This window comes from Balaenoptera musculus, chromosome 4, assembly GCF_009873245.2.
Source record: "Balaenoptera musculus isolate JJ_BM4_2016_0621 chromosome 4, mBalMus1.pri.v3, whole genome shotgun sequence".
Taxonomy (NCBI): Eukaryota; Metazoa; Chordata; class Mammalia; order Artiodactyla; family Balaenopteridae; genus Balaenoptera; species Balaenoptera musculus.
Window position 1 is genome coordinate 143,458,029 of NC_045788.1, and position 138,987 is coordinate 143,597,015.

At 57.2% G+C, this 138,987-nt stretch overlaps 3 protein-coding genes across 10 annotated transcripts in view; 1 reads left to right on the plus strand and 2 right to left on the minus strand.

The window, feature by feature from the left end:
• The window catches only part of LOC118894107 (PTTG1 interacting protein), a 17,680-nt gene extending 17,224 nt beyond the window's left edge, over positions 1–456 (minus strand). The window contains exon 1 of the mRNA XM_036849812.1: positions 220–456. Coding sequence (XP_036705707.1) covers positions 220–319 — 100 coding nt within the window. The 5' untranslated portion in view covers positions 320–456. The remainder of the gene's footprint in view (positions 1–219) is intronic.
• Positions 457–6,520: 6,064 nt separating this feature from the next.
• On the minus strand, positions 6,521–42,316 carry ITGB2 (integrin subunit beta 2). Of its 5 annotated transcripts, none has more exons than XM_036849810.1 (18): positions 42,244–42,316; positions 41,559–41,651; positions 33,751–33,833; positions 22,797–22,857; positions 22,415–22,503; positions 19,519–19,699; positions 18,297–18,467; positions 17,829–18,070; positions 16,774–16,929; positions 15,922–16,017; positions 13,464–13,553; positions 12,475–12,615; positions 11,010–11,197; positions 10,682–10,926; positions 10,338–10,557; positions 9,919–10,121; positions 7,960–8,126; positions 6,521–7,798 (listed from the first exon to the last, which is right to left on the minus strand). In XM_036849810.1, exons 4-18 carry the CDS (start codon positions 22,852–22,854, stop codon positions 7,736–7,738), a joined length of 2,310 nt encoding a protein of 769 aa, XP_036705705.1. In that variant the 5' UTR covers positions 22,855–22,857; positions 33,751–33,833; positions 41,559–41,651; positions 42,244–42,316; the 3' UTR covers positions 6,521–7,735. The 5 variants fall into 5 exon arrangements, with proteins under 5 accessions (XP_036705705.1, XP_036705706.1, XP_036705704.1 ...); XM_036849807.1 differs by having other exon boundaries at positions 7,331–7,798; positions 33,751–33,913; XM_036849811.1 differs by lacking the exons at positions 41,559–41,651; positions 42,244–42,316 and adding an exon at positions 34,055–34,072.
• A 7,909-nt stretch (positions 42,317–50,225) lies between these two features.
• Positions 50,226–80,439, plus strand: FAM207A (family with sequence similarity 207 member A). Of its 4 annotated transcripts, none has more exons than XM_036851759.1 (7): positions 50,226–50,483; positions 55,343–55,451; positions 66,658–66,726; positions 73,435–73,570; positions 75,941–75,986; positions 78,414–78,482; positions 79,506–80,439. In XM_036851759.1, the coding sequence occupies exons 1-7, from the start codon at positions 50,346–50,348 to the stop codon at positions 79,647–79,649; spliced, it is 711 nt and encodes a 236-aa protein (XP_036707654.1). In that variant the 5' UTR covers positions 50,226–50,345; the 3' UTR covers positions 79,650–80,439. The 4 variants fall into 4 exon arrangements, with proteins under 4 accessions (XP_036707654.1, XP_036707655.1, XP_036707656.1 ...); XM_036851760.1 differs by having other exon boundaries at positions 50,227–50,483; positions 78,417–78,482; XM_036851761.1 differs by lacking the exon at positions 75,941–75,986 and having other exon boundaries at positions 50,230–50,483.
• Positions 80,440–138,987: the final 58,548 nt, after the last annotated feature.

Consider the following 138,987-nt stretch of genomic DNA (forward strand, 5'->3'; position numbering starts at 1 on the left):
CCCCGAGCCCCGCCGCCCCAGGCCGCGGGCCGACACTCGGGTGGCCCCCCGGCCGCAGACCGCGCGGGCCCGGAGCACCGACCCAGAGCGGCTGCGACCCCCGGCCCTCCGCCCCCCTTGACCCCGACACCGCGCCCCCCCGCCCTCCCCCTCCGCCGCGACCCCGCCCCGCACCCCCCCCCCCGCACCCCCGCCCCCGAGCCCGCCGGCTGCCCTCACCCTGCGCGGCGGCCTCCGGGAGGAACAGCAGGAACAGCGCGGCGCCGCCGAGGGCCAGTCCCATGCGCGGCGTCGGCCCGCGGACCCTGCCGGACGCCATGGCTGCTGCTGCCCCGCTGGTCGGTCGTCGTCCTCGTCTGGCGGACGCGCCGCACCTCGGACCTCGGCCAGGCGCCTCCGCCCGGAAGGGCCGCGCGCCGGAGGCGGGAGGGGCGGTGGACTGGCCAGTGCGCAACAGGGGCCCCGCCCTTCGCCGCTCGCGGTCCCGCCTCCCGGCGCGCGGATCAGAGCGCCTGCGCGGCGGGAAGGCGGCGGGCTGCGGTGGGGGGGGGGGCCAATGAGGCTCAGTGCGCTTGCGCGGCTGGGAGGGGTGCTACGCGACCTTCACCCTAAAGGGGTGGAGGAGCGCTCAGGAAGTGGAGGGGAGGTCTTGGTTTCTGGGTTGGTCTCGCCGGCTTCACAGAGCCAGCATGCTGGGCCCTGACCCGCGCCCCGAAGGTCACCTCCCCGGAGTCGGGGCTCGGGCCGCGGGGCGGGAGCGGGCGGGTGGCGGCCTGCTCCTGGGAGGTCTGTTGGACCCCGGCCCCGGACGGCGTCATGGAATGATAAAAACATATACTGCGAGAGTCCAGTAGCTTTCTTTTTAAGATTGTGTTTCCATAGCCAGAGTACAGTGGGGCTTTGGGTATTGTATAGGGAAGTCAGGGATCCATCGCCTAAGCTTCTTGGGGTCACTGGCTTGTGGCTTCCTGGACCAGCCTGGTAAGACCACCTTCCCAGTAGCAGCAGTGCTGGGATCAGGGGTGGGCCGTCCGTCACGGGGGAGGTGTCTGCCATCTTTGACCTAATTCAGGGCCCCAACGTCACTTACTGGGTCGTGTTCCACTGCTGTCCCACACCTACCTCAACTCTGAGGGCTGCGGTGAAATCCGGGCGGTGGGCTTTGCAGTCTAATACGGAATCTAGCTGGCCCCGGCGAGGTAGGTGTGCTGCAGACTGAGCAGAGCGTCCCTCCCTCTCAGCGTGCTGGGATTCAGCGGGGTGGCCTTTAAAATCTTCCATGCTTGCTCTCCGTGAGACGGCCCCAACTGGCTGGAATGTAACTGGCCCTCAACCCCCAGGGTCAGTGTGGAAAGACTTTTCTCGGACAGGAGGACACAGTTGGTTGCAGTGTATTTGTGCCTCTACGATGTGCAGGGGCCAAAGGCAACGTGACCTCATCCTGCCCCGCTGCCAGATGTGGAAAACTGGGCCCAGCAGGGTGCCTGCGGAAGGTCATAGGGCCAGGAAAACAGCGCATCCTGATGCTGGCATCCCAACCCCGCCAGTTCCTACCTACATGGCCTCAGCTTCCGTGCGCTTCAGTGGCACAGCTCAGCTCACGGCACTGCTGACCATCACAAGGTCACGGGGTCACGCACAGAAAGGACCCGAGGGCCACAGGTCGGGGCCCAGTGTTAGCGTCCCTGAGCCTGGCACTCCTGCACACAGTGACTGCACGTCTGTGACGTCACATCAGTGTGGATGTCCAGTGTTTTCACAAGCATGCCTTCAACTTGGGGGGACTTTGTAGAGGGACGAAGTTCCTTCCTGTTCATGTGAGGCAGCAAAGGGCCCTTGACTGCACTAAGCTGTGTCTGCCCCACATCTTCCAGTTCAAATACTTCTTATCTCCCTTTGCTTTGGATCTTCTGTTATAGAAAAAGATGTTTAAAGACTCATTTGCCATTGGAACTGGAGTAAACACCAGCCCGGGATAAACAACAAGGTCCTACTGTACAGCACAGGGAACTATATTGAATATCCTGTGATAAACCATAATGGAAAATAATATAAAAAAAGAATGTCTATATGTGTATAACTGAGTCACTTGGCTGTACAGCAGAGATTGGTACAACATTGTAAATCAACTAGACTTCAATTTAAAAAAATTTTTTTTTAAAAAGAAAGTTTTGGAATTAAAACAAAAACAAAAACACCAGCCTGGGCTTAGAACTATGGCCCCAGAAAGCAACATTTTTTCATCCTAACAACCACACAACAACAATGTACTGGCATTTGAAGGACATTGGGCATTTGTAAACATTAGCCAAGACACACTGAACGCTACTGCACCTCCAACAGTACCATCAGCAATGGCATTTTAAAATACAACTGAGCTGTGGGACAATGAGGAAATTCAAAAAATACTCAGTAACTAGAGCCCAAGTCCCTGTTTGAAAAGGGGGAGGACGGGACAGCATTATTTAACTTGACACATTTGATTGTCATAGAGCTTCAAGCTGATAAGAAAGACCCAAAACCGCACAGGATGAGAAATACGAAATACAGTGACTTCTCGGAGAAACAGAATGATTATTCTGTTTGCAATCTGGAATTAAAAAAGAATGTATGGTTTTTCCAAAACAGTGGTTAAGGGATGAGATTTGATACAGTTCGTGGTGTTAACTTAGGAGGAGTGCCCAACGGCAGCACCATGGACAGGGCTGTCCGGGGGTAGACCGGCCACGGTGGGCTGAGGCCTGGGCCCCGCTGGTTCTGGAATTCCAGGGCCCCCGCCCCTTGACTGTGCATATGGGAATCACACAGTTTGGGCCTTTTCACCTGAGCTGTTTTTATTTGGTGGTTGAGTGTACCATCTGATTTTTTTCATCATCACTAGTACATTCTTTAGTAAGTTAAAGAATTACTTCCAGAAAGGCTGTGTAAAAAGATCGAAGCTCCTACCTGGGCCGGTCACATTTTAACCACCGTGATCATTAACACTGCGGAGAGCTCATTTGCAGCTCAGCTGAGGACAAAGGGTGCACTTGAGGGCCTCAGACTTTGGAGGTGCCTCGGAGGGATCTGGAAAGGTCTGTGGGTGCTCTCAGGCCGGGGGGGCAGTGGGGCTCTGGGGCAGCGGGAGGTATGGACAGAAGCAGAGGGCTGTGCCGACAGGCCAGAGCCCATTTTCTGTGGTTGGGTTAAGAGATGGGACGGACCGTGCATGCACCCAGGGTATGAGGATGGCTCCAAGGGGGGGCTGCAATTGGGAAGGGCTCCCTGGTCCCTGCCAGGTTGGACCTCTCGGGGCCCAGGGAATTGCCCTGGAATGAGACACAGAAAACTCTGCCACCTGCCCCCTCCCACGCGGGCAGTCATGGTCCTCAACGCACTTCCTCTGAGGGACGGGGAAAGGGGCTCTTGTGACCCCTTCACCTGCACTTTGACAAGACAGAAAACGTAACTCTTTCAAGGTCATGCAGCCAGTGAGAGGCAGGGTGGACTTGAACCCAGGGGTTCACCCTGGGGGACCACTCTCCTTCTTGGGGTCTCAGTCCCACTGGGACAAGGCGGAAAAGTTTCAAGAGGATTATTTGAAAACTAGCCGGAAGATGTCACAAAAACAGGAAATGGACTGAGGGCAACTGAATCTATTCTTCATGTTTCCGTGGCCCTCCTCGGGGTACCAGCCAGCCCTGGCCCTGCCCACGAGGGTGCAAGGCAGGCGGAGTTGGTATCTGGTCCCTCCCTGCATGCAGGCCTCTGACTTCCTGGGAAGCCCGATACTTGTGCGGGGGGGCGGGGGCCGAGGGGGGTGGGGGCCGAGGGGGGGCGGGGGGCGGGGGGGGGCGGGAGGGGAGCTCCCCCTGGGCCTCCTCCTGAGGGGGCATCACCCCCTGCACCCACAGCACCTGCAGCCCCCATGCACGGAGGCACCCTTATGTCCAGAATTAGACCTCCATCTGCTTGCTTCACCTAACTATACACAGACTATAGAGTGTATCAGAATCACCCGGAGGACTTGGCAAAACTCAACTGTGAAACTCAAGCCTGTCCCAGAGCCTCTCATTCAGCAGGTCGGGGGCCAGGCCCAGCATCCGCATCTAACAAATGTCCTGGTGAAGCTGAGCCTGCTCTCTGAACCGGCCTTTGAGAAGCATGGTTCTGGGCCAGCGGGGTCTCAACCTCAGCTGACACCACCTGAAGTCCATTTAAAAGTGGCAATGCCAGCGCTCTCAGACACACACACACACACACACACACGCACGCATGCACACACCAGCAAGGAAGTCAGAACTTGGTGGGCGAGGTGTTGTTTAAAGCTCCCCAGGCACAGGCTGCTGAGACCCTGAGCTGGGAAGTGCTGCTCTGGAAGGGCAATGATAGGGCACCCCCTATTCTAGTTCGTCACCTGCCCAGGTGGAGGGGCCCAGGTCCCATACAGTAAAAGGCCCTCAGCAGTTAGAATTTAAAAGTAGGGGACTCAAAGCCAGATGCCCTCCAGATGTGCCCATTCGCAGGTCTGCTGGGGGCCCAGAGGGTGGTGTGATACTGTTAAGAAATATATATTTGGTCTTCATCTGTTCAAGGCACAGAGCTCCTAAAACCCTTGGAATTTCCCAAGTAATGAGTGATACAGGAGTGTCTTTGTTATTCATATCAATCCCCTTTCAAGCATATCTGAGTTTGTTCGTGTGGTGACCTTTGGAAAGCAGCAGTGGACGGGGGTTGGTTGCCTGGGGAACTTTCAGTCCCCTCTGCATCCCCACCTTCAGGGAGGGGAGAGGGGCTGGAGTGATTTGATCAACCATGCCTACGCCTGCATAATGGAACTTCCAGAGAAACCCAGAAGCACGGTGTTCAGGGAGCTTCCAGTTGGGGGGAGAGTGGGCTCAGAGGGCTTGGGGGCCCTGTGCCCCTTCCCCATCCCCTGCCCTGTGCACCTCTTCATCTGGCTGTTCATTTATTACAAAAATAAACCGGTAATCTAGTGAGTAAACTGTTTCCCAGTTCTGTGAGCCCCTCTTGCAAATGAACCAAATCTCTGATCTATAGGTGGTCCGTCAGAAGCACAGATGACAACCTGGGATGGGCAAGGGACGGGGGGTGGTCTTGTGGGACTGAGCCCTTAATCTGTGAGATCTCAAGGTAGACGGTGTCAGAATGGAGTTAAATTTGTGGGACTCTGGTCAGTGTCCTCAGAGAACTGAGTTAATCGCTTGGTTGTGTGGGAAGAACACACATACCAGAGATGGCCCACCGTCCAGATTTGCCCAGACTTCAGGGTTTCCTGGGGTAAAGGGACTTTGAGGGTTAAAACCGTGACATCCCTTGGGAACTCCCTGGTGGTGCAGTGGTTAGGACTCCACGCTTCCACGGGCTCATCCCTGGTTGGGGAACTAAGATCCTGCAAGCTACAGGCGTGGCCCGCCCCCAAAAAAGGGACATTCCAGGCCACCCCCGGATAGCTGGTCACTGGGGCCTGGCTGTAAACGGTGCTCCCACGTCATTCCGATACCACCGCCTGCCCCACCCCACCCCCAGTCTGGTGTGTGCCACCTGCCGCAGGTCACAACCTGCCCGTGTGGGAGCTCAGAGTTGTTCACAGCACAAACCCCCTAGGGAGGAAGGGCTGGGGGAGGGGGAGGGCCCAGCTGACCCGGGGCCTTAGCAGCGTCCGGGTTCCCACACAGGTGGTGTGGGCGCTGGGATGGACCTGGCTAAGGAGGAGACACTGCCGAAGCACAGGACGGTGCACGATGGAGGTTGCATTAAAAAAGGGTAAAACCAACCCGCGAAATGGGTTTTGTTTTATCCTGTTGAAATGCACCCACAGTCTAGAAACAAATGCCCATCGGGTGATGGGCCCATGATGAGTGACGTAGGATTGTGACCCTAATTGAGAAGGTGAATGAGGACACCGCCTCAGCTGGAGGGCGCGGCTCGGGACGTTTTTTCTGGTCCACGGGCTTGTGCTGCCGGAGGAAGAAGGGCACTCGTCTAGCTGGAGTTTTGGGGACCAAGGGGCATCAGGAGGGAACTGCACCCCGGTTGTAACAGAGGGAGAATGATCAGTAGGTGTCTGTGGACGCGGATGCACAGGAAGCGCACGGGGACTGCACGCAGGGGACCCCGGAGGAAGGGGCCGTTTGGGGGAGGGCACCAGACTTCCTTGGACGGAAGGGATGAGGCGACACAGGACGAGACAGGACAGGGTGCTGACGTCCAAGCAGCTGTGAGTGGGCTCGAGCAGGGAGGGCAGAGCTTCCCCCCTGCAGGGAAACAAGCAGCAGTGAAAGTTATCAGCTGCGGGAGTGTAGTGGGTGAGGTGGTCACTTTTATTTCTTTAAACCTTGCTCTCAGTCCTGGACCACGTGCTTTTCCGTCTCAGCGGGCATCGTTTATCATTTTACACTGGCTGTGAGGCTACCCTCTGTGTACCTCCGGGAGGGCAGTGAGGGTCTCTGCTTTTGCCCCCTGTTCTCTGCACAGAGAGGGCATGAGCAGTACTCTGTAAGTGCAAGTGCAGACTCTTGACCACTGAACCGCCAGGGAAGTCCCTGAACTGATGTTCTTTTAATAAAGAGTTATGCTGGGGTTTTAATAAAAAATTATACATTTTACGGAAAAAAATAAGGGCAAGTATCACCTGAAACTATGTCTATGCACGTGAATAAATATTCACAAATATTCACCCTGTACTCACATCCATCTGCTTCTCTCAGGTCTGTGTAACATGAGGAAAGAGCCAGCATTGGCAGGGCTGCAGAGGATGTTAACATACCGGAATAGAGCCCTTTCCTTGGGGACCCAGGACCGCCCCACCCTGACGGGCCCTCACGGGCCACACCCGGACCCTGACCCACATGGAGCCTGCAGAGATTGGCGGACACGCACACGGCTAGGTGATCACGCTGAGACCTGCCACCTACTACCATCACACCGGATCACCTTGACCTCCAGGTCACCCCAGGAAACAGCCCGTGAGAAACACACTTATTTAAACTCTCTTCCACTCATTACCCAAGAGCGGGTGTAGACAGCCAAGAGCGTGACAGACGCCCGCTTTCCCATCTTGCCTCGGCCCCATTCAAGCTCTGCAGGGGGACCCCCTTTGCTGGGGCTGCCCCCTGTCTTCTGAAAGCTGCCTAGGAGGTGGGGCCGGGCAGGGACAGAGAGGGGCTTGCACGGCCAACAGGTGAGGAAGGAGAAAAAAGAGAACCCTGAGCCGCGGCCCAAAGTCTACACGGACCCTCGGAGTGTGTGAAGGGCAGTGGAGGTGGGGCACAGAGCCCGGCTCCCAGGGAAGCCCCTGCGGAAGGGTTATTAATTTTTTCTGTACACGTGATTGAGGGCAGCATGATCAATGGAATGTAATTTTACACGCTGAGAAGTTCACATATAAATAAATCTGTACCACCTTTCATCAGACTGCTGTGCTAATTTTTACAAAGGACAACACATGTCTAACCTTACAGGATACGAGCAATTCCTTCTTCAAGTTGCTATCAAGAGTCACTCATACCAGAAGGGGGAGGCTGGCCCTTCTGATGAGTTCCTAGAATTACCTGGCCGCATCTGTCATGCTAAGGGCAGGAAAAACGGTGGATTTTCAGTTAGTGGTGAAGTTGCCAAGTGTCGTCAGCCAAGTCCACTGGGCGACGGGGTCACGGTCGGCCTGCTGGAGGGGACGTGGCGTGGGCTGCTCCCACCTGGGTGGTGCAAGAGGCCCTGTCTTCACCAAGCGGCCCTAACTCTCAGCAAACTTAGGGTTCATGACTGTCGTGGTGGCGCTCTTGAAAAGGGGGTTATCCTGGTGAGAAAAGCAAGCGTGACTTGTCAGCACAGGGAGGAAGGCGCTGGGCTCTGGGGACGAGCCGCGAGGGTGGGGTGAGGCAGGCTCACACTCCCGTGGGCATGCCCTCGGCGCAGAGGGTGGGAGGTGCGCCTTCGCGGGGGCCCGGGGCCACTCACGTTATTCCACTGGGACTTGAGCTTCTCCTTCTCGAAGCGCTTGTACTCCCTGAGGTCACTTACATGGGTCAGGACCTTCCAGATGCCCAGCAGGAGGATGCCGACGAGCACGACTCCTGCCACGGTGCTCCCCACGATGGCGGCGACGTTGGGGCCCTTCATGCACTCTAAGGCAAGGAGGCACACACGTGGGGGCGTCAGGCCCGCCCCGTCCCCGCACGGTGTCGGGGTCCCGCTGCTGGCTCTCAGCGACAGGTAGTGAGCAAACCGGCCCCGGCCCCGGCCCCGGCCCCCAGCCAGGGAGGGTGCAGAGCTGGGCACAAGGCCAGGCCCTGTGGTTCCAAATGAAATTGAGAGGCCCTTTGTTCATGGAGAAGGAAAGGGGGCCGAGGTGGCCAGTGAGGAACCAGGGCCAGACACTGGCCTCCCACCTGGACAGCCAATGACCCAATCACCGGGACCTAACCCAACCCACGCTGGATCAGAGCTGAGGGATGGGCACTCTCCTCGTCAAGGCGCTCCCAGGGGAACCAATGGCAGCAGCCTTGGGAGGGAGGGAGGGGGGTGGGGTCCCAGTGCCCGAGGGGCTGCACCCAGCCTCCTCCTGAGCTTGGGGGAGGGGGAGGCTCTGGACTCCCCCTCAGCACGCCCGCGCGGCCCCTGACCAAGGCACAATGTTCAGTGTGAGCCCCTGTTTGCCCGGCTTGTGGGCACTGGGGTTTGCGGGCACGCCCCGCCCCACCGCATCATCCTGGCCTCTCCAGGGGGCCTCCCCGTCCTCACAGAAGTGGAACAAGTTAGCCAGCGCCGCACAAAACCAGACCTGACCCCACACCTGCCTGTTAAAACGCCCGGGGAGAGCTGTCTGCACCAGCAGCCTGGGCTCTGCCGCCCTGGTAACAGACAAAGGGCTCGGGCCCTACCTGCCTTCCTGGGGGTCCTGTCGTGGGGAGGGGGAGCTGGGAGCAGGTCTCAGTCCTGCAAGGACCCCGGGGTGGACTGCTGTCCCGCGTCTGCTGCGGTCACCCGAGAGGCCGGCCTCGCAGCCTGTGCCCCATCCCCGCAGCCTCTCTGAGCAGTAAAGGGGCGGGGGTACCGAGAGCTGGCATGTCCACACTGCGCGGCGTGCTGCTGATGTAACCCTCAAGCCCATCCCCCCGTGAGTGTGTTACTCTAAGTCCCCGCGTCCCACACACTCAACCTACCTCCTCGACACTGACCCACCCTCCGTCCCCACTTGTTGCCCTCCCTGCTGATCCCGCCCAGAGTTGCATCCAAGGGCAGGCTCTGCCCACGCCGCCCCCAGGACCCCAACCCAGCCCTGCTCAGTGCCCGGACTGGGCAGCGGCCCTTCCCGGGTCTGCGCCCGGCCTGTGAAAGCGCAGCTCACTCCGCTGAAAGCCGGCTGGCAGCCTCCCGGTGTGTCTGGGAAGAGACATAAGCCCAACCCCTCCCACCCCGCCCCCGCCGCCGCCCCCGGACTCACAGGGGCCCAGTAAGAGCCCAGCCCAGCAGCTCTCACCCCCTCATCCCCTGGTCTCAGCTGCAAGTGTCCTCCTCAGAGAGACCTCCTGACCTCTGAGACACGCCCCGCCGGCGTCTTGGCCCCTGGGAACCGGTTCCTGTGTCCCCACCCCGTGTCCCGTGTCCCGGGAACCTATGAAGACAGAGTCAGCCTCTGGGTCCCCGGCGAGCCGGGCGGCGGGCGGGCAGCGGCACCTGGGGAAGCCGGCTCCGGCTCCGGCTCCGCGGGCCCCTGCAGGGCCAGGGCCGGATGTGGGTCCGGCGGCCCCCATGGTCCCCCCGGCCGGCTCTCGGGGCTTGCGCTCCAGGCCGCGCTCAGCGCCAGCGCTCCGGGCAGCGCCCCTGCGGGTCAGCCGGCCGCCCCGGAGCAGGGCGCACGGCGGGCAGGCTGAGCGGCGCGGGGACCCGGTCCTGAGCCCACCCGCCCGGGCTCACCGCGCGTGTCGTTCACGTGCACGTCGTATCTGTCCCGCCCCTCGCGCTGCAACAGGGTGTAGGTCATCCAGCAGCCCTCGGAGTCGCGCTCCTTGCACGTGCGGCCGGGCAGTGGCTTGGGCAGCAGCTTCGTCTCCCCGCACGCCGCGCTGCAGTTCTTGGCGAAGGGGCCCTGGTCGAACTTCAGACACTCAGCGCAGTTGCTGCGGGAGAGGCGCGGCGTGACCGCGGGTAGGAGGGGCGGGGACGCGGGGCCCCGGGTGTCCGCGCGGCGCGGGGCCCGGGCCACCCGGAGCTGCGGGGCCGTGCAGGGCAGTCGGGGGAGGGCCGTCCCCAGCGCCCCGCGCCCCGGGTCCGGCCGGACGGCGGTTCTCCCGGGCCGCGGAGGCGCGAGGCCGGCGGGGCGGCGGGACACTCACGCGTAGCGGGCGCAGGGCGCGGGGCAGCCCGGGCACTCGAGGCACAGGGGTGGCTGGTAGCCGGGGTCGCACTGGCACACGTTGCAGCGGCACCGGCCGCGGCCGCTGCACTCGACGCCATCCAGGTTGAGGCAGCCCTTCGTAGACTTGAGGCACTGGCACGCCGAGCCCTCGTGGCCGTTCTGGCACCTGCAGGTGCCGCAGAAGCAGAGCCCTCGCTCTGGAAGACAGGGGCCCCCGCAGACTCAGCCCCGCCCGAGCCCCCGCCCGAGCCCCCACCCCCACCCCCACCCCACCCCAGGGGCGGCTGAGGCTCCGCCGGTTGGTCTGTCCCCCGCGCTCACTCTCGCCCCCGCAGACTTGGCCGTCGTAGCGCTCGCAGTTGACGTTGTCACACTCGCAGAACTGGCCGTAGATCTTCTTGTTGGGCACATCGCTCGTGTGGCACACGCACTGCCCGCAGATGCAGTCCCCCAGCCCCGAGCAGATGATGGAGCTGTTGTCCTTCCGGCAGCTTCCCTCCAGCTCCTGGCTGCTCCGGCCCTGCGTCTGGCACTCGCAGTTCTTCCCCATGTAGCCGGCGTCGCACCTGCAGGGAGATGTGAGGTCAGGGCCCTCCCGCGCCGGCTCTGCTGCGGGGCGCCTGCGCGGGGGGCGGGGCCGCGGCCTCACCTGCAGACTCCGCACTCCATGGAGCCCCTGCCGCCGCAGAGGCTGTGGTCCCGGCTCGCGTCCCGGCACCGGCACTTGCACTGGGGGAGGACCCGCACAGTCACCGTGTCCGTGAAGCCCAGCGCCCGGATGACGAATGACTGCTCCTGGATGCACTCTGTAGCTGTGACCTTCACCTGGAAGGTGATCTGTAGTGGGAAAGCAGGGCTCAGGTGAACACTGGACACCGGGCACACAACCCTGCTCCCATCTCCTCCCTGGGCAGCGTGGACAAGGGCATGGCCTAGCAGGGTGAGGGTCAGCGTCCTGGGCTCCCAAGCATGGAGGGGACCGCCCCTGCTGGGCCCCCGGGGGAGTGCATGTTGGTGGGGGGGAGGGAAGGACATGGACACTCCAGGTGGCTCCAGGACTTGGGAGGGGAGATGAGGGAAGAGAGGATGAGAGTTGGAAACTCAGAGTCAGAGATGCTGGAACATGCCCCCCACCCCTCCCCCAGCTCCCCCCCCCCCACCATCCTCTGGTGGCCTGGACTTGGGCAGGGATGTCTTTAGAATACTTTTAATCTCACATCCCTTTTAAAGAATTTTAGAGTGACTTTGTAAATGATGTATATTTTCTCCATGTATTTTGTCCTGAAGCCTGGAGGCTAAGATGCCAAAATCGCACAGGACGTCCTAGGTTCTGCATGTGGGGTTGTATTCTGACCCCGAATGCCCAAGGGGAACCGAGCGGGCAGGGCAAAGTCCCTGCCACTCACACAGCACTGCTGCTCAGCCAGCACTGAGCTTCAGGGAGCACCGGCTTGTCCACGGCAAGCCTCACTGCAAATCAATGTAAGTGAATCTCCAACCCGTACGTTAAGACAGAGCAGAAACATCAGGGAAGTAATCAATCAGTCACAAGACTGAATAAATTCCTGTATGGATCACCCAGTATGAGGGGGATACGTTTCACTAAAAAGTCACACACATTTAGTAAGTCACAGAGTTGAAAGAATTCCGATGTCGTTTAGAAATAAAAGCAAGTATTTTGCTGAATATTAATTCACAGCTGGAGAAAGGAAAAGTTTAATTGTTCTGGTCACGACAAATTTAAAATATCAGGGAAATAACTCAGTGCCTGTTTATAATCATTGGTGTGGCCCCTGCTTTAATGTCTTTGTCAAAAAACAAAAACACAAAAATCAAGAAAATCAAACCAAAGCAGATGCCCTGTGTAGAAGGAACGCCCTTCTTAGGCGGGTGGCGCTGTACCCAGCATCTGCCCCCAGGGGGCGCTGCCGTCCTCGCGGCGGTCGGTGTACACCAGGCCGCGAACAGTGTGTGTGGATTTTCAAGGGAAGGAACTGGACCCGCGGTGGACTGGACCCCGCCTCTTGCTGGTCCCTGTGAAGCCGTGTGCTGGGATGCACCCTCCCTCGCTGTCCCTGGGGGAGCCCCTTCCAGAGGCCGGGAGGGAGCCTCACCGGCACGTTGATCTGGACGCCGTCGCAGTCCCCTCTGGGCTGGTCCACCTTCAATACCCCCTTACTGCAGAAGGAGTCGTAGGTGACTTTCAGGGTGTCAGGGAGGGTGTTGTGATCCAGAAAGACTCTGGAGGACAGTTTCTGTGGGCAAAGAGCATCGCCATCAGGCTCACCCCGCTGTCCCCGGCCCTTTCCGCCCCTTCCCAGCCGACGCCTGGCACGCCTCTCATCCCCCTCCCTCCACCCGTGTGTCCACTGAGAGCTCCGTGGGTGCCGGGTCCTGCACCCCATGCCGCTGGTGGCAGGGTTACCCATGCCACGCCCCCCAACACAGGCCAGTGGAAGACAGGTCATAGCCCTGCAAGAACGGGAGCTCGACCGTCCACCCACCACTGAAACCCCAGTGCCTGGCACAGGGTGGGAGCTGGAAAAACTGTCTAAGTGAACGAGAGAGAGCGAGACAGACCGTCAGACAGGAAGAGAGACAGAGAAACAGAGATAGAGAGACACAGAGAGGTGAATGAGCCAAGAAACAGAGATAGAGAGACACAGAGAGGTGAATGAGCCACTCGCTGAAGGTGGCATCATTGGTGCAAAGACAGAGCCCCCCATGGGCAGCATCTGGAGTTTGGGAGGGCCTGCTCGGGGTGGGGGGTGCCTAGGGCTCCAAGAGGGTACGAGCAGCAAACGGAGCTGCCTCAGTGGGGCTCTGACTCAATGCAGTGTCATCAGTGCTTACTGGGTGCTCCCAGCGAGCTGTGCTCGCGAGGCCAGCAGGCCCTTTGGCTGGAAGAGGGCCTGATGCTCGAGTCCCAGGGAAGGCATGGAGGGCCTGGGGTGGCACCTACCACACCATCAACGAGGAGGACAGCTGCCCTGGGGAAGTGCCTGAGGATGGCCCAAGAACGCAGGGGCTCTCCTCTCCAGACCATCCTCCTGTTGGCCTACAGCGGGGCGGCATCTTGGCTGACTACCCAGGGGACACTTACGTTGTAGGCTTTCTTAATAAGCTGGACTACGTTGCTGGAATCGTCTGACAGCTCCCCGACTGCAGACTTGGGGATGATCTCCGTGAGCTTCTGTCAGGGAAGAAGACAGGTGGGCGTGGCCAGAACCCTGGTACCAGGACACCTCAGCATCCACCCAGTTTTGTAATAACATCCCAGAGGGTTTCCTTCCTGCTTGTGAGATGGCTCAGACAACCCTGCACCCAATTTCTTACTGTATTTAGTTAAGACAGCACGTGGTCAAGTGTTGTGCAGGCAAACGTTTAACCACTGGCTCTCAGGAAGAAAAACACCCTGAATTGCAGCGTTTGCCGATTTCCTCGGGAGAAGTACTCCGCCCTGGTTGATGTCCCAGCACTGAAGGCAGAGCTGGGAAGATGTGCCTCGCCGTGGTCAGATGCCACCCCGGCGGCTTCCCCGGTGGTCCAGTGGTTAAGAATCCGCCTTCCGATGCAGGCGACACGGGTTCACTCCCTGGTCAGAGAACTAAGATCCCACACGCCACGGGGCAACTAAGCCCGCACGCCACAACTAGAGAGCCCACGCTGCAACGAAAGATCCCACATGCCTCAAGATCTGCCGCAGCCAAATAAATAAAATAAATAAATAAGTAAGTCTATTAAAAAAAAAAAGATGCCCCCCCATCATGCAGATGTGATAGGTACAAACAACCCAAGGGCACAGGTAATCATGAAATGTGGCGTAAAATCAGGAAGCGATGTGTTCTGAGCGTGTGAGTTGACATAATTTAACTTTCATAATGGCTGTGTTAAACAACATTGTGACAATTGGCTCTGGCAGGCGGGGCCGGCTGGTCCAGCGGCACCTCTGGGGTGGGCAGGCCGGAGCCCGGGGTCATGCAGACAAGCCTGGGGCAGCCTCCAGGGAACATCTGTGTCCCCTGCCACCCTTAGCTTAGCCCATCTTTCACGGGAAATTGCACCATCACTTTATCTTGCAGAACCAAGGGTGGGTCACGTCCCTGCCACAAAGCCCTGCTGTGACGCCCCAGAATGGAGTCCAGTCTCCTCCACAAAGCTCACGAGGACACACAGCCTGGCCACCCCACCTCCGGCCTCGGCCCCCCTCTCCCCTCCTCCTCAGCCTCGGGACCCCGCCAGGGCTCCGAGAGCCGCCCTCCTGGCCACCTGCTCCATTCGGTGCAGAAACACGTACGGAGGAGGGTCCAGCGTAAGCTGCCCATACAGACGCGGGCCTCCTCGACCCCCCTCCCTAGGAGCCCTGGGAACGGGGTCAGGAAGCTAAGGCTCAGAAAGGCCTGTGACCTGCCCAGGACCTTGTCCTTGCTGTCGGGGAGCAGGGTCTGGGGTCCGAGTCTCCCGTCTCCAGCTTCTACCCCATCAGCACACTGCCTTCTGGGACACGACTCCTGCTCCTAATAGCAAATTACTGGGACCCGCCACCTCCTGGCGACGAGGAGATGTTACATCCCGTAACACGGTTGGGGACACGGCGGCTGCGAGGCCCTGACTTGCCGGCGCTCGGGCCGCTTATGTGGGCGGGTGCTCTCTCAGCGGCACCCGGCCACCAGCCCTGCTGTCCTTGTGGCTGGGCCAGCTCCCACTGCCAGCCCCCGGGGGTCTTCCGGACACCTGCCCCTCCTCCCTCGGCGTCCCCTGCAACCTGTCCCCAGTCTGGGGTCCGGGAACGCTGATGGCAGGCGCGGCTGGCCCCACTGGCAAACGCCCCACACGGGCACAGCAGGCCACGGGCCTCAGCAGGAAGGGGACCGGGACTCGGGGAAGGAGAGGGGCCAGGAGGCGCTCCCAGCCCATCGCAGCCAGAGGCCGCCACGCTGAGCCCGGCAGATGAAAGCACAGCAAGCAAAACAGCCCCACAGTGACTGGGAGAAGGGAGGAGGGATGAAAAACGCTCTAAGACAAAAGAAAATTCCCCACGAGAATTCCATGCCACAGAACAATTTAGTAAGAACAGCAATTCAGAAAAGTCAGGACAGACCCAGGTCTCCTGAGCCGGGAAGGAAGTGCTGTCACAGCTGCTGGGGGGCCCGGGCGCCTGCTGGTTATGGGGGTGTTTTCCTCGCGACACTGAGCTGTGCTCTGGGGGTTCCAGAACCCTCCTGTGTACACCTTATACTGCGTGAACAGTGTTGACGTGCAAACGTATGTGGACACAAAACAAGGAACTTTCCCTGACGTGAAGGATGGGGTCTGCAGACCCAAAGGGTTTCGTTGAGGCAAAACCACGATGACTGAAGTGCAAGGACTTGTCAGCGTCATGTGGCCTAACGAGGCCTCAGCCCCTCAGCAGCAGCGCTCGCTCCCCGAAGCTCGGCCCGCCCACGTGGCCACAGCCCACGCACCCAGCATGGAAGCAGAACTCAGGCTGTGGTCACCCTGGATTTTGTCACCATTCAGTTGCGACGCCATGTCCTGCCAGATTGCTCAAGCCCGCTTACCTCGTACGTTTTCACCATTCTCTTGGTGACAGCAAAGATGGGCTGGATGTTGCTTTCTGCCAGTTTGTGCGCCAGCTGGCCCACCGACGGGTAATCCTAGAGAGGGGACCCCCGGTCAGATGGCTCCCAAGGCTGGGGACAAGCCATCCAGGCTGCCTGTCCGCTCCTGTCGGCAGAAGTGACGGCCCAGGGCGCCTGCCTCGTGCTGTGACGGGGCCGCTCCCAATGATGTTCGCAAACGCGTGAAATAATGGGATTAGGAGGGAAACTGACAATACTGAAATGCACTCAAGAAAATATTAAAAGCTGCGAAGTGCTTCCTGATCAATGCACTAAAAAAGAAATCCAGTGGCAAGGAACCGCTCCCAGACACTCAAAGTGGAGAAGAGTGAACAGCATTTTGCGGTGTCCACACTGTGGGGCGCTGGGGAGGCGCCTCTGACTTCTCCTGGGGGCGGCATCCCAGATGCCGCCCCCAGCACAGTGGCACCTATTTTCACAACCGCATGACGTGCGCAATTTCAGGCAGAGGCTCACCGGAGCCTCAGATGTCACATCTGTCCTGTCCCAGTCGGTGGGCCCCTGAGAGCTGCCACCAACACCCACCTCGAGTCTGCAGGCTGCAGGTGGAGGACCCCAAGGGTCACATCTCTAAAGTCCTCTGCAGTGCCTGGGGTTTACGATGCCAGGGTGCCGAGCATCATTTCACAGCAGCCCTGGACCAGAGAATTCTGACCTCTTGGTGCCATTAAAGTGCTTCCCCCAGAGCGAGGGCCCCTCCCCACCCCTCTGGACCCCGGGCTGGGACTGAGCCTACCTCCCCACTCCCCCCGCCCAAGACACCGCACTCACGAATTCGTTGCTGCTTTTGTACATGTTGTCCTCCAGGTGGCAGCGGCCATCGTTGGGAGTCAGGATGGCGCCCAACTTCCCGTCTCCCGCAAAGTGGAAGCCATCATCCGTGGCAAACACCAGCAGCCTGGTGACGTTGCGCCAGCCGATTTCCTCCTGACAAGGAGAGGGCAGGGTGACCTGCCTCAGCTTCCCCAGCGGGGACCCACAGACCGGAGGAGCCAAGGCAGAGCTTGCCGTGTCGGCCTCAGGGCTGTGTGCCCCCCACTCCTGGGTTTTCTGGGGAGCAGGAGGACCAGAGACAGGACCCGGCGCCCAGGGGAGCCCGAGAAGTGTCTGTGGGGCGACAACCTCCCAGATGCCCAGGTGAACGTGTGGGACACCGAAGGGACAGGAATGCATGTTTACATTTGCATACTCGGTGGCCCAATCAGCTCACACCTAGGACCACCTCCTAAGGGGATACTCCCAAAGAAGAAAAAATTCTTAAAAATGTTTATCTCAGGGAAAAGCACTGCAAACACAGAGGGAGGAACCCACGGACACCGTGATGAGGGGGGGACAGAGCCAGGGCACACGCGCGTCATGAACCGTGACCTCACACAGAAATGAAAATGTGTGTCTGCGATGCAGGATGGTGCACCCAGGGACCAGAGAGTCTCGGGGACTGGGGTCCACTCTGTGAAGGTGGCAGGACTGCGCGGCTATACACGGGTCGATGTGTTGCAACCCATCACGATACAGCGGCGGACAGGACCACGTGGTGAGGGGTCAGCAGGGGGGCAGGGGACGGCCGGCACCGACACTAAAGCCACATAACTGTCGGGGAGCCTGGCCAGGACACCCTCTGTTCCTTGAGGGGCACTGGAAGCGGGGGTGATTCTACTGCAGGACCCGCCAGGGTTAGGTGGCTCAGGGGTCTTGCTTAACAGGATCATTTCCTTGCATTTAGGCTTCAAAAGATTTGCACAGGGTCGCAAGCTAATAGTGGAATCTGTGGGTGTCGTGACGGAGGCCCCCAGGTCTGGAGAAATCAGGGCAGGCAGGGGCCTCACCGGGCACGCGGCGACCTGCATCATGGCGTCCAGCCCGCCCTCAGGGGCGTCCAGGTTTCCCGAGATCAGCTGCTTCCCAACCTCTGTCTGGAACTGGTTGGAGTTGTCGGTGAGTTTGAGCACGTGCCTAAAGGCGAACGGGGCCTGGCACTCCTTCTCCTTGTTGGGGCACGGGTTCCGCAGCTTCTCGGGGTGCGTGTTGACGAAGGGGAGCACCGTCTTGTCCACGAAGGAGCCGAAGCCTAGGGGTCGGGCGGGCCGTGAGCCCCGGCTTCCCCACCTCATGCCGGGGCGGGGGGAGGAAGCAAGGTGGCACTTGGGGGGGTTGCACCCAGGGACACTAGGTCTGGAGCCCTGGTGCCCTGCCCTCGGGACGCGGGGGCACAGAGGTGCCCAGGGTGGGGGCCTGGGGGGCGTGCAGGCAGCAGGCTGGCCAGGGCTCAGGGGAGGCGGGAGCGGGCAGCTCACCGATGCGGCCGGACTCGGTGATCTCGTTGAGGGCCCGGAGCAGGTCGCCCCCCAGCTTCTTGACGTTGATGAGGTCGTCGAGCATGGAGTAGGAGAGGTCCATCAGGTAGTACAGGTCGATGGGGTAGCCCTTGGCCCGCTGGAAGGTCACGTTGAACGCAGCCGCCTGACCTGCGGGATTTGGGAATCGCGGGAGAGTGAAGGCACGCCACCTCATCTAGCGGGGCTCGGGGGCACTGGTGCCCCCTGCAGGCCTCAGGACCCTCATGACTTCCCCACTCTCTGAGGCCTGCGGGTAAGATGCAGGGCGCCTACTCAGATTGGAATTTCAGATAAAGAGCACATTCCCAAATAGAAGACTATTTGGGCACAGAGATACTGAAAAGTGTTCGTTGTTTATCTGGCATTGTTGAAATTGAGATCCACCTGGATCTCCCTCGATCTCCCCAGCAAGACCGTCTCTACCACCAGGCAGCAAGCAAATCCGTCCGCCCGGAAAGGGCCCCCTGGCCGTCCTGGGGTATCCCCCTTCCTCAGTCACATCCCGCTGGCTTCAGCTCTTCGTCACCTTAATCACCACCTGTACCTGTAATTACCTGTCTATCTGTCAACACGAATAGCCTGTGTCCCCAGCTCCCAGGACGGTGCCTAGCACACAGCTGGTGCTGGACAAAGACGTGAGGAATCGAGCTCCGAATCGAGTCCCCTCTGCCTGGCCCACCTTCCAGCATCAGCTCCCACGTGTGGCCGCCCCAGCCCTGCCCAGGCCCATCCGCCACACCCCCTTGCTGCTCCACCACGCCGCCTTCCTGAAGGGCGTTTCTCGGAGCGCTAACAGGGAGCTATGTCCTGAACCTGGGTCCGTGGTCAAGTCAGGTGGGCAACACTGATTTAAATGGTTACTAGGGTTCCTTGGCTGCAGGACTTGTCAGAGCCTTTACTTTGCCAAGAGTACCTGGCCTTCTGAGAGTGGGACAGATGAGTGCTTTCCAGATGGCTTGTTCTCCCTTTTAAAAAGGACACAGAACTCAGGGCGGAAAGAGAGACTGGGCGCCAGCCGCGGACGGGGTTCTTGCGGGCATCCTCCCCGGGGCAGAGAGAAGAGCTCAGACTGCTTCCCAGCAGTCCCAGGGCCTCGCCCAGCCCACCTGGCTGTCTGACCTGGACACATGGATACACGGCCATCAGGGGCTGACTCACCCCCAGCCGAGGCCAAGCCTACCTGGTCTCAGGTAGAGCGTCACTTTCTGCGGGGACAGCTGCTTCTGGCCCCCCACCTGGTCCTCCTGGGTCGTGGCGTGACTCCTGGGGTCCATGATGTCATCCGTCGGGCAGCCCTTTGACAGCAGCTGCTCCCGCGTGTCACAGCGAGTGGAGTCAGGCTCCCCCTGCCCCGTGAAGTTCTGGGGGAGTCAGGGGTCAGGGATCAGGGGCAGAGAAAAGATGGGAGCCCACACTGTGGGTGCTGTGCGAAGCTGACCCCCTCATCTGCACCGGATTCAGGTCAGGAGTCCCGGTGGGAGCGGGACGAGGCAGGGGCTGGGCGGCCTCCAGAGGGCCTCTTCACGAGGCTCCGCATCCCAGGAGAGCCCGGGAGCGGGCAGAGGCGACTCAGGAACCAACGTCTCCAGCCCCAGGTGGAGCCACGGGGACTCTCCGCGGCCCGCGGAGCATCTGGCCCAGGGTGTTCAGGCCCTTGGGCAGCGTCAGCAGCACCCGACGAAGGAGGGAGTGGTTCCCTCCCAAGGGGACGCGAGCGCCCCCTCTTGGCCCACGTGTTAGCCCCCAGGCACCACGCGGACCCGGAATACAGGCCAGGGCTCTGGGCCAGGCAGTTCAGAAGGAAACAGGCCGGACGGGAGCGTGGGGGTCCTGGGTCTTCCCTCGTGACCACTGTGCCCCCACGAAGGCCCCCTGGATGTGGACATGGCAGGGAGAGAGAAGCGGCCGCATTCAGAGGGTCCTGCCCTCGGCTTCCTCCGACAAAAGGAGGCTCGGAAGAGCAACCGCGGTAGGAGACCAGGCAGGTGCAGGGGGCGTGCCCAGTGCCGGGGCGGGGCCAGCCGAGGGGCGGTGCTTCCTGAGCTGCCTCTGAACTGTTCTCGCTTTTGGAACCCTATCAATGATTTAAGTACTCGGGAAAGAAAATTAACAGGAATGGAGACGGAAGAAACCCCTAAAATGGAATCCACTCGGAAACAATTGAACCTGACTGCATTTCAAATGCATATGATAAACTCAGGAAAGGGAAGGGAGAAATTCAACCTGAGGAGGGACTTTTTAAGCCGGGACTATGACCGCACCCCAACAAGAGGAGACAACACAGACCACACCCGATTTCCCCCCTGCAGTGGTGTGGGTAGCAACTCTGTAACCACTTTCTGTGAATCGTAGGATTAAGAAAATGGGGAAATGTATTGCGGATGTTGGGAGCCTGGCTTCTCATGAAGGGGAACCAGGAACCCTCAGAGAAATGTCTGAGTCCCCAGTGGGGGCCAGGAAAGTGCAGACGGGCCTGGAGCTCTGCTGATCCCAGAGAGTAAGAGAGCTCAGGAAGTGATGCTGGGGCGTGCTGACAGGACACAGGGCCAGCCTGGGGGCTCCCAAAGGCCAAACGGGGAACAATTTGAGCTTCAAAATGACAAAATGAAAGTGATAGCTTATAAGCTACTGAATAAAATAAACATCTACGGGTCCACACCGATGAGCGAGACAGAGAGAGGGAGATTGGGGGAAGGAAAAATTCCTCCTTACATTAGAAGCCATTAGAAGGAGTAATGAACAGGAATGTCACCATTTTGCAACCATCCCAGTGAGAACTGATTCAGGCACCCAACACCAACGGATGCTCAAGTTAGTGGGTGTAAGCCTGATGGGAAGCAGAGTACTTCCTGGCCTCGGAGTATCTCTCCACAACTTACTTACTATTGCAAAAGGGAAATAGTGACGTCATGGTGGAGAGCCTGGCAGACGCCACCTCAGCTGCGTGGTCCGGGCTGCATCCCCAGTATCAGGACGAAGTGACAACAGGAGCCCTGCATGGGGTTCCTGCCAAAACGCCCACCCTGGGCTGAATCAGAGGGCATGCCAGACAAACCCATATGATGGGCATTCTGCAAAACTGCTGTCCTGAACTCCTCAGAAATGTCAAGGATGTGAAAGACAGAGAAAGCTGACGAATGTTCCAGATTGCAGGAGATAAAGAGACATTTGAATGCAATGTGTGGCCCTGGATTATAATATTGACCAGTGGGGTAGGTGCGGAGTGGAGGGGAGGGGGGGATGATATCAAAGACATTATTGGAACAATTGGCAAAATTTGCACAAGGTGTGTAAACTTGATCAGCGTAAAGTACCGTGTTAAGTTTCCAATCTTTGATAAATGCACTGTGGTTTTGTGAGTGCCTTGTTCTCGGGAAAGTCCCTGGAAATATTAAGGGACAAAGGGGTTTGTGTCTGCAACCTACCCTCAAACAACTGAGAAAAACAAAATGTGTGCATGTGTGTGTTTCCAAACAGACCTGTGGTGTCAGAACCTCAGGGACCCCCGTGAGGAGGGCGTGGTCAGGATCTGGGGGTCCCTAGGGAAGGGGTCCTCCCCAGGAGGAGGTGGAGCTACCCCAAGTCCTGGCCGTCTTGGGCCTTTGCCTTTCTTCCCAGAGGGTCTCACAAGTAAAACATGAAGTCACTAAGGACAGCAGAGAGTTAGGTTTCCAGCAGGGAACTTCCCCAGCCCTCCGTGTTCCGGGAGCGGACAGCGGGGCACACGGGCGGGTGGCAGCAGCTGCCTTCCTGCTACAAGCACCTCTGCCTTGTCTCCGGCCAGGGCTCCTGCCTCTGGGGCTCGGGCTGCACCTGTCCAGACCCAGCGGTTTCACTCTCAGATCTGCTTCTGCCAGGCTGCCTGGGGACATGCTGTGTCTGCCTGTCTGTCTCTCTGACAGCACTGTGTCCCTGGGCTGCTCCTGCCCCACTAGAAAGCAGAGTTGTGAAGCTCCTGGAGGCCAGCAGTTGCAGGGGCAGAGAAGGGGGTCCAGCCCAGGAGGAGGGAAGCGGGGAAGGGCAGGCCAGGCGTGAGGACCCTCAGGGTGGCTGACGGCATTCAGTGAGGCTCTTACCAGCTTCTGGCACCAGGCGCAGCCGGGCCCTGACTCGATGCAGTCCCGGCAGGTGCTGACCTTGTACTTGGTGCACTCCTGGGACAGGACTGGGGGAGAGGAGACAGGCTGGTGGGCGTAGACCCCCACAGAGGCAGCAGGCCCTCCAGGGACCCGGGGTGTCAATGGGGGTGGTGGAGAAGAAGGGGCAGCGGGAGGGAGGGAGGAAACCAGGGCCCCAGGGGAAGCGGCCTCCAGGAGGGTGGGCCCCACGGTGGGCGGGGGAATGGAGGAGGACGGCAGGGCAGGGCCCTTCCTAAGCCTCCACCAGGGGACTTCGGGGCAGGAGGGTGCCAGGGCGGGTCCCATTCCTCCCATGAGGAGCTCCCCCCGCGGCACTCACCGGACCGGAGGGCAAGCAGGCCCACCAGGGGCAGCAGCAGGGGGCGCTGGCGCAGCATGTCCTGTGGAGGGACAGGGGCGGTGACAGGGCCTGGGGCCCCAGACTTGGGGCCTAGAGATGCAGAGCTGGGCGGGCCGTCCCTGCTGCCGAGGGGTGCTCAGCGCTGGGGTGCAGCCAGCACGGGGCAGTCTCCCCGACCCCCCTCAGCGGGGCTGTGCGGGCCAGCGGGGGAGGAGGCCTGAGTGGGGCTGCGTGCGCCCCACACCGCTGAGCCCCCAGCCTCCAAGGACCAGCAGGGAGTGGGCCTCCTGGCAGTGACACACACACACGTGCTCACACGCACACGTACACACTCACCATGCGTGTGCGCACACACAGGCGCCCAAGGGGCCGCGCGCTCCGGGTCAGGGCCCCGTGTGGCCTTCGTGGCCCCGAGTCCTCGGTGAATTGAGCTGAGCTTGGAGCAGAGACTCGGGCGGCCCAGGCCTCCTGGGAGGAGGCTGGACCAGGACTTGGAAGAGAAGCCAACTCTGAGCACCTACCGGCGCCAGGACCATGCCAGCTGCCCGCTGGGCGAGGAAGTGTAATCGGGCAGGACATGTGGGGCCTGCCTGGGACAGACCCCTCCCCCCATATCCTCTTCCTGCCTCTTGTCTGTAGAAAAGCTTAGTCTCCCAGGCCTCCCCTGAGTCACAAAAGCCTGGCTGGAGAATTAACGATTGAAAGGATGTGAACACGTTGTGACAAAAGTAGCAGTTGGGCCAGGAGAACTGGTAAGAATTCAAACAGTAAATCAGCCATAGGCAGTCACAGAATCTTTAGTTCCTCCTTGAAGTACCTAGATAACGGTATCTGATGCACATATCCTAAGCTGTCTTACAGATGCTAAAACCCCTACCAAATGGAAGAAGTTAATTGCACAATGACCATGAACATGTAGCCCCCAGACCTACTGGAGCCTAAGGATTGGTAATGTGAACCTCTGTGACCCCGCCTTGTTACCTCACCATCAGCCAGTCAAAGAACAGTGCACGAGCTGATCGCATACCCTGCGACCCCCTTCCCTCACCTGGCCTTTAAAAACGCTTTGCCGAAACCCTATGGGGAGCTCGGGGTTTTCTGGGCCTGAGCCACCCGTCTCCTTGCTCGGCCCTGCAATAAACCTTTCTCTGCTCCAAACTCCGATGTTTCGGTTTGTTTGGCCTCACTGTGCATCAGGCACACGAACTTGGGCTGTTTGACCACAGAAGGGCCCGCAGAGCCGTCACCTGCTGCCCGAGGCCACGAGCTCTAGGCGACCATTATTTTGCTCTTCTTAGTCCACACCTGCTGGGCCTGGGGTGAGGCGTGGACAGGGCGCTGGGCCATCACCGGCTGGTCCTGATGCTCCCAGAGGCAAGAGCATGGGGCGGGGCTGGGGGTCTGGCGCTGGGGCTCCGCGTCTTGGAGGTGGAAGCAGCACCTTCAAACCCACTGCGCAGGGGCCGGCAGGGCAGCTCCACCCTCCCCCGGAAGTGCCCCGAGGGACCCAGGCTGGGCCCAACCCTCCTCCAGGCCAGCTCCCGGGAGGCGTGGCAGAGCTTCGTGGGCCCGCGAGCCCCCACGTCTGAGAACCCGTAGGGCTGCTGCCTTTTAATCTGACGCCAAGAGAGCGGAGCGGGTGCTGAGGAGCCAACAAACCAGAGGCAGCAGGCAGGAAGGGGAGTGTTTTATCAGAAACCAAGATCAAGGCTCACCCTGAATGCCTTCAGACACCAGCCCCTCTCCCCAGCACACTGCTTGACAGTGCTGGGCCAGCATGGTGCACTCAGGGTCCCAAATCCGGGCCGGCACATGCTCCAACCCAAGGTCCACTTGTGTGGAAGACCATGTGGCCCCTGCCGTGGCGGCCTCTGCCGTGGCCTGTGGGCTCTGGGTGCACCTGGAGGTGGGTCCTGCCCTCGCCTCTGCTCTCCCGTAACCCCTGCACGTGTACCAGGGGCTCTGGGGTGGAGGAGGATCCCAGGGGGTCCCATGGGGGGACCCAGTGCTTAGAGGCCCCGCCCAGCCCCACTCTCCGGTCTTTTTGGGGGTGACCCCACACCCCGGTCCCCACCAAGATTATAATCAGAAGCTAGAAGTGTCAAAACAGAACAGACCCCTTCCCTTTCTTTCCTCTTCGGGTCAAAAGCAGAACTTACGCCCTGCTCTGGCTTCCGGGGTCACAGAGCGGGAGCTGGGAAGGTGCTTTCGGTTTACTCCACGCCCACCCACTTGTGAAAGCCCCGTGTTGCCCCAGAGCCCCCTGGGCCCCCTACCGTTCCGCAGCCGGATGCCCCGTGAGGCCCACGCGTGCTCGCTGCCCCCCCCCCCCCCCGGCTGACCTGGGCGCCGCCGGGCCCCGTCGGCCTCAGGACAGCACCCCACTTCGGGGGCAGAGGCTGCTCCCAGTAGAGGTCGGGGAGCCCCCGCCCCAGGCGCCCCAGCTGTGCACGTAGCCGGCAGGGGGGCCAGTCCTGCCAGGGGTGGGGAAGGCCCTCCAAAAGCAGCTCGACGCCCTTTCCTGTGGCCACGGACCCCAAACAGTCACAGCAACCAGCAGGCAAACCCCGGTCCCCGCCTGCGGAAACCGAGGCCCCGGCGGCAGCAGGATGCGGACCCGGTGCCACTCACAGCGGGCGCACCCGCCCACGCGGTGGGGAGAGCGCTTTGGTTATGGCAAGAAGACCCACAGGCCACAGGTCCCGTCCACAGGAGGGGCGTCGCCGGTCTCTCTTCCCCCTTAAGCACTGGACTCCCGCCGCGACCGGCTCCGCCCCAGCCCCAGTGCCCACGGCCCCTCGGGGGCAGGACGCCCGCACACGCGGTGGCTCTGGGAGCTCGGAGCGCGGAGCGTGCAGCCAGCCCTCCTCTCGGCCCCGGGCAGGGGTCCCAGTGGACGCGCCCGGCAGCAGGACTGGCCATCAGAGGCCCCGATGCCGCAACCAGCACGGCGGGGCCTCACAGACCAAGGCCTCCTCTGGGTGTCGTCCTGGGGCCCGGCCCCCTGGACGGCGCAGGGCAGTGCCCGTGCCCGGGTCCCGGCTGCCCCAGCGGCATACTCTGCCTCGGCTCCCTCTGCGTGCCTGGAAGGGCTTGCGGGCCTGGTCCCGCTCTGGGGGAGGGCAGGCTCGGACCGCCCTCGTGAGTGTGAGGCCCCGACTCGGCTGGGACAGCTGGTCCGAGAGCAGGGAGGAGGGCGCGGGCTCCAGCTGGGCCACCCGAACCCAGACCTGCGGCACCCTCCCTGCCACTCCGACGGCCCCCAGGCTGCACTCTCCCCAGATCTAAGGGCGGCCCCGCCCCAGGACTCAAGGTGCAAAACCCCAAGTCGAGGTGGCTTGAGAAACCCAAGGCCCCACGGGCCTGTGAGGACTTTGCGTCAGAGCTACCCTTGAGCTTGACCCTGCCCGACAGGGGGTTGCTGGCGCGACCGAGTGCAACGGCAGGAAGTGGCGCATCCCCGCGGACCCCGGGCACCCTGAGGATCACCCTTCACGATGAATAAAGCTCTGAGCGTCGGGGTCCGTCAGGGAACATCAGAAGAAAAATAGGATATATTCCTTCCAAATCCCACACACTCCACAAAAGCCCATTGTCCTTATTTGGTAAAAGAAGAGAAAGAGGAAACATCAAAAAAGAAAGAAAAGTTTAAGAAGCAGAGGGAGGCCCCACGTCGGAGGCAGGGTAAGCTGCTGTCGGATCAGGCTTGCTGTCAAAGATGAAAGGTTTGCCAAAGTGCAGACCCTTAGACAAGGCCCTGTGGGGCCCCAGGACTCACCGACCGTCAGGACTTGGCATCAGGGCCTGCCCTTGACCGTTCAAGGTCAGACCATAAACCACCTGGTGCTGGTTTCCAAGAGGCATGTCCAGCAAGTGGCAAGGAACAGAGATGCTGTCAGGAAAATGTTAAAAGAGGGGAAGGCAGGGGTGCGGTATTCATGCCAGGAGCTGAGGATTCAAGGCTGTTTCAGGTAGAAAAAGGCCAGTGTTGACAATGATCTAAAATAGGCATCAACCTTTTTAAACCAAAAGACAAAGTTAGGGTGGGGTCGTTTCTGCTTTATGTAAAGACAAAAAAGAATTGGACAGAAGTGGATTCCAGTGGGGGCTGGAACCCCTCCCCCCCGCCCCAGGTCACGGAGTTTCCAGACAGATCAGAAGACAAGGGCAGAGGGGATTGAGGAGGAGGCCAGCCCCGTATTCTCTGAACCCACACATTCTCGGCCCCAGGAGAATCCACTGCACATGTTCGTCACTGCTCCGTTCACCACTGGTGAAGGTTGATGGCAGAAATTTTAAGGGCCACAGTTTCTGACCAAATGGAATAAAATGAGATGCCCCCCCAACACACACATATTAATTAGAACCTTTAAAACATTCTGCCCAGTATCCCGTAAGTCCAAGAGGAAATCAAATTTATATGTACAGACACTTCAGAAAAGAGACAGCACAACTTTCTCTGTTCAACGCGTCCCCGATGGAGAGAGAAGCCCGAGGCCCTAAATGCTTTTCTGCCTGACGGAAGGGAATGATGATAAACGTGCAGGACGGAAAGTTCAGACGTGAGAGAAAGAGCCACAAAGCTCAGGAAATAAGGGAAGGGAGGTGGGAAATACACAGACAACAGAAAAAGTCGATGAATCCGAAAACAAACAGAGAAGCTAAAATTGATAAAGACATTGAAAATCATTTCTTTGGAAAAAGCAATAAAATGGGTCATCTGGAAGAGAGCTTGTATGGCAGTCGCCAGGGAGCTTAGGAAAGGAAGAGGTAAGGCAGCAGTGAGCTGTGCACTGGCCTGTAAAACGCATCCAGAAGCTTCGGGGACAGAGTCGGTGTGACCCTGGCCCTCGGGCCGGTGGCCGGGGGAAGGGAAGCGAGCAGTGGCACTCCGGCCTCAAAGGCACCAGGCACAGCAGGTTCCCGGGAAGCCACGTGCCATGGCAGTGCCCCCTTCAAACCATGGGACCCGTAAACCCAGGTTTAGGAAATAAAATGATAAAAGGAATAGAAGAATGTGTATCTCAGAGTAAGGACACTGAGTGTAAAAACTAAGGGAGAAAATACCAAGAAGATAGACTCAGACTTCCCTGGTGGTCCAGTGGTTAAGACTCTGCACTCCCAATAGAGGGGGCCTGGGTTCGATCCCTGGTCAGGGAACTAGATCCTGCGTGCGTGCTGCAACTAAGACCCAGTGCAGCCAAATAAATAAATAAAAAAATATCAAAAAAAAGAAGAAGGGCTTGCCTGGTGGCGCACTGGTTGAGAGTCTGCCTGCCAATGCAGGGGACACGGGTTCGAGCCCTGGTCTGGGAAGATCCCACATGCCGCGGAGCAACTAGGCCCGTGAGCCACAATTACTGAGCCTGCGTGGCTGGAGCCTGTGCTCCGCAACAAGAGAGGCCGCGATAGTGAGAGGCCCGCGCACCGCGATGAAGAGTGGCCCCCGCTTGCCGCAACTGGAGAAAGCCCTCGCACAGAAACGAAGACCCAACACAGCCATAAATAAATAAATAAATAAATAAGTAAATAAAAATTTAAAAACAAAAACAAAAAACATTAATTATAAAAAAAAAGAAGAAGATAGACTCTAAGATGAAAACTTTAATTCGAAAAGATACATGCACCCCAGTGTTCATAACAGCACTATTCACAATAGCCAAGACATGGAAGCAACCTAAGTGTCCATCAACAGAGGAATGGATAAAGAAGATGTGGTACATATATACAGTGGAACACTACTCAGCCATAAAAAGGAATGAAATAATGCCATTTGCAGCAACATGGAAGGACCTACAAAATTACTATACGAAGTGAAGTAAGTCAGACAAAGAAAGACAAATAGCATATGATATCACTTATATTTGGAATCTAAAAATTGATACAAATGAACTAATTTACAGAACAGAAACAGACTCACAGACATAGAAAACAAATTGATGGTTTAAAAGGGGAAAGGGGGAAGGGATAAATTAGGAGTTTGGGATTAACATATACACACTATTCTGTATAAAATAGATAAACAATAAGGACCTACTGTATAGCACAGGGAACTATATTCGATATCTGTAATAACCTATAATGCAAAAGAAACTGAAAAAGAATATATATATATGAAACTGAATCACTTTGCTGTACACCTGGAACATGGTAAATCAACTACACTTGAATAAATTAAATAAAAAGAAGACAGGCTCTAAAAACAAATTTTGTACATAAAAAATTGAATAGATGAAAATATTTAGTATCTGTCTCATGCAGAAGGTGAATGGTAATCTTTGTGTCCAAGGAGATTTTAGAAATAATAACAAAAAGGCAAATACCCCATAGAAAAGGATCTTGTGAACAGATAATTCACAAAAGAAGAAATGCAGCTTGTTAGCAAACATTTGAAAAGGTTGCTCTGGCTGATAATTGGGTATTGTAATCAAAATATCTAGATTCCTGGTCTAGCTGTCAAACTGGACACTGTTTTTAACATCCCTGAGGCCCACCCAGCGGAACCTACATGGCATGAAAATGTGTGAACGGTTGCTCGCAGCTCAATTTTTACAATCAAAAGTCGCTGTGTGGGAAAACAATAAATGTAAATAACCAAAACAGGCCATGTTTCTTCTGTGTGGTGGCATTATAAGTATTTTCAATTTTCTTCATTATTCTGGTTTGTATTTTCCAAACCTTCTACAATAAACATATATAATGATTTTTTTTTTAAATTCATACATTTAAGAAAATCTGAATATCGTGGTGGTTGAGGAATTGCTTGGAAATGTCTCTAGATTCCTAAAGTGGTCAGTTCCTCTGTTCCCACTGCTGACACTTCTGAGGACAGTGGCCCCCTGCTGGGACATCTGCTCATAGCTCGTTTGCTCACTCATTCATTCACTGAACAAGTGCTGCCTGTCTGGCCCCTGGGCACTGCTCTCCGGGATTCTAGGATTCTGACCTCTGCCAAGACCTTAGGGCACCTCCACACCCCACACCTCCCCCAGATTCCCATCACACCTGAAAGCCCCACTGCTGCAGACACCAACGCATGGCCACACCCACACTATTTAAAAATGAACTGGTGGGTTTTCATCACTAGGTGTTCAGCAAGGGCCTCCAGGCCACTGTCGGATGCTTCCAACTTGCAACAAATTATAAAGCATTTGTTTTGTCTTTTGTAACCATATACAAATAAAATATGTTTACAAAAAAAATAAATTGGTGGAAGCACGGCTCCCGAGGGGCTGCCTTTCTGTGTGCCCCCAGCCCCGGGAACACTGTGAGAGAAGGCCTGCCCCGTGCCCACGGAGGCCCGTCAGGCAGGAGCCCTGGCTTGGTGAGGTCTCGTCCGTCAAGGAGGCTGACCTCAATCCCTGACCTTAGCTCCTCAGCCAGCAGGGAACCCTTCCAACTACTTCTGGCTGCAGCCCAGGGTGCGACATACCCAGACGACCTTCCCTCCGGAAGCTTCCAGAGCAGCGGAATCAGGCCACATGGGTGCGGAGGCCTCTGCGTCTCAGACTGGCCAGATCTGAGCATCCGAGGGGCCTGACCCCACATCTGCCAATGGGAAAGGGGCCGCGACTTGCTCTGTGACGACTCCTGGGAAGAGGGCAGTGGCTGTGCAAGGTTGGGCCACAGCGCTGGGGACCACGGCAGACATGGTCAGTCCTCAAGGGAGCCTCAGCTAGTGGGTGGCGGTCCCTGCCTGGAGAGCCACTCAGGACCCCCGATCCCAGAGGACCAGGGCAGGGCACTGCCCACGGCAGCCACCCTGCTGGCCTGGCTACACTCTGCACTCACAGCCTCAGTTCACCCGCAGCTGCCCTGGGGGTGGACCAAACCTGCTCCCTGTTCCTAGGGAGGGCTCTGAGAGGGTCAGGCCCTCAGCCGCACAGCCAGGACAGACGCCAGGACCGGGGCCCACGTCAGCCTGACCCCAGGGCTGACACGCTCAAGTCTACGCCCAGCTGCCGAGTGAGTGTGGACGGGTGACTTCCCCTTCTGGACCTCAGTTTCCTCCCTTGTCACAGAGAGCCAAGGGTGCTGTGCTGGTGAATTTCACATGCCAACTCCGCTGGGCCGTGGTACCCAGATGTTTGCTCAAACCCTGGTCTGGATGTTTGCTGCAAAGGTGTTTCTTAGATGAGCTCAACATGACATCAGTGGGCTCTGAGTAAAGCACACGGCCCTCCATGATGTGGGCGGGCCTCATCCAACCAGTCGAAGGCCTTGAAGGAAAGACTGATGTCCCCCAGGAAGGGGAGACCTCTGCCTCCAGACGGCCTTTGGGCTTGAGCTGCAATGTCGCCTCTCCTCTGGGTCTCCAGCCCGCCCTGCAGATTTGGGGTTTGCCAGCCTCCACAATCGTACAAGCCCCAAAATGAATCTCTGCCTCTGTACACACACACACACAGGCACACGTGTACACATCCTATTGGTTCTGTCCCTCTGGGGAGCCCGCACTAGTACAGACCCCAACATGAGCACCCCAGGTTCAGGGAAAGCTGCTAGAGGTGTTTTTTAACACCACTTCGAGGTGAGCAGGCAGAGCCGTGCTTTCCTGCTCCGTGTGTTTCAGAGGCAGTGAGGGTACCCGGCTCCTGTTTCTCTCCACCGTCATCAGAGCCCTGCGGTGGTGGCACCCCACCCCTGAGCCTGCGTGACACGGTTTCAGACCTGGGCTGCGTGGGGTGCCGTGCTGAGCAGGGACCGTGCCAGGGCTCACGCAGAAGCCAGGGTCTGCTGGCTCCCTGGCACCCCCGGCCCTGCTGCTCGACTGCTGGGAGGGTGAGCCGCCCGGACACCCCCGGCTTTTGGTGGGGGGGACCTTGGACCAGGCAGGAAGGCCTGCCCGGGTCACAGGCTGGCAGCTCGGGGACTTGACTGCACCTGCCATGTCACCAAGACACCCACTCGTCAGCGGTGGGAGAGACTGGAAACCCCCAGGCCCACCGAGGACTCCCCTCTCCATGGGCTACCCTGCCCGGGAGGGGGAAGGCAGGGGCTCTTTCTGAGCAGCCTGGGGACCACGCCCGCTGCTACAGCTGAACGTGGGCTCCACCAGCCTGACGGGGGACGGGGCCCCAGCGGCCAGGCAGGTGACACGCGGCAGCACGACTGGGACAGGTGGGTCTCGGCACCTTCCCCCGCCAGCCGCTTGCTCCCTGGGGGCCTCAGCGCCCCCGTCGGGCCTCAGCTCCCCACTCGGGCAGGTCTGGGTGAGGTGACGACAGAACCGACACCCCATTTTAGGTCCAGTTTGCACAAAGGGGAACGGACAGTGACCACACTAGCATCTCAGCCCTACCCGCCTGGTGGTGTCACCGGGGCGTCACCAGGAGACTGCCTAGTGCTGGCGGGGAGCGCCGGATGGGGCTTCTCAGCTGGGGGCACAGTTATTAACGCCGGCAGCTGTCCCACAACGTGGGCTCAGGCGGGACCGTGGGCCACTCGCGGTGACAGGTGCGCAGGCCGCCGGACTCTGCCACCCAGGACCCATCCTAGAGCTGGCGGGGCCTGAGTCAGGAGAGGCCACCGCGGGCTCCGTGCTGCCCCATTCGTGGGGCGGATGCCTCTCCACAGCCCTGTAGCCGGCGGAGCTCGGCCTGAGCTGAACCCGCGGGACCCTGTGGACGCAGGCCCACACCTCCGCCCCCTCCAGGGAAGTGAGTTTTGAATTACAATTTGATATAGAGTCAGCTGGAGTGTAAATACCGGCCCATTTCGCAGGTGGGAGGCCCAGCAGCCGGCCTATCTCCTGCCCATCTTGCCAGGGTGCAGGCAGGGCAGGCCTCTCTCCTCCCCTGGACAGTGGTGGCCCCTCTGCTGAGCTTCTGCAGGGCCCCTGGCTGTCTGGGGTGTCTTCCCTCGTGAAATCTCCAGGAGGTGACCGTGACCGGCACAGTGCAAGCTGACAGCCGCAGGCAGACAAATCCACGCAGATTTCAGCGAGAAAGCCGCGGCCGGTGGAGCGGTGTCTGGTTGCCGGGCCGAGCCCCTCGAGAAGTGTCTCGATTCACTCCCGTTGGGACAAAGCCCTGGGGCAGCCGTGAGTCCCCCTCCCGGCGCTTGTCCGGGCCCTCGGGCCCCCGTCCCCCCACTCCTAAGGGGGCAGGCCTCCAGGGGCCTGGCTGTGGGAGGTTTAGGTCACACACCCAATGCCTGACCCCCTAAAGCTTAAGTGTCACCCAGCGTTTTCACATCGTTAGGCCAGAGCTGGTGAACCTTCGGGAGTCCGAGAGAAGCAGCAGACCCACCCCCGAGACAATGTACCGTGCACACACACACACACACAGACACACACACATACACACACAGCCACACACAGACAGACAGACAGACACACACACACACACACACACACACGCACTGCTGGAGGACAGAACCACCCCGGCAACCACGGAGCTGTGAAGACAGAACGGGACCCGCTCAAGCAGGAAGAGGAAGGAGCAGCTGGGGAGGCCCAGGGACCCTCCTGCAGAGCCTGGCCGTGCCGGCCCCGTACCCACCAGACGGGGGTCTTGCCTGTCCCCCAGCCTCCTCCTGGCTCTGCCGGGCCTTGCAGCCCCCGCATTGGGGGCTCAGCAAGTGCCTGGGGCTTGTTGAGGGACCCTCACCCGGGGAACCGCGGCTGGGGTCTGAGTGCATCCCCCCGCCATGCCGGTCCCACCTCCTTGGTTACATCCCTCCCATCACCCCGCCACTAGCTCTGCCCACGGTGGGCTCAGCACTTCCCCTTGCCGGACCTCAGCTCAGGGGGCCTAGAGTGGACGGTCCCAGGGTGTGTGACACGGACCAGGGCCACCAGGGCCTCTGCAGGCTGGGCCCCTTGGAGCTGCCCGCCTTGGGAAAGGCAGCAGCCACGGCCGGGGGAAGAACCTCAGGGCTGAAGTGCCCCCTTCAGAGGAACCAGCCCGACACAGAGGGGCCTCTGTCCACTCACCCGCCGACGCCCTGGAGGTCTCAGCAGGGGTGGTCCTGGCTGGGCTGGCAGGGGCTTCGGCTCCACTCTTCACCAGGCTGGTGCTGCAGCGGGTGTGGGAAGACACCGGCCCGCCTGAGACCCCGCTGGTGAGGGCACGATGCTTCCTGTTCTAAGTCAGGAACTGGAGGAAGTAGTTACATGTGGCTGATTGCACCACACGCGTCCCTCCCAACCTCAGTCCCTCTGCCTACAGGGCCCCCGACAGAGGGCTGTCAGAGGAGCAACACACAATGGGAACACACCATCCGTCACACACGCTCACAGCTGGAAGTGGAACAGCGTGCAGGGAGGATGGAGTGGGAGCAGGGCCTCCGGCGGCACCATGGGACGCCCCCACGGGCCGAGGGGCTGGCCGTGCCCCGCAGGGGACAGAAAATCCCGGAGGGCGGTGCCCAGGAAGTTTCACCCCAGGAAGGGAGCCGGCCTGCAGACTGAGCACACGGGAGGGGAGCGTGCACCCACCAAAGAAGAAGCAGACAGGCACTGGGGATTCAAACTTGGGTCACGGAAATAAAAAAGCATCACACGGACCAAAGGGCAGAATAAGAAGCTGGAGAGCAAATCAGTTGGAGGGCAGGATGAGGGCATTGGCTTGGGAGGACAATGGGACAGGGAAGAGGCAAGTCCACCTGCCCTGCGCTGCCCACAGGAATTCCAGGAGAGAACAGTAAACAGAGAGGGGAGAGACTCAGACAACAGAAGAGAAGTTCCGAGAGAGAGGACCCAGATGAAGAGGCTGCTGCATGGCTTGGGAGGAAGAACAAAGGTCCCGAAACTGGTTAAATTGTGATGCCATCACAGAACATTAGTGATAGAAAGAAAGCAGGACAGATTCAGAGAGAGACAGAGACAGAGAGAGAGGGAGAACGAGGGAAGGGGAGGGTTAGGATGGGGAGGAAGGGAAGCAGAAGAGGAGACACTGATTACATCCACAAACAAACAGAAAGCAGAGTCTTCAGATGAACCAGGGCTCAGATACATAACACTACCCTAAAATCTATTTGGAAGATGCACTCCCGAAATGAAGACAGACAGATGAAGAAATCCAAGAGGAATCCAAGGGTCGCTGAGGCAAAGGTGACCAAAGAAATAAGGAAAAATTGTTAAGCCTAAGTAATTGTTGATTTTAAAATAGAGGTAAAAATATTAACGATTTGAAACAAAAATCCTAGAGGAGCAGAACAGATGAGCAGGGGGGCATGCTGCTGTTTCTGATACCCATCAATGGACACTTTGCTAGGAAATATTTAATTTTATATGTGACAAGAATTAAAACTCTCCTAAAGAGTAGAAATAGGAAGTATACATCTGAAAAAGAAGAAAATACGAAAAATCCTTTTTTTAAGGCAAGGGAAACAGAACAAACAAGAAAGGATTGTGAATTAAAAACACACAATAAGTTATCAGCGATGATTTCAGAAGTTCCGGAGAATCCAGAGTTCCAGGGTCACAGGACCTGTGAAGGGGTCACCTTCCTCAAATATAGTCTTGATGAGTTTTAAAAATAGAAAAAACTCCAATTACATGTTCTCTATCAAGGGAACTTCCTCTTTATGGAACTATTCCGGAAAATACAACAAAAAAAGGAAGGAGAGATTGAGAATGTCCCCGAATCACGCCCCCTGGTGACGCACCAGATGGAGCACTGACTGTCGCTGGTTGTGACACCACGAGGACACGCTCCACTCACAGACACAAGTCGCTTGCTGTCCTAAGCCTTGGAGAAAACAGCAACAGAAAGTAAGTGAATCATAAAGTAAATAACATAAAAATCACAACTTTTACTCCTGAACCCGAATCAGGTCAACACTTCACCTCCCAGTACATAGGAGCAGTGGGGACAGAGGGCTGGGTTAATGGTCTGGCAGGGATGCAGTGAGCAAAATCCAGGCTGGAGAGAAGCCCCCAAGATGAAGAGAAGGTTGCAAGAGAGGAGAGGAGGTGTGGGAACCCGAGACAAGAGATGGGAGAGAACATCAACCAGTCACAGCACGCGGACCACAGGACATTAACAAATTACTGTTAACATTTTGGACGTGTTAAAGGTTTTGTGATTATGTTAAAGAATCGTCACCTTTTAGAGTCTCACGTTAAGATATTTGCACAGGACATGACAGGATGTTTCAGATTTGCTTCCAAATAATCAGGGGTGGGGTGGGTAGGGGAGACTGGGTAGGGATATAAATAAAACAAGATTGGTCACAAATTGATAATTGTTGAAGCAGATGTCGAGGACACATGGGTTCATTAAACTCTTCCGTCTACTTTGTATAGGTGTGAGATTTTCTGTAGGAAAAAAATGTTTTTCTAACTTTAAACAGAAGTGTAAATTTGTTTAATGGGGATAAAGTTTCAGTTTTGCAAGATGAAAAAGTTCCAGAGGTTAGTTGCACAACAGTGTGAATATACTTAATAATACTGAACTTTACACTTAAAAATGGTAAAGATGTTTAAATGGTTAAATTTATGTTATATGTATTTTACCACAGTTAAAAAGAAAAAAATGCCGCCTATCAGATAAACTGTTAAAAGTGACACTGAAGACTGAAAATAAAGTATTGGAAAACTTACATATCACATGCTAGAAAATACTAAAAATATAATATAGAGATAATATTAAAAGATATAATTCAAGGCAAAAAGCACTAAACGAATAAAGAAAGATGTATGTAATGAAAGTTCCAATCCACAAAGAAAGTTTAGCAGTCATGAATCTTTATATACTGAACAAAATAACCACAATATATAAAAACCAAAAACTGACGAATACATAAGCAAACGGGCACAGCCACAAACGTAGCAAACATCTTTAATATACCTCTCTCAGAAATGAACAGATCAAATAGAAAACCAGGCCTACGGAGAATTTGAGGAATATAACACTTTCTCCTTACCTTGTACACAGTAAAGCTAAAACATGAGGGACAATAATAACAGATCATTTATTAAGCCACAAAGGAAATCTCAACATCTTCTAAAGCACAGAAGTCATAAGGAGGCCAAATTCACAGACACAATGTAATAACAGTAGGTGCTAACCAAAGAATAGCATTAAAGAAAAACCCAGCAACTGGAACCCAAGAAACTGGAAACAAACCCAACATGGCATAAATAGATACCCTGTGGCCTTCATGCACAAAAGCAGCAATTAAAATATGGATCTGGAGCTCTATGTGTCCACACGACACGCCCAAAACCGTAACACTGAGGTTATTTTTAAAGGCAAGTTGCAAAAGGGGGCTTCCTATTATACCACCCGTGGTTACAGGAAAAACACCCCCGTACTCACCAACCCGCCTTCAGGGTAGTGGCTACCTCTGAAGGTGGAGAAAGTAGTGGTCCTGGCAGAGGTATGTAGAGGGCTTCAATTTTATGTTTTTAAGTTTTATGAGGAAGAAAGAAGAAAAAATTCTGGGCAAAGTAAAGCAAGATATTAAGATTTGATGAAGTTGGATGGTGGGTACAAGGGTGTTGGTGATGCCGATCTCCACCCTTTTCCATAGTCTTGAGATAATCTATTTTCTTTTTTGAAAAGGAACTAATGGGTTGGGAGATTGGGATTGACATATATACACTAATATGTTTAAAATGGGTAACTAATAAGAACCTGCTGTATAGAAAAGTAAATAAAATAAAATTCAAAAAAAAAAAAAGGAACTAACAGGGAGTGACTGCAAATGAGCGTGAGGACCTTTTGGGGGTGATGGAAATGCTCTAAAAATAGATTGTGGTGATGACTGCACACATCTGTAAATTCAGCTAAAAATCATTATCATTAAATTGTACACTTAATATGAGTGGACGTTGGCATTCAAATTCTATCTTAATGAAGCTGTAAAAAATGAATTGAAATTAAGAATAAGAAGAAAAAGCACCAACATCTTCCAGTCCCAGCCAAGACAGAGTAAGCACACTGCACTCCACCTTTACACTGACCAGAGCTAAAAATATCACACAGAATAAAATAAAGCAACTTTCTGGACAGACTGGCGTGAGAAATCAAAACCTGACGAAAGGCTGATATGGTAGCAAATGTCTTGTCTCCCTACATCCCCTGTGTTAGATTCAAGGTAGCCTGCACCCCAGGACAGCACAGTGAGCACAGCCAAGAGAACCCCTCCTTTCTGGTCAGTGGGCTGGGAGGAGCAATGCCCTGAAAGACAGAGAGAGTGAGAGAAATGCCCTATTTCATTTTCTTTTTCCTGGTCTTGCCCCAGAGACAAATTTCTGTCCCAAAGCCGCACTCCCAAGATGGTGGTAGCAGCAGCTATAGCGGCAGAAGCTATTGTAATAGTCACTTTGACCCAGAGGTGGATCTAGGCACAGGAAGCATGTGACAGTGCAGGAGGCTAAAATTCCTGCTTTATAGCCAGAGGACCCGGAAAGGAAGACTCGGAAGCCAGAGAGCATCAGAGAAATTAATAAGAAGGAGATTAAGAAAGAGACCCTACAGAGCCTTTTAAAAAAAAATTTATTTATTTATTTTGGTCACGCCAGGTCTTACTTGTGGCAGGCCCGCTCCTTAGTTGCGGCTCTTGGGCTCGCTAGTTGCGGCATGCAAAATCTTAGTTGGGGCATGCATATGGGATCTAGTTCCCTGACCAGGGATTGAACCTGCATCCCCTGCATTGGAAGGCGGATTCTTAACCACTGTGCCACCAGGGAAGTCCCCTATAAAGCTTTATATGAAGTTCCAGACTCACCCCTGAGCTGGACATATGTGGAAATGACCCAAATACCATGTCAAAGGCTTTGAGAATTGAATCGTGGTGTAGACCACTGCCAAGGTTGAAAACTGGACCGGGGGGATGCAAGTGCAAGATGGATCCAAATAACACAGCAGAGACTTTGAAAACTAAACTCACATTGGAACCACAGCCCACAGGAGGCAGGTCTGAACTTGTGGTCTGACCCAACCAGGTTGATGGCCAGAAAAAAAAAAAGAGAGAGAGAGAGAGAAATGTTGGAGAACACTGGAGAAGATTTTGATAGGATCCAGAGTCTCATTAAATAATATCTAAAATATCCAAGACACAATCCAAAAGTACTCAAACAACAATAACAACAAAGAAAATCTCAAGAATTTGTAAGAGAAAAAAACAATTAATAGATGCCAACTCTGAGATGATCCAAATGTTGAAATTATCACATAAAGCATTTAAATCAATTATTTAAAATGTGCCCCATTAAGTAAGGAAAACACCCTTGAAACAAATGCAAAGGTAAAAATTTTCAGCAGAGATATAAAAGCTATTAAAAAGAACCAAATGAGTATTAAAATTAAAAATATGATTACAGAAATAAAAAATTCACTGAGTGGGCTTAATGGGAGAGGTGAAGACAGAAGAAAGAGTGAGTGAACTTGAGGACCAATAGAAATTATCCAATATTAATGACAAAGAGAAAAAAAGATTGACAAAAAATGAACAGAGCCTGGGGACCTGTGGAATAACATCAAGAGATCTAACATTTGTTGCCGTTGGAGCCCCAAGACGAGAGGCATAATGGGTTGACCCAGAAAAAGTATTTGAAAAAATAATGGCTGAAAACTTCCCAAATTTGATGAAAAATATAAATTTACAGATTAAAGAATCTCAGTGAATCTCAAATAGGATAAACTTGAAGAAAATCAAGCCTATACACACCATACTTAGACTGCTGAAAACCAAAGATAAAGAAAAATGTCCTGAAAGCATTCAGAGAAAAATGACACATCACATATAGAGGAAGATCCATTTGAAAAACATTAAATTTCCCATCAGAATCCACGGAGGTCAGAAGACAATGGAACAACCTGTATAAAGTGCTCAAAGGAAAGAACTGCCAGCTCTCAATTATGTTCCCACAAAATTATTCCCACCAATGAAGGGGAAATAAAAACATTCTCGGGACTTCCCTTACAGTCCAGTGGTTAAGACTCTGAGCTTCCACTGCAGGAGGCGAGGGTTCAACCCCTGGTTGGGGAACTAAGATCCCACTGGCCATGCAGTGTGGCCAAAAAAAAAAAAGAAAAAAGACACTCGCAGATGAAGGGACAGTAAGAAAATTAGTCCCCAGCAGACAACTCTAAAAGAAATCTTAAGATTTCAGAGGGAAATGATACCAGAGGAAAACTGGGAAACTTAGAAATGAAGAAAAAACAACAGAAATGGAAAATAGCGGGTAACTACGCTATTTTCCCTCTTAAGGTCTTTGCAATATGTTGATGGTAAAAATGACAACATTGTCTGGTGGGGTTTTCAATGTATGTAGATGTAAAATACGTGGCAGCTCCAACATAAAAGGAGAACAGTGAAGGGACATACACAGTTTTAAAGTTCCACTTCATTTCACTTGAAATGGTAAAATGTTCATTTTAAGTAGACAATGAGGTGTTTAGTATATATATTGCAATTCCTCCAGCAACCACTGAAAAACCTGTATAAAAAGATATAGTTAAAAAACCAACTGATAAATTAAAATGCAATACTAAAAACACTGATACAATCCAAAAGAAAGCAGAAAACGGAAATAGAAAAGTGAAAACCAAAGGGAGCAAACAGAAAACAAAAATTTGAACAATAGACCTAAATCCAACAATTTCAATAATTACATTGTGTAAATGATCTAAATATACCTGTAACTGCTAGTAACTGTAAAACAGATACTAGCAGGTGGAATTTCTAAAAATATGACCCAACTATATGCTGCCTATAAGAAACACACTTTAAATATGATAATATAGGTAGGTAAAAAGAAGACGGATGGGAAAGATATACCATAGAAGCACTAATAAAAAGAAAAATAGAATGACTGTGTTAATATCAAGCAAAGTAGGCTTCACAACAATGCAAATTACCAGGTGTATGGTGGGGCTTGACTTAATGATGAAAGGGTCTATTCAACAAGACGATACAACAATTGTAAATGTGCATACATCTAACGACAGAACATCAAAATACATGAAGCAAAATCTGAAAGAACTAAAAGGAGAAATAGACAATGACAGCTGGAGCCTTCAATACTCCTTTCCCAGTAATCAATTTTTTAAAAATTAGACACAAGATCAGCAAGTACACAGAAGACCTAAAAAGCACCACTGACCAACTGGACCCGAAAGACATTCCACCCAGCAGCAGCAGAAGGTGTCCACAACACGGTCACCAAGGAAGACTGTGTCCTGGGCCATAAAATATACCAGAACACATTTAAGAGGATTGAAATCATGCACGATATGTTCTGTAGCCATAATGGAATTATTAAATGGAATTAAACCAGAAAATAAGCAACAGAAAGACATAGAAGAAATCTAAGAAACAACGTACTTCTAAATAATCCATGGATCAAACAGAGCCTCAAGGGAAATTAGAAAATATTTTGGACGGAATGAAATGAAACACAACATACCGTATTTGTAGGATGTAGCTAAAGCAAGGTGTAGAGGGAAATTTATAGCATTAAATGCAAACATTAGAGACCCAACAACATGAATGATTCTCAGGCATTCTGCCGAGAAGGCCAACAAAACAGAGACTCCAGCTTCTGGGGAGATTACCATCGGAACTGCAATGAGAATCCTTCTCCCAGCCATCACAGGGACAAAATCTACAAGGCGAATTAAAGAGTGGGGGGAAATGGGGGGGTGGCATCCTGTATTTAGGCGCATAGTGTGCACCCCATTCGGCTCAGCAGCACCCACCAGGAACGATACCCACCAGGGCTTCTGAAGTGTCTGTGTCTTTATGGGGCAGCATTTGTACGAAATGTCATTAAATCTCATCTAGTACCTGGGAAATGGCCTCGGCAAACCCTGGTGCATCCATTCTTGGGAACTCATGAAGTAGTTGAAACGCCGGTGGCAAGAAGGCAGACAGGGAATTCTGGGAATGAGAACGTGTAACAGAGGACATCACAGGCCTTTGTGGGGAGTGACCGAGAGGGACAGGGCTTTGCATCTCGAAGAAAACTGAAGCCAGGGAGGAGTGAGCTTTTGGAGCAGGATTCTGGGAATAATCTTCTCCCCTAAGTCAGCCGAGAAATTCCACTTGCAGTCACTTTCACCTCCACCTTCCAGAAAATTGACTTTATTTCACCAGGTGTTCATTGAGGACTCCAGGGCCTGGGCAGGACACTGAGCTGGACGCCCAAAGGGTGCAAGGCCGTGCCCTCCAGAACATCATGGCCTGGCTCAGAAGGCAAGCATGTCATGGTGATATAAAGCAGGATGAGGAGGGATACCCCAAAGTGTGCCAGGCCTGGGGGGTGGGGTGGGCAGGAGGCAGCCAGGTGAGTGTAGAAAAGAGGAAGAGATGCCATCCCCTTGCCGTCGTGGACATTGACCTGGGCACCCCCAGCCCCCTTCCTGCCCAGTCATGTCCCCACAACACACAGCCCGGAGAGCACAGTGTGCGACAGTGTGAAGAGTAAGAAATATTTAATGATGGAGAACATGCGAAGGGGTTCCAGGCTCACCATACAGAGGTTCCCGGGTGGGTGCAGTTTTGTTGCCGACACTGGGGGGAGGCTGCAGTCAGACACTGAAGCCCACGATGCTGTGTCTGTGGGACAGATGAGGCATGAGAGCCGGAGAAAGACCAACCCAGCACCCAGCACCCAAAAGGCAGAACGCAGTCCCTTGAGAACTCGCCCCACGTGACGTGAGGGCGTTCAGGGGAGCAGCAAGGCTGCCGGCAGCTCCTTCCCAGCCCCCAGCTCCTGGCCGGCACGCCTCCACCATCTCACCTCCCTCTGCCAACCGCCCTCCCACCTGGCCTGCAAATTCCCCCTCCAACCCAGCCCTTGTCTTCTCCAGACCCTTCCCCCATCTTTGCTTTTCTCTTTTTAATTTCTTCCTGCCAGTAGCTTCCTTCTGCAATGTTGATTCAGCTGTTGCTCTTTTGTGGGGAGGCGGGGGTGGGGAGGCGGGGATGGGAGGTGGGGGGTTGGGGGGGGTGGGGGGAGACGGGGGAGGTGGGAGGTGCTGGCAGAGGCAGCTGCAGAGGGGGTGGCAAGCACACTCCAGGGGGGCTGGGGGACCAGAGCAGGAAGTAGTGCTCGCCATGGCAAGGGCTCTAGTAGCTCTTGCTCATTTGGCCCCACACAAACCCACACCAACAGGCAGAAAGCCACCCAGCCAGGACAGTGGAGAGCCTTGCTCTGATCCAGGCCACGTACGTGCAGGAGGGTAGCCAAGCGAGCATGGAAAGGAGAGAAGAGACTTGAGAGGCTGGGGGCTGCTTCTAGCTACCTACTGTCCTGAACACTGGCCACAGCACACCCAGCCCCACTTCTCATTGTCAAGCAGAGGGCCTTTACTCCTTAGCCTTCCTCCTTGCGGCTTTCTCTGTTTGTGGGAGGGAGCTGAAGAGGTGGCGTTCCTATTTCCCTGACATACCTGGAAGGAAGGTGTCTGAGCACACCAGGGAGGCTGGGGTGGGCGCTGGGGCCTGAGCAGGGGTTGCCCGACTCTCATCAAAGCATAGAGATGAACTGATAGGCTTGACAGCGTGGACGGTCACACTGAGAAGAGTCCCTGTCGGAGGGAGGAAGACTGGGCTCTAAGTTGAAAGGAGACTGAGACAGCAAAAAAGGTAAGCAATCACCAACTCTGGAGAAAAACCGGAAAGTTGTACCAAGAAGAAAATGTAATTACAGTATGTCCACTTGGCTCAGCAGAACACATTTACACAGTTAGAATAAGGAAAGCACTGAGCCCAGATTAAAAATAAAACTGTGATAACAGCTCTACGGAGAGGTGAGGGATGGGCGGGGGTGTGAGGAGCTAACACCTTCCTCTACCGGAACAGGAAGATCTAACACCTTCCCAGAGCCCTCCCTCCACCACAAAGGCCAGGCTGATCTGTGGGGCGCCCATGGCAGGGTGGGGTGGGGGGGTTGGGGGCACGAGGGGGCTGGACATCTAATCCTAACCCAGTCCCCAGGGTCATTCCTCTTCTTCCTGGTACTTGTCATATTGCCATTTCCTGTTCAATTTGTGTTTTCCACCAGTGCCACTTGAGGATGCACATCCACAGGAAGTCTGGGCTGCCTTTGTCAAAGCAAGTTGGCACCTTCCAACCCCGGATTGAGTGGCCCAGTTCCCAGAGGCGCTGTCTAAGCTCCTCTTGCCCCAGGGACCTGGCTGGGGGGAGTGGAGTCTGAGGCTAGAGATAGCACTTGCGCTTGAGGTCTAACAGCTGGGCCCACTAGTAATGGTGGCAACTCAGGACCCTTGGCCTTGTTTTTCCTCTGGGCCTTAGTTTCCCACAATCTGCTCCCCTGCCCAGTTGGGAGGATAAATGAGGACACGTGAAAGGATCCTGCAATGGGCCTGGCACACAGCAGGTGCCCAATAAATGCAAAGATGTAAATCATAAAAAGAAAAATGAGATGCGGTCCCAGCGCTCATGGAGCTTTTGATAAAATTACAGACTTTTTTTTTTTTTTTTTTAGGGGAGGGTCTATATCTGGATTTACAGAGAAATTTCTTCCCTTTAAGTTTTCTGCTTCTACCTTCTAACTTTTGAACCTGGGGGAACAATCTATCTTTTCTGCATTGGTCTCTTTCCATGTAATAGAGAGGAATCAGATTCTCTCCCCGTTCCCTCCCAGAAATGCGGTGCAAATTTGAGCCTGGCTTCCCCAAGTTGAGAGGATGAAGTAAGAAGGATGCAGACGAAAGCGTGGCATCTGAGCCCTTCCTGGGGGGTGGGGGGTGGGAGCACTGGCCCCCGCCCACCCCCAGGAGATGGTGGGTTTTAGGCACGGTGAGATTTCAGAGGAATGTCTGAGAAACTCCTTCTCACTCGCCCCCCTGCCAGGATCCCTGGGAAGGTCCACAAAAGCCCACATGCTTTTGTGATCCTCCCCACTGGGGACCCCAAGCTTCTGCTAAACCTAATTACCTGCCTCATCCCTGAGTTCGCCTGTGTTGTCCTACCCGCATGCTTGGCCCTGAAGCCCTCCCTGCCCACCCACACATTCCCCACCCTGAAGGGTCCCACCTAAACGCTGTTGGCCCGTGGACCCCTCATCCCTGCTGTGTCCCTAACTGGTAAGGAGCTGTCCCTTCCTCTGGCCCCAGGGTGGCACTTTACACGCAATGTGTCACATCGGTCGTGTAGAGGTGAAGGGCAAAGGCCTGGGTGCGTGGCCTCAGACTTGCAGCCAGTGCCCTCGTCCACCAATGAGAATGATGACCACGGCACTCTGTCACCAGGTGTGGGGTTATGAGCCACACGGACACAGGACAGCGCCTGGCACAGAGGAAGTGCGATGGGTCTGCTGGGGACGGGGAGGGGCAAGCTTTCCTGGGAAGAGCAGATAGCACCTGTCTTCAGCTTGGCTGGCTGTGTGGCCTGTGCTGTGACAGCCCCAGCCCATCCTGCCTTCAATAAGCAATTGCATTTAAACACAGACGGAGGGCCAGCCTGTGGGTTGGGGTTCTCCGGGAGTGAGGACAGTGGCGATGGGGGCAGGCGGAGGGAGCACCTGGGCGCTTCTTGGGAACGCAGATCCACTGGTCCACGTCCAGCCCACTGGATCGGAGCTTGGGGAGGGCCCCGGTGTCCGTTTAACACACTCCGGTGGCAGGTCATCAGTGGGGGGACGAGCCCAGAAGGGACCCTGAGTCCCGCGCCACACTGGCCTGCATGGGAAGGCACTAGGCACTGGGGAGGAAGGAGAGGAGGACATCAGAGGCTGGAACAGAGCCCAAGACCACCCAGCGCTGAAGCAGACCCCAGAGGTCATTTCTGTCTTAGAAACTTTCTCTCTTGGCCTTTCCTGTCATTTCACGACTCCTCCTCCTCCACTGAAGCACCTCACTGGCTCCCCAGTTCCCACTGAACCCCCGAAGGTGGGTGTTGCAGTGCCTGACCCACCTGGGCCCCTGGCACTCTTGCAGGCATCCCAGCTGGGGCCAGGGGCCCCCTCTGCACACCTGCTCTCCTCCTCCTTCTTCCTCCCTCCTGTCTGGTTCTGGGTCCCAGCCCAGAGGCAGCCTCTCGGCCTGGAGGGACCTCTCCAGAAAGGTCTCGCCCTCCTTCACCGGGGAAGCCCCTGCAGTTCGGGGGACGGTTTTCTATCTTCCTTCTCCCACTTAGGTTGTGTTGTTTTTCTCCAAGAACTAGCAGCTCGTCTCCGGCGCGGGCCCCATGGGTCAGCCTTGCTGCTGCCGCACAAAGGAGGAGGGCAGGTGGGCAGTGGCTGAGCTCGGGAGAGCTGGGGTGCAGGCCAGGCGCAAGCTGGGCAGGTGGCTGCAAGGCGTTAGGCCAGTTCCTGGAAGGCGCCTTTTTCTATCTGTAAAATGAGGGCGGGGGTCTGCCTCTCAGGATGCTGAGATGAAGGAAGGTCTCAGCAGAGCCTGGAAACACGGAGGTGGAGCCGGGGTCAGGGCCAAGTGCCAGGCCAGCCCAGCAAGGCTGCTGAAGCGGGCAGGGCAGGGGGTTAGGAGGGGAGGGCATGGCACCCAGAGGCTGGCTAAGCTTGGGGTGAAGCCGAGGTGGCGCTGGGGAGGAACATGTGCCCTAATCTGGGTGTGGCACCGTCCAGCAGGGAGCGACCCATTGAAGGTCACATGGGTAGGAGGAGGGGCCGGGCTGTCAGAGCTGAGCTGCAAGCCGGCTGACCCTGCACTGTGTGCTGGGTGGGTGTCAGGGAGACCTAATCCTTTTCACACTTTAGCAACGATCAAGCTTCCTAGTTACAAAGGCTGCACCACCCAGAGAGTGAAAAAAGAGGCTCGAGGGGCGCGGACACCGTGCACTGCGGTGACATCTCTGGGCAACGGGATTAAAGGGATTTTAACTTCAGAGCTAGATTTCTGTATTTTCCAAATTGTCTATGATAGCCACGTATTAATTTTGTAATCAGAAAAGGATGTTACTATAAATCAGGTTAATGAGACCACAAACCAAAAACCTAGGGACCCACCCCTATCAGCGGGCTCTCTCTCTAGATGGGGGAGGGTTAAAAGGAGGAAAAGGAGCAGAGCTGGAAGGAGGGTGCCAGGCTGCGGGGCTCCCCGGAGGGCCACGGGCCAGGGCCGCCGCGTCTCTTAGCCTGCGGAGTCAAGTGGAAATCGCGAGCTGGGTAACCTCCTGCCCGGCCTCATCCTCTCGCCCCTCCCTCACCACTTCCTCCCGATCACCCCCCCCCACCCCCGCCCCCGCGACCACATTGAGGACGCATTATTTTACCCCAAAAGTTTCCCAGTGCAGCAACTGCACAACCCCAAATAGTTTGCACCAGACCTTCCTGTCGCATTGCTGGGCGCAGACGGGCGGGACCCGCTAACCCCGTGGTCGCCGCGCGCAGAGGCGCACAGGTTGGGCCCGGGCCGCGCTGTCCCAGAGCCAAGCGGGAGGCACGCGTGCCCGATTCCCAGAAATTCCTCCTGTTTGGGGGATGCTCAGACGACAAACGGCCCCGCAGAGACCCAAACCGATCATTTTTAACCCCAACGCCAGCCTCAGTCTCCCAATCCGTAGCCGGTGGACGGAGCCCACTCGACCACGAGGCTGGGGCAGGTCCCAGCCGCACGCCCTGGAGTCTGGCGCCTCCTTCCCGGAGCCGCTTCCTTAGGGGTCCTCGGGACGCGCCCGCAGAAGCGCAGAGGAAGGGGAGCCGCCTCCCCTCCCCATCGCCCCGGGGCAGCAGGACGCGGCAGGAAGGTCCTCACATGGAGGAGTTTTCTTTGCCCCGGCCCGGCTCAGACGCCCCAAGAACCTCCGCCTGCCGCGGGGCACCCTGCCTGGTGCTGGCGCTGACACCCCGCCGGCCCGCCCCTGAGCCGCCAGACTCTGCCGGGTTTGCTTCCCTACCGACCTGCTGCCCCTGGAATCTGAGCACCGGCTGCCCGCAGGGGCCTCCTGGTGCTTTACCCGTCAGTCCTCAAAGAACCCCTGCGGCAACCCAGTGTAGAGACGGGGAAACTGAGGCTCCTACCTTGCCCAAGTCACCTCCAAGCCTGGCCACCTCGCTGGGGGCGCGTGAACCGGGCCTCCTCTCCGGGGAGAGGCCCGGGGGCTCCCGAGACCTAGACTCAGGCCCGGCAGGGGCTGAGGGGAGAGGAGTGTGGCCAGGGAGGGGGCCGATAGGACGCCTTCCCGGGGCTGAGGAGGGCTAAGGAAGGCTTATCCGGAGCCGGGTTCACGGGGCTGGGCGCTGTACGCGGGAGGCTGGTGCAGCCCCAGGACCACCCCAGGAAGGAAGTCCTGACAGGGGGCACATGGAGACGCGTGGGGTCAGGGCATTGGCCCAGGGTCAGTCAGGGCTGGGATGCAGTGGCCCCTGGGGCTCCACGTCCCAGCCCAGCCACTGGCCAGGGCGGCGCCCACGCAAGGAGCCGCGGGCGCTGGGAGGAGCAGCGGGTCAGAGCCGGGGGTCTGCAGCCCCGCTGTTCGCAGGTTGCCGTCCGCTCTAACGCGCAGCCTGGTGGGGTTTGGGAAACCCGAGAGCAGAGAGCTGGGGCGTCATCAGGAAGTCCTTGCGGAGGGCCCCGAAGCACCGGGTGGACCGGGATGAGCGGCGGGGTGTTTGCCCCGAGGCTCTCCCGGAAGCCATCCTTCCACGACTTCGTGGGACCCCCGGATCCGCGAGGAGGTCCGCGCCCTGCGGAGGCTGAAGGCGCTCGGGGTCCGGGGAAGGGCCCGCGCTGGGATTCCCAGCACGCCCGCGCCTGCGCCCGCGGCGCCCCAGCTCCTCCAGGGAAACCCACGCGGGCCGCGGGCGCCCTCGCGCGACAGAAGAATTAACTCGCGCCTCCAGCACGGGGGGCGTGGCCTGTCCAGAGACCACCAAGGCCGCGAGGTCCCGCAGGGAGGCGGACGGCATATGGGACAGAGGAGACACGGCTGAGCGCTGGGAAGGACAGAGCGGCTGAGCGAGGGGTCCTCCCCTGGAGGCCAAAGCCAGGGGTAGCCTTTCCAGGGCGATCATGGCCGTGGCCCCTCTGGGGAGGTAGGGGCCTCCAGTGAGGAGGCCAGGGCAGGAGCCCAGGGGGGGGTGGAATTTGGAGGGAGTGATAAGGGGGCTCTTGGGTTGGATGTGACAGGGAGAGGGGACGCTAGCCAAGGTGACAGCGCGGTTTGGGGCTTGGGAGGCTGTGTGAGTGCCCGTGCCATTTCTTCCGGAGGGGAATATACTGCCCGGGTAGTGGGGGCAGGTTGGGATGGGAACCAAGAATTCCACTTTAAGATTCCCTCAATTTCAGGTGGAGACCCAGAGAGAGGTGGGGCTGCAGATGAAAGTGTCAGGGTAGCAGGGTGTGGCCTGGTCACGCAGGGGGATGAAGGGAAAGAGAGGGAACGGGCCCCAGGATTTAAAAAACTCATAACAGATCCATTTTGCAGCAGTTGGACATTCTTTTCCTTCTATTGAGAAAGCATGGGCTGTACAGAAAAGGCAAAAAGCAAACCCTGAAATAGTGGCTGCCCTGCAGGCCTTTGGAGCTGGCCAGGGGCCCGGCTCACTGGGGGTCGGGCAAGGGAGCAGGCCCCCAGGTCAGGAGGCAAGCCCAGGCCTCCCTGCCACAGCCGGCTCAGGAAGTGAGGCTAGCTGGATGCGGAGTATGCAAGTGTGTCGAAGATCAGGCCCAGTGATGCTGGGGCCGACAGAACAGAGCTGCTTCTGGAATGCTGCCTAGTGCCTCTGCGCCTGCTTCCGGGAGGTCGTCCCTGGATGCCAGCTGAGTTAGTGCTGTGTCTGCATGCACCCTGGCAGCACGTGTACCCAGCAGTCATTACCTCTGTGTTCTCCTTAGGTCTGGCGGAACCAGAGAATGACTCGTGACACCCCTTAAAGAAGTTGTAGGTGCCACCAGACGAGTGGGGACACGAGTGGGTGGTGGGCTTGGCCTTCTCCGTGCTCCAGAAAGCCTCCCCAGAAGTTCCACTGCTCTGGGTCCCAGCCAGGAAAGTTTCTAGCCAAAGGAAGCTGGTCTGGCAGGCGCTGGTCAGACACCCAACCTGGCCCTGGGCAGGCGCTGGTGATAGCAGGGCCACTGACAGAGTTGGGGTGCCGAGCCTGAGAGCTGGCTTCTGGGGTTTCTTCCAGGGACATTTCTCTCTGGCCCCAGCCCAGATCCGTTCTGTGAAGTCGCCCCTATAAATCCTGGCCTGATGCCTCTGAGGTGTTTTAGTAAGTATGGGGTTTCCTTTAGGGGTTCCCCAGTCCTCCGATTCTCTTCCTCCCCGCAGGGCGTTTTTGACAGGCACAAGCAAACACACTCGTATATTTCAACAAACTTGATCCCCTCCAGCGCTGTAGCCATCATTCTCCAGATCGCAGGGAGGCTGCGTGATTCCAGCAATTAGCCACACCTGCCCCGGGAGGCGGGGCGGAGCCAAAGGCGGGACGAAGAGCGCGGCCCCGCCCCCACACCGCAGCCTCGCCCCTCTGCGGCCACGCCCCACTCCTCTTTGGCGCCTCGAGGCCGGCGCGGGCAGGATCGCGGATTCCAGCCACCGCGGCTCTCGTTTCCGCCGGGCCGCTAGAGCGGCGGACCAGCTTCCGGCAGCCGGTGCCGCGTGTGCTCCTCGGCTTCCGGCCGGTTGTGGGTCTCCGCCGCGGACATGGGGAAAGTGAGGGGTCTGCGGTCCCGGGTGCACAAGGCTGCCGTGAGGCCCACGGGGGAGGCCGCCCTCGGCCCCGCGCCCCCCGCCCGGGAGGCGGCCTCTCTGCAGGCCTCGGCTGGCGGAGTCGGGGGGAAGGTAAGCTGGGGACACCGCGGGCCGTAGGCGTGGGGAAGGGCTGCGGGTGGGGGAAGGGGGCCGCGGGCCGGGGTCGGGGCGCCACACTTTGCGGCCTCGGGGGTCCCGGGCCGGCTCCGGCCCCGCGTGCTTTGTGGGCGCCCCCCTGTCGCCCCCGAAGGGTCCCCGCGACCCCAGGACCGCCCTGGGCCTCGGCGGAGTTTACCGCGCGGCCTGCGGGCCTTCCTAGTCCGCGAAGTGTCGTGGCCTCCGTGGACCCCGAGGCTCGGCTGCTCACGTGCGCGACGGCCTGGGAGGCGTTGACTTGCTCCGCGTTTGGAGTTCTGCGAGGGAGGACCAGGAACCTTCCATCCCCACGTGTAGAAATGCTGCGCGAAAATGGCAAAAATTTCTGTGCATCGTAGCTGTGCTCCGAGGAAAGGAAAGGGAATTCCCAGGATTAACGAAGAAAACGAAGAGCAAACTGAAGAGACCCTGTACCCTGTAGCAGTACCCCCCGTCCCCCCATCTTACCTAGCCCTAAGTAGCCACTGATCTTTCTGCCGCTGTTCGGTACATTTCCTATGGATGGAGCCGTGGCCTTTGCGTGTAGGCTGTGGCCTTTGCGTTTGGCTTCTTGGACTTAGCATAGCGTTTTCAGCGCTCATGCAGGTTGTATGATGTGTATCAATGCTTCATTCCTTTTTGTGGTGGAACAATGTTCCACTGTTTGGTTACACCATGTTTTGTTTATCCAGGTGCTGACCCTGGAGCTTCCTGGAAGCATTTACTGGTGTTTGTAACCAAAGGGCTAGCACCCGGACAGTGGACAAAATCTTGCTGGCTTGTGGGGACTGTGGCTTTGGATCAGTAATGCTAAAGAGAACAGCCATGTTTGTTAAGCACTTGCTGTGTGCCAGGCACTTTACTTCTTCATAACAGCCCCAACCCTCATTTTGCTGAAATGAGGAAAAAACTGAGAGTTTAAATTAATTACCAAGGACATTCAGCTGCTGATGGAGGAGCCGATGTTTGAAACCAGGGTCTGGCATCAGTGCCCTGGTTTTCATAAAAACTTTATTGGGGTAGAATTCATGTCATAAAATTCACCCATTTAAAGTGTACAATTTAATGCTTTTTTTTTTTTTAGTATATTCACAGATTTGCACAATCATCACTACAGATTTCAGAACATTTTCATCACCCTAAAAGGAAACCCCATACTTATTATCAGTCATTCAGTCATTCTGGCAACCATGAATCTGCTTTCTGTATATATATGTCTTTTCTGGATGTTTCATACAAATGGAATTATACGATACGTGGCCTTTTGTGTCAGGGTTCTTTCACTGGGCATGCTTTTGCAGTTCATCCTTATAGTACTATTTTTGTAGCATCCTTTTCTTTGTTGTCTTTATTCTTTTTATGGCTGAAAAATATTCCATTGTATGGGTATACCAGACCATGTCACATTTTATTTATCCATTCATAAGTTGGATAGTTAGGTTGTTCCAAATTTTGGCCATCATGATAATACTGCTGTGTACAAATTTTTCGGTGGATGCATGGAGTGGAATTGCTAGGATGTATGGAACTCTATGTTGAACTTTTTGAGGAATTGCCAGATTACTTTCCACAATGGCTGTGCCATTTTAGAGTCCCACCAGCAATAAATGAGGGTTCCAATTTCTCCACATCCTCACCAGCACTTGTTATCGTCTGTCTTTTTGATTATAGCCATCCTACTGGATGTGAGGTGGTATTTCATTGTTTTGATTTGCATTTCCCTAAGGGCTAATGAATAATGTTGAGGATTTTTTTCATGGGCTTGTTGATTGTGTATCTTTGGAGAAATGTCTATTCAAGTCCTTTGCCCATTTAAAAATTATGTTGATTATCTTTTTGTTGAATTGTCAGAGTTCTTTATATATTCTGGATAGTAAACCCTTATCAGATATATATGGTTTGCAAATATTTTTTTCACTTCTGTGGGTTGTCTTTTTACTTTCTTGATACTGTCCTTGGAAGCACAGTTTTTAATTTTGATGAGGTCCAGTTTATCTTGTTTTCTCTTGTTGTTGTTTGTGCTTTTGGTGTTGTGAAAAGTCAAGGTTTAGTTGAAAAGCTCAGGGGAGTCTGAGCAGAGTTTGGTCATGGAGAGACTTTTTGTCAGTGGATGTCCTTTGCTGGTTGACATAGGGCCCATGATGTACATCAGTATTTACATCTTAATTCAAGTGAAAGATGGAATCTTCACTACTGTTTAACTCCATTCCCTCTTATCCCCTTGTTGTGCTGTTATTGTTATGTATGCAAGTCGTGTCCAAATATGTTACAACCCAACTGTAAGTTGTTACAATTATCCTTTCATAGCTAGTTACATGTTTACCTTTTCCAGGCCTCTTGTTTTGTTTTTGTGGATTTGAATTACTGTCTGGTATCATTTGCTTTTAGCCTAAAAAACTTTATTAATATTTTTTATAAGGCAGGTCTACTAGCAACAGATTCTCTCAGCTTTAGTTTATCTGGGACTGTGTTTATTTTACCTTCATCTTTGAAGGATAGTTTTGCTGGATATAAGATTCTTGGTTGACTGTAGTCTTTCACCACTTTTATGTTATCTCACTGCCTTCTGGCCTCCATTGTTTCTCATGAGAGGTCAGCTGTTAATCTTATTGGGGTTCCCTTGTATGTGATGAGTCATTTTTTGCTGCTTTCAAGATTTTCTCTTTGCCTTTAAACGTTTTGACTATGATGTGTCTTGGTGTAGATCTCTGTGCTTGTTCTGTTTGGAGTTTGTTTATCCTACTTGGAGTTCATTGAGTTTGGATGTATAGGTTAGGGTTTTCCATCAACTTTGGCAAGCGTTCAGACATAATTTCTTTGAATACTTTTTCTGCCCTGTTCTGTCTCTCTTCTTCTGGTACTTCCGTTAATGTACATAGGTTGGCATGCTGAATGGTGCTCTGAGGGTCTATTTGTTTTTCTGCAAGGCTGTTGTGTAAGGTTATTTCTATTCATTTTTTTCTGTGAGGCTCTGTTCTTTTTCTGTCTTTTCTTCATATGGTACAATTTCTATTGATCTTTCTTCATATTCACTGATTTTTTTCCTCTGCCAGCTTAGATTTACTTTTGAATCTCTGTAGTGAAATTCTTCATTTTGATTAATGTACTTTTTTACTCCAGAATTTTATTTACTTATATATATTATAAAAATATACATTATAAAAAACATATATATATTTTGTTATGGTATGCAGTAGGGGTTGAGAATCCTTTTTTTCCCCATATAAATATCATTTTGTTTCCACATAATTTATTGGAGTTCTCCATTAAATTATCTTGGAGCTTTTGTCAAAAATCAATTGACCATATATGTGTGGGTCTATTTATGGACTCTAATATGTTCTGTTGATCTGTTTATATATCCTTACGCCAATGCCACACTGAATTGATTGCTGTAATTTTATTTATTTTTTTCTGTTTTTAAAAAATTGAGATATAGTTGACATACAGTTATATAAGTTACAGGTGTACAACATAGTGATTCACAATTTTTAAAGGTTATATTCCATTTATAGTTACTATAAAACATTGGCTATATTTCCTGTGTTGTGCAGTATGTCCTTGTAGCATATTTAAGAATTTTATTTTTAAATGATTTCTGTCTCTTTACTGATGTTCTCTGTTTGATGAGATGTTGTCACCATACTTTCCTGTAGTCCTTTAGACAGGGTCTCTTTTAGTCCTGAGCATATTTACAGTGGCCGCTATGAGGCTGTTGCCAAGTCCAACACGTGGGCCCCTCAGAAGCAGCTTCTGCTGCCTAGGTCTTGCTTCCCAGTTTCTTTGCACAGGTCCTGCTCTGTTGTTGTTGAAAACTGGATGTCTTAGGCAGTGCATGGTGGCACTGCGGGGGCTTGATGCTGTTCATGTGGTTGTTTATTTGCTCGCTGGCCTGGCTCTGGGCTGCCGTGTGACTCCGGGTCCACTCTCCGCCAGTGCGCGGCCTCCCATCTCCCTGCTCCTGTTTTTTCTTGTCTTTATCTTTCAGCCTGGCAGCCTGGGTCAGCACAAGCCCCTTACTGGTCAGACTGTGCTTAAGCCCCCATGGCCACAGAGATCCTTGCCCTTTACTGCTGGATACGTGTGTGTGGCTGGGAGGCTGCTGTCATAGTTCAGGGAGCTGATGTTTTGACCCGCCTTCACAGGGACTAGTGGCTTTGCCATTCTGTCCGGCCACTCCTGAGCCAGTGCAGCCTTGAGCTCACACCACCTCCAGCCTGCCATGACGCCGCTTCCTGGAAGCTGCCCCCGGGCCAGGGCGGCTTGCTGCCCGGCCAGCGTCTGCTCAGAGGTTGTGCCCAAGCCCCCGTGTTATTGGCGCCCCTTCCAAGGCCCCTGTCCTGGAGCTTGGACCCGAATGAGCTGGCCAGGCCTGGGAGGCGGGTCTGGGTTAGCACAGTGTGACGGGCAGAGTGACCTGGAGGATTTTGAAATCTTGACGTGGGGTGAATGGGGGTGGGAAACAGGGAGATTGCTGAGAGGGAGCAGTGGCTGTGAGACGGGAGGGACAGTGGGAAGGTGGGAGGTGTGGGGGGAACCTGGTTCCTCTCACAAGGGCTCCTGAGTGTTGAGGGTGTAATTCGTAATCATTACTGATCCTGCATCTGGTCTCAGAGGGTCCCGCAACCAGGATCCAGGGCTGGGTGGTGAACCGAGGCTGCAGAAAGGATGTGGCTTGAGAGCTCTGGGGTCTGAGCTGGGGTGGCCTCGGGCTCCTCTCCGCCTCCCGCTCTGGAAAAGCGGGGGTCCGGCCCTCGCCGAGGGGTCTCTGAAGCCACAGAGCAGGTCTTAGGTCTCCTCTGTTTCCATTTCAGGAGTGGGCTTTCACGAATGCCGGTGTGTTTGCCGGGACCACGATAGACCCCAGCGCCTTGGTGCAGAAGCTGGATGTGGACGCGAGGAGCCTCGCCTCCGTCAGGAGAGGTGAGAGCGAGCAGGACGGACCTCAGGGGCGGGCGCCTGGCCAGCTTCCACGTGCTCACAGGCATGGGCCAGAGCAGATTTCAGGTTCGCCTATACACTTCTAGGAGATTTTTTTTATTAGTGGAAAATTTTAAGGATGTACTAAGCAGAAGCTGGTATAAAGACAGTCCACGTGCCCATCCTCTGTTTTCAGCACACACAGTACTGGGTTATTTGGAAACAAACAGCATTTCCCTCAAGAATTCTTTAGTAAGTATTTTTAAGAGCTCTTAGAAAAAAAGACATAAACGCGCCTACAAGGCCATCATCACACCTAAACAGATCAGTGGTAATTCCTTATTTCAGATAAACGAAGTAAAAGAAGCTCCCATCTTCGTGATTGCCTCAGTCAAAACCAGGTGGGAACAAGGGCGCGTTGCAGACCCCACTCCCCTTTCCTTCACGTGTTTATCGTGTGGGGGAGGTCTTTTTTCCTACTGCACCTCCCCCACTTGGGGCTTTGTGGTGGTCCTGGCTCCAGCGTCCCGTCTGGGCTGCTCCTGGAGGAGAGGAGCGGCTCTCCTGCCCTGGGTGGCCACACTGCCACCACTTTCTGGAGAGAAGCTTCATGCTGCCTATGTGAGCTGCACATTTACAGCTGAGCCACTGAGCATAAAAGCGTCTGTAGCCCTGCTGGGAGCACTCTGGCCTCCAGGGCAGGGCTTCTAGGTTTTTGGCGTAATTTTTCTGGGTTTGCGTCTACAGTTTGTAAACAGCTGTTGCGGTTGTACACTGTAGTTATTTCACAGGTACGGCTTATATCAAGCATCTCCCATGAGGTCATGTTGTTTGCATCATTGCTTTGGATTTTTTTTTTTTTTTAATATTTATTGATTGATTGATTGATTGATTGATTGATTGATTGATTGATTGATTGATATTGCTGTGTTGGGTCTTCGTTTCCGTGCGAGGGCTTTCTCTAGTTGCAGCAAGTGGGGACCACTCTTCATCGCCGTGCGCGGGCCTCTCACTATAGCGGCCTCTCTTGTTGCGGAGCACAAGCTCCAGATGTGCAGGCTCAGTAGTTGTGGCTCACGGGCCCAGCTGCTCCGTGGCATGTGGGATCTTCCCAGACCAGGGTTCGAACCCATGTCCCCTGCATTGGCAGGCAGATTCTCAACCACTGCGCCACCAGGGAAGCCCTGGATTTTTTTTTTTTTTTTTTTTTTTTTTTTTTTTTATTTCACTGGGGAGATTATCCGAATCTCCTTGCCATTCCTTGTATGCTGAAGCTGTAGGGAGGGAAGCCGCCTCCCCTCTACCCTCCTAGGTTCTTGGCTAGGACCCTGCAAGTTAGACTAACAAAGACAGATTAACAAGAGAAAAAGAAATTACTGCTGTGTGCAGGTCACATCACGTGGGAGAAACCTCAGTGATGAGTAACTCAAAGCGGTGGTGAGAACTTGGGCCTCTGCAGCGTCTTAGCCCAGAGCAGTGATGCTGTGGGCTTCCCAGGGCAAACTGGGGGGGGGGGAGTACGTGGAGGAAGGTTCATGCAGGTCCATGTGGTGCCGGCTCTGGTGTCCTCGTGGCCATGAGACTTCCTCGGAAGGGGGGATGCATGGCAGTCCTCATTTCAGAATTTTCTGGTTTTAGTCAGATAGGGGAAGTTCTGGACGGCTTCTTTCTGCACCTGCTGATTCTGTTTGCCTCCAGCCCAAAGTAATCCTGACATCCAAAGTGCTGTGTTTGTGGGTACCATGTTCTCGGCCGTCAGACTCTCCTGCTGTTTCTTGGGATGGATTCCGCAGAGCACATGGCAGCTCTGGCTGCGTGACCTGCCTGAGTGCTTTCCCATGGGGGGTGCCGCAGGGACTTGCCTTCGTTAGGGCGGGCAGGGTGTGCCTGGGAGGGCCGGAGCCATGGCCACTCAGGTCCCTTCGGTGACCCACATGATCAAACAACTTTCTGTGTGTTCACTGGTTCTTTTACGGTTTGTGTACCGGGCAGTGTTGATGGCTTTTCTGGCCGGCACCGGCATCCCTGGGGTCCCATCCCAGACCTGTGGAACCTTGTTTTCACACCCGCTCCAGGGGTCTCCGATGCTGCCAGGTTCAGGACACTGGCCCAGGGCCTAGTGGGTCCTGCCTCGCGGCTGCAGGAGCATAGAAGCCCCCGTCTCCTCTCGGTCCTGAGCTGCGATGGGCTGTTGTCCAGATCTCCTGGTCAGCCCTCGTGGTCCTGACCTGCGGGACTGTCTCAGTGTGCGGCAGGCAGAACTCAGTTACCCCTGAGCCTTTGTACTAAATCGGAGGGGTTGTAGAAAATTCCAGGCCGCCACGGACAGCATTGGCTGCCCGGAGAGCATGGCCAACCAGAAAGAGCAGATGTCACCTCCCAGCAGAGGGGACACTTAAAATCTGGGTGGTGTGGCCTGAAAACCACAGGGGTGTGGAGGGGGGACAGGGAGAGAAGGAAGGCAGTGTTTATTTTCCTTCACGAGGTGGTCTGTGGGGTGTGACCATGGAGGAGAAGGGGCAGCTGAGGAAGAGGTTTGTTACACTCACAGGTCCTAGCGACCAGGGCACGGCGCGCAGGGCCCCGCGGGAAAGCAGCAGGGTGGCCAGGAGGCAGAAGATGGGGGCTGGCCAACCCCCAGAAAGCAGTCTCTCTCCAGCCAGATAGGTGTTTTGTTTTGTTTTGTTTTGTTTTTATTAAGGATGTCACAGTGTCATAATATACAGAAAATTAAAGAAAATATACAGAAGGAGAGGGCCCGGGCTCTGGGGTGCCGAGCTCAGGGCGCTGGCTGCTGTGAGCTCTGCGGCCTCGCGGCTGGCAGAGCTGTGAGAGCCTCAGGTCCCGGGGGACGGGAGGAAGTGGGTGGGCCGCCTGAGGCCCAGCGCTGGCGGCGGCTGTGGGGCGTGTGCTCCGGAGCCCCGCAGCTGGGCTGGGCCGGCCACTTGGCTCTGTGGCCCTGGCTGCTCACCTGTAACAGGGGCGTACTGGTCCTTGCCTCCTCAGTGCTGCCCGCTTTGGGGTTCAGATGTGTCAGTGAACGTGGAAAGTGGGGCACGGCACCCGGGCCTGGCTTCCGTAAGTGCCCGGTGATGCCGGAGGAGTGATCGGCCCCGTGTCCCGTTGGGCGAGGCCCTCTGCTGGCTGAGGTGCCCTGGTTCCCCGTGGCAGGTGTCTTTCACCCTACCCACGCCTCCCTCTCCAGCTGCTCTTGCGTTTTGGGGTTCCTCAGACCTGCCTCCTGATTGGCCAGTGCCCTGGATCTCTTGGGCGATGGGCCTCGTGGCTCCCCTGGGTTTGAGCTGGGACCGGTGGCCCGGAGCAGAGGCAGGTCATGTGGAAAGTGGCATCCGGTGACTCAGCTCTGCTCAGTGACCTGCTGGGCCGTGACGGCGAGGGCGCCTGTCTGCCTGGATGAGCACATCCTTGCCCTGGGCTGAGGTGCAAATAGCACTGCTCCCCGCGTCCCTGGCCACTGTGCCCGTGTGGTCCATGTGGTCCCAGAGGAGCCTGGTTGTGGGTCCCCCCCGCCCCGCCCCGGGGTGGACGCGTGTCTGCTGCACTCCCCTCCCAGCGCAGACCTGCGCCCACACCCTCCCCTGCAGCCTGGGCCCCGGGGGGCCTGGTCGACCCCGGGGGGCCTTGCTGGCGGCATCTCTTTAGCTTCCACGGGGAGCCTTTGGGAGCCCTGCCGGCCTAGGAGCCGCGTCTCCCCCCAGTTTTCCTTCTGATTCCAGACAGGGGCTCTGAGCTTCCTGTGGGGGGACCACTGGGCTCTGCCGTGATGGGCCTCCCCGCCCCCCATCAGCAGCAGAACTCAGCTTCGCCCTGAGGGTTGGGCCCGCGGCCCACGGATCCGCACCTGCACGGAGCGGCCTCTCAGCTCCTCTGCATCCGGACTGGAGGGCGGGTGGAGGTTGGGGCGCCCCCAGGCTCCAGCATCCTGCCCCGCACAGGGCACCGCCCTCCAGTTCTGTGCTCTTTGTGCTGTGCTGTTGCGGGAAACAAGCCACTCGGTGCTCAGATAAGCGCCTGCGCTGTTGCCAGCCCTCCGCCTGTGCCCTGGGCTGGGCAGTCCCGGCCCCTGGACTCAAACGGGGGCTTGAGTGGGTGGAGGACGGGCTTGGTGAGGGACTCGGGAGCAGGAGGGCAGGAGGGAGGAGGAGGCGGTGGCGGCGCATCTGCAGGGGCTCTGGGTGGAAGAGGTGGGGAAGTGACGCTGGTGAGTGGACACAGAGGCCTCGAGGCCCCGGTGGAGGGACTTGGCTTTGGGGTCACCCGCCTTCATCTCCCGGGGGGCTGTGCTGCCGAGACACCCCCTTCCCCCACCCAAGCAGAGAGCTCTGCCCTGACCTTCCCTTTCCCTGCGGCCTGAGCTCCCCCCCCCCCCCCCCGCCCCCGCTGGCAGACCGCTGCGGTTTCCTCCGGAACTCGGTTTCCTCCGTTTCCTCCGAGGCAGGTGCTCAGCAGAGGGCAGCAGAGCTGCGTCTCGTCTTCAGGCTGAGCCCAGAACTGGAGCGGGTCCTGCCTGGAGGAGGAGAGGAGGCTTGCGAGGGCTGACCTTGGGGTGCAGACGGGACCCAGCGCTTCCCAGAGGCTGTCTTCAGGGACTTCGGATGCAGCTCCCCATCGAGGGACTTGCTCTGCCTTTCAAGTCAGGGCTGTGACGCCAGGGCTGTGGCCCCAGGGCTGTGATCCCAGGGCTGTGACCCCAGGGCTGTGACGCCAGGGCTGTGACAGAATAATCCACTGAGAGCTTTACTAAACCCTACTCCTCTCCACCCTGCCCGAGTATAACAGGAACAGTGAGAGTCAGGCCTGGAGGGAGCTGCTGCTCTGTGGAGACCCGCGTTGGCCAGGGGTGGCTCGCTCTCCCCTTGGCCTCCCTGGCCTCCTGAGGCCGCTGAGGGGAGCCCTGGAGGTCTCCGGTGGGCAGCGGCACTTGCGGGTCTGGAGGAAGCCCTCCTGGGCTTGGCCGCGGTGCGTGGTGCCCGCCGTCCTCTGTGGCCGCAGGCTCTGAGCACCCGCGTGCTGCCCGGGCGCTTGCCTCCTGGCCGTGGGGGGAGGCCCTGGGAGGGGTGCCCGCTGTGTCCAGGGCTGCCTGCACTAGCAGGGCCTGAGCTCTGTGTGCTCGAGCAGAGGATGGAGGGCATGGGCCGCTGCTCGGCCTGCTGGCAGCCGGGGGACAGGAAGGGCCCCACTGCTGGGCTCTTCTCGCCTTGCTCTGCCTGCGTTGAGCCCGTTCTTTGGACAGACGGAAGCAGGGAAGGGCACGGTTCGGAGAGGGAGGGGTTGGGGCCCTCGGGCCGGCTCCTCCTCCTCGCAGGACGGGGTCTTTCCCAGCGCCTTCTTCCCGGCTCTGGGCGGGCTCTCGGCTGGCGGGAAGTGCAGGGGATTTGGCCGCAGCGCGGCTTTGTGAGGAGGCGTGTGTGGATGGGCCCAGGGTGCCGAGGAGCTGGGTGCACAGGGACCCCGGTGTCCCGCAGCGCGCCCTGCACCCCAGTTCTTGCGCTGTTTTGTTGCGGGGCCCAGCAGGAAGGGCAGGTCAGAATCGCGGGGCTGGAGGTGGACGGTCACTCGGCTTATGGCACACAGCACGGGACACAGGTAGTCAGAGAGGAGAGGTGCCGGACCGCTGCCGGAGTCTTCGGGCAGGAGGCGGCATCTTAGCCGGCAGCAGGTCCCCGGCGGCTGAGCGGGAGGGCCTCGGACAGCGTCTCTGGAACAGCTCTCGGCAGCTCGGAGTCGCTTCCAGTCGCTGGGCTCAGGGGTCTCTTTAAGGAACATCGTTTGTCCTGGGAAGGGGGTCTGGGCTGCATCAGTTGTTTCTTCTGTTTCAGTGACGTACGTGCCCCATCAAACCTCTCATCTAAGGTAATGCTCTCAGTTCATCACTAAGACACTCACGGTCCTGCAGTGGACGTTTCAAAACAGCTGACGCGGAGGTTCACATTGGCCACTGTGGCTCCATTTTGAACCACCTAACGTGTCTTCCCAACTCGTGTGTGTCACACGGGATGAGTAGGAATTATAGCACACAAGAAATCACATCATAACACTCGCCCTCCGCCCGCGGCCCCACTTCCCTGTGCTGGGCCCAGCAGTGAGAGCCCCCATGCCCGTCCCGGCAGTGCCGGTGCAGGGGTGTGAATTCGTGCGTCGGGGGCGGCCAGGTGGCCTTAGGAGGTGTATTTGCGGGCAAAAGCGAAGTCCATGTAGTGTGGTGAACGTTTGCTAAGTGCCCATGCCCGCCAGGATGTTGGGCTCAGGGTGGGCGATGGGAGTGGCCCAGCAGCCCCCTTGTGTCCCCTGCCAGTGGCTGGAGCATCCCTGCGGACAAGGGGTCTCCCTGCCCAGCTCCAGGACCTCTCTCGGTGCTTCCCTCTCAGAGCCTCAGCCTGGCCTCTGCTCCCTGTGTTACCATCCCCCTTTGCGTGGCACCCCAGTGGCCTGGCTATAGAGTGGGCTGTGGTCCTCCTCCCACTGACAGGTGGGACCTTGGGCCCTCAGTCCCGCAGAGTAGCTGCCTGGCCCACCCTGGTGGTCCCCCTTCATTCTCCTGAGGGCAGACACGGGTGCAGACTGACCCACCTGAGTCTACCCTGGGCACTGGCCAGTGACAGCATGACAGGTGGGGCCTGTACCCTGCTGTGGCTCACACTGACCCTTGGAGCTGTGACATGATAGGTGTGTTGTGTACCCCCGCCCCAGCTGTGCTGTGCTGCTGGCATTCGGGTTATGGGTGCAGGAGGCCTCAGGTGGGCCAGGGCCCCAGATCGTGGTCTGGGCCAGTGTCCTGACCCTGGGAGTGCTTGCGTGCGGTGCTGGCAGGGAGGCACTCTACTGGCCTGTGCTCCGCGATAGCTCTGGGCATCTCTCCCTCCGGGACCCGCTGGCCTGTGGTAGCGAGCAGGGCTGGTGTGAGGGTCCACTTGTAGGAGGAGGCTCTGCCGACTTCCCTGGGGGCCAAGCTTTTTTGCTTGGGAAGCCAGTGGGTTGCTGTTTCTTGAGCCTGGCATCCTGACACGTTGAGACGCTGGACTGGGGGTGGGCAAACCAGGACCCGTAGATGTTGCCACGTGGCCTCCTGGTGGCGTTTTGGGTTCTCTCTCACGCAGTCGCATATCTGCAGTGCTGATGGATTTGTCCCGGGCGATCTGTGCTTCAGTTATTCCCTCTCCCGTCTTGGCGGGGGGTCAGGAGCCAGTTGTGAAGCCAGCCTGTTGGGGCACATCCTGCCCGCCCCCCTTCCCTGCTGGCGGCCTGAGGCTTTCTGTGATCAGCTTCTTTCTCTGCAAGAAAAGGTGTCAGGGGACCCCGTGAGTTTGTCCTTGCAGAGCGCTGAGTGCAGAGTGCAGCCCAAGTGGAAGACGAGGAGGATTGTGGCGACCTCCTCCCCTGTCTGGGAACGTGTGGTGCCGACATGCTCACGGCAGCATGGTGGGCTGAGTGTCCGTGGCGTAAGGTTGCCTGTGGGATCTAAATGTCTTCAGAATGGCGTAAAGGGGGCTTCCCTGGTGGCGCAGTGGTTAAGAATCCGCCTGCCAGTTCAGGGGACACGGGTTCGAGCCCTGGTCAGGGAAGATCCCACATGCCGCGGGGCAACTAAGCCTGTGCACCACAACTACTGAGCCTGCGCTCTAGAGCCCACGAGCCACAACTACTGAGCCCGTGTGCCACAACTACTGAAGCCCGCATGCCTAGAGCCTGTGCTCTGCAAAAAGAGAAGCCACTGCAATGAGAAGCCCGCGCACCACACTGAAGAGCAGCCCCCGCTCGCCGCAACTAGAGAAAGCCCACGCGCAGCAAGGAAGACCCAGCGCAGCCAAAAAAAAATGGGGGGGGGCATAAAGGCAGCAGGACACGACGCCCTGCGGTGCAGAAACGCTGCCTGTCCCTCCTGCCTGCTGCCCGCTGACGGGATGTGGTCCCGTTCACTCGCTTATGGAGATGTCACGTCTGGCTGCCACCTGGGCAGAGGAGGGTCCCAGCCTGGTGGCAGCAGTGCGGCGCGCAGCCCCCTGAGGGCCAGCATCTCACTGCACGGGGACAGCCGCGCACACGGGACAGGAGGCCCTGAGAGGTGGCACGCAAGTGTTGGCCTCCAGCGGGCTCCGCGGTGGAGAAAGTGGACCAGGGCTGCCCTGGGGTCTTGGAGGCGGTAGGAGGGGCCAGGCTGTGGACGGGGCCCCTGTGCCCCCTCCTGGCTGAGCTCTTGGCTCCACGGCAGCTGAGCCAGTGCCTGGGTGGATGCCGAGTCGTCCACACAGAATGGCCGCGGGGCCCCCCTTTGCAGCGCAGCGTGCCCCTGGCAGAGACTTGAAAGTTAGGGACCAGCCTCCTGCTAAAGTTACTTTTGTAAAAAAACAACATTTCATAGTTGAAAAAGCAGGATGTGCACGTTGTAGGAAAGAGAGAAGCGACATTACAAGTAAAAGCTGTCCCTGTGTCCCCCACACGGGCTGTGTGTCTGTGACCCGTCCCAGCGCGCAGATGCCCCCTGACCTGGGCGGGCCTGATGCCACCCGGGAAGGGGCCGCAGGCTGCTCTTTGTCTAGACGGGGCCCCTCGTGCGGGCAGCTCAGTGAAGCTGGGGCCCCGCCGGGGGGACATTGGCCTGGTATTAGCCCTGGTTGTCTCCCACGAGGCGCACGGAGTGCCTCTGTCCTGTGCTCCACACGCTGACCGGGAGGCCCTCCTGGCCACGAGGAGGGACAAGTGCTCCCCCCGGAGCCGCCTACATGGGGGTGGCGACTTCTGGAATTGTGTTCTCGGGTCAGTGAAGCCGGGCCTGGTCACCGGCAGGTGCTCCTCCTCTGTTACCAGGTGGGGTGGCCTGAGCGCCTTCCCTGTCCTCTCCTCTCCTGCCGTTCCAGAACCTTCCTCTGAGGGGGACCTGTGGTCTTTGGCCTGTCCAGGGCTGAGCCCGAGGGGGCTTGGTGCTGGGATGGAGAGAAGTGATACGCAGGCTTCAGGAGGGAGCGGACGGGACAGGCTCGACGTGGTACCGCTGCCCTCTTGGTGCTGGCCAGTGTCCCCCTGAGTGTCCCCCGTCCAGCCTGGATGGCCCGTTCTCACGGGGTGTGTCTGTAATCGAGCGGGACCCCTTGGGGCCTTGGAGGGGGGGTGGGCAGGCCCCTCTCGCACATCCTCTGCTGTAGCTCCTTTCTGAAGTGCCCAGATAATAGTATCTTGAGCTATTTCCTGAGTTTTTCAGATGCTAAAAACCACCGCTAAGTGGAAGAAATTAACTACTTGATGATCCTGAGCACGTAGCCCCCAGACCTTCTGGTGCCTAATGTTGAGCACCCTGTTACCTCGCCATCAACCAGTTAGAGAACTGTGCACGAGATGATCACATACCCTGCCACCCGCCTCCGTCACCTGGCCTTTAAAAACGCTTTGCTGAAGCCTTCAGGCAGTTTGGGGTTTTTTGAGCACAAAGCACCCGTCTCCTTGCTCGGCCCTGCAAGACACTTTTCTCTGCTCCAAGCTCTGATGTTTCACTTGTTTGGCCTCACTGTGTGTCGGGCACTTGCACTTGGCGCTTGGCAACATGTCCGCAGGCGGGACCCTTTCACAGGGCTGGCTCAGACACCTGGGGAACTTACATGTGGCTGCTGTCCCAGAGTCCGGAGGATGGGCGCTGGCCCACCTAGGGTTGGCTTGAAGTACCAGGGTCGGGTGGATGCGGTCGGGGACACTCAAGGGCTCTTCACAGGGCCTCTCTCCTGTGAGTTTGAAAACGTCCATTAAAGCCACTGTGGAGCCAGGCCCTCTTCCTTTGGCTGGACCTACATGTCTTTCTTCAGCCCTGGAGATGTCCAGAGACAGGATAGAGCACCGCTCACTCCGCCCTGACCGCAGCCCTGGGGACGTGGCGGCCCTGCCCAGATACCGCCGCCTTCTTAAGGCTGGTCCACCTGGCCCGCTGGCCCCTCACTGTCCCAGTGAAGGGCTTTGCCAGTCCTTCGGGGTTGGGCTTGTTGGGCTTTTGGAGCCTCCAGATGCCCTCGGGGTCCCTGGTGGGACGCTGAGGTGAGCAGACCCGAGGCGCCTTGGCCCCGCAGTGCCCGTTCCTGCCTGTTCCCTCCCGTGCTCCTGGGGGCGGCGTCTGTTGGCTGCCCTGGGCCGGAGGCTCCCCTGTTCTCGGGCCTGCAGCCTCCGCGAGACTGAAGCTTCCCCAATCCCTTGGGCCTCACAGGGTCGGCGTGCCGGGTCCCATTTCCCGGACTGCTGGGCAGGGGTCCTGGGTGGCGCGGGGAGGGTCCCGACATGCGTGCCAGCCTGCCCCTCGTTTGGATGCTGCGTGCGCTTACGGTTCTGTCTGTCTCTGCGGGTCGTAGACTCTTTTTTCTTTTGAAATTATTTCAGAATCAGGAGTAAGGCAGAGAAGACTTCTCCCTGGACCTTTGAGGGTGGGTCCGAGGCTCCCGTGTGAGGCGCCTCTGCTGTCTCCTGCCGCCGCTGCCCTTGTTCAGGCTCCCGCCCCAGACATGCCACCCTCACCCCACTGGCGGTCGGGCCCCGCGCCGGCCCGGGGGCATCGCCGCCCTCACCCACAGCCCCACGGCCGCTGACGCCTGCGGGGTGCCCGCCACGCAGCCCCTCCCTCCCATCACCCTCGTGCACAGCCGCCCGCATCCCGAGCAGCCCGCCGACCTGGCCCAGGGTGACTGACGGCCCTGCGCCTCCCCTTCCTGCTGGCCTCAGAGGTCGGGGTGAGTTGGGAGGAAAGCAGGCCAGCTCCAGGCACGGCCGCCGCGTGTGGGATCTGACTCGGGAAAGGGATTAGATCCCCGTGGGAGTCACGGGTTGTGGGCGTTTACAGGGGGTCCTGAACTGACAAGTCCAGCTGACCAGGAGCGCCGCCCTGACGGAGCTCGTCTCTGCGCTGCTTCTCCTTAGACGCCGTGGGTGTGTTTTACCAGCTCGGGAATCTGCGGGACAGTTGGATCCTGTACAGAATGCGCCCCGGGTGGAACGTGGCCTGGGCTTAAGCCGCGTTACCTCAGGGGAAACCAGCTAAGGCCCGGCGAGCGGGGCAGGCTGGAGTCGCTCTGCCCGGTGTGCTGCGGCCCTGCCTGGGGGGCCTGGTGTCCCGCAGCCGCAGCCAGGCGCGATGGCCGGGCACCCTGAATAGCTACACCTGTGTGCGCACCTTGGGCTCCTGGCTTTGTCCTGCTCACCCCGTGTTCTCTGTCCGCAGGTGCCAAGGCCAAGGCTGTTTTGCCCAAGAAGGAGAAGCTGAAGCTGAGGCGCGAGAGGTGGCTGCAGAGTAAGCTCCCCCTGTCCCTGCTGGGGCCTTGTCCCTGCTGGGGCCTTGTCCCTGCTGAGGCCTTGTCCCTGCTGAGGCCCTGTCCCTGCTGGGGCCCTGTCCCTGCTGGGGCCCTGTCCCTGCTGAGGCCCTGTCCCTGCTGGGGCCCTGTCCCTGCTGAGGCCCTGTCCCTGCTGAGGCCCTGTCCCTGCTGGGGCCTTGTCCCTGCTGGGGCCTTGTCCCGGGCTGGCTCGGAGCCCGCTTTGGGTGGTCTGGGGCCCTGGAGGAGGGGGCCTGTGATGTGACGAGCAGGCGGCCCCGCCGGGGAGGGGCTGGCCCTGTCACCCGTGCAAGGGTCCGCACGGCCTTGCCTCGACCCCCGACCCCCCGCATCAGGAACGTCGCAGGAAGCTGCTTCTCCCGTGGAAAGCATCGCAAAGGGAGCACGTGCGGGTTGGGTGTTTTATGATACCTATGAAATTTCCCACTTTCTGGGTCTGTGTGTGTCCCTCCAGGCCCTCCTCCGGGCATGTGACAGTACAGGGTCCCCAGCAGAGGTGGCTCTTCACCCACCTGGTGGGGTCGGGGACCTCGGGCCTCTGCTCTGCGGGGGTTGGTGGCTCCCTCCTTTCCGAGCGCCTGTCTGTGGGGTGGATTTCTTCTTATTAATTTTGCTTTGAAAAGATACTTATATTTCATGATGCTGAATATCTGCTGATTTTTTCTAAAGATTTTCTTGTGAAGATTGTTTTGAAATTTTTGTCTTAAAGTTGTCTTTTTAGTGTTTTGCTGACTTCTAAAATTAATTTGAAATGTTTTTTTCTTTATGTTCTCACGCAGTTAAAACATGATCTGCATTATTTTTTCCTTGATGGTTTTAAAGAAACTGTATGCTTTTAATTTTTTAGAGAAATTTATCAATTTCTTCCACAATTGTTAATTTTAAGTTTTCTTTCACTTTTTGGATGTTTCTTAAGGAAATGATTCATTCATCCATCTTCTTTTTCACAGTCCCTAGCATGGAGTTGTGCAAAATATTCTTTGTAAAATGAATTTGGAAAAGTTAATAGGCCGGGAGCACTGGGGCCCTGAACGTTCCTGGGCTACAATTTTTTGATGACGTTTAAGTTTTCTTCCATGACGGTTGGTCTTTTTTTAACTACTTGAGTTAATCTTGGTCACTCATTTTCCTATAAAAACATCTAATCTAATCAGATTTCAACATCTATTAGCAGAGTTGTTGGCTTCTCATTATTTAATATCCTGTTTATCATTCTTTATTTGTATCCCCCTCTCTAATTTCTGGTTAATTTTGTCTCTTCCATGCCAAGAATTCTTGTATTTAGTTGTCACTTCTACTTTTCTGTTTTCCAAATTGTTAGTTTCTGGGGTTTTTTTGTACCCCATTCTTGGTTTCTTTAGGTTTGTTTTAGTGACGTATTTATTTTTGTATGTTTTGTTTAGGAATGAAAGGCTGTATGTCAGCCTCTGAATATAGCTTTAGCTACATCTCCCAAGTTGATTTTACTTAGTATTTCATTATGAAAAGTTCTGTACAGAAAAGTAGGAAGAATTTTACAGTGGGCGTCCTTATGCCCACCATCCACATTTTACAATGAGCATCTCACTTCTTTATCACATGCCTGTTCCTCTGTCCATCCCATCTGTCTGTCCAAACACCAACCCATGTTTTAGCTACGTGTTCCAAAGTAAATTACAGACTTCAGCACTCTTTCTCCCAAATAATTCCGCTAGAGTTCAATATTTGTTTATGGTTCTTTTTAGTTTTTATTTTGAGGTAAAATTTACATGCAGTGAAATGCAAATCTTAAGTGTGCTGTTCAGTGATGTATGACAAATGCCTACACCTGTACAACCAGAATCCCCTTCAAGGTGCAGACCATCACCATCACCCAGAAATGCCCCGTGCCCCTTCCCAGTCCTGACTCCCCCAGAGGTAGCCCCCGTCTGATCTTTTTCAGGTCAGAATTTAGGTTTTACTGCTCCAGACATCGTCTAAAAGGAGTCATGTAGGATGTGCTCTTTTTGTGTCTGGGCTGTTCTGCTCAGCTTGGCATTGGGCTCATCCGTGCTTTGTGTAGCCGTAGTCTGTGCCCTTCTGTTGCTTAGAAGTGTTTCCTTATGTGGACGTACCGTTTGGTGTCCACTTTCCTATGGATGGACACCTGGTCTGTCTTCTCTTTTTAGCTGCTGTGAATAAGGCTGCTATGCACATTCTCTACAAGTCTTTTTGTGGACATATGTTTTCATTTCTCTTGGGTAAATACTTGGAATGGAATGCTGGGTCATAGGGCAGGTGTATGTTTAGTTTTATAAGCAACTGCCAGACGTTTCTCTACTGTGGTTGTACGTTTAGCGCCCCCCCCAGCAACGTGGGAGAGTTGTGGTTGCTCCACGGCTGTGCCGGCACGTCTGTCCCTGCAGTCCTAGCTGCTGAGCGTGAGGTGCCCGTTGTCATGGTGAATGGGCATTTTCACGTGCTGCTGCCCATTGAGGCGCCCTCTGAGGCCCAGGGTCTGTTTCATGAGGCTCTTGCTGGGCTCTTTATTACTGAGCTCAAGGAGTTCCTCCGTCCTGAAGACCAGTCTTGTCAGGTGTGTTTTGCAAATAATTTTCTCCCAGACTGTGACTTGTCTATTTAATTTCTTAACAGTTTTTTTTTTTTTTTGATGAACAGAAGTTTAATTTTGAGGAGGCTGATTTGTCTTTTTTCCTTATGGGGTTAGTGTGCGTGTGCGTCTTGTTTAAGAAAATGGCCCAGTCCCAAGTCAGGCGGATAAATCCTACTCTTCTAAAAACTTTACGGTTTTGGCTTTTTCGTTTAGGTTTCTAATCCATCTTGAATTAATGTTTGTCTGTGGTGTGAAGTCCTGATTCAGGTTCTTTTTTTTTTTTTTCAGTTCCAGCACAATTTGTTGTAAAGACTTTTCTTTCCTCATCCAGTTGTCTTTGTGTCTTTGTGAAAAGTCAGATAGCCTCTCAGTACCAGGCTGTCTCAATTGCTGCAGCTGTGAAGCAGGTCTTGGGGTCAGATAAGGGAAGTCCTGTGTCCCAGGTCCTCTGTTTCAAGACTGCTTTGGATGGTCCAGGTTCGTAGCATTTCCATATGAATTTTATCACAGGCTTGTCAATTTCTTGAACGTCACCACCACCAACAAAACCTTTTATAGCAATGACAGGGATTGCTTTGAATCTATAGATCAGTTAGTTCAGGAGAATTGCCATTTTAACAACATTGGGTCTTCATCCATGAACGTGGTATCTCTCCCGTTTTATTTACATTTTCCTTAATTTCTGTCATCAGTGTTACGTGGTCTGAAGAGTAGAGGTCTTAGATTTTTTTTTTTTTTGGATAAGCTTATTGCTGTTTTACAGTTTTTGAAGCTATTATAAATGAAATTCACAAAAGCTTCATTTTCCAGGTTTCTTCTATTTATTATATTATTAATCATTATTAATTTTGTATTCTCTGGTCTTGCTAAAATTGTGTGTTAGTTCTGGTAGTTATCCTGTAGATTCCTTAGAATTTTCTACATAAATGATCATGCTACTTAAAATAGAGACAGTTTTACCACTTTCTTTCCAAACTCTGTTTTATGTCATCTTCTCATCCTACTGCAGTGGCTGGAACCTTTGCAGTGTTGCTAGAAGGGGTGAGAATTGGTCCCAGTCTCCAGGGGCTGAGGACTGGACCATGGTCAGTGTCCCGTGAGCCTGCTTTGCTCAGGGTCAGTAACCCCAGGCCGTGATGGTGCATAAAGCTAGTGGTCCTCACGCGAGCTCTGTTTCAGACCCTGTTTATGAGGAACTTCCCTTCAGTTTCTTACAGGTTAGCAAATGTGGGCAAGGAAGCAAGGAGAGAATGACCAGGATGGATGGGCCTTCGGGGAGCTGGTGCCTGCCCTCCTGGGCACCACATAGAAACACGGGTTTCAGCCCATAAAAATTTCCCACGTTCAGCATCCCACACGCCAGTGAAATTGTCTTATTTGTAGTGTTTAATTCTTGCATAAGTAATTTTTAGGAGTAGCGGGAGGGAGGGACCCCCCCCCCCTTACCCAGGATGGCCGGTCGCAAAGCCTGCTCTTCGAGTTCCCACCTCCCTGACGCCTCCTTGTTGGAATTTCCCTCGTTTCATAATTTGCTCTAATATCCAGTAGGCCAGCTCTCTTGTTTCTTGTTCTTTTTCAAAAATGCTTTGGCTATTCTTACACATTTAGTCTTTTTAAAAAATAAGGTTTGGAATTAGATCCCAGGTTCAGTCACAGGCCCTGTTGGAGTTGGAGCTGCGTCAGACTTGAGGCTGGTGTGGGAGCCGCGCTCGCGCCTTCCCTGGGCTCGGAGCCGCCTGGCCAGGTTGGCGGGGGTCTCCGCCATCCCTTCTGTGGCCTGCTTCATCAGAGAGTCTGTCTGATGTACACAAGATGTGGAATTTCTGGAGGATAATCTCTCTCAAATTAAGGAAGTTCCTTCTGTCCTTGGTTTCATTGTAATCTTTATCCTGAGTGGACGGTGAATTCCGTCGGACTCTTTGGGCACTTCGTGTGGTGATTGTAGTCTTTTCCTTTGAAGCAGCAGCTGCAGGACCACCCGGCACGTGTCCCTGTGTTGTGCTGTCCTTGCATGCTTTGGATGCGTCCTAGGTGGACCCCATGCGTTTTTAACCTAAAATGCTCTGGCTTTGATTTGCTGGCATTCACCTCCGTCCTCCTATGAGCTGGGCCTGCTTTGCTCGTCTGGTCCCCCAGCTTGGGCGCTGGGCCGGCCAGCCGGGGAGGGAGCCCCACCCTGTCCTGTCCCTTCCCCTGCCTGAACCACCCCCCCTGCACCCCACCCCCCACCCCCGCTGCTGCCTCGGCCCTCCTGGGAGCCAGGGCTGTCTGGGAAGAGGCACCCGGCTTGATGAGGTGCCGAGTAAATTGTGTATCCTGTCAGCATGGAGAGGACTGAATTGTCACCCTGTACATCCTAACATCCCTGGCATGGAGGGGTGGCCCGGGGCCCAGGACAGGAGGACCCGGGAGGACGGGCAGTCTTTGTCCCCAGAGCTCAGCTCTTTGGGGTGAGTTGAGGGTCCCCTGGGCTCTCCCGGTCTGGATGCAACCGGGGTGGGTGTGTCCCTGACTTGGCTTGTCCGGGTGGGCCTTTCCGAGCTTCTCGGGCTGCGAGGGCCTGTGAGGGTGAACTGCCAGCCTGGGGAGGAGGCGCCCCTGCCAGGCCCCCCAATAGCTTCTGTTTCCACAAAGTCTTCTCTTTGGGGGATGCCTGTTAAGAGCCACCACACATCCCTCGCCTGTCACATACACCTCCTGGGGCTTGGGCGGACCGGGGCCTAGCCGAGCGCACACATGTTCTTTGCACTAATAATCGGTTGGCTGTCCTGAGTCTGTCCTCACTCGTGGGGCCCCCATCCAGGTCCCCCTCCCCCTGGCCTGCCCCGTGCCTGGTGTCATCACCGCCCTTCTGGGTGCCGTGCCCACCGCCATCGTCTCCTGCACGTGCCCCGAGGGGTGACCGGGCGGCCACAGCGCCTGAAGGACCGGTTGCAGACTCACAGCCCCGCGGGAGGGAGACGCCCCGCGTCGGGCCCGCCTGGCCCACTGGCTGACGCTTCTCTGCTGGCATCGCCAGGCCTCTGTCGGCTGGGCTGTGAGTCTGTCGGCTGCTTGTCAGGAAGGTGCTCTCAGTTCCCTTTTTAGATGTGATTCAGTCTGCAGCCTGGTTATTTATAGCCCAATAAACCTCGTGCAGTTGGGAGGCAGGAGAGCCTCTCAGGCTCCAGTCTGATTGTCCCAAATCCATCACATCACAGCCTCATTTCCAAGCTTTTTAGTAGCAGAGCCTTTTTTTTTTTTTTTTTTTAAGGAATCTAATGCAGAACAATCAACAAATCAATTATCACAGATTCAGGCAGTTTCCCTGGAGCAAGGTCTGCACACAAGCTAGTGAGCTGGCGTTTTCCACGAGCCACACTGTGGAAATAACACATTTGAGGACGTGTTTTATTAGCAATTTTGAAATACATATATTTTAAAATGAAAGTCAGATCCTGAGGCCATGTCCCCGTCCAGGCCCTGCCGAACCCCTTCTCTGTAGAGACCGCGGTCCTGCCGGCCGGGCAGCCTCACCCCGGCTCGTCCGCGCCCTGCCCTCTGCTCGGCACCCTGGACCCCCGGGCCCCGCCGCCCCCTCCCCAGGGTCTGTCCCAGTGCCCATACCCCTCTTCCCAGCCCCCCCCCACCAGTGCAGGAGCCCCTTCGAGACCCCGCGGTGCGTGTTCCCTCTCGCTTTGGACCTGGCCACTCTCACCCTGTTCCCTTGTTGGGGACCCTCCTGCCTGCTGACGTCTCCCGTGGGGACCTCTTTCTCCCTCCTGGCATGCCCCTAGGAGGCACAAGGGAAGCAGAGGGGAAGGGGGCCGGCTGCTCTGACTGTGCGGCCCCTCCCTCCGCCCACCCCACTCCCGCGGCCGGGCTGGCCTTCTCGGGCAGCTCCCCCGCCTGCAGCCCGTCTCCTCATCAGCCTGTAATTCGACAGCCACCTCCGGGATAAAGGGGAGCAGACCGCTCGGAGCCAGCCCGCCCCCGGGGTCCCGGCCGAGCTCAGGCTCTGCGGGCTGGGAGTCGGGACCCTCTGTCACTGAGGGCAGCGGCCGGGCGCTTGTCCTCCTGGGTCCCCTCTCGCTGACCCCTTATCCCCCTTCCTCAGAGATCGAAGCCACGAGGCTGGCAGAGCAGAAGCTCAAGGCGGAGCGGAGGCGCAGGGCCACGGTGGTGGTGGGGGACCTGCAGCCCCTGAGGGACGCCCTGCCCGAGCTGCTGGAGCTGCAGACGGCTGGCCAGCGGTGAGTGTCCTGGCCACAGGGCTGCCGCCTTGTCCAGGGCGGGAGGACGAGCAGGCGGGGGGCCGGGCCGGGCACTGACCCCGCAGAGGCCCGTCTTGACTTGGACACCCTTGTCCCAGGCCCAGCCACGAGCCAGGCACCCTGGGGCCTCCTCGGGAGCGGGTGCCTGGCGGCACGCGGGCAGCACAGTTGCTCTCCCGCCGCGTGGCCAGAGCCGCTCAGCCAGGCCGCCGCCGGGCTCCGTGCTCCCTGCTTGTCTTCTGGGAGCCGCAGCTGCTGCCTTTGCCGCCTCCCTCCCAGGACCGGCCGTCCTCCTGGGGCCCTTCCTGCCTCCCTGGGACCTGTGTGCTTTAGGAGAGCGCGCCCCTCTGCCGTGCCCGGGCTGCCGTTTCCGAGCAAGGGTGAGGCTGCCTGGCCTGGCCGGGAGGCGCCAGCGCAGGTGTGACCACGGCCTCGGCTTTAGGACAAACAGGCAGCAACTGGAGGGCCTTTCTGTTCTGTCACAGTTGCCGGACCACCATCGTTTACTGTGTTATCTCTAATTTTGCCTTTTTGAAATAATTCCTTCTCCTACCGAATTCCCCTCTGAGGAGGAAGGATCTGGGGTTGGCAGGGGACACGCTCAGGGCCCCTTGGCTGCAGAGCCAGATGGTCGGTCCAGGCCGGTTCCGGGATGGAAGCGCCCAGAACATCAGGTCCAGATGAGGAGTGGCCACCAGAGCTGAGATTTGGCAACGGAACCAGAACCCAAAATGCACATTCCATTCCTGGTTCTTGAACAAAAATGTGACCCGGTCAAGCATCCTCTCCCTGCTTTTAGTTTTCTCATCTGAAAAATGTGCTCAGGGCTCCCCGAGGGGAGAGAGCTGTGTAAACACCGCGGCCGGCAGCCCGAGGAGGACCGCGTGGGGCTGCGGGGGCCCAGCTGCTCTCCCAGCCCCAGCCTCCGGTCGACCGGGGTCACCGTTTCCCCCTCTAGTGCCTCTTGGCACTGGGCAGCTGTTCGTTTAAGTAAACATTATTTTAGAACAGTGTTTGAATATAAATAGAAAAATGATGGAGATAATAGCGACAGTCCCAGTGTAACTCACACACGGCTTCCTCTCTGTGACGTCTTACATCAGCGTGTGCATTTGTCACAATTAAGGAACCAACACTGATTTATAAATAATAAGCTTATAATAATCGGCTAACAGCTCACAGTTTATTCAGACTTCCTCAGTTTTCCTTGGTGTCCTTCTGCTGTCCAGGACCGCATCCAGGACCCCACGTGACATGTAGTCATGTGTCCCCTCAGAGCTCCTCTGGGCTGTGACAGTCTCTCAGACCTTCTTGTCTTTTTTTTTTTTTTTAAATAATTTTATTTATTTATTTATTTATTTATTTATTTATTTATGGCTGTGTTGGGTCTCTGTTGCTGTGCGGGCTTTCTCTAGTTGTGGTGCGTGGGCTTCTCACTGAGGTGGCTTCTCTTGTTGCGGAGCACAGGCTCTAGGCATATGGGCCTCAGTAGTTGCAGCACACGGGCTCAGTTGTGGTGCACTGGCTTAGTTGCTCTGCGGCATGTGGGATCTTCCCAGACCAGGGCTCGAACCCGTGTCCCTTGCATTGGCAGGCGGATTCTTAACCACTGTGCCACATGGGAAGTCCCAACCTTCTTGCCTTTAATGACCTTGACAGTTTTGAGGGCCAGTCAGACATTTTTCAGGGCATCCCTCATTGAAGTCCACAGAGGGGAAGGGCCTTTCTCATCACGTCCCCTCCAGGGTGCGTGCTGTCACGTGACCTGCACCGTGGACGCTGACCTTGGTCACCTGGCGCAGGTGAGTCTGTCAGGTCTCTCCGCTGTGCAGCTGCTCTCCCCTTCCCCACTGTCCTCTGGAAGGAGGTCGCCGTGCACACCCCACACCCAAGGAGGGGGGACGCTCCCCTCCTCTCCCCGAGGACGGAGTGTCTGCAGAACCACGTGGATTCTCCCGCAGAGCAGATTCCCTCTTCCCCCATTTCCTTATCAATCACTTAGTTATGTCCGTTTGGACCCGTGGGTGTTTGCTTTATACTTCGGGCCATGATCCAGTACGACTGTGTTCCGTTGCTGAACCGGCTCCAGCTCTGGCCCTTGGCAGTTCCCTCAGTTGGCTCCGCTGTCCACCCGACAGACCCATCCGTGGGGGCTGTAGTGTTTTGTTTCCGAGCACTTTCCTTCCTCTCTGGCACAAGGTGCTCCAGGCTTATCCCGGGCATTTCCTGCTCCTGTCCGAGAGTCGGCGTTTCTCCAGGGAGCCCGGGTCCCTTCCGTTGGAAGTGGTGTAGGAAACCAAGGTCTGGGCGCTGGTGTGCTGACCGTGGCTGGGGTGTGGTTGCTTCTAGATCCTCTCAGCTGACAGCAGGGACATACGTGTGTGTCCTGACCCAGGTGTGTTCCTGTGAAATTCGGGGAACGGTCTGCAAGTCCATCCTCACTTCTCATGCCGACCGCAAGTCTGGGGTCCCCAAGACCACTCTTAGGTTTGATGATTCTCACAGAAGGCCATTACACTCAGTTACAGTTTATTACGGAGAAGGAATACAGATTAAAATCAGCCAGGTGGGGAGACCGTGGGGAGGGCCCGGGAGTGTCCAGTCTTCCCTCCCTGTGGGGGCGGCACAGAGGTCTTGCCCAGGACATGTGGGGACGCCCACCAGTCTCCAGCCCTGGGGGGCGTGGGCGAGCAGGCCTGCAGGCTTTGCCTGTGGTCCCTTCACTCCATTCCTGTGGCCTTCTGGCCAAGTGACGCCTGGCTGGGAGCCCCCAGCCCCATTCACAAGGTTGGGGTCCCCATGTCATCAGCCCTCAGTCTTTCAGCTCCTAGAGCAGGCCCAGCCCTGGGATGTTTGCTGCATGGGGTGTTTGGCCTCTTCTGTGCCTTCACAAGGGCAGGGTTTCCTGGAGCTGGGAGAAGGCGGTGCCCTTCAGGGCAGTTCACGCCAGGGGTGCCTGTTAAAAGCAGTAGGTTGCACGAATGGTCCAGCTGACAGGTGACTTCAGGACATGCCCCTGTCGTCTGAGTTGGGTGGAATGTGTTGGGGGGCAGCCTTGTGCCTGGGAACCCAGACCCCGAGTGCAAGGCCTCCGTCCCCAGTCACCAGCTGGGACACCCTGACTGAGGCCCTGGGCTGCTCCCAGCCTGTCCCAAACCTGGGTGGCGCTGCAGGGTGGTGGGGGGAGAGCCCGAGGCTCTGAGTGGGCCCAGCGGGTCCAGGTGTTCCCCACACTCGGTCGGGTGGGCGCCACCCAGCACTGACCAGGCACCAAGGCCCCCTGGAGAGCCCGCGGGGCCCCTGAGGCCAGAGCCAGTGAGTGGACAGTGCCGCTGCCAATGGGCCGCGCTCATCAGGGAAGATTAGACTCCCCAGGAAGTGGATCCTCCGCGGCCTGAAGGTCGTAGCGGACGAAGGTGGAGGGCCTCACGGATGGAGCCTGGACCTGACGTCAGCAGGGCTCACTCAGCCCCTGGGACCTCCGGGGTTTGCCCGCTGGTGCTTGGTTTTGGGCCCCCGTCCCCTTGGGCTGGGTGTGCTACGTGGGCTCATTCATGTCAGAGGGGGAGGGGCAGGGGGTGGCACAAGAGCCCCAAAGCTGGGAGCCACCTGGGCGCACCTGGGCGCTCAGTGCTGGCTGAAGGGAGCCTGTCAGGAACGCACTGGCCTGTCTTACAGTTGGGGAAACAGACTTCGAGATGGAGCAGCTCCCCTGAGGTTCCTCCCAGGGCAGCCAGGGCTGGGGTCCTCTTCCAGCCCAGGCACCTCTGCGGACATGTGGGCAGCGGGCAGTGTGCTCAGAGCTGCAGTTGGGCCTGGCAGGAAGGTCGCTGCCCGCTGTCCCCCCGACTCGGCCGTGCGGCCAGAGCCAGGCCTGGCTGCCATGAGTGAGCTGGGGCCCTCCCCGGGGGGACTTCAGAGCGGGCAGGCGGGGCCGGGGCCGGCGTCGGGCGTGAAAGCCCCTGCCCCGGGCCGCTAGGGTGAGCGCTGGGGGTCAGTTCCCTTCAAGCCTCGGGGAATCCACCCCGCCTGCGTCCGTCCACAGTGGAAAACGCCACTGGGGAGGGTCCTGCCTCCCCCTGTGAGTGGCCTGACAGGCCCTGGACGTGCCCTGAGGCTCGGGCGAGGGTCCTGCCCCTCCTCGCCCCCCCACGGTGCCTCCACCCGCTATGCTTGGCCACACCTGGCCCTTGGGCCCCGAGGGGACTCCTGGGTGTGTGTTCACACCTTGGTGCCCTTGGCCGTGGGAAGCCTTCTTACCTTGTGCTAGACGGGGGTGCAGGCCCAAGGCCTCCTGATCCCCCAGCACGTGGCCGCCTCCTGGGGGCGCTGGCTGGAGGAAGGGAGCCCGGGCCCACCGGTTCGGCAAGGGTGGGGCCTCCCGGGAGCTCTGGGTGGTCGGTGGGGGACCTGCTCCCGGGTGGACACAGAGAGTGTCAGTGGTTGGAGGAACAGGGCTGCAGTGTCCTGGGACCGAGGCTGGCCTGGAGTGGGACGGAGCGCCCCCAGAGTGGCCGGGACCCGGGGAGCGGAGACAAGAAACGCCTTTCATTCATAACTTACGAAGAAACTTGAATACGCGATGAGGGCTCCTGGTCTGGAGGCTAAATTTACGTGTCGGCCCAGGACTCCTGGGTTTTCTGGGCCCTCCGCCCCGGCCGGGTCCCTCCCGCCGTGTGGTGCCGTGAGGCCGCACGTGCCCCCAGGCTCGCGCGCGGGAGGAGAGCCCTGTGTGCACCGTGGACCGTGGCCTGAGTCGGGTGCTCTGGCGGAGGTTCCAGGTGGGCGCGTGCTCTCCTGACTCTCTCCTCCGTGTCCCCAGCAGGGCGGCCGTCAGGCCCCGGGCAGCCCAGCTGAGCCGGATGAGCGCGGCGCAGAGGTTCCAGCTCCTGTGAGTACAGCCCCGCCTCCGCACAGCCCACCCCCAGGACTGTCCGGCGTCGGGCCGCGTCCCCTGACCCCAGTCCCTCGGGTGCTGGGGACAGCTCGGCCAGGGCCAGCTCTGGGCCCAGCCTGTCTCCAGGGGCCAGGAGGCCCCTTCCCCCAGGGCAGTGAGGGGAGCAGCTGCTGGCTCTTGGGGGGCCGCCCTCAGGGCCCAGATCCTAGGCGTCTTGCATGTGTGGACATCTGGCCGGGCAGTCAGTCATCCAGTGGGGTCCAGAGTCTCCCCATTAGCAGCAAAGAAAGCTGGGGCCCAGTGTGGTTTGGCCTTGCCCTCAGTCACGTACCTGTGGGGGCAGAACACGGCTGGGCCCTCCACCCCGTCTTGCCCGCCCAAGGCCAGGGCCATCCCCACCATGGTGCCACGATGGGCTCATGTGGGCTTGTGCTGGAGCTGCTGCCCTGAGGTTCTGGCCAGGCCACCCGTGGCCATGCTGGGCTGTGGGCCCGTGCGGCTCCAGACGGGGGCCGGCTGGCTGTAGGGACAGGCACAGAGTGGCAGCCCCACAGCGGACTCTGCTGCGGAGGGGCGGGCCCACTGCAGCACCCCCATCGCCGTGGCCCCCCTGGGGCCCGGAGCTCCTGCGCCCGCTTGCTGCTGGAGGTGCCGCTTACGTGAGCCTCGTGTGTGCAGGGCGCCTGCCATCTGCTGCCTTTGATAGCCGCTCCCTGTCACAGTCGGGGATGAGGGGCCTTTGTGACCACGAGGAGGCCCCCGGGCAGCCACTCCTGTCCTGCCCAAAGCTCCTGTCGGGCCTCAGACCCCCTTGGCCCCCCCCCCAGACGCTCCAAGGAGAACTTCACAGCGCACAGCCTTCCCCACTCCCCACCCCTCATCCTGGTCCTGGACCACCCTTTGCCGGTGTCCCTGCAGGCCGGCCGAGCCGAGGCTGGTCCTGGGGGTGCTGACGGCTCATCCCCAGCCCCCACCGAGGGCATGGGGTTTGCTGACTTCTGCTCTCCATTCTTTCAGCGAGGAGGAAAGGACGCGGTTTCGGGAGCTGCTGGCCAGCCCGGCCTACAGAGCCAGCCCCCTGCAGGCCATCGGGCGGCGGCTGGCCCAGCAGATGCGGCTGGAGGGCGGCGGGCAGTCCTGACGCGGCGCAGGCGCGCCTGAGCTCCGGGGACGCCCACGAGGAGGTGCCCGGGGGGCCAACTCTGCCATTGTCGCCCTGCTCCACCAGCCCCTAAGCGACGGGGCTGCTGTCCTCGGCACAGGCGGGTCTACCGAAGTGAGACAGGCAGTTGACACGGTAGTGTTGTAACTACCCATTTATTTTTGCAATAAAAAAGGTGCTGGAAGGATCCAGGATGTCCGTGGAGCTCGGTGCCGGCCACCCAGGAGGTGGTGTGGCCACTCGGCTGGCGTTCTTCACGCTTTTCTGTTTTGTCTGAGTTTGTCAACAGTGACTGCACGTTATGTCTTACTTTAAGAGAAAAATCTTCTGGCTTCCTGGTGCTCCCGTGGCTCCAGGCTGACCATGGCTGGACGTGGCTCTGCGCCCTTCTCCAGATGCCCTCCGTCAGGGCCCCCGACCTCTGCCCGGGCGCCAGGGGCTTCCCCTCGGCTGTGCCGGGGGGCATGGGGGGAGGGAGGACGGTGAGGCGCGGTGCCAGCCTGGCGCCGCCGTCCACCGCGGCGGACTCGGGCCCCGCCCCGGAAAGTGGCCTGAGAAGTTGCAAGCGTGTGGGGACGCCGCCCTCCCCCCAGCAGAGAGCCCTGACGTCAGGCAGGCGCAGGTGGGGCGGTGAAAGCAGGAGGGCGGGTGGGAGAGACCCCGCCAGCCTGGGAGCCTGCTGGCTGTGGTCTCGGAGCCAGAGGGACTGCCACGTTCACAGCCCTGTGGTTTTAATCTTTGCAGAATGAACTTGGACTATCTGGTAATAAAATTAAGTGACAGACGGTTCCATGGTTTTTGTGTGCATTTTAAATGCAAACAGCAGGAGAAGGCTCGCGGGGCTCGTGGGCCTGGGCTGTGGTACCCGCCCGGCAGGGCCTTTGAGGGGCTCTGGGCCGGGCCCGCGGGAGGGGGTGGGGGGCTGGGGGAGGAGCCCCCTGAGGGGCCGCGGGGAAGGGCAGAGTGGCCGGGGCAGGGGTGCCATCCGGCGGGAGGAGCAGCAGGTGCCAGGCTCAGGGAGCCAGGGGCTCCACGCAGGAGGGTCGAGATGGCCGGGGAGAGTCGCGCACCGCCCTCTGGGGAAGCGGGTGGGGCGGGGTCCCCAGGGAAGAGGCGACATTGGTCCACATGCAGCAGGGGGTGCCTGCTGCTTGCCTGGAGGCTGGGGGGCAGGATGTGAGCGGCTGGGAGAGGGGACTTGAGGCTGGGGACAGCAGAGCCCTGGGAGAGGGAGGACGTGGGTGGTGGTGGTCTGGGTAGAGGGTCAGGGTCGCTCTGGGGCCCCCAGCAAATCCCTCTGCTGCCGCCGTGCTGGCGGGGTTCAGGGCGGGCGAGGGGAGGAAGGGCCCAGCGGGTGGGAGGTGGAAGGCCTAGGAGCCCAGGGGACTGGAGGGTGGCTTGCGTGGGGGCCACGCCCTCGGATGTCGGGATTATCGACGGAGGACCCTGTGCGTCTGCTCCTGGCTTTGTCCAGAGGGTCCCGCGTGGGGCTCCCCGTGGCCGCCCACCCGCACCCAGTCGTCGGCGGGCCCGACCCTGTTTGTGCCTGGCGTTGGGTGTCACCAGATTTGTCTTGAGTGGGCGTCCGCTGGGTGGGGCAGGGAGGGGGGGACAAGGCACAGATGCGGCTCCCGGGGAGTCGGGTCCTGTGGCGCTCGCAGCCAGGCTTGCCCAGACTCCAGACGTGCTGCTTCTGGCATGTTCCTCGTGCAGCAATAACACTGGTGACGCATCCTGGCCGAGGTCATGGTGCTGAGAGGCCCTCAGGGTTCCCAGGGTCGGGAGCGGGGGCAGGCGGGGCTGCACGGCAGCGGCTTCCACGCCCTGTGATGCCTCTTCTAAAGCTGTTCAAATAACATAGGTGGGATGGTGATGACAGGCGCATTCCTGACGTTGGCTTGTGCTTCTTGAGTCTTCCTTAAGCTTAAGAAATCTTAATTTCAAGATGCTGGGGAGAGTCTGTGATTACTTGTATTGATGTTGCTGAATCCAAAGGTTTCTTCTGGTGCCACCGAGGCTGCTGGGTTGTAGGGCCTCCTGCTGGGCCTGGAGCCTTGTGCCTCCTGTGCCCCTGGTCCTGCCCCCTGAAGAGGAGGTCCTGGGACCTTCTTTGCAGAGGGAAACTGAGGCCTGGAGATGGGAGCCTCCCGACGGCCGGCGCTGGGCTCTCGGGAACCCAGAGCTTCTGGCTGCCCCGTGACCCCCACTTGCACCTTGACCTCGCCCTGAATTCAGGTCAGCACCAGGCGAGCCACAGCACAGGGCTCGGGTGCCCCGGGAGGAACGGGTCCCAGGACGCAGCCCCCGCCAGCGCCCTCCTCCTGCCTCGGCATCTGGTGTTTAGCACAGCGGTAGTTATTCCCAAGTCAGCGTCTCTCCTGGGTTGGGAGCAGAGTCTAATCACTAGCGATGTTTAATTAGAGAACCAGGCGCAGGTTGGCACTCTGGCTGCAGGGCTCCTGCGGGGACGAGCGGGCAGCCCTCCCTCTGCCCCCCGATGTGCCCTCGTCCTCGTCCCCGTCCCCGGGCAGGGCCCACCTCCAGCTCCGTCTCATTCAGCCAACCCTTTCTGGCCTAATCTGTGGCCGGCCCGAGTCACCCCACCAAAGGGAGAGGAGACCTCCACACGGGGAGCTGTGTCCGGTGGGGCAGGAACAACTCTCCCGTAAGCCGAGTCCGGGCTTGCCTGGGGCCCACCCGAGGAGGAGGCAGGGGGACGGTGGCAGGTGTGAGCGACGGGGGCGTCAGCTCCGTGCCAGCTGAACTCACACCCCAAGGGCAGACGGGCCCCTCCTGGCTCTGCATCTGCATGGATGGGGTCCTGGCGGCGTCAGGCTGGGTGGCAGCCCGCAAGGGCGGTTTGCACTGGCCCCCGGGTGACGGCAGAGCAGGCTGGGGGTGCTGTCTAGCTGAGGCCCAGGAGGAGGAGCGGGGTGCCGTGGTCATCTGCTAGTCTCTACCGCAGGCTGCTTGTAACAGAAAGCCCAAGTCATCGTGGCCGATTGTGTTTAAAATGGGAGAGAGTTGTCCCTTGCACGGCGAGGGTCTGGGAGCAGGCAGTCCAGGTCTTCAGGGTGCCATCAGCAGCCCAGGCTCCACTGTCTTTCCTCATCTTTGTGCTAAAACAACTGCCAGTGCCCCAACCGTCACATCACATTCCAGCCAGGAAAAGGGGGAGGGGCAGAGGGCGAACAGCAAGAGGGACGGGGAAACCTGCCCTGCTCCCATTTTAAGTCCTCCTCAGAGGCCCACCCAGGGATGTCCAGTCCCAGCTCATCGGCCAGGGCTGGGTTACGTCCCCTCCCCAGGTTCCAGGGAGGCTGGGCAGGCAGGGACAGCCTCTGCTGTGGAGAGCAGGCCTCCTGCCCTCTGGCCCTTGGGGAGGCCGCCAGTCCCTGACCACATGCCCCTGCCTTTGGCCTCAGCGCCAAATCCTGCAGCCTCTCTGCGGGATTTGTCAGCAGCGTCCGGGAGGGAAGTTGCCCATCCCAGGGGCGGTGATGGCCAGGCACGGGACTGCACGGGGGCACTTCTGTGGAAGTGCCCGTTCCACAGCCCAGGCTGGACAAGGCAGGGTGCCCATGGTGTCCCCTCCAGGCCCGGGAGGGGTCCTCAGAGCGGAGGTGGCGTCCCACCAAGAAGCAGCTCTCAGGAGGGGGCCGTCCCAGGGCTGTGGCCCAGGCTGCTCTGGGGGCACATGGCAGGTTGGGGGCCAGGCCAGCCCCTGCGCGTCCCACACCCGCCTGGAGGCCTCGGGGAAGCAGGGCCGTCCACACCGGAGTCCTCCACGCCGTTCGGGCACGTCTTCCTGTCAGGGTGCGTCGGGCAGGTGGCTGGTGCCTCTCTCTGGACATCAAGGAGCAGCCTGTGTCCCCTCGCCAGGCCCTTGTTGCCAGGGTGTCTGCGAGCTGCCCGCAGGCCCAGCAGGGGCAGCAGGTGCTTTCTTTATAACGTGTTGAGCGCGTGGAAGTGGCTGGGGAAAGTGGTCAGCAGGGCGGCAGCTGTCAGCTGGGCGGGCAGGAGGGCTCCCCGCTAGGAGCCTGACCCCTGGGCCAGGTGAAGGTCAGATGTCCAAGGGCGTGATGCTCGGGGATGAGAAGGCGGCGGAGGGTGTGCTTTGAGGCCCGGCCGTGCAGAGCCGTGATGGGTCCTGGTGCGGCAAGGGTGCGGGACGCCGGGCGGGACTGGGGAGACCCCAAGCGCCGGGGCTGGGCAAGGGCCGCCTGTCGTGGGCGGACCCAGCCCTGGGAGTAGGCGGGGTCCCCATTTTCTGGAAAAGAGCAGGGGGTGATGGGGGGCCCTTCGGGGGTGATGGAGGCGCTCAGGGGGCTGCTCAGGGGGCCCCACTTAGGGGGCTGCTCTGCTACAGGGCTCCTGATTTTACATGTCGCGTGCTGCTCGGCCAGAGGCAACCGGAGGATGCTGCAGGCCAGGTGGGCAGCTGGGCCCCGCGGGCCCCCAGCCCTGCTTGGACAAGGTCCCGAATGGCGGGTGATGTTGGCGGGGAGCGTGAGGCAGTAACTGCTGTGACCCTTGGCTGTTCCTGCTCCAGGGCCACGTGCCCCAAACTCCCCGCTCAGTTTTGCGCTGAGAGATGAGTTCAGGTTTGGACACCGGGCAGGTCTGGGACATTCTGCTGGGGGCCTGCAGACACCCCTGCTGCTGCTGGCCGGGGCCACGTCCTGGGGAAGAGCCGGGCACTGCCCTGTCCTTGCCCAGCCCCACTCGGCAGCCCGGCTGTCTTCCCAAAGGCCCTGTCCCAACCCCAGCCCGTGGCCCAGGCCTCTGCTCACCCACAGGCCGTCTGGGCACGGGGCACTGGTCACTGCGACGGTGCCATTGGGCTTTCGTGTCCGGCCACAGGAACGTCTGCCTGCTGGGCTGGCCTCCCGAGCCCCTGCGAGGCCACCTCTTCCGTGGAGACTGCCCGCTGCCCCCCGGGCGGACCTGTCCTCCTTCCCTCTCGTGGCCGGCCTCCTCCTGTCCCCTGGGTGGGCTCTGGCGCCCCTTTCCCAGAGCCAGGTCAGAGGTCCTTTCGGGGCCCACCTGCCCCTGGTCCCAGGCCCTTCCCGGAGGAGCTTAGAGACTTGACCCAGCGGATTCCTGCCCACCCCGCAGCTCTCCCTGCCCTGGGGCCGCACGTCTGGGTGTCATTGACCGTCATCCCTCGGGGGTCCCACCTCCCGGGCCCCGTGAATGTCCTGTTTGCTCCATGGTTTGCTGGAGTCACTTCACTGGGCTCTGAAGTCACTTGGGACACCTCCTCGCTCTGACTGCTGTCAGCTGGATACACAGCCAGCTTCACCTGCTTCCTTTGATTTTTAGGGGCTGCTTCTTAAATATTTAATTTTGTTTCATAATATGTGAACTTGAGCTACATCGTAAGGGTCAAGTCTGCAATATAAAATTTAACCCTCTTTAACAGTGCTTGACAATTGGGGGGGTGGGTTTGCTCCTTTTCTGGTGGAGAGCGTGTTTAAAAGCAGGCACCTGTGTTGCATCTACAGCAGATGATTGAGTTTGTCCGTAAAGACTGGGGGCCACACTCACACCGGACAGGACGGCCGGGGCCAGGGGCTGGGCGTCCCGGCTGTCACTCAGACCCTGGGTCCTCGGTCTGTGTAGATGGGAAAACATAAGCCCACAAGTGGATGCGAGACTCGGGTGAGTGATGCCGTCTGGACACCCTGCCACGTCCAGCGCCACGTCCCCACCCTCCTGGTCCCTGGGGGCCCCGCGCTCAGGACAGGCCAACCTCATCCCCTTACACCAGCCCAGTGGGAGTCCTGGAGCCCTGGGCCGTGCAGCCCGAATCCCGAACAAGAATGATTGGGGTTCTTATTACGACTGGGATTAAACGAAGGAGAACAGGGAAGAAAGGCAGCACCCTGGAAAGGGCAGCTCCCGTGGGGCTGGGCGGACAGCCCCACCCCGACTCCTGCACCCAGAGACCACCGGCTCCGACGGGGTGGGGCGTCACGCCCTGTGATGCCGACCTGCCGGCCGTGGGGTGAATGTGCGAGTGTGAGCGTGTGTGCATGCACGCCTGTGTGTACACGTGTGCTCGTGCCTGCGTGTGTGCATGCGTACATACATGTATGTGCATGCGAGTGTGCTTTTAGGAGCAAAGTCTGTGGGTACAAGGCAGGTGTTTGCTCTCCAGCACGGCCCTCTCAGAATAGGAAGGACACCTATGGTTCCTGACCCTTGAGTGCTTCTACTGAGGGGAGATGCTGAGTTTTCTTGAATTCCTTCTTGGCTCCTGTTCAGAGTCATGTGTTTTGTTATTACTTTTCCTGCTGCGGGGGCAGATGGTGCGATTAGTTTTCCACGTGCTGCACGGCTTTGCATTCCTGGGGTCACAGCCTGGCTCAGGGGTCCCTGGCCGTGCTGTGTCCACTCTGCTCACAAATGAGGGGCCGGCAGCCTTTCCTGGAGACTTTCCTTCAGGTCCCCAGGAAGGTCCACGGTGTCCACGAGCTTCCTCCTGCTGGAGGGGGTAGGGGGTGTTTCCAACCCCAAGGCTGGACCCCACCCTGCTCCCACACCCCCCAGAGGGAGGATGCCGGGCCCCAGGCCCCTTCTGCTGCAGGACCCCCTGGAATCCCAGGCGAGGCTTTGTCCTGGTCCTCGTCCCGTCCAGCCCACACCCTGAACTCCTCCTGGGGTGGGATCCTGCACAGGCCACATTGGCTCCAGCAGGACTGCACCCTGGCCTGCCCCTCGGATGTCCTGTTGTCCGGCTGGTGTCCTGGTCCCAACATCCCAGAAGAAGCAGATAGCTGGGCTGGGACCTCCACCTGCTCTGGGGTCCCCTGAGGTCCCTGACCAGACGGGCCCTCCCCTCCTGCCTGGCCTCTGGAGCCTGCTGGTGTCTCCTTGTCATCATGTGACAAAACCTGCTTCGCAAGGACTGTTTCCACGTCCAGTGCAAAGCAGGCACCAGTGCTCCGCCCCCACCGGGACAGACATTACTAATCAATCACCACCTCCTCCCAGCACGATGGGGCCTCAAACCCTGCCTCCGTGGACTGTCCAGAAGCAGCTCCTAGTGACCGGGGTGCAGGTAAGGTGCCCGCCCCCTTCCTGTCCGTGTCTCTGTGGTGGAGACCCCCTGTGGCCAGTCCCAAGGCCGAGCACAGAGCCTGTCCTCCCCCGGCTTGCTGTGGGCCTGCGCCCTCTGCTTCTGTGGGGTTGGGCACGGCCCCCAGCCTGATCTGGACACAACAGTGAGTGCACGTAACACGCACCACTTTGGGGGCAGCTTCCAGAGTCAGGGCCCCATGCACCCCATGCGCCAGGCTGCGTGGTGACCAGCAGTGCTGCAGACGGTGGCCTGTCCCCCGGCCTGGTCCTGCATGAGGACAACACGGGGCAGAGCCCCGCTGACTCAGGTGGGCTTGCTGTGCCCGCAAGAGATGAGCCGTGATTGTGGGGCCGCTGACTTTTGAGAGTGTTTGTCACAGCAGCAGAACCGGCGCCTTGTGACTGATACGCCTCCTTCCTGTTCCCCCCCCACCCCCGGGAGACCGAGGAGTAGAAACAAGTCGCCCTGTCTGTGCTGAGGTCAGGGCAGGGTGCCATCAGCAAGTCAGCCAGAAATACTGAGAAATAAGAATTTTCTGCAGGAAAGAAACAGCAAATCAGATGTGCTTCCAGGGAATAACAACAAAAGAAGAAGAGTCTCCCGTGGTGGTTTTCACACTGACATGGTACCAGCTGTTCCTTTTCATTTCCCCTCTGGAGCTGCCTGGGGCGTGGGACACTCAATAAACTCTGCTGGACACGTGAGGAGTTCTCCGACACGCAGTGGAGCCGAAATTAACCTCTAAGTCACAGTGAGGTGAGTGTAACAACCTGGAAAAGAAGCACATGCTCTCCAGAGTGACTCGGGCCCCAGAGGAAGCCATGCGGCCCGACGGGAGGTCTGGAAAAGCCTAGCACAGAAGACGCTCCCCAGTGCAGCTTCTAGAAGGTGGCCAGAAATGCACTCGGTGGAGAACTTTTCCACTGTAAGTGTTTTCATTATACACAGGAGAGAATAAAAAATACATGAACTAAGCATTCAGTTCCAGACTGTGGAGAAGAAAAATAAGACAAAGCCCGAAGCCCAAGAAAGCAGCAGGAATACGTGAAAAAAGAGGAAAGAAGTGGCTGGTTTGGCAAACAGAGAAACAATAGAATCAATAAGCCTTAAATGTCCCCTGGGAGTTGCTTGTGGAGGCGTCTGGATGACCTGGGGGTCCCCCTCAGGGCGGCTGTCAGGAAAGTGGCCCCCCGCTTGCTCCCCCAGGACCCCTGTGTCGGCCGGGAGCTCTCTGCTCTGCTCTCCCAGATGCTGGGGTCGGGGGGCAGACAGTGGGGTGCGGGTCCTTGGCTTGTCCTGCCCTTTCTATGAAGGAGAAATATTCGACCAAGGCGCAGGGAGCCGGGCTCCCAGGATGGAGCAGGGGTCACGGGCCCTGGCGGCCCCAAAGGGGTCGGTTGTTTCCTACGGCCAAGTGATCCCCCAGTGCTTTGGGAAGAGAGCCAGAGCCCCCGATGTCTGGGTGTCTGGAGGCCTGAGGAGCCACAGCGGGGCCTGAGGGCCGGGAAGGGCCACTTGCACCTTGTCCAGGGCCCGCTGGGCCGGGGGCCTGAGCCGAGGGCTGGTGCCCAAGAGGCCCCGCCATAGCCACGCCAGGGCGAGTCCCGGGCCCCCCTTCCCCGGCCTGTCCAGGACAGCCGACCACAGACGTCAGGTGTTCATGGCAACACAGCAGCCCCCAAACAGGGCCGCCAGCCCTGAAGGAAACCAGGCGCCACTCTCCTCCCCCCGCCGACCCCCAGAACCGAGCTCGCTTGGCTGATCCCCCCACCCCCCTCCAGAGAAAGCAGGGGTCTCTCTGGAGCTCTGGAGCGTCGTGGTGCGACACCTTGGCCGAGGCACCCCGCGTCCCTGCTGTGGCTCCTCTCACACCGCTGCCCTTCGCTTCCGCCTGGCTCCAGGGCTGCGAGCAGAAAGACGCAGCTGCTCGGGGCGAAGGGAAAGTTGTTTGGACGAAACTAAAACAAGACTGTCATATATTAAAGGCAGCTGTAAAACAGGACTTAGCCTTGTAATAATATTTTGGTTTTGTTTGCCCTATGCACATCCTGAAAAATGTGACCTCAGCCCGGGGGTGGTCACACTCCGAGCCCTCGCGAGCACTTCGGCTGCCGTTAAAGACTCCGAGGCCCCCAAGTCCAAAGGCCACTGTAGCGCCCCCGCTCACCGTGGCTGAAAGGGGATGAACTACCGTCGGGTGTTTTCCACAGCCAGTCCCTGGGACCACGGCCGATGGGTGTTAATACAAGTGGCATCAGGGCATTCTCCACCCTCAGTGGCAGCCAGCTCTGGGCTGAGTGTCGTCCACACGTTGTCTCCTGGAATCCTGCCAACCCCACGACGTAGGTGCCACTGCTGTCCTGTGTGACGGGTGAGGGTGCCGAGGCTCAGGGAGGCTGGGGCCCCTTGGGCACCGAGTGGAGCCTGAGGCCTGGGTACCAGCTCACCAGAGCCTGCTGGCGTGGCCCGGCAGCACAGAAGTCCTCGGGACTGACGGCCACGCAGCCCTGTCCACGCCCGGGGTCTGGGAGGCCACGCGGCCCCCGCACAACAGAGGAGACGGGCAGCCCCGGGCAGGTGCACCGTGAGGCCGCAGCCAATGTCTCTCCTGGAAACGGACCCTCCGGCCTCCAACCATCGGGCGGTGCAGCCCGAGGGTGCAGCCAGAAACCGCGGAGACCCGGCGAGCTGGCCGAGTGAAGCTGCTGCGTTTGGGGTAATTTGTGAGGCAGTGACAAGTAACTCAAACACTGGGGTTCTGCTTGGGCGGACAGGTGTGGGATGGGACAGGTGGGGGACGGGACAGGTGGGGGACAGGACAGGTGTGGGGAAGGGACAGGTGTGGGGACGGGACAGGTGTGGGGACGGGACAGGTGTGGGGACGGGACAGGTGGGGGACGGGACAGATGTGGGTGGGACAGGTGTGGGGACGGGACAGGTGGAGGGACGGGACAGGTGTGGGGACGGAACAGGTGGTGGGACGGGACAGGTGGGGGATGGGACAGTAGGGGGTCGGGACAGGTGCGGGGACAGGACCTGTCCCACCCCCACCTGTCCCGACCCCCCACCTGTCCCACCCACACCTGTCCCACCCACACCTGTCCCATCCCACACCTGTCCCATCCCCACACCTGTCCCGTCCCACACCTGTCCCGTCCCCACACCTGTCCCGTCCCACACCTGTCCCGTCCCCACACCTGTCCCGTCCCACACCTGTCCCACCCCCACCTGTCCCGTCCCTCACACCTGTTTCATCCCTCACACCTGTCCCATCCCCCACACCTGTCCCATCCCCCACCTGTCCCATCCCCACATCTGTCCCATCCCTCACACCTGTTCCATCCCCCACACCTGTCCTGTTCCCCACACGTGTCCCATCCTTTACACGTGTCCCAGCCCCAGTGAGCGTGTCAAATGCCCACCCCTGGCAGCTACTACTTAGGTTACAAAACCCAATCATCAGCCTCCACAGGACGCCAACGGGCGTCAGGACCCGAGGTGCAGTGGAGTGAAGCGTGCAGCCCCTGTTGGTCACGTCCTATGAAGAGGTGTGAGGAGGCGTGTTGTCATGAGGCCCGAGCACTGGACTCTGCCCACGGCCATGCCTCCCGAGGACCCCGGGGCTGGGACGCGGTTTCCCAGCCTTAGACGAAGAGTCTTGGGGGTCCTGAGGCACCGTCTGGCGGGAGACTTGGCTGGCCAGTGACTGGCCCAGGGGAGACCCGTTCGCTCCCTAAGCGTCCCTGTCTGCCCGAGCGCAGGGGCCTGGTCTTGGCATGTGTCCCCAGGGCTGCGGGCTTTGGGGTGTGAAGGCTCAGGGCATCTGGGGAGAGGAAGGGGGGTGAATGGGAGCAGCTGCCAGCCACGGGAGGCTGGGTGATGGAGGAGATGTTTGGGCAGTAATTCTGCGTTCCTGCCTGTTGTAAACAGAATTCCCACTTGACTTTTGTTTATGAGACTTTATTAATGCTTTACATTTCTGCTCAATTATTTATTAGGTGTTAAGCTGATATTCCTACAACTGCACCCTGGTGCTGAGACTGGGGCCCCCGTGTGTGTGCCTGTGTGCACACGTGCATATGTTTATTTGTATGTGTGTGTGTCCAAACATGGGTGCATGGTGTGTTCACGTGTGTGTGGGCTCACATGTGTGCACCTTGCATGTGTGCACGTATATGCCTGTGTGCCTGTGCGTGTGCTTGTTCTTGAACTCCTGGGCCCAGGCGTCCATTTGCTTGAGGGGTGATGGCCTGCAGAGGAAGATTCTGCAGCCAGTTGATGCCCGAGAAGCCACGCCGTTATTTGCTCTGAGGGGGGATCCCCCAAGTTCTTCCATCTCCCCGTTTAGAGCCTGGTCCCAGCCTGGAGGGCAGAGCGTGGCGGCCCCTCCCTCAGCCTCATGGGGGGCCACGGGCAACACAGCCTCTGACTGGCAGGCCTGGACAGAGCCTGTTTAATCGGATGGTGTTTCCAGGAACCAGATAACAAACACACTTTCTGGAAGCAGCAGGAATAGCCCATCTCCCAGGAGAGGAAGGAAAACAAGAACCTGCTGGTGGCCACACCCGGGACGGCGGCCAGGGCCTGGGCTTGCCAGCTGGCACATGGGAGGCAGCTCTGCATGTGCAAAGGCCCTGCACACGGCAGCCTGCAGACTTGGGGCTGCTGTCTGGGCGCCGGGGGTGCAACCCCACAGCCAGGCCCAGAGCAGCAGGGATGGGGGCTCTGCCAGCCCATCCCCTGGGGCCAGAGGACGGAAGAGCAGGGACCCGTGAGGACACTTGGGAAGAGAGGGCTTCACGAGGCGCTGCTTCTGTGACCTGGGGCCTTCTGGGCGGGGCCGGGGCCGCTGAAGCACGGGGGCCTGGAGGCTCTGGTGGGGACAGAGCTCCCCCTGCCCAGAGGCCGCAGCCTCTGCCTCAGGTACCTACCTGCTCCCCAGACCAGCTCATTAGAGGTGCCTCCGTCTCCATCATCCCTCCAGGCCCTGATGCGGGGTTTGGGGCCTTGCCCTCAGAGGTGGGTCTGTGGCCTCTTCCCTGGACCCCGCCCTGCAGGGAGGAGGGCAGGTGGGCTCTCGGAGGAAGACGATGTCCTGCAGGCAGCAGGGGGTCCTGGCCTGAGCCTTGTAGGACTCACGTAGGACATTCTTCAGAAAACCACAGTTTTCCTTCTAAACCTCAGTCCTGCTGGAGAGCCAAGAGGAGGCCTGTGCCCACGCAACGCTCTCTGCTTATTGGAATTGGATCTTTTCCCATTTTGCATGTGAGCCACTGGTCTGACAGACCGCGCCGTCCAGCTCCAGGCCGTCTGCTGAGGCCGCAGCCCTCGGCAGGTTGAAGCAGCCGAGGGGAGGGCGCCCGTGTGGGGACTCAGGTGGCACCGTCGGCTCCGCCCACCACACAGAGATGGGGAGGGGTGAGCGAGGGGCCGGGCGGGCCTGCAAACCCGGAGGTGCTCTGCACATGCTGAGTTCCCAGGGCCGGGTCTCTGAGAGGGTCTCCTGGCAGGGGAGGGCGTGAGCGAGGGGCTGCCCTGCCTGGGGGCGGGTGATCGCTGGGCATCGGCCGGCTCCCTCGCTCTCTGCTGAGCCCACACTCACGGGGAAGGAGGGGATTTCAGGCCCCTGGAGTCTGTGCAAGGCCGCGGCTCCCAGCTGCGTGCAGGCTGCCCTACCCTGAGGTCTAGATTCCTCAGCGCTGGGCTGGGCACAGAAATCCAGATCCCAGCCCCTCTTCCCGGGTGATTCTCACATGCATGTGGGTGTGAGACCCCTTGGCTGGGATGCAGGGGAGGGAAACCCCCCCACCCAGTGGTGATCCCGGCGAGGCTGGACAGTGGGCTCCAGGGGTGCGGGGCGAGGCCAGGAGCCGCTGGGCCGTCGGGGGCCGAGGTTCACAGCCTCCAGTGCAGAGGGGCTGGCGGTGAGTTCTCTCCGGCGGCCCCTCTGAGACCCGGGAAGGAGCTCAGGAGCTCGCTGCGGTGAGGGCAGCGTCACAGGTTCAGCGCTGGCCCTCCAGGAGAAACACCTTTGATTCTTAGCCTGGGGTTCCAGCCTTGCCGGCAGCCGAGGACGAGGTGCTGCTGTAACTGCATCTCGCCTCCGAGCGGGAAGCTGGGGCACCCTCCCCGTGCACTTGCCTCCCCGCCCGGAGTCATCTGCTCAAGGGACGTGCCGTGAGCCCTGGGTGAGCAGTGTGACCAGACAGACAGAACCCCTGCGGGCCTGGTCCTGCGGCCCCTGGCTCAGCAGCTGTGTCTGGAGGGGGTGGGGAGATTCCCCAGGACACACCAGAGCCCCTCATTCCCTGCCCGGGGCAGGGACACCAGGGAATTGCAGCAGTGGGTCTGCCGGCCTCTGCCAGCCTTGGGCACCTCCCTCCCGGTGCCCCGAACCCACGGCCACCCTGGGGCCTGCAGGGGAGGGGCTGAGGCCAGCCAAGTCCTAGAAGCTGGTTGTGGGGGAGGCCAAGGCAGCAGAAGCCCCGGCTCTGGGTGGGCAGCAGGACCCTGGCCTCTCCTGGCTGCTGGAAGGCCCCAGCATCCGGGCGCTCTGGGTGCTGCCGGCCCAGCAGAAGGAAGCACAGCTCCGGGTGCCGATATAGGCCCTGCTCCCCTGCAGCCCCCGCAGATGGGGCTACGTCTGCCTCCTGGCCCCCTGGGCGGTGCCCAGCCCTGACCACCCACGTGAGTCCTGGGCAGTGGGTAACGCTGTCTGGTCTCGGAGCAGGGCCTCGCTGCGGTGCCCCCCACCCCACGCTCCCATGCTCTTGGGGCAGCTCCCCCGGCTCCCGGGCCCACGTTCTAGGGTCACCCCACTCTTGCCCTGCACACATCCCGTGGGCAGGAGTTTGCCTGTGAATCTGGACGTTTCCAGAAAGAACAGTTGTGTGGCTCCCTTCGCTGGCTTAGCTGTCAGTGCATCTTCACTCTGGTCTGTTCCAGAGGGTTCCAGAAGAGGCAGCTGCCCCGGACAGCAACAACTGTCACCACTATCTAATTTCAGAATATTTTTATCTAATTTCAGAATATTTTTATCTAATTTCAGAATATTTTTATCTAATTTCAGAATATTTTTATCACTCCAAAAAGAAACCCTGTACCAGTTAATTGTCACTCTTCTCCTGCAGCACCTGACAATCACTTATTTAGTTTTTGTCTCTATGTATTTGCCTATTATATTTGCCTGTATATGAACATTTCATATAAATGGAATCAACATTATGGCCTTTAGTGTTTGGCTTTCACTTAGCATAATATTTTTAAGGTTCATCCATTTTGGAGCATGTAACAGAACTTCTTTCTTTTTTATTGGTGAATAATATTCCATTGTATAGATATACCATATTTTATTTATCTATTCCTGAGTTAATGGACATTTGGGTTGTTTTCACTTTTTAGCTATGATGAATGATGGTGCTGTGAATGTTCGTGTATAAGTATTTTTTGTTTTTGTTTTTGTTCAAGCTATAAGGATTTATTGTACAACATGAGGAATATAGCCAATATTTTGTAGTAACTGTAAATGGAAACCTTTAAAAATTATATAAATTTTTTTTAATTAAAAAAATAAAACTTATTAAAAAAAATAAGACAGACAAAAATAAGACAGACTCAGGGGGTCTGCAGACAGGACCCTTCCCCCGGGGGGCTACCCTGCCTTGTTCTTGGGCCGGCAGTGGGGCTGCCCAGCCGCAGAGGCTGAACCCACCTCTCAGCCCCACGTGTGCCCGAGGGTCGGCTGGCCGGGCAGAGTCCGTGTCTGCCCGATGGGTCCGCCACCTGTGTCCCAACACCTTGAACGGAGGCCAGGCCCCTGGGCAGTTCCCACACAGCTGCTCTGAGGTCGACGGCCCTGCTGTCCCGAAGCCAGGGCTGTGAGCTCCAGAGGCCTGGCTGGGCTGGCACCTGGCTCTCCCCTACTACCGCCCCCCATGGGCGTGAGCCAGTGCATGAGAGGCGTGCCTCTGGGCAGCGGTGGCAGCTGTGGGAGACACCTGACCACCCTCGTGCACACCTTCCCCTGTCCCCCACGCGGAGCTGCACAGGCCAGCAGGCTGGTGGTGGTGCAGGGACCCGCTGACCCAGGGCTGGGCCTGAGCTGGTCCTGAGGCTCTGGGCTGTGGGGCTGCCGTCCCACTGCTGCCCCACTACGTGCCGCTCAGCTTCCCCGGGGTGGGAGCTGTAGGGGCGGATGGGGTTCAGGAGGGGTGCGCTCACCCCAAAGGCGATGTCCCCCCTCGGCCTCAGTTTCCCTGATCTGCCAGGGCTGGACCACACAGCCCTGAAGCCTCCCCAGCGCCCTCCCCCCCCCGCCGGCTACGATGTTCCCGAGGGCCTTGCGGTCTCCACGCCGTCACTGACACCACGGTGAGGGGCCAGGTGAGGTGGCAGCTGCCTCCTCGCCTGCTGCCGGGGAGGGACACCCCTGGAACGGGGCGAGTGGCTGGTGTACCGAGTCAGGTGCATCTCGGAGAAAGCGTTTGCTTTGCCCAAGACAGAACAAGGGAGCGACTAGAACGTGGCTGGGGGAGCAGCTGAGGGCGCGGGGGCCGCATAGCGGGGGCCAGGGTCCGCGGGCCCCCCACCCCGCCCCGCCCCGCAGAAACCCCAAATGGCTAAATGGTGCAACAAACAGCAACTCAGGGGGTCCTTCGTGTTTATTATGATGAAAATCAGGTCCCTTGGCTCTTTTTGTCTCTTGCCGGTTAGGGTTCAAGGCTGTGTGTATTAGTCAGCTCAGGCAGCTTAAACAACTGAAATTGTTTTCTCCCAATCCTGGAGGCTGGAGGTCTGCGGTCCAGGGGTCTCAGGGCTGTCCCTCCCGAGGCCTCTCTCCTGGGCGTGTGGACGCCGTCTCCTCCCCGTGTCCCCAGGCGGTCATCCTTCTGTGTGTGTCTGTGTCCTCATCTCCGCCTCTTACAAGGACACCAGTCTCTATCGGAGTGGGTGCCACCCAAGTGACCTCACTTTAACCTAATTACCTCTTTAAGGTCCTATTTCCAAATACAGTCCCATTCTGAGGCCCTGGGGGTCAGGGCTTCAACATATGCTTTTGCGGACTCAGCTCAGCCCACAATAGGGGCACGGGCAGCCTTGGGTTTGGGGTGCACTGGCTGCTCATCCACCCATCTGGCCGCTGGCATCTCTGGGCTCCAGGGGTGTTTGGGGGTCGCAGAGGCCGAGCATCTGATCTGAGGAGGGGCCGGGCTGTGGTGAGGGGGCGTCCTGACTGTGGGCCTGTCCTGGGCTGGGTCCACACGCCCCACCCCTGTCGGTGCCCGCAGCCCCCCCCGTGTCAGGAGAGCCATGTCCACTGTCGGGCAGCTCAGTGAGCCCAGCCCAGGCAAGGGAGGGTTCACACACAGGTGGGCGGGCTGAGCCCACCAGCCCAGGACGGAGCCCAGCGGAGGCTGGCCTGTCCCCGTGGTCCCCATGCTGTGGTGTCACCAGGCCCCCTCAGCCTGGGGCAGGGCCACGCGTCCTGTCACCTCCGCCCATCCGTCCACCGCCGGCCTTGCCCTCCCGCAGCTGCACTTCATGCTGTTTGGGTGACTCCCCGCCTCTGACTGTCCCTCCTGCTTCTGCTTCCAGGCCCGGGGTTCGCTGCTCTCCACTGGGAGAAAGGGTGCCGTCCAGCCTGGAGCCGAGAGGAGCCGAGAGGAGCCGAGAGGCATCGGCCAGTTTCAAAGTCCTTCCGCTCAGAAGGAAGCCGTCCTCAGGAGGCCAGATCCTGCCTGACTCACCCTCTATGCTGTTACTCTGATGCAACTTTACCCAAGGTCAGTTTTAGGAGTTCTGGGTCGGTATCAGCTACTACATGAAAAAGGGGGCTCTTTGGCCAAAATTGTTTGGGGGATGCAGAGTTGGGCAAGGTTGAAAACAGGCCCTGCTGCAGAACTTATCAGTGCCTTTAACGGGCTAATGTGAACCCTGACCCTCTGGGGATTGGGGGTCAGCAAGATTCTCAAACTAATTGGTGTTTTAATTTTCATGGAAATTCTCTCAGGGTCAGTGTCTTAGGAACATATTTTGAGAATGCTGCTTCAGAACAGCCAACAACAGAAAATATAGGGCAGAGATTTTTAAAAAACTAAACCTTAACTCTTCCTCACTTTCTTCTTATTGTTTAAAATCTGAGAAGAACCTTCTCAGTCCATCCTCCCGCCTCACCTGCCTCTCTCCTGCAGACGTGGGGGCCTCTGGGCAGGGCCCCCTCCCGCCCAGGAAGAGACGGCTCCCTGGCGCACAGGTCCCGGGTTAGTTACCTCCTCGCTTCAACTGGATTCTCATCAGGCTGGGTTTCTTAGCCCCTGAGGACGCCCTCGATGCTCCCTTGACTTCAAGGACCCCAAACGCTCTTTTCTTCTAAAATGTTACAAATACAGGACTGTTGGATTGTAACCAGTTTCCTTACATGTTGGAATGCGGGTGTGAGGACGCTGCAGCATCCAGCCGCTTTCTCCTGCGTGATCCAGGCGGGTGATGGGAGCTCGTGCGCGTCCCCAGCTGCACGGCAGGGACCCCGTCTCCTCGACCCTCATTGTGCGTGGCTTTCTGATTCTGTCTTCGCATCCTGGGGTTTCCCGGCACCCACTGACGGAGTAACCGTGAGGGACCCTGCAGGCTGGTGGACCGGGAGGGTCTCCGGGCTGCTGGCCAGTGCCAGCTTCAAGGCTCGGCCGTGCCAAGGCAGCAGATGAGAGGCAATGCTGACCTCAGCCCCGGGGGAAGCCCTCTGACAGGCGCCACTGTTCTTGCCCCCGCGGTGGGGGGCTTGTCTCCATTTGCCATTGAAGCTGGGGACAGTGAGAGGTAAAGGACAGGCAGAGAGGGCAGCCCCGTTGCTCCGGTCCACGCTGACCTCTCTTTCAAGACGCCCCACCGTGTGGGTGGCGGGGTGAGGCCGGGACAGTGGTTGGCGGAGGGGGACCCCGGGACGAATGGCGATGCCCCGTCTCCCGGCCTGTGGCCCTCGCGCCCATCAGGAGCCTGGAGGTGGTGGGTCTGAGCCTGGCGCTGTGCTGGCCGGGAGGTGCCGTGAGGAGTCTTTTGGGTGACTGAACAAACGTAACCAAGAAGAAGCAACAGTCCAGTGAGTTCTGAGCTGTGTTTCTGCAAAGCTGCAGCTAAATTGCATGTTGATAAGTTAATTTCCCATTGACTCGTTGGAAGTTCGGCAATGCTCTCTCTTTTTCACTCACGGTTACACTTTGCAGCTGGCAGTGGGCCCTGGGAATGGCAGGTACCTGCAGAGCTGCATGTTGGTTGCGTGTACTCCCCACGTGTGACACCCAGAGGAGGTCGTCGTAGAGGACTTTCATGAAGAAGGGAGGATTGGGTTGGGAGCGCAGCCCTGGGGGCCAGGCTCCAGTTCTGGGTTGGCCCTGGCCACGTGGGCTCCTCCTGAGTCAACCAGGCCCCTGCCGCTCAGCGGTCAGAAGCATCCTTCGCGTGGGAAGTGACCACCGGCGGGGGGAAGGAGGTGCGTGCTCCCTGAGACCCCACCTCTGCCCGCCAGGTGCCACCCCGCCTCGAACCCCGCCTCTCCCCTGGGTCCGCCACGGCCCCCTGACCCTCTGGACAGTTCTCCAGCTGGTGGTCCAGCTCTTTCAAACTGAGCTGCTCTGATCCCAGGACCACGCCACCCCCAGCCCCGGCCCCCTGTACTCTGTCTGGTCCTGGTGGGCAGGGTCCAGACCCCCTGCTGCGCTCGCCTCTCTGGGGGCAGCAGGGGGTCCCAGAGGTCTCAGCAGGGAGTGATTAGGGCTGTCACAGACACCCGGCGATCCCTCCTTCCAGGGCTGCATTTCCTGTCTGCCCTGGCGTGGCCACCAGCCCGCTTTGGCCGGCGAGGGAAAGCGTGTCACCTCTGCGCAGAGGCATTCAGGCCCTTGTGTGGCCCGCCAGGGTCCTGCTCTGTCCGGCTCTGGCCCCAGAGAGACTCCCCAGCTGATCCGCACAGGCAGGGAGCGTGCGAGAGGGGAACTGTCATGAGATCTGCGGCCTGCTGGTGACGCAACGTGGCCCATCCCACTTCGACTCCAGGACACACGCAGGAGCTGGGAAGGTGGCCAGGCATGGCTCCCACCTTGGGGGACCGTGGCCCAGAGTCACCAGTGTTTTCAAAGCTGTACCGAAATGAAACCAGAGCTCCGTCACGGGCCTGAGGATCTTCGGATGTACACGACCTGGACTTTCCCTCCTTCCTTTTTCTCCAAAAGTTCTTGGCTAGAGGGTTGATTGTGTGAAATTTTTTCCAGGCAAGGGTAATTTCCAATTATTCTGTGATATTTGCAAACTCTGCAAGAGCAAGCAGATCTCTGCTGTGATGTTTTCCAAGAAATCTAATCTCCCCAACCAGCCCTAACTGCTTTCTTCAATGCTGCAGGCGGAACAGGGGGCCCTCCGTCTGTCTGCTCATCCGGCACCAGTCCTGTGGGCAGTGGGGTAAGAGGGCGGCCGAGTGCAGCGTGGCCACAGCAGACGTCATGGGCCCTGGTTCTGGGAACGTGTACCCATCCTTCTCCGCGTTCTTTGTGGAAAGGCAGAGCCAAAAGCTCAGATACGGCCTCAGCACAATCCACCTGTACGGTCATGTCAAGGTGGCTCGTGGCCGACCAGCAGGACCGCCCGTTTTGGCCCGGCACCTACCTCCTTGCCCCCTCCAGGTGTCCCCACATGGGCTCCGTGGCCACGTGATACTCCTCCAGGCTGACGCCCACGCCCCAGGAGCCACCCCATCTACCTCGGCAGGAGCTGTCGCTCATGAGATGACCGGCTTCCGGGTTTGTGGTCCTCCAAATATAAGACAGTATTTAGGCCCCACTGGCGTACAGCATCCGCAGGCAAGCTGATGGTGATTTTACAGTTTTCTCCAGGAAAAACTCAGTGGGTGTCAATTTCACATTTATGCAAGTGAAGGGCTCATTCTGGCGATCTTCTCCAAATAAAGAGACTTCCTGTTCTGATAATATAATCCTGTTTAAAAAAAAAAAAATCTTAGAGAATTAGGCATTGAGAGACACCCTTCAAGGTAGTATGAAAATCCACCATGAACCATTAGCCCACATCACATCCAGCAGTAAAACAGCCGTGGTGACCCCATCAAGGTCAGACACAAGACCAGGAGTTCTAGCGGTGCAATGAGCAAGCAACAACAGACGGGTCCTGACTGCAGGCCAGACCGTTGCTTCCTTCAGATGCCCAAGAAAATTACCTGGAAAAACATAACATACAAAAGATCAGTGAGATGTCTCATCACAAAAGTTTTAAGCATCTCTGTCTTTCCTATAGAACAGAAGTAATCCATTTAGAAAATAGAAAAGCCTGTGTATTAGGCTAAAAAATGACCCCCCCAGAGATCTATGCACTCTCTAATTTCTGGAATCTGTGAATATTACCTTATATGGCAAAACATGTGATTGAATTAAGGATTTTAAAATAAAGGGGCTATCCTGGATTATCTGGGCAGTCCCTAAATGCCATCACAAGCGTCCTTATATGAGAGGCAGGGATTTGGTGACACATGGAGGAGAAGGCCGTGTGACGTCGGGATGGAGAGAGATTCGGAGATGCCGCTCTTGAAGGCTGGAGGGCGGCGGCCACAGTCCTGGAGCGCTGGCAGGGGCCAGAAGCTGAAAGAGGCAGGAAGGATCCTCCCCTGGAGCCTTGGAAGACGGCGTGGCCCCTTCCACACCCCGACTGGGCTTCTGGCCTCAAAACTCTGAGAGAACACATCTCTGTTGTTTTAAGGCAGCAAGTTTGTCCGTTGCCGTGACCACAGGGACGTCCTGTGCTCATACATCCTGAGCCTCTATCCTGAGGTTTCTCCTGCTGGAAAGGCTTCTTAGTGATGGCTGGTGCCTAGGACGGACGAAGATTTTGACTTCATTGGTTGTACTTACCTGTACTCACATCACGGAATAGCAGACCAGGAGCGGGACCAGGCCTCTGCCCGGAGCAGCCCACGTGCCTTTCCCAGGGCTCCCCCGTCTCCCTGGTCCGCAGGGACACTTCCAGGCTCCTCCGAGCACTCTGTTGGGTGGTGGGACGTCCCACCTGCACCCCACTCTTGGGAGCTCTGCTCAGGCCACCCCAGGAGGAGTAAAGGGAGCGAGGTCAGGGAGGGGGACTCAGGGCCGGCCCCCCTTCTGCAGAGGAGGGCTCAGGGCTTCGTCTCCCGACTTCCAGGGACTGAGAACAGGCAGGGTGACCACGTCGCACCAGAAAGGCCCAAGGAGCCGCCACTGTTGTCGCCACATGCTGGGGGCTATGGGCCCTCCCTCCCTGTCCCTCTGGGTCTCAGTTCAGCAGGTGTGTGTGAGGGGCCTGGTTTCCAGGGTGGGCTGCCTTTGCAGGCTGAAGGGGAGCGTCCTGGTGACCGTGCCCCTCGAAGCTGCCCGGGTATCTTTGTTCAGGGCTGTTCAGAAGCTCCCGGCACGGCTGTCCCCTAGCCCTCCCTCTGCGCCCCCCTGCAGCCCCTCCAGCCAGAGGGGCCCTGTACCTGCCCAGGTGGACTGAGAGCTTGTGCTCACAGCTGCTTTGCAAGGACCAAAACCTGGACAGAACTCGGGTGTGTTCGGCAGGTGAGCGGATAAGCAGACGGTGGCAGGTCCACGCAGTGGGACCGTTCGCAGGATGGGAAGGGACACGCTGGTCTTCACACAACACAGACGAACCTTAAGTGCGTTTCTCCAAGTGGAAGAAGCCGGAGCCAAGAGGCCACTTCCTGTCAGATCCCGTTTCTGTGACATCCCGTGGAGCGATGGGGGCTCACGTCTGCTGGTTGGTCCTGTGACAGCCCAACCTCGAGTGAGCTGGAACCTGGAGCTGCAGACGTTCCTGTGACCAGAGACCCCGTGACCACAGCTCGGAGCCCGAGTGCAACCCCTGGGCGCCGTCCACTCGTCCTGGGCTCGTGCATGAGCGGCCAGCCCTGCGGGCTCCGCACCTGGGCTCACCGTCCCAGCCCCAGGCTCTTCTTTCTAGAAGCCACCTTTCTGAGTCAGCCTCTTAAGGAGGGGAAGCCGGCACAAGCTCCGGGGCTTGGGGACCTCGTGATGCCTGATTCGGTAGCTCTGCCGGGTGGCCGGCACCGGAGATGGCGGCGGGAAGCCCAGAGCGAGTGGGTCAGGGCCGGGACACTCGGAGCCGGACGTGCCTCTAAGGTCATTCCTGTCCACGTGTCCCGGCAGAGGGGACAAGACTTGCCGGGATGCAGCCGGCACGTGGCCGAGCCGGGCCCGGAACCCAGGTCTCCTGAGGTCCCAGCCCCGCCCCACGGTTTCTGCAGAGGGGGAGGCCCCAGATCCAGCCGAGAGCATGAGGGGGGCTCCTAGAGGTGGGGGCCTAGAGGGCTGGCCTCCTGCCGACACCTCAGGAACCAGCAGGAGCCCGTGCAGGAGCTGGCAGTTCTGGCCGGTGCTGAACTGGGGGGTCAGGACCCGCGGCCGCTGCTCTGTACCCCAGACCTTGGTCTCTGGCTCCGAGCTTGACAGGCAGATCAGCGAGTCCTGGTGGGTCTCGGCAAGCCCGGCCCGGAAGGTGGTGCACTTGGGGGCCTGGGAGGTGTCGGAAGAGGAGCAGGAGTCGTATCTGTCCATCCCGATGTCTGTGTGCCCAGGCGGGGTTACGGACAGACCCCAGCCTGCCCGAGCGCCTCCTGGGAGGGGAGAGCAAGGGTCACAGAACCAAAACCCTCTCGGGTCTCCCCAGCCACACGCCTTCTGGGTGGATGGGTGCACCAGGGAGCCGTGCGGCCCCAGTATTTACGAGTCATAAAGATGATTTTTAAATGCGGGAATCTGCAGTGTCTTCTTGCCCAATGTCCCGTGAGCGGGAGCTGGGAGCCTGGATTCAAGGCGATTCAAGGCCGCCTCTGCCCCGTGGTGGGAGCCTGGCTGGGCTCCCTCCTCCCGCCTCTGTCCCTCCTCAGCCCCTGATGCCAGGCCCGGGACCGAGGTCAGGCTGCCCGGGCATAGGCCCAGTCGCCGAGGGCCAGGGCACACCTGCCGGCCACCTCCCCGGCCCCGAGGGTCGGCTCCTAGAATCTGCCGCAGAAACACGTTCCTCTCACCACACAGTAAACACAGCACCCTTCGAATTAGAAATCAACGGCAGATGCCACCAGGTTAGGCCTCGGAGTGACAGGCAGGGGAGGGGCTGGAGGCCGGCCAAAGCCAGAAGAAACTGCCGCTGCTGCAGCAAGATGCCAGGGCACTCTCGGCACGAGGGCATCCACGTCAAGACAGGGCCAGGCTGCTCCTTAGAGCCACAGCGGGAGAGCGGCTCCGTGGGCCCTCGTGCCCCTGGGCTTGTGCTCCCCCGAGGGCGGGCACAGCGCCACCGCCGGCCCAGGAGCACAGTGGACGTGGACTAGCATGGTGCCCCCCTTAACCATAGTTACCATCTTTCAGAAGATTCATCTCTTACAGAATTTGAAAAAATTGAGATGTAATTCACATACCTCGCAATTCATCCTTTAAAAGTGTCGTTCAGCGCCATTTAGTACGTGCACACTGTTGTATGCAGGGCACTGCCGCCTCTCTCTAGTTCCAGAACTTTTCCATGACCCCAAACACAAACCCTGTGCCCACTAGCGATCCCTCCCCATTCTCCTCTCCTGCCAGCCTCACCGCCACTGCTCAGCTATTTGTCTCCATGGGTTTCCCTGTTCTGGACGTTTCCTACACATGGAATCACACAGTGTGGGATCTTCTGAGTCTGGCTTCCTTCCCTGAGCGTAAAGTGTCAAAGCTCCTGCAAGCTGTAGCATGTTGGGGCATTCCTTCTCATGGCTGAGTGATATTCCATTGTCTGGATGGAGCACATTGTATTTGCCCCTTCATCATTGATGGACCTTTGGGTTGTTTCCACCTTTTGACTATTATGAATAATATTGCAATGAACATTCCTGTACAAGGTTTTGTGTGGTTGTATGTTTCCATTCTCTCAGGCATGTACCTAGAAGTGGAATTTCTGGGTCATATGGAAACTCTGTGTTTAGCTGTTTGAGGTTACAAACGGAAAAATATGTTTGTATTGTCTTTTATATTTACCTTTCCTAATGTTCTTTACTTTTTCGAATCAGTTCAAGTTACCATCTAGTGCCTTTTCTGTTCCACCCAAAGCCCTCTCTTTAGTGTTTCTTGTAAGGCAGGCTTGCTACTGATGGATTCTCTCAGATTTTATTTACTTTTGTTCATTTTGTTAAAATTAAAAATGTATCTATATTTATAAATTTTTAATATTTATATTTTTATCACTTTATTTTGTTATTTATTTTGTTTATGTGTCTTAATTTCTGTTTCATCTTGCAGGGGAGTTTTACTGTCCATAGAATTCTTGGTTGACTGCCTTTACCTTTCATCATTTTGAATATGGTCTCCATGGTTTCTGATGAGAAATCAGCTTTCGATCTTACTCAGGATCCCTCGTATGTGCCACATTGCTTCTCTATTGCTCCTTTTAGGATCTCTCTTTGACTTCCCTGGCGGTCCAGTGGGTAAGACTCTGTGCTTCCACTGCAGGGAGCATGGGTTCGATTCCTGGTCGGAGAACTAAGATCCTGCGTGCCACGGGGTGGCCAAAAAAAAAAAAAGATCTCTCTTTGTCTGACTTTTACAGTTTAATTATGATGTGTCCAGGTGTGGATCGCTTTAAGTTTATCGTAGTTAGAGTTTGTTGGGCTTCTACAATGTGTAGATTAATGTTTTTCATCAAATTTGATAAGTTTTAGGCCATTATTTTTCCAAATATTCTCTCTGCTCTTTTCTGTCCTCTATTTCTGGGACCCTATTAGGTGTATTTTGGGGTGCCTAGTGGTGTCCTACAGGTCTCTGTGTCTCTGTTCATTTTTCTTTCTTTTTTCCTCTGTTGTTCTGTTCCTCAGACTAGATAGGCTGACCTATCTTCAAGTTTTCTGATTCTTTCTTCTGCTGTTCAAATCTGCTAGTGAGCCCCCAGTGAATTTTTAATTTCAATTACCGTATTTTCAACTCCAGAATTCCTACTTGGTTCTTTTTATGTCTCTTTGTTGATATTCCTTATTTGGTGATACATTGTTCTCATACTTCCTTTTAGTTTTTCTTATTTGGTTTCCTTCAGTTCTTTGAACATATTTAAAACAGCTGATTTGAAGTCTTTGGTAAATTTAGTGTCTGGGCTGCTTCAGGGACACTTTCCATTGACTGCTTTTCCCCCTGTGTATGGGACATACTTTCCTGTTTCTTTGCATGTCTCTATTTTTTAAAAAACTGGACATTTGGGACTTCCCTGGTGGTGCAGTGGTTGAGAATCTGCCTGCCAATGCAGGGGACATGGGTTTGAACCCTGGTCCGGGAAGATCCCACATGCCATGGAGCAACTAAGCCCGTGCATCACAACTACTTAGCCTGTGCTCTAGAGCCCTCGTGCCAGACTACTGAAGGCCACATGCCTAGAGCCCATGCTCCACAGCAAGAGAAGCCGCCACAGTGAGAAGCCCGTGCACTGCAGCCAAGAGTAGCCCTTGCTCACTGCAACTAGAGAAAGCCTGTGTGTAGCAATGAAGACCCAATGCAGCCAAAAATAAATAAATAAATAAAATTAAAAACTGGACATTTAAAATAACATAATGGGGTAACTTTGAAAATCAGAGTCTTTCCCCTCCCCAAGGTTTGTTGTTGTTAGAATTTGTAGTTTGGTTGTTGTTGCTAGTGATTTTCTGAGTTAATTGTATAAAGTCTGTACTCTTTGTCCTGTGTAGCTACTGAAGTGTCTCCTCAGCTACCTTGGTGGTCAGCTAAGGACTGGACAGAGACCCCCCTTAAATCCCTGAGCCAGTGCATCTCAGTCTTTGCTGAGGGGCTCTGAGTGTGTGCTGGGCACCTCCAACACTCAGCCCGGCAGTTGGCAACTCTGCTTTAGCCTTCACTTCCTCCCTGAAGATTGGCCAGAGGTGAGAATGCAGGGCCTCCTCGGCTCCTTACCGAGCAGGTGCACAGCCCTGGGCATGTGCGTGGCCTTCCAGGCTCCTAGGAATAGGTGGGAGCTTCCCAAATCTCCCCCACGGACATCACATTCCCCAGTGTCTCCTTTTAAGCTTGTTTGTTTGTCTTTTTTTTTTGGCCCCAGCTGTTATGCACTGCTTTGGGCAGCTGCAATGTTAAATGAGTGCCTCTGATTTTTTTTTTTTTCTTTTTTGGTCATGTTGCAGGGCTTTTGGGATCTCAGTTCCCTGACCAGGGATTGAACCCAGGCCACGGCACTGAAAGCCCAGAATCCTTACCACTTGCTTCTGCTTTTTTTAACAAAACAAATGCCCTTGGGGAAATGGCTGTTCCTGTTGGGTGAGCTCCAGGTCAAGTCAGATGAAGACAGCCTTGCAAGTGTGGTCTTCAGATAGTGACGCTCCTCTGGGGATGGGCCATCAGGGGGCACCACCTCCATTCTGCCCCCTCTGTCAGCTGCCAGCCTGTTGGTTTTCAAGGCTACTGTGGAGATGGGGAGGGGAGGGTAGATGGGAGTAGGGCAAGTTAAAATGCCACAGAGCTCACTGTTCTTACCAAGATTCAGCTGTTTTTCTTGAATAAACATTCCTCATTGCAAGTCTTTGGTTAATTTCCAGAGGTCTGAAAAAGTTGATTCTGATCATTTTTGCCAATGTTCCCGTCGCGTTTATGGATAAGAGGTTTCTGGATGTCCTCATTCTGCCATTTACCGATGCCATTACTCTGAATTTTAAAAACAGTCTTATAGAGTTAAAGTTGACATATATTAAACTACACAGACTTAAAGCCCAGTTGACAAGTTTTGACCTACGCGTGCACCTATGAACCATCACCACAGTTGAGCTGATGAACCGTCCAGCCACCCACCTCCCCCAGACTCCTCACGCCCTCTGGGGTCCCTCCCTCCTACTCTCTGCACTGCCTTTGTCTCCAGGCAACCACTGATCTGCTTTCTGTCACTGTAGATTAGTTTGTATTTTCTACAGTCTTACGTAAGTGGAATCATTCTGTCACTCAGCATCAACATTTTGAGACCCATCTATGTTGCTTTGTGAACCAGACTTTCATTCCTACTTAAAGCTGAACAGAATCCCATTGTTTGGAAACGTTACAGTTTGCATATCCCTTCCCTTGTTGATGGACGTGTGGGTTGCTTCTTGTTTTGGGCTATTACAAATAAAACTGCTATGGACACTTATGTACAAGTCTTTGTGGGGACATATGCTTCTCATTACTCTTGGGGAGTAAAATGGCTGGATCACTTGGGAGGAATATGTTTAACTTTTTAAGAAACTGTGCCACTGTTTTCAAAAGCAGTTGTACCATTTTACATTCCCACCAGCAATGTGTGAATTGATCCATATCCTCATCAACGCTCGATGCTGTTGGTCCTTTTATTTGTAGCCCTTCTAATAGGTGGATTGTGGCATCTTATTGCAGTTTTAATTTCCCTGATGGCTAATGATATTGAGCATTTTTTTGTATTAATTTACTCTTTGTATACCTTCTTTGATGAATCATTTGTTCAAATCCTTTGCCCAGTTTTAAAAAGGGTTATTAGTTTTCTTATTAATGAGTACTCTGGATTCAAGTTTTATCAGACATATAGTTTGCAAATATTTTGTCTCATTTTGTGGCTGGTCTTTTCATTCTCTTAATAGTGTCTTTTGAAGAGCAGAAATTTAAAATTTTGATGAAATCTAGTTTATCAATTTGTTCTTTTATGGATCATGCTTTTGGTGCTGAAGCTAAGAAATCTTTGCCTAACCCAAAGTCACAAAGATTTTCTCCTATGTGTTCTTCTAGAAGTTTTATAGTTTTAGGTTTTACATTTAGATCTATGATCCATTTTGAGTTAATTTCTGTATATGGTGCAGGGCATAGATAAACATTCATGTTTTATCCATATGGCTAGCCAATTGTTCCTAGAACATTTGTTAAAAAGATTCTCCTTTCTCGACTGAACTGCCTTTGCATTTTTTGTCAAAAATCACTCGTTCATATGTGTGTGGATCTATGTCTGGACTTTATATAAGCATCTTATCTTGGCTGCTATCTTTATAAAGTCTTGAAGTCAGGTGGTAGAAGTCCTCCAACTTCATTCTTCTCTTTCAAAATTATTCTGGCTATTATAGGTTCTTTGCATTTCCTTATGGATTTTAGAGTATGTTTGTCAGATTCTAATGAAAAAAAAAAAGAGCCTTCTGGGATGTTGGTGAGGAGTCTGTTGAATCTATAGATCAATTTGGGGGTTGATATCTTAAGAACTTCAGGTCTTCCAACTATGACGCAGAATAACTTCCCATTTCTTTAGGTCCTCTGCAATTTTTCTCAGCAACGTCTTGTTGTTTTGTGTATACATGTCTTTCACATCTTTTGCCAGATTTATCCTTAAATATTTCATATTCACTTGAGTATAAATGGGGTCGTTCTTTTCGTTTCAGTTTTTGATTGCTCATTGCTCACTATAGAAATACATGTTGACCTTGATCCTGTGACTTGGTGAATTCCCTCAGCTCCAGTCACTTTTTGTGGATTTTTGTAGATTCCATTAGGTTTTCTGCATAGATGAGCTCGTCATCTGCCAAAAAAAGACAGTTTCACTTCTTCCTTTCCAGGCGTGACCTCAGCCTTCCGTTTCTTTTTTCTTGCCCTGGCTGGGATGGAGTGTGAGAGCAGACCTCCTCCCTGGTCCTGATCTGGGGGGAAAAGCATCCAGTCTCACCCGTAAGTATGATGTCAGCTGTAGATTTTTTTGTAAATGCTCTTTATCAAGTAGAGGAAGTTCCCGGCTATTTCTGGTTTGCTGAGAGTTTTTATCAGAATGGATGTTGGATTTTGTCAAGTGTTTTTTCTGTGTCTACTGAGATAATCATAATTGTTTTTCTTTTAGTTTGTTGGTATGGTGAACTGAATTGATTAAATTTTGAATGTTAAATCAACCCTGAATTCTTGGGCTAAACTGTGATGTATTACGTTTTGTATATATTGTTGGATTCAATTGAGTAGACTTGTTTAGAATTTTGCATCTATGTGTGTGAGAGATATTTTCTGCATTTTTTTCTGGTAACTTCTTGTCTGATTTTTGTGTCAGGATACTGCTGGCTTCATAGAATGACTTGGGAATAATTCTTTTCTTTTCAATTTTTTGAAAGGGTTTGTGTAGAATTGCTATGAATTCTGCCTTAACTTTTGGAGAGAATCTTCCGGGCCACCATGTAGGCCCGGACTTTTCTTTGTGAGAAGGTTTCTAAGCACAAATTCACTTTGCAAATCTGTGCTCTGCTGTGTACTCACGGGACTCTGCATCTCCCTGGGCTCTCTATGCAGCTCTCTCCTCTCTGGTACCTGGCTGCAAACTGTCACTGCCTTGGTCTCCCTGGATTCTTAAGATCCTCCATTCAGGATGGCCACCAGGCTCTGCTGGGTCACCCCTGCACTGTGGCCTGGAAGCTCTGTGCAGGCAGCTGGCCAGGGTTCCCATCGGGCTCACCTCCTCTGTTCCCATCTCTCTGGCTTCGCGGCTCTTTGTGGCCTGATGTCCAGTGCCTTGAAAACCCTGGTGTCATATGTTTTGTCTGTGTTTTGGTGGTTTCAGGTAGGAAAGTAATCCAATCCCTCTCATTCCATCTTGGTTGGAAGTGGAAGTTTTCCATCTTTTTTCCTTTTACTGGAAGGTAATACTTTGGACCTACTGTAGAGCACAGGGAACTCTACTCAGTACTCTGTACTGACCTATATGGAAAAGAAACTAAAAAAGAGTGGATATATGTATATGTATAACTGAATCACTTCGCTGTACAGCAGAAAGTAACAAAACATTGTAAATCAACTATTCTCCAATAAAAATTTTAAAAAAAAGAAAGTAAGGAACTTCCCTGGTGGCTCAGTGGTTGGGAATCCGCCTGCCAGTGCAAGGGACACGGGTTCGAGCCCTGGTCCGGGAAGATCCCACATGCTATGGAGCAACTAAGCCCGTGCGCCACAACTACTGAGCCTGTGCTCAAGAGCCCGTGAGCCACAACTACTGAGCCCGTGCGCCACAACTACTGAGGCTGCGCTCTGGGGCCTGCGAACCACAACTACTGAAGCCTGTGCGCCTACAGCCCATGCTCTGCAACGAGAGAAACCACCGCAATGAGAAGCCCGTGCACCGCAACGAAGAGTAGCCCCCGCTCGCCGCAACTAGAGAAAGCCCGTGCACAGGAATGAAGACCCAACGCAGCCAAAAATAAATAAACAAATAAATTTATATATTAAAAAAAGAAAGTAATATGTTTATCGTAGGAAATCTAGAAAATGCAGAGATGTAGGAAGAAAAAAGTAGGAATCACAGATAATCTCACTGGCAGCTAACATGTTTGACTTAATGGTACAGTGTGTCCTAGTCTGCTGTGCCCACCTCAGCAGAGGGGTGCCCCACCTCCAGCCTCCTGGCCCTGCCAGGCCAGTGCTGGACTCAGAGAAACCAGGTGTGTCTGGGGCTGCAAGGCCGAGGAGCAACCCACTGCTGCCCACTGCCCCTCCAGCTCCGGAGTCCCCAGCACCTGTCAGAGACCTTGGCCCTGCCCAGGCCCTGGTGCTTGGCATCTGGGAAGCGGCCCCAGCAGTGTGGGAAACCCCGCAGAAAGGCTGGGATGGCACCCCCGCCGGGTCTGCAGAAGCTGGGGAGCAGTGTCTTGAATCTCAGATGGGTGGGCGTTAGGCCCCTTCCCTTGTGTGCAGAAGGGTCTTGGTGTGGCATTTCCTTAGAGCAGATCCCAAAATGGGATTTCTGGGTCAAGGTGTGTGAGCAGAGCGGGCTCTGACATTCGGCCAAAGCTCCCTGCAGGACGGTGGTCCCACTCACCGAGAGGCTTTTTACACCCAGACAACAGTGCAGGCACAGGAACCCAGAGGCCACACAGTTTTCCGGCCGTCTGAACCTGTCAGGCCCGGAGATGGTACTCCGGGTGTTGTCTGGTCCCCTGCGGGCTGGTGGGCACCCGTTTCCTGTCACGGGGGCCGCAGTCCTCGGCAACCCCCTCCGAGTCAGGTTGAAGCTGGAAACCCTCCCTCCTCCCTTGGGCCCCGGCCCCTCCTGGCCAGCCCCTCTCTGTGTCCACAGTTGTCAGGGAGGACTTGGTGGCGGGGGCCAGGGATGCCGGGGGAGGGTCCCGTGGCATACCTCGGATCACGAGGGTGGGCGTGTCACGGGCTCTCCCAGGGAGGATACTTTGTCCCAGCCCCAGCCCTGACACGGACATTGATGCAGCATATAAACACTTACCTGGAGCCCAGGGCCCCCCAACACCATCCCCCCGGGCTCAGGCATGGGCTGGATGGGCTGAAGTTGGATGGGGGCGTGACTCAACAGGAAGCAGCCTCCCTGAGGGACCACGAGGATGGGAGAGGCCTGGGGCCCGGGGGGCACAGGGCACCAAGCTCTGGAAGGTCAGTTTGTCCTGACGCCACCTTCGTGGAGGGGGTGCTTTCAGCGGCTTCATCCTGTCCAGAAAAACCTTAATCAATATTCAATCTAAGAAAGAAATGGAGAATTGTATTTGAGCGAAATTGAGGACTTCAGCCGGGAAACAGCCTTTCAGGAGCTCTGAGATCTGTTCCGAGGAGGTGGCAGGGGGGTCAGCGTATGTGTGATTTGGGGGAAGGGTACGTGCACCCAAGCACACACGTCGGTAGAAGGCGGCCGCTGGTCACCAGGGACGGACATCTCGGTTAATGGTTTGGGTGATTTCTAAGTACGGGAAGACGCAAGAATCCAGCATCATAAAAAATTTCTCCTGAAGATACCATCTGAGGGCGGGTTCTGCCAGTTTTCCCAGAGCACAGAGGGCCTCACCCTGATCTTCACCCCGAATTCCTTGTAGGTCCGCGACTGCAGTGGCTGAGGGCTTGATTCTTGTAGAACTGGAGGGTGGGCAACGTTCTTTATTTTACAATCCCCTCCCTTTCGGTCTTAATTTCAACCAAAGTTTGGGAGGCATTTCATGACCAATTTATCCCACGGTGCTAGGAATGCTCATTCCCTGGTCAGGCGAGGACTTCCTTGATAGGCCACTCAATGCGCTGTTACTGGACCAGGCCCTGTTAACGGTAGCCCAAAGCCTCTGGGCCTCTGGTCCTGCTAGTCTGTTATGGTCTAGGAAACGTTTCCCTCTTGTTGCTTCTTCCCATGCCTAGAGTTACACTATTACAGTCACTGATCTTATAGAACTACATGTTTGGTCAATTGTTTCAGGTCACCTTGTCATCATTATTTTTATCTGAGGCTCAGTCACACATTTGGTGATGCAAGAAACAATAATCTTGTAAAATAGACAGAATACAAGTAATACAGCTAGTAACATTAATAAGGTCATGAGTAAGTATTTAAGCTCGGAACTTCCATGAAGTGTGGCCCAGTATCTCCCCAGGTCGTCTGAGCAGTCTGTTCTAATCACTGCCTTTAAGGGAAATGATATATTGGCATTTAACATAAAGTTCACCAAAGATGTCTGTACGTACAAGGCGAGTGGCGGGTCATTGTGACCCCTTACAGGAACACTGTCTTCTAAGGAGTTACATGGCTGGTGTCAGAAGGAGAAAAATCAATCTTCGTGGTTGAGCAGGTATTTCAGCTTGGGGAGGTCTGGTTAACACAGATGCACAGGGCACACTGGAGGCCAAACGGCAGAAAAAAGCTTTGTGTTTAAATTTTTCTTGTCTTGTCTTAAAATGGGAATTTAAAACTTTCAGTCCGGGGCTTCCCTGGTGGCGCAGTGGTTGAGATTCTGCCTGCCGATGCAGGCGACACGGGTTCGAGCCCTTGTCTGGGAAGATCCCACATGCCACGGAGCAACTAGGCCCGTGGGCCACAACTACTGAGCCTGCGCGTCTGGAGTCTGTGCTCCGCAACAAGAGAGGCCGCGATAGTGAGAGGCCCGCGCACCGCGATGAAGAGTGGCCCCCACTTGCCACAACTAGAGAAAGCCCTCGCACAGAAACGAAGACCCAACACAGCCAAAAAATAAATAAATTAATTAATTAATTAAAAAAAAAAACAAACAACTTTCAGTCTGCAGGTGGGGAAGCAGTGTCTGGGCTCCGGTGGCCGAGGGGAAGCAGAGTCCACCCAACGCCCCACATCGTCCTCTGAGGACGGGCCCCCCCCCTGCCGCTCGGCCGGGCCACGCTGCCCCTGGTCCCCTGAGCCCCCTCACTGCGGAGGGTGGAGAGATGGCGGCCAGAGCTACAGCAGCGGAGCCCTGGCCGGCGAGGAACCACTGGGGTCTGGGGGGGAGGATGTCCCCGTGGGAGCAGTGGGACCACCAGAGGCCAGGCTGAGGAGCTGCGTGCGCAAGGGGGAGGGGGAGGGGGAGGGGAGGGGGAGGGGGAGGGGGAGGAAACGGGCCGTCGGGTCCCTGGGCCCCTGGGGAGGTTTGGGTTGGACTCTGGATGTGACCAGAGGCCCCCGGAAGGTTCTAGCTGGGAGGGGCAGATCCAGCACGATAATTTATTAACTGCTCTTGTGCCCACTCTATGGGAAGGAAGAGTGAGGCTGGGAGCCGCCACCTGCGAAGCCATGGGAGCAGATCGCAGCCTCCCTGCGAGGGTCCCCAGCCCTGGGGTCGTGTCCCCCTGCAGCGCGGTGAGGTTGCGCTCGTTTGGGAGCTCGAAGCTACAAGCCTCCACCCTTTTCCTCTTTGCCAGCCGGCCAGAGACAGCCTGTCTTCCAGAATCAGCAAAGCCCCAGCCTCCTCGAGGCCGGCAGGCCAGATGTTCAGGGGATCGCCCGCCCGCAGACGTGGCCTCATTCACCCAACAGCCCTCCTCAAGCCCAGCCCGTTCCCAGCCCCGCGGCTCCGTGGGGAGGCCCCTCCCTCCAAGAGTCTCTCCGTCCAGAAGGCAGAGAAGCAGAACGAGCAGGTAGCACGTGTTCTCTGTCAAATTAACTAATTCTGTCCATTTGCTTGATGGATGCTTGACCAGAGGAATTCAGAACTTAAATGTCAGCAGTGGGTCTGCTTCAAAGTGAATTATTCATTAGAAACAGACAAGGCATCCCATGAGATCCATACTTGGACTCCTGTTTTATTTTTCTAGAAGGATCGCTTAACGCTGGCGGGGGTACAGCAGGGAGCCTGGGAGGGGGTCTTGGGGAGGGGCTTTGAGTGGGAGCCCACGGCCAGCTAGGTTTCGGGGTGACGTGCCCCCTGAGTTGTGGGCCCCGGGTGGAGGGGGTGCGTGTGTTTCTGCTGATACAACCAGACCTCTCACCGTCGGGGGCGTCTGGGTCAGGGTGGGGGGTCCTGCTGACACAGCTCAGCAGCTGGTGGGTGACGGGGGCGGGGCGTCATTGGGGACCTGCTCTCAGCTAAAGTGGGACCGATGGCCCGGCCGGGGCGGGGCCTGCATGAGGCCCTGGGCCTACGGCTGGGGAGGAGGGCCTTCGTGCAGACCTTTGGGCTGGTTGGAGAGCCCCCCACTTCCTCTTGGAGGGCGACCTGTTAGTGGGCACACAGCGCAGCCCACAAGTGATCGCCAAGAGCAGACTCAGGCTCCTCACCAGGAAGGAACCCCGTTCCCACAGCCTCTGATAGGGCCGGGGCAGGGGCTGGGACACCCTCTGACATGCTATTAATAGCTTTTCCTTTTATTACAAAATTAATGTGTGTTCCTTTGAGAAACTTGAGAAAATGCAGATTGTCAAAAGGAGGGCAATAAAACTTGCTGGCATCCCACCCACTCTGACAAAATCCACGTTGGTATTTACTTCATCGTGTGGCCTTTCAGACATGTGTGGGACCCCACTATTTATGTTGCCTGGCAGCCTGTTTCTCCACGTCACATTGTGTCTGTCCGGGTGACTGCAAGCCTCACCGTGTACAGGCTGTTCCACATCCCGCCAGGTGTGTAGACCTGAGTTGGTTTAACCCAGCCCCGTGGTCAGACGCTCGGTTATTTCCAGATTTTCACTCTGTGAATAACACAGCAGTGAACACCTGTAGTCAGCCTTACGCCTTTTATCCGCCTGACGTCCAGCGGGAACCCCCCTTCTCAGACCACGTGGTCTGGGTGGAGCTGCCCGCTCTTCCGGCTCCGGACGTGGGTGAGTGAGGCAGGCTTGACCCATCACCCTGGCCAGAGACTGGGTCGGGGATGGTCGCGTGGCCTGGGCTGAGCCAGCAGAACCCCCCGGGGAAAGGGCCCCCTCTGCTCCTGGAGCTTGCTAGCCATGGGGGTCACCTGTGGGCCACCCTGGAGGGAGAAACAGACTCCGGGTGTGAGAGGGACAGTGGCCTGGAGGCTCGTCTGGACCCCTGGCTTAGCTGGGCCCAAATCGTGGTCCCCTTACATCTGTCCGTTGCATCAGCCGTGGGTGCTATCTGCTTGTCTGAGCGGGAGACACACCAGAGGACGGACCTGGGTTTGCAACCAGAGCATCTGGACAGATGCAAAAGTGGTACCAGGGCTGGATGTTGCATGTGGCAGTGCCGGGGGTTGGGGGGGGGCAGGCGGGCGCAGGTTGGGGGGGTGGAGGGCTCCTCGGCCCCGTGCAGCAGGGTCCCCGCGGAGGAAGGCAGGAGGGCCGTGTGCCCCTCGAGGTGGGAGAGCAGATGCTCTTCCCCAGACCGAGGCGGGGGGCGGGGGTGGCGGGAGCCCTAGCCCAGAGCCATGTTGCTGTGAGGCCCACTCCTCGCACCCCTGCCTTCCGCTCCCTACGGTTTGCTGTCATGAGCGTCCTCTGGTGGCAGCCTGGGGAGTGAGACGTGGGCCTCTCCTCCCAGCATGTGACCCCCTCCCTTCTGGGCCATTGGCCTGGGCAGGGCTTCAGGGCAGGTGCTGAGAGACGGACACCCCAGCCCAGGTCTTGGTCAAAGACTGTTTCCTCCTTTTGCTTACTGCTCCCTCATCCTACCCCCCATAAGTGAGTGAAAGCAATGAACCCACAGAAATCCCAGGTTCTGCAGACAAGGTCATGGGTGCTCCAACCTAGGCGGCCTTGGGCCTCCCTACCCTCTGTGGGTACCTGCCGCCTCCCATCTCCCCCAGCTCCTCTGTCCCACCCGGCGTGTGCCCACCGGGGAAAGGAAGGGGAAATGTTGGGGGACCCAGATCAACTGGACACGGCCCCTCCTCCACCATCCGGCTGGGCTGTCCAGGCTGTGGCCTGGGGCCTGCTTCCCCTCAGCACTGCCTGGTCCGCTGTTTTCGTGGCCCAGCTGTTCACACGGGGCCTGAGTTGCTCCATCCTGACCACCTGCAGGGGCGCAGGTCGGCGGGGACCGCATGTGGTGGCCTCTGCGTGGCTGGGTGGGGGACGCCCGGCCTTCCTTTGCGTGGTGGGACGGGACCGCCCTCCGCAGTCAGCGCACCTGTGATCCAGGTGAAACCTCGAAGGATGCTCCCTACAGCCCACGCGTGAGCCACGAGGAAGCCCTGGGTCAGGGACAGGGATCCAGCCAGGGAAGGCAGAGGGGCCTCAGGGAGAGGCGGAGGGAATGCGACCTGCGATGGTCCCAGAGCCTCTGGCCAGGCGTGGGGAGGGATGGGGAGATGGTGCAAAGACAGCCGTGAGAAAGTTAACACAGGAAGCTCTTCCCACGGTGGGGAGGTAGTGCACAGAAAAGAAGGAAGACAGCCGGGGTGTTGGGCTGAGGGCCCCTCGCACGGCCCCGCGTCAGGCTGACCGCCGGGGGGACAGCCAGGGGCCGAGGGCCACCGGGGTGGTGTTGATGGCCTGGAAGGGCCGTGGCTGCAGCCTGGCTGGGCCGGCCGGCCGGCCGGGCTTTCTGTTAGCGTCGCTCAACCTTCACCCCTGGCGCAGGTGAGGCTCAGCAAGATAAAGATGAAACAAAAGGAAAAGCCAAGGCAGTCGAGCTCACGCCCAGCCTAAGCCCGCCGAGGGTCCCCGGCTCCAGACGAGCCCCCGGGCCCTGTCCTGCCACTGCTTAGCCCGACGCTCGTCAGAAGCCCTTTATTGCCAGATAAGCACCAGTGACAGGATGCCAGGGGGCAGAGGGACGTGGAGTTGCTCCGGCCCCACTGGCCCCATGTCCTCCCTGGAAGCCGGATCTGGACGTGGAAAGTTCAAGCCCCCCCGCCCGTCCCCTCCCGTCCCCTCCCGTCCCCTCCTGTCCCCTGGCGCCGGGTCCCGTGCGGGTACCGCTGGTGCCAAAGTCAGCAGCCTTATCTGTCGCTCTGTTTTCCTTGAGGCGGGCCGCACCCCACTGGCTGCACACTCTCACCCCCGCCTGCCGTCCAACATTCCCAGACATTCTTCGGGCCCCTGGGCCCCTGGCATCCTGGCGGGCGGCGCTGGGAAGTGGTCCGGCTCCGGCTCCCACACGCCAGCTCTGTCGCGGCTGGGGCTCTGGAGAGGCCGTGGTCACCGCGCTGTTTTTGTGGGCAGGACCCCCAGGGGCTCGGTTCCCACGCCGCCCCCGGGCCGCCCGTTCCAGCCACTGTGCCGTGGACAGACGGGGTGCGGTGGCTAACCCGTTCCCACAAGGCCCCCACCCCACAGAGGAAGACCGAGGCCTCCAGGCGCCGGTGTCTAGGTAGCGGCCGGCGGCCGCCTGCGCCCTGAGGTGCCCGTGTGACCAGTGGTCTGAGGTCCCAGGACGACGTCGGAACAAACAGGCCATGCACGTGCTCTGGGCGAGAAGACTTAGCAAACCAGAGTCTTAGCCCCAGCGGTGAGCAGTCCGGCCACTGCCCTGGGCGGGCCGGTGTCCTGCTCTACGGGACGATCCCAGGGCATCAGCGGCAGGCGCTCCCTGTGGGGCCTCCAGGCGGGGACCCCAGCTTCCAGCCTCGCGTCTACACAGCCGGCGGTGACCCCCGGGCCAGCCAGGCCGTGGACACTGGGCCTGCAACGCCTGCGTGGGGCTGTGGAGCTGGCGGGGCATGGAGGGTCTTGGAAGTCCGCTGTCAGGTCAGGGCTGGGCTCCCTGCGGGAGGGACACGGCGGCGTAGTTTGTGAGGCCACCAAGCGTTTTCCGTGGGTCCTGCACCGGGTATAGCCTTTCCTGAAGCCTGCCAGTTGCTGGGGGGGCACACCCACGGCTTCAGGTGCCGCTGTCCCCGCCAGTCCCTGTCTTCAGAGCAGGTCGTTCCTGCAGCCCCGTCTGTGGGCCAGTGACCAAAAACCTAGGGGGTCCAGGCCCGGTGCTGGGGCAGCCTGCTTTCGCCCTGGGCCACGGCTCCGGGCGGGTGGGATGGGCAGGAGGGGGAGGACACGGGGAGATGCGGAGAGTGGCCCCGGCAGAGGGAGGGGTCCCGGGAGAGAAGGGAGCCCCAGACTCCCCACAGGGGGGCACAGACCTGACCCTCTGGTTGCCTGTTGCCGCCGTAACGAGCGAACCACACCGGGCATCCAGACGGTGTGGGCAGCTCCAGGGCAGAACCACGTCCTGCCTTTTCCTGCTCCTAGAGGCTGAGCGTTCCCTGACTTGCGGCCCCTCCTCCGTCTCCAGGCCACCTGGGGGCCAGTCCTCCTCATCCCCCCACTCTGTCCCTCTCTCCTTCCTTCCTCCTCCGTGTCAAGGGCCCTGGCGATTGTGTTGGGCACCCCCCTCAGCCAGGAGAATCCGCCCTCCAAGTTCAGCAGATGGCAACCCTCGCCATGTAGGCTCACAGGGTCACTGGCTCCAGGGATTCAGACGTGGCGTCCCTGGAACCACTATTCTGCTGACCACCGTCACTGGGGCTCTGGCACTGCACTGGGACGGAGGGGCCTGCCTTGGGACCTGGCAAAGGACGCTGGCCATCAGGAGAGGCTGGGACCTCGTCTGTGGTCTCCTGGGTGGTGGGCAAGGGGAGCGGCTTAACAAGAGCCCACAGGGCTGCACCTGTTCCTCCGGGGGGTCCTCACCTGGGTCAGTCACCAGGGTCCCGGTCCACCACGATGGTGATTCTTAGCGTCAGGAGGGCAGCACCGTGGAGCGGGGCTTCTCAAGTGTAACTCCCGGTCTCCCGGGGACTGTGCGGGTCTGGGGCAGCGGGTTGGCGTGGCCGGATGTGGGCAGTGCTGCCCGGAAACCTCCCTGTGAGTATCAGGGGACGGAGGTCAGGGAGGTAGCACAGGACGGCCAGGCCAAGGTCTGCCTCGAGAGCACACCGGACACTTGGCCCAGCCTGGCCAGCACAGCAGGCCACAGCAGGGGGCCGGGCCTTGGGGAGACAAGGACGCACCGAGCTGCACGTCACACGCCAGCGGTTCCCCTCTGGGTGCCGCTCCAGAGACGGACCAGGACGCTGTCCACGGCAGCGCCGGCAGGGCCTCGGAAACAACCTAACGACAGATCAATCAGACCCTGGCTCCACCTTCAGAAACAAATCGGAACCCTGCCCCCCGCAACTGTCCAAGGCCAAGCCGCTCCCTGCTCTGCCCTGGCCCCCACTCCCATCCTGGATTCAACAGCCGGAGGGCTTGTTCCTGGGGCTCCCACGTCCCCGGAGAACCCAGCCCCACGGCACTGGCCACCCCTCTGACCTCACACGTCCACCCCACCGTACCCCTGCAGCACTTGGTCATGGCCCAGCGGCCCGGTGTTCCTTCAGCTGTCTGCCCGAATGTGACTTAAGGGGGGTTCCTCCCCGCCCCACGTATAACGTACACCCCACCCCCACTGGCATCACCTGTCCTCCCAGCCGCTCCAGCTTTCGCCGAGTACTTTCCCCCAGGGACCTGTCTGCTGCTCGTCCCCTGTCTCCGGCAGCTGGGCTCCCTGCTCCATCCTGGCACCCGGAAGGTGCCTGGTAAGCGACAGATGCCTGACGGACAAGTGAGTGGAGAGCCGTGGAAAACACTTCCGGAGGGGAAGGGTCCAGGAGCCAAAGCGCTGGCCGGAGCGGCTCATGCAGTTGGGACAGGTGACAAGAGGGGACGCTGGCGGGCTGTGACATCCGCCCAGATGCCCACCCTGCACAGACCGATGGCTCACGGGCACACGCGTATGCAAAGGGAGCGGCGAGGGGCTGGCTGGGCACCGGACACACAGCCGTGTCCCGGGAGGAGGGATGGGTGGACGGCCCTATGTGACGGGTCACGTGGGCGGCCGCTGTGGTGCAACTCGGCTCCCGTGGTGAGAGGGCAGAGTCGGGGACCGGCCTGAGCGGCCGAGCATCCTGCGTTCCAGGCCCACGTGCAGGGTCGGTACAGCCTCACTGTGTGCCACGTGGGTGCAGATTTCTGGGGGCAAACTTAGAAGGCTCGTGGAGGACTCACTGTTACCGATTTCAAAACTTACTACCAAGCCGCAGGGGCCAAAACAGTGGGGTGCCGGCCAAGGACAGACGCGTAGACCAATTGACCTGACTGGGAGCCCAGAGACAAACCCTCACACGTGTGGCCAAATGGTTTTGACAAGGGCACTAAGACCGTTCAGCGGGGAAGACAGTCTTTTCAACAAATGGCAATGAAAAAACTGGACCTCCACATGCGAAAGAATGAAGTTGGACCCTCCCCTAACACCATATAAAGAATAAACTCAAAATGGACCAAAGACCTAAATGTAAGACCTAAAACAATAAAACTCTTAGAAGAAAACATAGGGCAAAAGCTCCGTGATATTGAACTCGGCAATGATTTCTTGGGTCTGACACCAAAGGCACAGGCAATTGAAGCAAAAATACACAAACTGGAGAAATGGGTCGTGGGGTCTGCCGGCCTGTGCTGGTGCCCCCGTGTCTGTGCAGACGCCCCTGGACTCAGGCCTCTGCTTCCACCCTCTCCTGTGGGAAAATCTGTTCTCACCTGTGCACAGAAAGGCCAGATGCCGCTGGGGCCCCCTGAGACCTATCTGGATGAGCCCCAGGGGAAAGTGCATATGCAGCTAAGCCCACTTCATCAAAACAGAAAACTGCGGAAGCCCGTGGCTTCTGCCACGTCCAGCAGGGCAAACACTTGCAGTGTTTCTCACACGCAGGCATGACTGTCACGGGGCGGAGCTGGCAGCTTGTCACCTGACCTCTGGGGAGAGGTGAGGCTGGGTTCCGGAGGCAGCACGTGGAGGAGGATGGACAGAGTCCACACAGGTGTCTGAGCCCCTGTGACGTCTGCCATCTGTGTGCCGAGGGGACACGGCTCTGCATGGCGTCCACCCCGCCGTCAGCCTGCGGGCACGGAAGCCTCCACCGGAAGGTGGAAGGAGACAGGAGGCGGGGGGGAGGCGGGACAGGCCCCCAGGGGTCTCTCCACGCGTGTGGAGCACGACAGCCCTCCTGCTGTTCTGCCTGTCCAGATGGTCCTGGGTCCCCGGTTCAGGGGATCTCTGTCCCTGGAAAGGAGCAGAGGAAAGGCAGGCGTGGGGCTCCACATGAGACAGGATGGGAGGCCCCACAGATGCTGACTCAGGACAGGGTCCCGTGTAGGTTAAGTGAAATTCAAATGTCGGGGTCCTCAGTTTACAAACAGCGTGTGTTCATCTGCATATCATTTATGTGCCGCCTGGGCTGCAATCGTGCAGTTGAGAAGCTTCAAGAGCCCGCAGGGCCCACAGAGCCTCACAGACTGACTTTCTGCCTCTTAGAGGAAAAGTCTCCAGGCCCAAGTGGAAGGAGTGAGCACAGCCCCTCACCGTTTGCAGAGCAGCTCCGGGCGGGGACAGCTTCGGGTCCCTCTGCGGGCATCGTCCCTGGTCTTGCCTCAGAAGGGCCGGAACCGCGTGGGCAGCGCCAGCCGTGCCCGTGTCCTTCCTCACCGCGGCCGGCTGGGCAGGTGGCAGAGCTGGGCCCCGACCCTCCCCTGAACCTGGAGGCCTTCCCCTGCCCATGTCCACGCGGGTGGCCAGCAGGGGAGGGACCGCGTCAGGAAGCGAGTTGCAGTGTGAATGTTTGCTACGATTATTTGCAAAAGGGACTTCGCTTATTTCGTTGATCTTTGTCTAGATTTATGCCATTTTCTGATACAGATACAAACTCAAAATTGGGCTGTTCGGGGTCCAAAATGCCCCCTGCGTCACAGCCCTCCAGGCGTCCCTTCCCGACTTCTCACCAAAACACCAGTGAAGACTCAAAGCAACCAAGTTCCAGATGGATAAAACCCTTATTTTTAAAACAAAGTGATTAAAATACGAGGCATAAACGAGCACAATGTTTGTATGTGAAGAAACACTCTCTTAGCGCATCATAGAGGCAGAGGCTATAAGGATTCGGAATGAAATTAAGGATTGAACTCTTCTGCATGACTGCAAATATCCCAGGAACAAAATGGAAAGGCAAATGGCTTTGGAGGAGACAGGAATTTCAGCCTTTATGGCACAGTATGTGATGATGTCGTCAGCGCTTTGAAATACGCAGAGGCCAAGAGAAAGGCAGGTGCCTGGCTAAGCTGGCAGGTGCCCGGCCCCGCCCACTTGCCGCCCGCATCCCCCGTACCTCTTCTCAGGGTCTGCACGGTGCTGGCCTGGAGTCCTGGGGAATTTAGGCCCCGCACCCACTCCACCAGCAGCCTCGACAATGCCTGACGGGGCCGGGGGTCAATCACTCAGCTTTCTCACCCTTGGGAGGGGGGCGCCGGCCCAGTGAGACAGCGGCAAGTGGCTTATAGGACCCCCTCACTGACTGTCTTCCCTTTCCTGCTCCCTTCCCCCTCCCTAGGTGGGACCACCTCCCAGATAAGCTGCTTAGAGGCAACTCCCGGACTCGGGATCTAGTCCTGAGGGAATCAAACCAAGATAGTCCCCCAATTAAAAGTGGGGAAAAAGGGCCACCAAAAGGGAAACACAAACAGCCAGTAACTATGTGAAAATGTTTAGGAATCTAGAATTACAGATTCTAATGGGAGATGTGCAGTCTCCAGAGGGTGATAAAGCAGAACCAGAACATAAGAGCCTGGGACCTGTCATCCCCACACCCTTCAAGACGTATTTTGGGCCACATTCACGCAATCGTTAAACACACACGGCGCAATTCCACTCTGTCATTTACTCTAAGAAACTAATTGGATAAGTGTGCAAAGAGCCCCAGGTATGCACAAGATGTTTAAAGCAAAAACAAAGAAAAGCAGCACACTTAAATGCCCAGTAACAACGGACAGTTTACTGAACATATCATTGATTTCCACAGTGAAATACCACGTAACCATTAAAAAAGATGACTGCATTATCTATTTGTTGTCATAGAAAAATACTCATAATACACGAGGTGCAGAAGGTGGGATTATGAAACAGTGTGTAGAGTGGCGCCCACTTTATATGCAGATGCTGACAGGTGTAATTTCTGCACTGGAGAATGTCTAGGAAAGGGGAGAGCAGCTACCATTCCAACTGCTGTTACTTTGGAATGGTGGGTGGCGTAGATCATTTTGTTTTTGCCTGTTTTCTCACTTTTCCATAATAAATATGCATTAGTTATGTGGTTTGAAAAAAGCTGGCACCTGCTCCTGCCAGAGAACAGTTGCGGGTTGCCGAATGCTCTGAAAGTTTAGATGCTGTTTGCACCTGCACTAGCCAATGTTTGGTGTGTGCCCCAAATCCAGAGGCGTTGTCTCCACACCACCACTCAGACCCATCAAGGCAGGAGCACGAGATCCCCAGACGCTCACGCCTGAGGTTGGCCCTGCTCTAACCAGCTAGACCCATGCGGGGGGCCACTCTCCCCAGGGATAACTGTGCCTTCAGCTTGGGGAGGGGTCATCTGCTTCTCCCCTTGGCTCTGGTGACTCCCTGTTGGTCCCACTGTCCATGGCCTTGGCCAGCCCCTGGGTCGTGTCTTCCAGGTGGGCACAGCCAACAGTGCCTTTCCTCCTAGTTCCAGCTAAAGTCCCAGGGAAGATGCTCATTGGCCAGGATTGAGTCACATGTTCATCCTGAGCCAATCATGATGGTGGGGCCAGGGGTGGAGTGCACTGATCGGCCAGCCGAGACCCTGCCCATCCCTGGAGTGGAGGAGGCGGGTTCAGCCCAAGAGAACCACCTAAGGAGAGACTGGGGTGACTGAGGGACTCACAGGAGGGGCATGGATGTACCCACCACCCTTGCTGGGTGCCCACACCAAGGGAAGGTCCTACTCCGTGCTGACCCCACCAAGTGTGCAGAGATCCTTGTCCTCACACAGCCCACTGTGAGGGGCTGCTGCTGGTCCCAGCCCTGGGAGGGCAGGTGACACCCAGGAGGGGCAGAGCTGAGCCCTGGCCGGGTGATGGGCCTTGGACCTGGACCCTGGGCCAGGCCAAAGGCAGGAGAGGGAGGCTCTGGGCAGCAGTGTCTGGGAACACCTCGGCCATGGTCAGGCTTGGTTGGGGAGCAGGCTGAGGGGAAGGTGAGGACCCTTGGCCCAGGTCCCGAGGAGCCTGGCTGATGCCCCTGGAGCACCAAGGTCAAGTGGTAGCGCTGGGACAGGGATGGCATGGATGTCCCGCCGACACAGGAGAAGAGCCAAGGGGACATTGGGAGGTCAGTACCAGGGGAGCCCCAGAACCCCCACTCCCCACACCCCTCCCCAGGCCAGCCAGCCCGGGGATCTCCTGCTCCCATCTGAACCCAGCCAGCTCCACTGGGGGCAACAGAAAAGTGTCTGAAAATTACAAAGCCATGGCCAACAGCCTGCACCACCCTGGACACGGTGACTGGGGACACGTAGGACACTGAGAATGTGGACTGGACCTGGCAGGCAGCCCAACTCCAGGACGGCCCAGACTCACGCCACCTCTGTGGGTCCAGACCCGGCCAAGGAGCATCCCCCTGGGACCACAGGAGGAAAGAGGCTCTCCTCTGGGACTGCCTACCTGGGGGACACGACCCTGGGAGAGTGGAGCCATGGGGAGACTGCAACGGGAGCAGGATGTGAATCGTCGCTGCAGAAGGTGATGAAGGATGAGCCAACAGTGCGTGTGAAAGTGCCCTGGAAACAACTAGCCGCGTGTCCTGCTGTGCTGGCTGCATGCCTCTGCATTTTGTACCTGCACTTTTCACACCCCTCTCAGGTAGGGAGGCCCCTCCCTGGGTCACGAGACCCCCTGCTCACCCACTGACTGCTCAGCTAACGATGGCCTTGCCCCACCTCAGCCCAGTATGGCCGGCCCCTTGGTCTCGGTGTCCTTGCTGATGACACGAGGCCATTTCATTACTCACTGGGCTGTCTTGGGAACAGAGTGGCCAGGACTGGATGAGCATCTGTCCTGGCCATGTGGGATCCTAGCAGCGGGCGTGCAGGGACCCAGATCCAGGCCGCCCCAGTGCTGTGAAGTGTCACAATGGCAAGATCCTTTCCGCACAGCAGAAGTAGAGACACGGCTACAGTTCATGCATCTTTTAGAGCAAAGCTGGCTTTGTGCCACACACGCGCCATGTGACCCATGCAGCAGTAACAGAGGCCACAGTGTTTCTCCCAGAACATCCTTGACTCCCCCAGCCCCACCCTGGGCATTGGTGCAGAGGTCACTTGCGGGCAGCCAGGGCCATCCCCTGACTTCCTGCACCCACACCCCAGGTCCAGGCAGGGAAGCCCTCAGCACCAGGATCTTACACACACACAGAGAAGACTTCTAGTTCTGGCAGATACAGAGACTTGGTTCCCTGCCTGTCACTCCCACTGGAAGCAAAAGTGCTGAATAAACCATGAGCAGTATTCCTCAGACACTCAGGGATCTGGCAGGTGAGGAGCGAATACGCAGAGGCTGGAGCTGGAGTGTGTGGGAGGCCAGGGAGGCCCAGGTGGAGGAGGTTCAGAGCCGGCCGGACCAGCGCAGTCTCGTGGGGAACCCCTACCCACACGAGGGCCCGCCCTCTCCTCACAAGGATGAACCAGGATAGCGCCTCAACCCCACCACCCAGGGGACTGCCAGCCCCTAATTTTGGCATTGAGAGGAGGGGGAAACCTCTCCCTTGGGATTGGTGACTGCTAGCGGACCCTCAGGAGGCTGGCATACCAAATTCACACCACCTGAGGGGCCCAAGGCCCAGAATTTCAGCTGACGTGGTTTCAGGCTGGCAGTGCCTCTGGGAGAACCCAAGCTCAACCTGACCTCAAGGAGCTCCCACAGGTAAAAGTCCAAGACACAGGAAATCATAGTAAAAAAATCACAAAGCACACAGGCCAGAAGGCACCACAAGTGAGCCAAAAAACCACAGGCAGCAAAACAGGACGCACAAATACTCCGATGGTGGGGTTGTCAGGGCAGAATACCCAGTGAGTTAGGTGTGCTGAGGTCAATAAAAGGGGACTTAACATATGAATAAAGGGCATGTGACCATCAAAAATGTATCGAGCTAAATTGAAAATGACCAAATAGAATTTCTAGGAATGAAAAGTATAATAAATGGAGATAAAACTCAGTGGATTAAGAAATAAATAAAGATTCAGTAATCAAGGGATTGATTTAATTGCAGTTAAATGTAGTTAAAGAACTAGTGAAATGGAAGATAGAGCTGAAGAAATTATCTCTAATTCAGCAGACACAAAACCATGGAAAACGTGAAGAGTACATGATTAAGAGCAAAGAAAGTGGCAAATATGCACAGTTAAATGTAATAAGCAGATGATCTAAGATACCACATGTTGTCTACCCACCTAGATAAAATAAAACAGGACAAGAACTCCAAGAGCAGTGTGGGCTCACTTCAGGCTGTGGGAGCTCAAGCGGGCAAGTTACATGACTGATGAGATGCCGGATGCAGAGCACACAGCTTCTTGACTTTTAAGGGGAAGGGGCAGCAGAGCAAGAAAGGAGAGAACAAGAAACATAGGGAAAGGGAGACAAATATCAAGGTTAAGACAAACCTGCGGGGAGGCATCAACAATGCCAAAAGTCGATGCTTTGAAGACGGCTGGTCAGATGGACAAACCCCTGGCCATCCTGACCACGAAGAAGGAGGCACAAATGACTAGTGTTAGAGATGAGAACAGAAGACATAACCACAGACGCTCCACCAATTACATGGGGGTTGTTATGAATAACTCTATCCTCTTGGATGAAGTGGATAGAATTCTGGAAAAATAAAACTTAATAAAAGCAAGCCAAGAAGAAATAAATGACCTGAATAGACCTATAAACATTAGTAAAATTGAACCAGTGGATAAAATCTTTCAAAGCAAAGCAGGCCTAGGTAGTTTTAACTGGCAAGTTTTACCAACATTTAAGAAAGAAAGGATTCTAATCTAAAAAAAATTATTTCAGAGTATATGAAAAGGACATTTTTCTAAAAGTCTATGTCATATATCGTATCTTAATGGTAAACTCTTTAAAGTGTTCCCTTTAAGATCAGGAACAAGGCAGAGGTGACCACTGTCACCATTCTAGTCAACACTGTATAAGTCCTAGGAAAGGTTCATAGGGAAGACAAGAAAAGGAGTAAAAGGAAGCTTAAACCGTTAGAATTTTCATTTTCTCGTGTAAATGTAGGTATCCCAGGGCTGGGACTGGGGCTCCATTCTCAGCTTGTCCTGCTGCACAGTCATCCTCAACACTTGGTTGTTAACTCATAGTCCAAGATGGCTGCCCAAGTGCTGGCCATCATGTTTGTATTCCAGTCAAGTGGAGAAAGTAAATGACAAGGAAGTATGACTGCTCTCTGCTTGGATGTTACTTGAGAGGCCTATCTACCACTTCTACTTCTACCCCGCTGGCCAGAGGACATTATTGGACTCAGCTGTCACCTTGATTCTGGGTGGCCACTGGTGGAGAACAAATGGAGAATGGGACAGGGACGCAGGGACAAACACTCAGAACTGAGGGGAGAGCTCAGGCAGTGGGCAGACTGAAGGCCCAAGCCAAGACCAGAGGTCATCCCCTGCTGGGAGTTGTGCCATGCCACTGACATCCTCCAGCTGTGCCCACCCAGCCTCCAGCCCCTTTGGGGAAAGAGGGGAGGAGGCAGTGGGATGGCCGTTGGTCTTCTATGGCACCTGGAGCAATGTGGGCAGGACTCTGGCCTGGTTTGCAAGACGCCGCATGACCTTGCTCGTTTCAGTGCCACAAGAGGGAAGACGCTTCGAGCAGCTATTCTGCTGCCTGGATCCATGTATTGGCAGGAGGGCTTTTAGCAAATGTGTAGAGCACGGTTGCCTTTGTCATAATTTCAGCAAGCGTATTTTTAGCTTAAAGACTCCGGAGTGACCTGACTATGCAGCCCCAGAGCCTAAAGGTGCCATCAGAGCCAGGGCAGAGGCAGCTGGTCCCCCCCCAGTCCAGACAGTAACCTGCCAGGAGGACCAAAGCAAAGGTCTTGTGGGTCACACACTCCAGAATGTTTAAAACACCTGCCAGACAAAGGACCAGCTGCAGTGCCAGTGTTGCATTTAGCAGTGAGCACGTGGGGGCCGTGGGGGCCGCAGCCGAGCAGAGAGGACCCGAGATGCACAGCGGGGACCCCACGATGCATGCGGAGGGGCAGGGTCTGGGAGCTGCAGGGCCCCAGCTTCCGTCACCTTGTCATGGAATCCTCTGTCCCCACCGCAGGGCCAGCAGGAAGGGCTTCTGTGACAGGTGACAGGGGAGCCCAGAGGTGCAGCCTTGCAGATTCCCATCGAGGTCATTCTCAGAACGGAGTAGCCGGGAGGACGGGTGAGGCATTTGTCAAAGATGGAGCCGGCGTGATAAGCAGGCACTGTGCCCTAGAGGAGAGGGGGGCTGTGTCAGCAAGGCCTCAAAGCGACCGGCTTTAAATCTCTCCTGCAGGTCGGGTCTGAGCGGGGTGTGAACGCCCCTCTAGCCTAGGTCCAGTGGTGAGGAATTGGGTGGTGAAGACACCCCTCCCTCCCCAACCGGGCTGCCCCTGCTGGTCCTTCTGGAAGGGGCCCTGGGCACCCCCAGCCTGACCAGTGCGCAGGGTGCACACACAAAGGCTGAACCCAGGGTGCGACGACAAGAGCAGAAAGGCAGTCAGGCCACTCGGGGCGCACGTGAGGCTGGGGGGAGGCAAGAGGGCTGGGCCGGCCCCTCCCAGAGCAGGACCCTCGTCCCTGGCGTCTGCCCGGTACCCCGGCCCTCGGCCTCCCAGTGGACCCGGGTCAATCCCGACACATTGGTCAACGAGACCAGAGTCCACTGGGGACCATCAGCAGGATGGCGCAGCAACCAGGGCCGCAGGTTTGCCGGGCACCCCGGGCACCCCTTCAACTCGAGGGTCCCCCCCGCCAGCAGGGCGTATTAGAGGAGGGGCAGGGCTTTGTCCAAGCCCCGGGTTAAGAGTTACTCATGGATGAGAGCTCCTAGTCTACAAACTTTCCTGGAGTCCTTATCCTTTAAGAAACGTGTCCCTGAGGACAGGCCAATACCTGGTGTCATCCTGGTGCAGAGTCCCCGCCTTGGCCCGCAGTGTGGGTTCCCTGAGGGGGAGGGAAAGGCCGGTGCCCCCCTTCCCACGATCTAGGCCGAGCCTCCTTCAGTCCCTGCATGCTGTCTGGGTCCGGACCCCCTCCCCGGGGCGCCCCGCTCCAGCCCTCTCTGTGGGCGAACCCCCTAAGCAAGGTGGAGTTCACCCCGGACACCGAATGCCCTGGAGCAGTGGCTGCAGAGCGCCGTGGACTGGGGGCCCTTGCGGTGGGGGGAGCGTTCTGGGGAGGGGAGGGGAGGGCTGCAGGGGCTTCCACGGGGGGCCACGGCTGGCTGCCCCACCGCCACCTGGGACAGGACATTCAGCCCCCTGTAGCCCTCGGGACGCTGCCTCCTTCGGGGAGGCCCTGTGGCCCCTGGACGTCCCACTCCCGCCTTCCATCAGAGCCCACCATGGCGGGGGACCTTGTCTCTGACCCTCGACCTCAGAGAGCTTGGTCCCCTGGCCAGTCCAGGGTCTGGAGGAAGCGGCCCTGGCATCACCCAGGGGCAGGTCGGGGGCACTGCCGAGTGTTGTTGGGGGCATCAGGACTTAATATCGCAAACAGGGTCCACGACCGACCGGCACAAGATCACGACACCCTGCCTGCCCCCTGCCTGGCTGACACCAGCGGGCGTCTGGTCCCCGCTGGGGGACACAGTTCTCGTCTCCAAGAACAGGTGTTGTCAAGTGTCACCGGCCATGAGGTTCCTGTCCCAGCCCGCTCTTCCCTGAATGGAGGGCGTGCCGGGGACGGGAGCTCTCCGTCGGCCTCCCTCTGTCCCCACAAGTGTAATGAGGCCCAGACGGGCAGGAAGTGCGGCGTGTGACAGCTCAGAAAATGGCTCTAATGAGAGGGGCTGCGGGACAAAGGTGGCATTCAGCGCGTCCTGGGACAGCAGGTCCCTCCCGGCCCTTTGGCGGCAGGCGGTCCTGGATCCCCAGCTTTCTGAGGGCGCCCCCTCCACCCCGCAAGCCTGAGTTTAACGAGCGGCTCCCGTGTGCGGCCACCTCTGGACCCCGTCTTGGCCAGAGTCCCTGTTCCCGTGGGGCTGCCAGAGCCCCAGCCTGGCTTTACCCACGGGGCTTCCTGTCTGACAGCAGTTCTGCCTCTTCGTCTGGTCTTCCTTGTAAACTGGCAAAATCTCACCAGTGGTGGGTTTCTGCGGGTTTGGCAGCTGTGGCCCCATTTGAAACAGTTTAAATGAGCAAAGAGCAAAAGAGGGTAAAATTGCAATCAGTGTACAAATAAAATGCACTTTCCAGTTTAGTACATGAGTAAACCAGAGTGTGCATGATAAAACCTGAGGTTCAGAAACTAGCAAAGCTATTTTGGAATTACACAGGGTGTCCCGAAACACCGAAGGCATCTCTGCTTCTCCCTACCGTTCATAACACTTCCCATGACAGTTAACGGTTTCTGGCGTCTTGAGACTTGACTTGCTAACAGTTCTCGTGCGCGCGTGAGTCCTGTCTGGGCCGGGGGCGGGGGCTGCGTCTCTGAGCGGTTTCCTGGGGGCAGCGGGGCCCCCGACAGGCTCTGAGGGCGTCGTCTGGGGCAGGGAGGAAGGGGCGGGGCTGGAAGAGCCCTACGCTGCCTGAGGGGCAGGTGGCCGTGTCTGGAGGTGAGGACCTGGCAGAGGTGACAGGGCACCGTGGGAGAAGGGTGTGCTCCTTTTCAGATTGTAAACAGTGCTGCTCGATGTAGAAAATATGGGAAATCCACGAAAATCTCAACAGGAGAAGTCACGAGTGCACTCAGCAGCCTTTTTTTATCTTTATGTTATTTTGGTCTGCTGCTTCTCCCATGGTAAGCCCACAGCGTGTACTTATGATGTTGTAAACACATCCCCACTTTATTTAAAACCCTGTCTAGGAGTCGGGGGTCCCTCCTAGGTTGGTGCACCTGCAGGGGCTGGGGTGGGGCTGAGCGTCCCCTGAGGGGACCCCGGGAGAGGGGTAGACGGGAAAACAGCTGTTTCTCTGAACCCGCTCGACACGGGCCCACAGGTGGGGCTCCTCCAGCGTCCTCCAGGCTCCAAGAAGCTCATATGGAATCTGGGGTCCCTGCTGCCCCGACACCCTGAAGGTTGTGGGACCTGAAAAGCAGGCTCCACCCACCTCTCATTTATCAGCTGCCTCGGATGTCAGGGGTCAGAGGTCATCAGGGTCTCACTGGACCCAATCCTTGTTCCTGGACATCTGGGTGCTCCGTGTTTTCTGGAGCTGGGAGGAAGGAGGAAGGGACAGGAAGGAAGGGCCCTGGTGGGATGGGGTGGGGGCCAGGGCCGGCTCACCAGGCCCCCGTTGGGGTCTTGGCCCCAGGCCTGCCCTGAAATGGGCGTCCCGCACTTCCATGTTATTCTGAGACACATAAGGACTCCGTCGGTTTTCCTTGAAGAACTTGCGTCCATAGGAAGGCAGACACCGGGCCCCCTCCCCCGCCAGACAGTGCCCGCAGCACCGGTTCACACGGCCGCCGGCAGGGGGCGCAGCTGCCGAGAAGCAGAAAGCCTCCCTTTGTTAATCACGCTCCGTCAAACTTCGTGCTGGCCTGGAAAGTAGGCCGCGGCCGGGCCAGCGGGGGCAGGGGTGGGGGGAACCTGGACCCTCATCGGGCCGCGTGGAGCCACCGCTGGGAGAGGCCGGCTGCCCGGCTGGACGCGGTTTCTCTTCTGACTCACATAAGTATTTATAGCAGAAGAGAGATGCTCCGAGGCCAAGCTCCTGAGACGGGAGTCGGGGGAGATTAAATCTCCGCACAGGCCTCAGCCCGTCTGACCCTCGGCTGCCCGGCGTCTGGCGGCCACCGATGAAGGGCAACTACTGCGGTCTCCTGCCGCCCGTTCCGGACGCGGCACATTTGCCCATCGCGGTCGCGAGAAGATGCCAACCCCAAAGGGAGCAGATCCGTGCCCAGACGCCGGCAGCCTGGACGCGGTGGAGACACCAGGGAGGCCGCATGTCTGCATCAGCGCTCCCCCCGCAGAGCCCCCGGGGCGGGAGCTGCAGCCCCTCTTGTGCCGGTCACCTTGTGTCCAGTGGGCCCGGGGGACTCGGTGACAGAGGCTGCATCTGTGCTGGGGAGGGCGGGCCTGGGCACCCCTGGGAAGGACTCTTCTGGGCTTGGGCCCTAAACGTGCAGGGTTACTGCGAATAAAACAGCCAGAGGAGGGAATGGCTGGTGTCCCCAGGGGTCAGGCACAGGTGTGGCACGAGTGCCAGGTGTCACCCAGACTGTCGGGGCAGCGAGGTCCCAGCTTCTCCCCCACCCCTGGGCTCTGGCCAGTTGCACACAAGGAGCAAAGAGACGGCAGACGAGAGGAAGGCCCAGGACTGCCCGGCCTCGTAGCACAGGGCAGTGGGGGTGAGAGCAGGAAGGGTGTCCTGTCCCAGAGGCCTTGGCTCTGCGTCCCCTCCACGGCGCCCCCTCCAGAGAGGCCAGGACCCACCCGCCTATGTCCTGCCACCAAGAAGGGGCTTCCGGAGAGGCACTGAACCCCCCAGCTGCTGGTCGTCACCCCGTTAAGCCCGGGGTCAGCCAGGCACCTGCCTCCGGTCAGGACGGCCCTGAGTCCCCCTCCTCGCCCACTCCTCCAAGGCCAGCTCGCACCCTCCTTCCGTCCCACGCGGGCTCCGGCATGGCCTCTCTGGGAGGGGGCGGTGCTGTGGTGACAGATGATGCCTGAGACCCCGCCCACATGCCTGTCTCATGTCTCTGAACCCCCCTCTGGAAGTCCCCGGGAGAAATGAAAAACCCTAAAGTCTGAAAGAAAGGGTTAAAGTGCCCTGTTCTTGGGGAATTTGCATCCAGGCTCAGAGAGCTGGGTCCTGTCTCGGGACAGCGGCTGGCACGGTTGGGGTCAGCTGTTAGTGAGGCCAGGAGACGACCCTAGACTCACACAGGCCACCCCGCGGTCGTTGGGTGGGAACGTGTCCGCAGAAGCCTGAGCTCGGGGCGCAGGGACCCCTGCAGAGGCCCCAGGGGTCTGAGAGGAGGAAGAGTGGACATCACCTCAGGCCTGGCCTCACCAGCACCCCGCCAGCCTGCCCTCCTCCCTGTCTAGGTCCGGGGCCCACAGAAGTGGCCGCACCCACCAAGAGGCTGGCGATAGCTCCGGCCCCCCGGCCTTACCTGGGGGAGACCCCCCACTGCCCGTCCCCTCGTGGGGCGCCTCCCACCTCCTGGTGGCGGCCCCAAGTCTGGCCTGCTCGTGACACTTTCCTTCACCCACAGGGTCCCCGTGCCCACCCCTCTTTGTGCCTTGGGGGCTCCCAGTGCCCCTGAGTGTGCCTGGCCTGCAGTCCCGGGGTGGCCTGGCTGCAGGCCCTCGGTCCCTGCCCGGGGCCAACTGTCCCCCTCCAGGGCTGACTCACTCTGGCCCGTGGACCCTGCATCCTGGCGGTGCCCCCTCCTCCCACGTGCATTTCAGGGGAGCCCCCTCCGTGGAGCTGTCACCTGGGGCTGCTGCAAAGAGTCCTGACCTGTGGAGAAACGTTCTCGTAGTTTCACGTGCACCCCTCAAAAGGTTAGAACAACTCATGATCACCCAAGTGAACTTTATACCTAAATGTCTATATGCACTGCTGAAACCACTGAAGTATTAGAAAACTAGGATAATGGTCTGAGGGTCGAGCAGCGGTGAGGAATTTTAGCACGACCCAAGGCCCAAACTGTAAGGCTAGTGGGACATTTTTGATTTTCTAAGAATTTGAAATTTCTCTAGAGCAAGATTTAATGAACACAGCTGTACTGTAATGTCAGGCCAGGGAGATGGGCTTCGCCCCAGTCCTACGAAGGATAATGTCAGGCTGGGGAGATGGGCTTCGCCCCAGTCCTACGAAGGATAATAGGCTGGGGAGATGGGCTTCGCCCCAGTCCTACGAAGGAGCTGCTGGTGGGTTTGGGGAGGGCTCCTCTCCCGGGGCACCTCGCTCCGTCTGCTGGGGAGGGGTCTTCGCCAGCCCCCCGCTCCCATCTCCCACGAGAAGTTCATCTTGGGATTCATTCATGCTTGTCCTTCTCTCTCTCTCTCGTTTTTCAATAATCAGTTTTTCTGTTCTCACAAGCCCTTCCTATCTGAAGACGTGTCTCTCTCTGACTCAGAGGGAAGGTCTTTCTCTGTGTCTGTTTTTCCTCTCTGTCCCCTTTGCACACGTCGGGTGTGTGTCCCCGTCCTGGCTCTGTCTCTCAGCCGCTCTGGCCACATTCACCCCTACCTCTGTCTTTCCAGTCCTGGGAGGATTTCTGAACTTCCCTTCAAATTCCTGGGCTTGTTTCTCTGGGGGAGGGGGCGAGCTGCCCTTTGCTTTCAGAGTCAACAAGCCCACATTTCTCTCAAGACCCTGTCCTCTTCTCAGAGCGATTCCCGCTCATGGCCGTAGGCACCAGGTCCCTTTGAGATGAGTTGGGTGCACAGGTGGGCTTTTGGAGCTCAGCCCCCCTGGGCCAAAGGATCGGGTCCTGCCCCCTCAGGCTCTTCCACAAGGGGGAGGGGTGGCGGAGCGTCCCCTTGCCCTCCTCCGTTTCTGGAGGGGCTGGCCCGGCTCGAGCGGAGTCCGTCCTGGCTCGGGAGTTGGGGGATCAGATCCTTCAGCCTGGTTGTCAGATGACCCTGCCACACGGGGGGACCCAGCTCCCCGTCAACCCAATCCCAGGGGCAGGGTGGGAGCTTCCCAGAAGATTCTGTGTCTGAAGGCGGTGGTCAGGGTCGACGCTGGCCCTTCTGTGGGGTGACTTCCCCCTGGGAACCCCTAACCAGACGGTGAACCTGGGGGCCTCCACTGAACCCCCCTGCATCCCCGCGTGCGAGAACTATGGAGTGGTCACGCTCCCTCCATCACTCTGGGCTGTGTGTATATTCTGGAAATGCCGAGTAATTTCTCCCATGGGCAGGCACTTCCTGCTCCCTCCGGGGACCCGGGTCCGTTCCTTCGGGTGGTTTCAATAAGAGCCGGTGTCGGGGTGGAGGCTATGCTCGCATCCCCGCCGTGAACTGGGAGCCCCGGCTATTTTCATGCTTCCGCCATGAGGTTGGCAGACGCCATCACCCCATGTGTAGGGACATGTGTGTTCTAGGGCTCAGGGTGGCTGCCGAGGTCCCTGTGGACGAGGGGGGACTCGGGTCCAGACCAGGCTGGACCTGGGCCGCCTGAGGCCCGAGCCGGAGAGGGCTCTGCTTGCTGGCAGAAGCGCATGTGAAGGGGAGAGGCAGAGTTTACCAGGGGTCACCGGCGGCGGAGAGCCATTCCCGCATGTCTGTTTGGGAGTGCAGTGATTTATTTTCCTGTCTGAGCCTTGCTTTGCAGTGGGATTTGCAGCCACGAAAGTTCTTGGCCAGGACATTTGTGTCTTAGGAAATGTTGGGTTGCACTTTTATTTTTAGCTTCAGGAATGTGACACTTGATATTATTTGGGTTGTTTAAGATGGGCCAACTTTAAGATGAGAACTATGTCCCTTGACCCCACGCCAGTCCTGGAACCTTCCTGTCTGAAAGGGAGGGTCTCAGTTCTACGCTGGAGAAAGCAAGCTGCCCTGTGCTCTGTTTCTGGGGAGGCTTCTGCCCGAGTTCCCCCCATGTGCCCCGAGTCTACACCACCAGCCAGGAGGAACTGGGCTCTGGCGGGTCAGAAAGCAAACTGGTCTCCAGGCTGGTGTGGGAGCTGGGTTCTCAGGCCAGGGGACAGATATCCCCACTGGGGGGCCTCTCTGTGAGTGATGACCCCCCACCCCAGGACGATGGGCTGCAGGCCCAGGAAGCTGCCTTTCCCTTGAGCCGGCTGAGCACGCAGCCCGCGAACTCCGGGCAGCCCTTGAGTCTTCCCCGGGATGACCAGGTGTCCAGAGCCCCTGAGGGCGGAATTATAGCCCTGGAGGGGGCCTTGGCCTCAGTACCTTCCATAGCGGTGCCGGGCGTCCCATTGTAATGAATGGCCCTTTGGCTGGGATCAGGGTGTTAGGGAGTCACGCCCAAACCCCCGCCCTCAGCTGCCCACACACCTCCGTCCAAGCGGCCCAGGTGGTCTCCATTCACCCCAGCCTCGAGGTCTGCACTTCAGCCTTCGCCCTTCGGAGCAGAGCCTGCGGGGGAGACACGGGCCTGGATGTGGAGACCTTGGTCTGAGTCTTGGTTCTGCACCAACGACTGTCCTGAGTGAGCCACGCACAGGCCCGGTGCCCAGCGCCGCTGAGGCGGGAATAGCCCCGCGAGGATGGGATGGTGGAAATGCTCTGCCCCCACGACCCACATCGCCCCTCACGCCTGCCTGGACAGCTGGACATGACCAGGCCTGCATGCACATACTCTTGTCTCCCAGACAAAAAGGCGGTTGGAGGCGGCCGGCTTTCTTCCTCAGGCCGGGCTCGGCGCCTCTTCGGGGTTGGGAGGGGGACGGTTCTCCGCGAAGTTGGAACCTGTGCATCTCCTTCACATCCTGAATCGAGTCCCCGAGTCGCTGAGCATTTTTCTCTAAAACAGCTTCATTCTTTCCATTTTGCAGGGTTTTTTTTTAATGGGAAGCAAAGGCTTTTCCAATATTAAGTGGAGCGTGTGTCACGCGGGGCTCACAGAGAACAGCTGACCCGGCCCAGCCCCTGGAGCGCAGCACGACCACCGCCCGCCCGGCCTGCAGAGGCAACGGCCTCGCTGTGACTCCAGCTCCTTGTTCAGGGACCACCATCCCTGCCAGGATGTCACTCACTCGTCCCCGAGTGCCCACGCCTGGCACAGTCTCCTAAGTGCTGATAACATCAGGTATGCGACGAGCTAAGGACCCTGAGGGCTTTGTGGGGCAGGACGCAGCCGCGTGGGCTCTGAACACACTGAGGAGGGTCCTCAGAGTCTCTGGATTCCTTGGCTGACTGCTGTGGAGGCGGGAGCAGCGGGGCCCGATGCCTCGGGACGGGACGGTTTTGAGGGCCTCAGACGTGCTTCTGCTCCCTGGCAGAATGTGGTCGAGCCGGCGCTGGTTGGGGGGGGTGTGAGGTGTGTGTGTGTCTGTCTGTCTGTCCCTCGGCTCCGGGGTCAACAGCCCATCTCAGTCTCACGGTGCTTCAAAAGCCAGCTGGGGCTTTTGGGGGTGAGACCAGGTTTGGGTTTGGGAGGTTCCCCCCTCTTCTTCCTACTTCCCTGAGTTTCCCACATTTTCCACAACATTTTCATAATTTAGAAAGCTAATTTTTAAATGTCTGCAGTAATTTTGAAAACAGCATTTCTGTGTATCCTCGTTTCCAGCCTTGCTCCTGAAGGCTCTACGATGCCCCCCCTTCACGCCCAGGACCACTGGGGGACGTGCTCGGTCTGAGCAGCGGGCCACCCGCCTGTCGGGGGATGAACGTCCCACTATGGCCGCGTGCCCCTCTTCACGTCTACCCGAGTCCTTCCCCTGCTCTCTACCAGGCTCATCCTGTGCATTTTCTGTCCCGAACCTGAAACGGCCATTTCTCCAAGAAGTCCTGGCTTCTCAGAGTGAGAAATGGTCTTTAGAAACCACAGTTCGGTGCTAGGTGTGCTCATTGCTGGTACAGCGCCATTGTTTCCAAGCTTTTCCAGTGGACAGATTTAGGAAATGTACATATTTTTAAGAGGAGAAAAAGCAGGAGCTCTGACTACTATTTATTCAGATTTATTACTAACGAGCTTTTACTTTGCTCCATTGACTTTACACGGGGATCTCTGAGAATCTCTCTTGTCTTAACATAAAAATTTTGGTTGTTGCCAGCAGTAACTTAATTCCTCATTTATTCACTCCTACAGTCTATCTAAATAGTTTCAAAATAACAGCACTGATAATACTAACCTTATGAGTACCAGATGCACATTAAAGCTTCTGTGTGATTCTCTGAGTTCTTAGAATATGTCCCACTGGGAATGCACAGTCAAAATGCTGTATTTTAAAATCTCTTGAAATAATATATTTTGAAGTCATTTACTAACCACAAATTTGTTTCTAGTTTTAAAATATTTTTTAGGGATTGATTTTCTTTAGAAAGTTGTAAAAGACAATCATATGGTCCCCCAGTCAAAACTCTATGACCAAGCACATTCTAGAAGCTTCACTTTCATCCCTCCCCCTCCTCACCCACCAGGCAAACGTTTACCTGATGGCTTTTGGTTTACCTTCCATTGTTTCTTTTTGAAGATGTAAGTAGAAAAAACTTTCAGAATTGCCCTTTTCTTACACCAAAGGTAGCTGTCCTCTTCTTCCACATAAAAACCCATCCTGGGGACCCTTCCAACTAGGCACTGAGAGGTCCTATCCTCATTTCCAACAGTTTCTGGGGTCTCTCCTGCTGTCCCCTGCGAGTGCAGAGCTGCCGCCCTTTGGGTCTGCCCCACAGCTGCCCAGACCCTGCGAACAGCGACTTTCCTTCCCTCCCAGCGCTTGGGGCTCTAACGTCTGCAGGCTCAACTTCATGCAACCTCTGAAATTTATCCCAATTTTAAAGTGTTTGATCTACACTCCAAGCCCACCAGGAATCCTCCGTCCTCAGCAGGGAGGCCCAGGCTGTGGCTGCTCTGGGCCCAAGGCCCCTGCATTATTTGGGAAGGTGGACTTCAGCTGACTGCCCAGTCCAGACACATGTGTGAGCCAGGGTCTCCCTGTGGAGAACAGAATTTGGGACACAAGTGTGCAGCCCTGTCTGATCAGCTTGGACCGGAAGCAGCTGCTGGAGCTGCAGAAGGCAAAGCGGGTGCCAACCCTGGCTCAGAAGGGACCCAGAGGGCCACTGGGGCTGGCCTTGGCGACTGGACAGAGCACCCAAGAGGTACCTCTGGGCCAGGCCTGGGTGGGCCCGTGACCTCGACTGGGGTACCATGGAGGCTGGATCTCCTCCCAGCCACTGGGTCTGCTGGGTGCGTCCACACCAGGCAACTCAGGAGATTCTTTAATAACTTGTGACCTGATTCCTGGGGGATGAAGAGCATTCCCATCCCTTTGTCCCTTCACTCACTTGTTGGTGACCCCTGGGCCTCTCTCCCTCCAACACCATCTATAAAAGGTGAGCTTCTGCGT

Bases quoted from the DNA above. Each gene is read 5' to 3' on its own strand.
- ITGB2 (XM_036849810.1), bottom strand. From the start codon at position 22,854: ATGCTGCGCCAGCGCCCCCTGCTGCTGCCCCTGGTGGGCCTGCTTGCC. The intron at 18,071-18,296 runs GTGAGCTGCCCG...CCCGACCCCTAG, and splicing joins CACCGAGTCCGGCCGCATCG to GCTTCGGCTCCTTCGTGGAC. The intron at 7,799-7,959 runs GTGAGTGGCCCC...TTTTCTCACCAG, and splicing joins TCAAGTCCCAGTGGAATAAC to GATAACCCCCTTTTCAAGAG.
- FAM207A (XM_036851759.1), top strand. From the start codon at position 50,346: ATGGGGAAAGTGAGGGGTCTGCGGTCCCGGGTGCACAAGGCTGCCGTG. The intron at 73,571-75,940 runs GTGAGTGTCCTG...GGTTGCTTCTAG, and splicing joins CTGCAGACGGCTGGCCAGCG to ATCCTCTCAGCTGACAGCAG. The intron at 75,987-78,413 runs GTGTGTTCCTGT...CCGTGTCCCCAG, and splicing joins ACGTGTGTGTCCTGACCCAG to CAGGGCGGCCGTCAGGCCCC.